This window comes from Balaenoptera musculus, chromosome 3 (assembly GCF_009873245.2).
Source record: "Balaenoptera musculus isolate JJ_BM4_2016_0621 chromosome 3, mBalMus1.pri.v3, whole genome shotgun sequence".
In the NCBI taxonomy this organism is placed as follows: Eukaryota; Metazoa; Chordata; class Mammalia; order Artiodactyla; family Balaenopteridae; genus Balaenoptera; species Balaenoptera musculus.
This window is the reverse complement of record NC_045787.1, coordinates 143074902-143196797: the sequence shown is the minus strand read 5'-3', so window position 1 is coordinate 143196797 and position 121896 is coordinate 143074902. Positions and strand designations below refer to the sequence as shown.

General features: G+C 47.3%; 3 protein-coding genes and 1 non-coding gene across 6 annotated transcripts; 2 read left to right on the top strand and 2 right to left on the bottom strand.

Moving 5' to 3' along the window:
• Positions 1–1294: 1294 nt before the first annotated feature.
• Positions 1295–7403, top strand: FABP6 (fatty acid binding protein 6). The gene is made up of 4 exons (XM_036846726.1): positions 1295–1421; positions 2551–2726; positions 4689–4778; positions 7294–7403. Exons 1-4 carry the CDS (start codon positions 1355–1357, stop codon positions 7345–7347), a joined length of 387 nt encoding a protein of 128 aa, XP_036702621.1. The 5' UTR covers positions 1295–1354; the 3' UTR covers positions 7348–7403.
• A 7628-nt stretch (positions 7404–15031) lies between these two features.
• On the bottom strand, positions 15032–71464 carry CCNJL (cyclin J like). 2 transcript variants are annotated; one of them, XM_036846723.1, is made up of 6 exons: positions 71440–71464; positions 70564–70678; positions 40178–40391; positions 19121–19423; positions 17375–17534; positions 15032–15863 (listed from the first exon to the last, which is right to left on the bottom strand). In XM_036846723.1, the coding sequence occupies exons 2-6, from the start codon at positions 70627–70629 to the stop codon at positions 15440–15442; spliced, it is 1167 nt and encodes a 388-aa protein (XP_036702618.1). In that variant the 5' UTR covers positions 70630–70678; positions 71440–71464; the 3' UTR covers positions 15032–15439. The 2 variants fall into 2 exon arrangements, with proteins under 2 accessions (XP_036702618.1, XP_036702616.1); XM_036846721.1 differs by lacking the exon at positions 71440–71464 and adding an exon at positions 71057–71217.
• A 22335-nt stretch (positions 71465–93799) lies between these two features.
• Positions 93800–93906, top strand: LOC118893757. Its single transcript, XR_005019597.1, has one exon. It is a non-coding gene; the product is annotated as a U6 spliceosomal RNA (small nuclear RNA).
• A 5635-nt stretch (positions 93907–99541) lies between these two features.
• C1QTNF2 (C1q and TNF related 2) lies at positions 99542–120600 on the bottom strand. 2 transcript variants are annotated; one of them, XM_036846724.1, is made up of 4 exons: positions 120553–120589; positions 120130–120227; positions 103913–104165; positions 99542–100315 (listed from the first exon to the last, which is right to left on the bottom strand). In XM_036846724.1, the coding sequence occupies exons 3-4, from the start codon at positions 104154–104156 to the stop codon at positions 99702–99704; spliced, it is 858 nt and encodes a 285-aa protein (XP_036702619.1). In that variant the 5' UTR covers positions 104157–104165; positions 120130–120227; positions 120553–120589; the 3' UTR covers positions 99542–99701. The 2 variants fall into 2 exon arrangements, with proteins under 2 accessions (XP_036702619.1, XP_036702620.1); XM_036846725.1 differs by lacking the exon at positions 120130–120227 and having other exon boundaries at positions 120553–120600.
• Between the last annotated feature and the right edge of the window lie 1296 nt (positions 120601–121896).

The following is a 121896-nucleotide window of genomic DNA, read 5'->3' as shown; positions in this document are numbered from 1 at the left end:
AAGATTGGAGATTGCAGACTGGCAAAACGTGGCAAAGCTGGTTTCATCAGTTCAGAAACCACTCAGTCCCAGGTCTGGGGGGTTAGCAACTGTGGTGAATTCTGCTTTGGATAGCAATGATGGGGATTCTTGGAGAGCCCACTCTGGAAAAGGAGACAGATGCAAAACTTTCCTTAATTAATAATAATAAGAGTGACGGCCTTTGTAAGTGCTTCATACTTGCATGGCCAATCGCTTTGATCCAGAGAGCAGTCCCACAAAACAGGCAGGGCAGGAGTTATCACTGAGGAGATGGGAGTCCTTAATGTGAAGTGGTGCCAGAATCAGAACAGGGACAGGAAGTGGGGGCTGAATTCCTAGCCCTCCCAGTGGTGAAGCTGGAATCGAGTGAAATTCACCACGCTCCCAGCCCACGCCTGGCACATAGCAGGTCTTCAGCGCACCTGGCACTGCCTCCTCTGATCGGCTCCCTGGACCCTCGGGCAGCTGCTTCCCTTTGCTCACACCATCTGCACCCATCTCGTGCCTATTCTCCTTCAAGTGCTCTTTGCTGCAGACAACTCATTGTTTCCTTTCACTGTGGCCCTTCCCACCTTCATCACACTGTTCCCTCAACTTAGAATGTTATCTGCCTACATTCTCAGTCTCTTCCAACCTTACCACTTCTGTAAACATCCAAATTCCTTCAAGACCTGTATTAAATGCCATCTTTTTTTTTTTTTTTTTTTTTTGTGTCTCCCTCCCACCCTCCCTATCCCACCCCTCTAAATGCCATCTCTTATGCAAAGCTACACCAGCCAGCTGGACACCATCGCTCCTTCCCTAGGCCCCAGGCCCCAGATCTGCATGTCTCTCGGGACACATCCCATCCTGCTTGCACAGCGGTTCTCTGCAGGTGTGTTCTGCCCCTGGACCAGACTGGAGGCTCTTTTGGGAAGGGGGTATGTCTCACTGTTTCCTCAGTGCTGGCCCCAAAATGAGGTGCCCCAGGCACTTTGGTCGATGAATGCAGGGGTGACTGAGTAAATGAGGGAAGATGGGAGCATGGATGGAGGGAGGGCTGGGCAGAGGTGGATGACACCTCAAACCCTGTGGCAGAGCTGGCCCTGGCCTTGCCCATGGCAATGGGATTCCAGCCAACGAGTCCCCAGGGTGAATAACCTCAGGTTTCTGCTGCCTGCCTACACCATAAAATTGCAAGTGCTTCCTCTTCAGGGGCGGGAAGGAGAAGTGGGGTGACTTTGGGGCTGAGCCTCAGCATCTGGGAGGGTTTATAAGCTGAGGCACCAGACCCCTCAGCACCGCAGCCCTTCCTCCTCATCCTTCTGTTCCTGAGCCTCCAGCTCGCCGCAGCATGGCCTTCACCGGCAAGTATGAGATCGAGAGTGAGAAGAACTATGACGAGTTCATGAAGCGCCTGGGTGAGTGAGCTCCTGAGAGCACCTTCCTGGGGCTGGGCTGTCACGGCCAGCTCTGCACAGGGAACCCAAAATCTACGAGGCTCAGAGAAGTTGAGGGACTCGTGCAAGGTCACACAGCTAGTAATGGGTGAGGTGGAGAGTTGATGGGCTTATTCATTCAAACCTTTACTGAATGCTTGCTACACGCACGGCCAACCCACTGTTACTGATGGGGCACCTCAGCAAGACTTGCCCAAGGTCACACTGTGCATCAGTGGCAGATGTCATTAGACCCCCTGGGCCCGAGGATGAGATGATGAGTGGTGTCACCACATCCTGCCTGGGGAGAGGTGACCAAGGGGTGGGAGCACAGAGATCAGGTTTGACAAGCCACTCGTTCACTCAGTCACTGAGCAAACAGGGGCCTCTTACAGCGCTAGGCACTGTGGGTGGAGATCAAAGACCCCACTCTTCTGACTGTTCGATTTGCAGCACTGGTTGTAAGGAACCAAAGAGACAGTGGACTTGACAATCCTGCAGAAATCTTGGTGTGCTACCTAAGTGTGAGGCAGTGCAGTTGTCTAGCTTGAGGACAGCCCCAGGGGACCAGGGCCTACTACCTCCTGGTAGGAAACGGGCCCCAAGAGCGGGATCCGTGTGCCCTGGGGCCTTGGGAAGGCAAGAGCCCTTCTGAGTCAGTTACTGGGACTGGCCCTGAAGGAACAGTGACTTGGCTTCACCTACAACAGTCTAGATGTGGGAATCTTTATCTGTAAAACAAGAGCATTTCAAGACAGTCTTGAAGGTCTCATTCATTTTAGAAATTTGTGAGGTTGGCAAATTTCTGTTCTACTACTATCAGAAGAGCAGCTATTATTTATTCTTAACTATATGCCAGGAGTTTTACCAGACACAATCACTGTAATTTAATCCTTGCAACAGCCCTGTGAAATGGGCCTTATTATCCCCATTTTTCAGATGAAAACACTGAGGCTGGGAGAGATAGTGACTTGCCCAAGCCACATGGCTCACGACATGGGGCTTGTGCTCGACTGTCAGGCTAGCCTGCCGTAGGGGAGGCAAGCTCGTGCCCAAAGCCACAAGTCGTAGGCAGCTCTTACATGGCCACTCTGCTTGTCCCCTGGCCCAGGGCTCCCCAGCGACAGGATTGAAAAGGGTCGCAACCTCAAGATCATCTCAGAGGTGCAGCAGGACGGGCAGAACTTCACCTGGTCCCAGAACTACTCTGGGGGCCCCTCCATTACCAACAATTTCACCATCGGCAAAGAGTGCGACATGGAGACCGTGATGGGCAAGAAGTTCAAGGTGAGAGGCAGCTAGCCACCCCTCCCTCCTTCCCCAGGACTCTGGCTGACTTCTTGGTCCCCACCATGTCCCCAGGGGCTGCTCCCCGAGCTGAGGCTTCTTCTCGAGTCTAGCCTCCAGCTTTAAGAGCTTGAGTTACTTGGCAATTTAGCCTCTCCTAGTTTTTAACGCTACCGCCAATAATGGACACTACAATGATAGTAAAAATTGTTAACATTTGCTGAATCCTTCACACATATATCCCAGACACTTGCTGGATCTGTCACACATCTTAATGCAGGTAAGCCCATGAGGCCGCTACAATTACTGCCCCATTTTACAGATGGGGGAGTTGGGCTGAGTCATAGGATTAAATAGCTGCCTGGATTCCACAGCAGGGGCGGGCCTGCATAACCAGGCAGTCTGGTTCCAGAGAGCATAACCACATTTTTTTTTAATTTATTTATTTTATTTATTTATTTTTGGCTGCATTGGGTCTTCATTGCTGCATGCGAGCTCTCTCTAGTTGCGGCAAGCAGGGGCCACTCTTCGTTGCAGTGCACGGGCTTCTCATTGCGGTGGCTTCTCTTGTTGCGGAGCATGGGCTCTAGGCGTGCGGGCTTCGGTAGTTGTGGCCCATGGGCTTCAGCAGTTGTGGCTCACGGGCTCTAGAGCGCAGGCTCAGTAGTTGTTGCACACAGGCTTAGTTGCTCCGTGCCATGTGGGATCTTCCCAAACCAGGGCTCGAACCCGTGTCCCCTGCATTGGCAGGTGGATTCTTAAGCACTGCACCACCAGGGAAGCCTCCATAACCACATTTTTATGCTGCCTCCAGTGTGGCCTAGAGATTAATCGCCCAGGCCCTAGAACCAGACTCATCTGGGTTTGAAACTGCAGTCTTGGGTAGCAAAGAATTGAAAGGTGGTTGTTTGTCCCTTCCTACCCAGACTGGTCCCCCAGGTCTTCCACCCATTCTCCTCTGTAGCCCCCAACCCTGGCCAAGAGAGTACTTTGCTCCTTCAGGCTTCCAGGCTGCCAAGGTGGAGGATACGTAGTCATAATATTCATATTCTGCCACTTGGGTATTTTAAAAATTTAACAACTTCTCACAGATGTCTTTCTGTGTCAGCACATATTGACTTGCCTCTTCTTTTTTAATGGTGGTACAGTATCCTATAGTATGGAAATGCTATCATTTACCACTCCCTCATGAATAGATTTTTAGGTTATTTACCAGTGGATAATGCAGGTTGGATATTTAGGTTGTTCACTATTACAAACAATGCTGCAATCAACACCCTTGGATGACACCAGCATCATTCTAATAATGATCATAACTGACTCCATAGTTAACAAGGGGTGCTCAACACCAAGCCAGGCACTGCTCTAAGCACTTTATATATATCATAGTAAATCATTTAATCCTCGCCATAACTCCAGGAAGTAGGTACAGTTACTACCTCTATTTTAGAGATGAGAAAACCGAGGCACAGGGACTTCCCTGGTGGCACAGTGGTTAAGAATCTGCCTACCAATGCAGGGGCCACGGGTTCGAGCCCTGGTCTGGGATGGTCCCACATGCTGCGGAGCAACTAAGCCCGTGCGCAACAACTACTGAAGCCCACACGCCTAGAGCCCGTGCTCCGCAACAAGAGAAGCCACCGCAATGAGAAGCCCGCGCACCGCAACGAAGAGTAGCCCCTGCTCGCCACAACTAGAGAAAGCCCATGCGCAGCAACGAAGACCCAATGCAGCCAAAAATAAATAGATAAATAAACAAACAAACAAACAAAAACGAGGCACAGAAAGGTTCAGTGACTTGCACAGGTTATCTACATCTTTGGATATATGTAATCAGATGTCTATAGGGCAAATTAATTCCTGAAGGGGGATTGCTGAGGCTGCAAGCAGGCCCTTCATCCCTGAGGGGCGGGCCTGTGTTTGGGGGGTGCTCTGCAACTCTGTGTTTTGCTTCTCTTCCAGGCCACTGTGCAGATGGAGGGTGGGAAGGTGGTGGTGAACTTCCCCCACTACAAGTACACCGCGGAGATCACGGATGGCAAGCTGGTGGAGGTGAGTGTCCCGCTCGTTCCCGGCAAAATTGATGAGAATGCTTTTCTGCCCCCAGCCACGGGCCCCAAGAGGTGGTCCTCTGGGCAGCTGGTTTTATGGGCAACCCCCCCGCCCAACCATGGGCCAGGCTCTGTGCTGAGCACTGGGTGCATGTGACCTCATTTGACCTTCACAATCACCCTGTTAGGTAAGGATTTTTATCCCCATTTTGCAGGTGAGGAAACTGAGACACGGGATGGCTAAGTGATTGGCCGGAGGGCACAGAGCTTTTTTGACAGATCAGGGATTTGGCTCTGGGCAGTCTGACTCCAGTGCCCACACTCGGCCACCTCAGGGACACACGTCCGGACCCTTCCCAGAGTGTGAATGAAGTGGGGAGTCTGGGTGGGCCCTGCAAGGGTAGCCATCACTCCATTCCACTTCCACAAGGGACTTCAGGCCCTTGCTGCTAGATCTTTTGGTGTTTCAAGAGAAGCTGGAAATTGGCACTTCCAAGTGAAATTTCCAGTCTAGCAAACGCTGCCAACTAATTAAACATTTTTTGAAACGCTGACAGGGACAACTCACACACCTGTGGACTGACCCCTCCCACATGCCATTCTCTGTAAACACAGGTTGGAGGTGCTGCCCTAGAAGGCCCGCATCTCACATCCATCTCTTCTCCCTGGGGCTCCAGAGTTTTCCCCAGGTGAAAGAAACGGTGTGAGGTTAAGAGGAAAAGGAAGGCGTTTCTGCATGTCATTCCCCCTTCGTGAGCCTGTGTCCTGGGCTACAGTCCCCTGGGGGAGGTCTGGTCTGTCCTCCCCAAGCCTCTCCAGAAGGGAAGTGATGCGGGAAGCAGGGTTTGCCTCTCCCTGTCCTCTCTCTCTGTCTCTCAATCTCTCCCTTGTTTCCTTGTCTTCCTCATCTCAAGCCCAGTCTAGAGAAAAGGAGCACGTGGCCCAAGAGGCTCAGTGCCCTCCCATTACTCCCATTTTACAGAGAAGCCATAGAGTCTCAGAGACACAAGTAACTTGCCCAAGGCCACACAGCTATTTTGTGGTGGAAGCAGATCGCATTAGCTGACTTCTAAATTCTCTGCCTGCTCTTCCTAGGCCAATAGGTCTTCCTCCCCTTCATTTTAGTTAAAAAAAAAAAAATCTAAAAATAAATAGATGTACAGTGTTTTAAAAATATATCTATGTGTATGTGTGTGTGTATATATATACACACACATATATATACATACATATATATATATATATATATATATATATATATATATATATATATATATGCGTGTGTGTGACATAAGTGACTATACATTTTTTTCTGGATGGAAATCGACCTCTTGGAGAATCTGATGAAAGCTAGAGGCAAAGCTCCCCAGCCTGTGAGGAGTGCAGGGAGAACACAGGGCAGGAGAATGGAGCACATTTGTGCCCAACTGAACTGATCCTCCCAAATGGAACAAACCCGCTTCCTAATTCCTAGAGGCGCCTGACCATGGAGCCTATATGGTGTAAGCAGAGCCCAGAGTTCAGGGCCATTATACACACACACGCACGTGCACGCGCACGCACACACGTAGGCAGGCGCAGGCATGCACACACACAAATGCACACGCACACAGACTAGGCACCAGAGACAAGCCGTCTTGGTTGCAGATCTCCCATCTCCGGAGGCCCAGCATCATTCTGGATACCTCCCTTCTTCTCCACCAACATGGGTGCTTTTTGCAAGCACCCCTCCTCCCGTCTCCACCCACCACCAGCACCCCTCCTCTCATCACCTCTCCTCTAGACCGTGCCCCAGCCTCCTCCCCGGCCTCCCCCTCCACTTCATCTTCCATCCATCCCATATGCAAATCACACATCACTTCACACTGCTGCCCTTTGACAAAACTGCTTCCACCAAACTCCATTTGCCACCCGCCCCTCCTCACAAGAAAGCTGCTTTCCTCTGCTGGGGATCTGGACCAACTGATGCTATGCACACATCCCAACACAGCGTGTCTTGGCCTTGAGCCCAGGGCACCACACACAGTGGGCCTTGGCTGAACAGTATCCTCTTGCAGCCTCTTCCATGAAAGCTTACACTTCCTGAGGACAGGAACTGTACCTTCCCATCACCGAGCACAGGGGCCCCATAAATGCTAAATGGTGCAGAGGGTGAGCATGGCCCCTCAGCCTTAGAGGGGTGACTGATTTCTCTAACCTTCAGTTTTCTCATCTGTACAATGGGGACAAGCACGGTGTTGTGGGGATGTGCCTGGCATGGGTGAACTGAAATGGACAGACGGGTGGAAGGTTATCCCACGAAAAGCCACATTACGCCAACATCTGTTAGCACTTTGGCCACATAGAGTCCACACAATGAGTCCTGTAACAAATTGGGAAACTGAGGCCCAGAGAAGCAGTGCAGCAGGCTCACTCCCACTCAGGGCTGGGACTGGAGGCTGGTCTACCTTCTCTGGGCCCCATGGTCACCTTGGGGCCCCTGCACTGACACCCCCTGTTCCTGCTGCTTCTTCCAGGTCTCCACCGTTGAAGGTGTGTCCTACGAGCGCGTGAGCAAGAGGCTGGCCTGAGCTAGTAGGCAGGGCTCCGCGGGGGCCGCAAAGCCACCGATAAAGCTGATGTAACAACAGATATTCTGCTCGTTCCAGAACCTCTGTCTTTGTTCTCTGGCGTCTTGGGGCAGTTCTGGCTGGTGGGGGTGGGAAAGGCCACACCTTGGCCCTGAGATCTCTGTGGGACCTGTGTCATGGCAGAGGGAGACGGGTATGGACGGAAGACCCCTGGCCCCGGGGAGAGGGCAAAGGCGGTGCTCAGCATGCACGGTGGGCACACTTCTGGGGACCCCTCGCCCCAGCCTGCCACCCACACTCTGCATGGAGACCATCCTTTCAAGAGACAAACATCACCTCGGAGGGGTGGCACACTGACTCTCAGATGGGCCACAGGAAGGTGTATCAGAAGGGGGCGGGCAGGACTGGCATTTCCGGGGAAGGGCCCCCCACTGCTGGGCCCCGAGGCTGCACGGACACTGGGATGCACCCGCCAGGGCTTAGCCAGGGAAGGTATTTCAGCATGGCCGTGGCTCTCTGCCAATCTGCTGTGGAGTCGTTCCTTTGGGTCTCAGTTTACCTGCTGGTACAGGAGGGGGCCAGGAGGACCAATGAGGGACTGAGGAGAAATGGGAGTCTATGAGATGGCAAAGGGCTTATGGGAGTGCCAGGCAGGAAGCGAGCTGTCAGAGTAGGGCTTAGACACGGGGGCCTGGGAGAAACTTGGAGAAGCTGCAGTGGGCTGGGAAAGGTGGTCAGAAGGGTCACTCTGATCCCCTGGTAGGTGCCTGGAGCCCTGCATCAGGAAGGATTCTGAGGCAGCATCTGGACTGAGCAGACATCCCTGCCTGATTATGGCGTCGGTCCAGGGCATGGAAGAGGAGGAGGGAGGTCTGCCTGTCCTGCGGCTAGATAATCTCTAATCCTGATGGGCTTTTTTTCATTCTCCTCTCTCCTTGGGAGTGTTCCCCATCTGGGTACCACTCTAACTTCTATTTTATTACTTTTTTTGGCCGCGCCATGCAGCATGCAGAATCTTTAGTTCCTGACCAGGGATCAAACCTGTGCCCCCTGCAGTGGAAGCATGGAGTCTTAACCACTGGACAGCCAGGGAAGTCCCCACCCTGACTTCTTTTTACCCCATATTTTTCTCTATGGCAACTCACTTATTTTTACTACAATGGAAACTTTATATCACTTCTATACATGGAAAGCCAACATCATTTGCCATAAATAGACTAAGACTATTAAAAAAAGTCAAAGCTGGACAATGTTGACTTCTAGCTGGGTTCTGCTGCCAAAGCCATGACTCTGAGGCCTCCCTTAGTGAAAAGGGTAAGAACCTTACAAGAGCCAGTAGTATCAAATGGGAAACTCTCTCCTTCCCTAATCAAAAATCCTGCAGGACTCCTTGAAAAGAGAAGAATGCACTCACTATAAGAGCTGAATTATCTAAGTGTCCATCAGTGGATGAATGGATAAAGAAGATGTCTCTCTCTCTCTCTCTCTCTCTCTCTCTCTCACACACACACACACACACACACACACACACACACACACACTGGAATACTATTCACCCATAAAAAAAGAATGAAATCCTGCCATTTGTGACAACACAGATGGACCTTGAAAGTATTATGTTACGTGAAGTAAGTCAGATGGAGAAAGACAAATATCGTATGATTTCAAAATAAAACAAAACAAACTCATAGATGCAGAGAACAGATTAGTGATTACCAGAAGGGAAGGAGGTTAGCAGGGGGTGGGTGAAATGGTTAAGGGGGTCAACTGTATGGTGGTCATGGATGGTACCTAAACATGTGGTGCTGATCACTTTTCAGTGTATACAAATATACTGCAAAGTATATACAAATATACTAAGTATACAAATATACTGCAAAGTTGAATTATAATACTGTATACCAGAAATATATACTACAAAGAGAGTTGAATTATCTAAATTATCTTGAATATACAAGTCCCACATATGGGGTATTAGAAATAAGGTTTGCCCGACACCTTGCGAAGGGTCTGGCACACAGCAGGTGCTTAATGAGTGCTACCTGACCTCAGGTCCTTGCAGCCTGTGTAATCTACGGCCTTTCACTCTCAGGGGCCAGCCTCAGCTTGGACAGACAGCACAGCCCAACTCACTGGCAGCTCAGTCCTCGCCTCCCCCCACGTTGTGCCCTGAAACTTGTTGCTTTCCAAAGACAGCACTCAGCCTCCCGCACCCACCCACCAAGCCAGGACCCTGTGAATTCCATCATTTTGCCAAGACTTATTGCTAATTAAGTGAACTAGGTAAGCATTAAATTAAACTAGCAGTGTTGCTGTTTCCCCTCCAGACTGAATAATTACTCATAATGAGCTTAGATAATAAGTCTCTAAATAACAGAGAGGTAACCATAATTAGGCTGAAAATTGAGAGAGAGAGAAGGAAGGGAGAAGAGTAGAAAAGAAAGAAAGAGCTGAGGGGGAAGAGAGATTGTTTATACTTTGGTAACCGATTCAAGGACAAATTCAAACACTGCAGCCAGTGTTACAGAGTCACAGATTCATGGAATAGAAGGACCTCAGAGCTCAACTAGTTTAAACTCTGTATTCCACAGATATAGAAACCAAGGCTCAGAGAGGGGAAGAAATTTGTCTAAGGTCACACAGCAGATTAATGAAGGGCTGGGCATCACTGGCTGATGGAGGCTACAGTTTCTCATTCCAGCTTATGGGGGTAAGTGGAGTAAGGTGAGATGGGGTGAAGTGTCCATGTTGCTGGCATCTTGGAAAAGAGGCTTCCTCAGCCAGTAGAAGGGACAGTGGTTAAGAGCTTCGACTCTGGAGTCACATTGCCAGGGTTCAAATCCCTCTTCTACCACCTAGAAGCTGTGTCACCTTGGGGTAAGTTCATCCATTTCTCTGAGCCTCAGTTTCCTACCTCGTCAGTGGGGAAAACAACTGCACTTACCTAATAGAGTCGTCATGTTACAAATTAAATACTAGCCACTGCGACCGCGACCACCATCATCTCCATTATCAGCACTGTCATTCTCAAGCCAGTGTGATGAAAGCGTTAGGAGTGCCCCCTCCACTCACCTGTAAGGCACATGGGCACGCTGCAGTATTTCTTGGCATCTTGTCTTGTCCATGTGTAAAATAGGCTAATAAGACCTTCCCTTCCCGGGTGACAGAGGAGTTGCAAGGGTAAAAGGTAAAAATCCACGCTAGTGGCCTCCATAAAGTTAGAGGTGCTTCACCATTTTGCTGTGCCGTTCAAGGTGCGGTAGCAACTCCCTGCTCAGTTCAGGTGCCCTTCACCCTGACCCTTGGAAGTCATCTCTAGCAACCATTTCCCTCCTGCCAGGCTCATCTGGTGAAATGGGGGCTTCTCAAAGCATCTTTAAAGACTACCACTAGGTGGCGTTGCACCACACACCTGTGGCCCCCAAGGATACCAAGAGGTGTTTGTATGCTGGGGGTGGGGCAGGGGGTGAGCAGTGAAATCCCAAGTGATTGGGCCATGGTGTGGGTGTGTGTTTCCTCTGGGGGGGCAATGAGGAGGCCACCAGGCTCCTCAGTCCGGCATATCTAAGTGCAAAACTGAGTCCACACTGCTTGCCCATGGTGAGACCTTGGGCCTCTCTGAACCTCAGTATCGTCTTCTGGAAAATGGTGATAATGATGTTGTCATGAGGACAAAAGAAGAGCAGGGGAAATAAGAGACCATGAGGAAAGTGTCAAGTACAGGGCGTGGAACATAGTAAGTGCTCACTAAACAGGGCCCTTCTTGGAGGTTCTACGGGCGTGACTGGGAACACACTAGGTCAGAGCTTCTAGAGCAGAGAGATGTGGCCAAACCTGGCTGTGCATGTGCATCTCCTGGGGGGTCCTATTAAAAGGATAGCCGAGGCCCCACTGCAGACCTGCGGAACAGGACACTTTGGGTACGAAGACCAGGGAGATGTCACTGTTCTGAAGTGCTCCCCAGCCAGCTGTGACCTTGGAGACCATTCCAGTCCCAACCCTTCCATTTTGCAGATGAAAAACTGAGATCTAGAACAGGGGACTGACCGGCCCTCGTCCACACAGCTAGGGAGTAGCAGAAGGTCTGACTCCAGTATATACTGCCTGCTGTGGCTCTGGTAAGGGCAGGGTCTGAAACATTGGTCTGAGCTGGGCCAGCAGATGGCTGACCACTTGAGTTCTTTCTCCTTTAAAGCTAGAGCTGGGATGGGGGGCGGTGAAGCTCTGGGGCTCATCTGGGCCTCTCCTCAAAAGGGAGAGGCCCACTCATCTACAATATTTGTCACAGAACTCACTGCTGAATAATGATGCCCCATATTCCGTGCTTTCTTATCATAAACCTGAAGTGCAGCCCAGGCTGACAGCTTTCTCACCTTACAAATGAGAAGGCAAGTTCAGAGTGGAGAAGAAGCTTTTCTCAAGGTCATCTAGCTAAGAGCAGACAGACTCGCACCTTCCACCTCTCGGACTAACGTTCTTGTCCATATGCTAGAAGCTGCAAGCTTCCAGCCTAAGAACCACCTTAACCTGCAGTGTGTTTTATTGGTTTTCTATTGCATTGCAATTTAAAAAAAAATTTTTTTTAAATCATGAAAAATTAGATTTCCTAGCAAGTGCAGATTTCCAGTTTCTCTGAAAATCTGAAGTTGTGGCAACATAAGGCTTACATCCCTGAAAGGCTGTAATTAGCCAGAGCTGAACAGAAGCCACACCCCCTACAGGGGACACACTGGTTTCATCAGTCCCCATCACCTCACGCTGTCTCAGTCATCCAGCTGATTCACTCACTATGTTACCTGCCTGGTCCTGGTGGGCCTTTGGATTTGAGACGCCTGCCAAACGCTATGGCCTTTCTGCTGAAATTCGTCACAAATGGCTTCCCTGAGGAACAGAGAATGAGGTTAATGAGGTTGGTAAGATTCTTTCCCAGGAACTTGGTGCCAGGGATGACCAGAGGCAGCCCAGAGGTGGGGTCCCTCCCAGGGGATGCTCTGGGGAAGCCCCAAGCCTGGTCCCAGATCTTCACCTTCACAGATGGGGCTGGGGGAACCCCTCCCACATCAGAGCCTGTTGGGGGCAGGCAGACGGAGCCGTAAATCACGTTAGCCTGTGGCAGCTGTGCAAAAGCTATGTTTCTGTACTCTTGTCTGCTGCTGAGCACACTCTGAGAACCCCCTCGACCCCGTCAATCAGCAGCACGAATGCCTGGCCACTCTTTTGCGAACCCATATCCATTATTCTGTCATGTCTTCTTCACCAGGTGAGCAGGATGGCCAGCTGGAGCCTTGCACTTATTCAAAACTCGACTGAGGCATCTCAGGGCAGCGGGGCAGCTCCAGGCTGCCTGGGTTTGAACTGTGCCTCCTTCCTTCACCACACTGTCTTTAGGCAAAGAACTTCTCTGTGGCCCTGTTTTCTGATCTGTAAGGTACAGCTGCCTTGTAGGGTTACTAGGATGATTATAGGAAATAATATGAGCAAATTCCTTAGCAGAGTGCTGTATAAACAGCAAACGCTTAATAAACGTCAGCTGGGTGATTAGTGCCACGATCACCAGGCAGCTATATATTCTATTGGCTGCAGGTGGTTTAGGGCACAGCCTTCAAACCCAGTAAACAAACTAACAAGATCATTCCAGTTGATTTAACAGCTATGATGAAAACAAAAGGGTTAAGGAAAGAGACCTGGGGGATGACAGAGACCTCTTTGGAAGGTGACCTTGTGGGCTGAGGTTTTTCAACCACGGCACGGCGGTCGTTTGGGGCCAGTCCATTCTTTAGTGTGAGGGCTGTCCTGTGCATTGTAGGATGTTGAGCAACATCCCTGGCTTCTACCCACTGAATGCCAACCACGTCCCTCTCCCAATTGTGATGACCAAAAATATGTCCAGACATTGCCAAAAGTCCCCTGGAGGGCACAAATGAGCCCTGCTGAGAATCACTGATATAAGGGATTAAGAGAGAGGAGCATTCAGATGACAGAATGGATGGCTTTGGAGAGATGGACTTTGAACCCAGAGGGTATGAGGAAGTGGAACCCTAACCCTGACCCTAATCCAGGCATTTGTGATGTTTAGCCTATTTCCTTAAACTAAATCACTCTCACTACCTCCATAATGGGTTCTGTTTTTCTGGAGAACCCCACCCGATTCAGAGCTGGGATGTCAAGCCTCACTCACTCCCGCTGCCCAGCCCATGTCCCAGGGAGGCCCAGCTCCAGCTCAGAGGGCAGGAGCCCGTCTTGCTGTCACCAAGCCCACAACCTCTTGGCACCAGTGTGGGTGCCCATCCCCAGAGGCTGACGTGGGAGAGGGAGGAAGGGCTGGCTGAGAGAAGGCCAGGAAGAGAACCCAGAGAGAGGCCACGAGCAGGTGATGTGTTTATTGTGGGACCACTTTTTTTAGGGGCTGGGCTGGCTGTGAGGTTCTACTGGGGGGGTGACGACACGGACGGACGGACCCTCCCAAGCGCCCAGCCCCAGACAAGACAAACACAGTAACTTGGAATCCAAACCAGTTGCACATAAATAGGAGGTTGGCAAAAGAAAAAGAGAAAACAACAAATGAATGTGCACTTTCCTATCTATGCTGGTGTGACAAAGCGGCCCCGCGCCGCCCGCGTCCAGGCGCTTCTTTACTCAGCTTCCATGCTGAGGCTCCCATCTGCTCTGAAAACCGCCTTCAGATTCGACTCCTGGCAGTCCCCCTGCCAGTCTCCTAGACTGGCAACCAAGTCAAGAGAACTAAGATGGGTTCTTCTCAAAAAAAAAACAAACCCAAAACCGCTTTCGTGGTTCTCTGCACCTCCCAGTCCTAGGGGGTGAATAATGTGACCTCTGACCCTAAACCAACCAAAAAATAAAACACGCTGAGCACAAGCCGTGAGTCAGAATAAAAACATATTGCACATGCTTCCAAGAGTCTTCCTGAGAGCCCTCTCACTGCAGAGACCCAAATACTGGCTTTTGATCCATCCTGTCACTGGCTGTCAGTCGTGTAACAGACCCTGCACGCCCCCAAATCCCCAAAGCCAGTTGGCATCAGGCATACATCCCACATTATGAGCCTCTGCTCTGAGCCAAACTTGAGGCTGAGGCTGGGTTTAACCTCAAGCAGGAGATGCATGCGGTGGAAGGAGGTGAGCGGTGCTGGGTTTAAATCTTTGTCTACTTTTCAACAACCTTTCTCCTCTGGGTGGTTATCGAAGTTCTACAGGTGAACAGAGCATCCAAGACGTGGAATCTTCCGGAACCAAGAAGCCTGGAAAGTGGTTCTCCCCAACCATACGCTTTTGCAAAGGAAGCTCTGTGGTTTACCACAGGTCCGACCCAAGCCGGGTTAAAAACCTACAGCCCTCGCGTGGGACAGGCAGTGTGGCGATCACCATCATTTTTCTCCTAAGGACTTTTCAAGTATCACAAAATCCCTGATACAGCATGTAAACAAGACATCTTACTGAACAGAAAGCTAGGTCACTTCGGGAAGCAGCAGCATGTGAAATATCTAGAAGGCTGAAGAGGGTTTTAGGTTCCACAGCAAAGCAACAAGACAGCTGCCCACTGTGCCTCGGAAGGCAGACGCTCGGGCATGAACACACACACAGGCCCCTGTGGATGGAGCCAGGGGAAGAACAGCACCCCAGATAGCATCTACCGGGGGTCTGGAGACACAGCAGGCTGCCCCCTTTTCAGTGGTGTAGCTGCCATCGGCAAAGAAGAAAGGAGTCTTTGATGCTAAAACCTGGACGTGCTCGTGAACTGCTGGTCTGCATCCAGTCCCCAGTCTCCTGGCCTCTTCCCAGGTCCTTCTCGACCTGCTGGGCCCCTCTCCAGGGGGTGGCCACTGAGCCGTCCCCTTGCATCCCAGCCACACGTGGAAGACGTTTTCCAGAGCAATGCTCTTGCGTGAGGTATGTCACTGCCTGTTTTGCCCTGGGTCGGTTTTATTTAAAAAGAGCATGCACCCTCTCCGTTCAAGGGTCCTGAGGCTCTGCGGGGACAGCCTCCCAGGCGCCTCACTGGGCTGAGCTCCCTTCGTCAGCGCCCTCTTCCTCTGCCCAGATCTCCAAGGCCTCCCTGCGTGGCTAAAGGTGCCCTATCTGTCGAAACAGCCCGCAGGGAACGCGTGGCTCCCGCTGAAGTAGCTGCTCCCGTAGGTGGCGGCGAGGCAGTGTCTGGGCTCAGCTGCAATGGCCATGTGCATGCTGAGGGACGCGGGCAGCGGCACGGGACACACGTCCAGGGGCTGGAGGGTGGGGTACAGGGCATGGAGGGATGAGCCGCTGCCCCCTGAGAGCAGGGTCCCCGAGTGGTGGGCCTGCAGCGAGTCCCGATAGGCCACGCACAGGTCCTGCACGGGGGTCTGGAACTGGGCCAGGGCCATCGCTGTCGGCTGGCCGAGGCCGGGGTAGGCGGGTGGCTGGAACAGCACCTGGGTGGGGGCTGGGGGCGTGCCGGGCACCATCGCCAAGGCCTGGCTCTTGACCGCGACGGCATCCTTGAGGATGTTGTCGTAAGCTCTGAAAGGAAAGGACTTGGGTGAGACTTGGGAGGTCAGAGGCTCCAGCACCAGACACCTGCCTTGCTGAGGGGGATGCCAGGAGACCCATGTGCTGTGACTGCTGGGCCTCTCCCAGCCTGGGCTCACTGCCTGAAGCACTGCCTCAGCTGTTCTCTGACTAACCTCAGGCCTCAGATCTCAGCTTGGATCTGCTTCCTACAAAAACCCTCTTCTGACCCCTCAAGACTAGCCTAGCTGTCCCCGCAGCCCCTCTGCACTGCCCCACCTTGGCGGTCAACACCGCAGGTGATAACTTCCGCTCACTACCTGGTCCCTCGTGCAGAGTTCGAGCTTCGAGAGGGAGCACCCATCTGCTTTTGCTCATCCCTGCATCCCCGCGCTGGGCACAGCGCCTGCCCTGAGAGGGCAGAGCTCCCGGAGCTTAGGTGAGCACAACCTCTGCCTTCAAGGCACTTCCAGCCAGCTCCATCCCCGGCTAAGCTAGCAGATTTCAAGCAGGTTGCCCCCAGGGACCTAAGTGTCTCCATCTGAAAAGGGGGATGGAACAGGTTTTTTGCCATCTCAAAAAAAAGCTTCCCGTAGTAAATCTTTTTGGGAAAACAAATCAATTAGAGGCTTCGGTAAGAAAGGAACAGGTGGAGGCTGCAGCAGGTCTGAGCAGGGAGCTACCCCAGAGGGACAGCCTTGGGGGAGAGGCAGGGCTGGTGGCTCAGTACCCAGGGGCGCCCATCCTCACTCAGGCTAGACCGTGTTCTCCGGCTTTGGGCACCTTCTAAAAGGCACGGATTCTAAAACAAGGGTTAGGGAGCAGGACTGATTCCAGAGGAATGGGACAAAGGCAGCTGCACCAGGAGGCTGAGAGGCGGCTCTTCAGGGGCCTGGCCCCGTGGTCAGTGGGGCCAGCATCCAGGAGATGCCACCAGCCGTTGGGTGGAAGAGAGACCAGGTGCAGCCAGGCGAGGGCTTTCTGTCCTCTCTGTCCTCCTCCCTGCAGTCACTACTGAGCTCTTTTGCTTCCGATATCAGTTTCAGGGTGTTGTGCCTATGACGCCTTTAAGCATCCTCTCTGAAACACTGAACACTTCCTCCCCAAGATTCCCAAGGACCCTTGCAAGGAGGCTGTGGCCCCTGACGTGAAGCCACTCTGGGCTTAGCTGGCTAAGAGTCAGCTTTGTGGCCATGTCTGAGGAAAGCAGCTCATAATGAGTGTCTCAATATAATCACCCAGAAGACTGACTGATACACTGGGTCAAAGAGCCCAGACACTCAGAAAGATGTGCACAGAGCCCTTCTTCTGCTGCACTCTTGACCTAAAAATTGCAAACCCAAAGCTACTCAAAATAGGAAGGACCAACTCCCCAAATCCCAATTCTGTCAGGAGTCACCACGGTCCACTTTCCATGAGCCACCAGCCCACCATAAGCCTCCAGGAAATCGCCTGAAGTGGGCCTTATGAGCAAGTGGAACTTCGGTATTTCCGAAACACAAAGGATCAGGAGAGGAACTTACACCAGCAGGATTTCGATGCATGTGCTGAGATGTTCCAGGGAGTAGTTTGAGATCCTCTGCAGGTCTCTGGTCCAGTAGGGAGAAAGCTGAAGGCAAATCCTAGAGGCCCCAACGCAGGCTGCGGCCACCACAGAAGGCTGGAATTTGTAGAAAATATGATCTGAAAGAGAATCACGGAGAAAGAGTCAGCATCAGAAAGGCTGGTCCTGGAGTCCTGCCTTGTGCTCCCCGGGAACTGGTAGACAAATGATTAGGTCCAAGGTTGTTCACTGCTCCCGCAAACACACACACACATGATGAAAAATTAAAACAGCATGAATTTCCATTCTTGAATCTTAAAACACCTTGGCTCTCTCAGTCTGGGATTTCTTATGTCAGCCTAGAGCAGCAGTTTTCAAAATACCATCCCTGGCTTCCAGGGGCTGCAATGGGCTTGCTGATGGGCTACAAGCAGAACTGCCAAACACCTGTTCCTTCCTTTGGCTGTTAGGGGTGACCGACACACTGTTTCAAAGGCTTCTTTTTGAGGTTATGACTGAAGGCTACTTAGTAACAAAGCCTGGACCTCAGTAGGCACTCACTAAGAATCTGTTGAAAGAACTAACGAATGAATGAATGCCTGTAAGTGTTTGATATTCTTAACTAAAATTGGAACTTGACTTATGTTTACTGGGGAATCCTCCCCACCCCCCAGCTTTACTGATGTATAATTGACAAATAAAACCTGTACATATTTACGGTGTACAGCGTGATGTTTTGGTACATGTACACACTGGGAGATGATCTGAGAAATCTTAACGTCCTACTTTGATATCTGGCAACATGGCAAAGCTGGTACTACTTATGTGCAAAAGCAAACTGTTGAAATTCCCACAATTCTCATGAAGAACGGTTGGTTATCAGCGCATTATTATGCTGTCTTAAACTGTTTATGACTTTCAATGATTTCAACATTTGCCTGTTAAAGTATGAATTAGCCAGGGTGGTATGGTTACAGACACAGTCAGAGTCAGACTCCCCAGGTTCAAATTCCAGCAATGGCCTTGGGTAAGTTACTTCACATCTTGAGTATCAACTAAGGAAACTGATTCGTAAAATGAGAATAGCACAAATGATTTTCATGTGAAGTCGCTGTGAGGTTCAAATGAGATAACGCATGCAGAGCACTAAAATAAGGTGCCTGGTATATAGTAAGTGCTCATTTAATGCTTGATATCACAATTGTTGATGTTGTTACTGATATTATTGATATTTGGTTTGCAGTGGGTTATCACGTGGTTGTATCAACGGTATTTCTGACCTAGTGTTGTACTTAATACCTAGATCTTTAGACACTTCAAATAAAAGTCCCCAAACAGGGTAAAAGTTTACTGCTAAAGCAGATGTAAACATAATCCTCTCTCCCACCCTACCTGTATGATGATAGCTCTTCCGGAGTGACCTACTTGTGGATTTGCATTGTGCTCCAGATTAGTGTATGAAAAACTACCAGGTGATGAGTAAATAGACAGGCTACCAGCTGCCTGCATACAAACTGCTGCTTCTCTTCTACACGTTACTGCTAACACACACATGGTCGAATCGTCGCTCCTTCTCTGCTGATCCCTGCCAAGTGGAGTGATCTGGTGATTTGGGTGGATGGGCCCCCATCAGCAAGGACTCCCTGGGGCAGGCCTCTCAGGGCCCCTGACCCCGGCCCCCCTGGGTGGGTGGGGAAGGGCAGACAGGCCCTGACATCAGCCCCACCTTGCAGGGTGACCTCTAGGAAGTAGTGGGCGTACTCCTTGAGGCACTCTTTGGTCTTGCGGGGGCAGGTGGTGGGCCAGCTGTGGCAGTGGTGGTCCTTCTGGCTGACAGAGGCCAGGAGGTAGTAGTCGAGGAAGTGGGCGGGCGTGGGCAGGCAGAGGTTCCAGCTGAAGGCCTCCAGCAGCAGCAGCTCCGTGCTCAACAGCTCCTTCTTGGTAAGGGAGAAGTTCTGGCTGCTCAGGATCCTCGTGCTGTTTATCTGCTCCAGCTTGGGGACGTGGTCTTCCCTATCCTCGAACTTACCTGAGGGAGAAGCAGAGGTTACTGGGACTTTTACAACACTTGCTGTAAAAGCCCACCTTAAAGTACCTGGACGGTGCTGGCAGGGAGGAGAGCAAGCCCAAAGGCACACATTCCAGATCTGTCACACCTGGGCTCGAATCCCCGGGCCATCACTTCCAGCTGTGCTGTGTGGTCATGGAAAGGTGTCTCACCCTCTCTGTGCCTCAGTTCTTTCACATGTAAAATGGAACTTATACATCCTAAAGCTTTTGTTAGATTCAATGGGAAACCTCACACCAAATGTTCAGACCAGCATGAGGATCACAGAAGGTGCTCAACAGCAGTTAGCAACAGCAGCAAGGGCCTGGGGAGTAAGGTGGCCCTCCCATCTGGTCCTCACTAATTCAGCCTCAGGACTGGTCAGGGGGCCATTGTCACGGTGACCTTGCAAATCTGGCCCTGTCCCTCCAGACGTGGACAAGTACTTCAGTGGCTCCCCAGTGTCTTCAATACTGAGTTTAAACTCTGTCAATGGGTTCTTAGTTTGGATTCCCCCAGACACAGTTTGCTTGGGATGTGAGCCTAGGAAAGATCTGTAAGTAGGAGAAGACAGGAAAGGGACAAAAGCCAAAACGGCACTTGACCTTGAAGAGGTTTCTGCACCCCTATGTTCACTGCAGCATTATTCACGACAGCCAAGACAACCTAAGTGTCCCCTTTCAGACGAATGGATAAGAAAATATAGTATTTATATACAATGGGATATTATTCAGCCATAAAAGAAGGAAATCCTGCCATTTGGGACAACATGGATGGACCTTGAGGGCATTATGTTAAGTGAATAATGAGAGAGTCAGAGAAAGACAAATACTGTTATGATATCTCTTACATGTGGAATCTTAAAAAAACAAACTCAGATACAGAGAGCAGATTGGTGGTTGCCAGAGGTGGGGGGTGAGGGATGTGAAGATGGTCAGAAGGGACAAACGTCCAGTTATAAGATAAATTGGTCCTGGGGATGCAACGTCGGGCATACTGACTATACTTAACCATGCTGCATATTTGAAAGTTGCTAAAAGAGTAGATCTTAAAAGTTCTCATTGCAAGAAAAAAAAGTCTAACTATGTGAGATTATGGATGTTAACTTATTGTGGTGATCATTTCACAATATATGCATATATCAAACCACTGTACGCCTTAAACTAATGCAGTCTGCCAACTGTATCTCAATAAAACTGGAAAACAAAAAAAGTGGCGTCATGTGACTTCCAAAGCGAGGCTTTAAGAGGCCTTGCATCTTCTGCCTTTGTCCCGCCTGGAGTGCCATTCCCAGACCTCTGTGCAAGGAAGCAAGTCTAGCCTATTGGAGGTGAAGAGGCCACAAGGAGGAGAACCAAGATGCCCAGGCAACAGCCCAGCCAGCACCTACTCTCACACACGTGAATGAGGCCACCCTGGACCTTCCAGGCCAGCGGATCCTCCAGCAACTGTATGAAGGAGTCCAGGTAATACCAGCACAGGAACCACCAAGCGACCCACATCGTTGTTGTTTTAAATCACTTAGTTTTGGGATGATTTGTTTTGCAGGAACAGACAACTGGAATACATTCATATCAATGCACAGTGGCAAAAAGATGCGAAACCCCGCAGACAGACATGTCACACAGCCTGGGAAGTACTGAAGGAACAATGACCTCATACTGGAAGGTCCTGGAAATAATCTGCAGGAAATAAATCTGCATGAAGCTAGATACAAACACACAGAAATAAAACACAAGCCTGGGGTTATCCCACTCAAGGGTCAAGGGAACCGAGGATTTCCACAGCGATGTCCCCCTGGCAGTCATCAGTTGTGGAGGGCCCTAGTGGCAGCCTCTGCTGTGGAGGGCTCCGCAGGCAGGGGGCGTGCAGCCCCCACACCCTCACTCGGGGGAACCACGCACACCTGGCTGTAGCCTCGGCCATGGAAGTTCTCTGCAGGCACCGTGCCCTCCTTGCCTACGAGCCTTCGTCTGCACAGCCCCTCTGCCCAGAGCACCCTTCCCCATCCCCTCTTCACTCCGCCAAGCTCACCCGGTCCTTCACCTCAAAGCCACTGCCCTCTGGAAACCTTCCCTGACCATGGTCCCCACGTGCTGCCCGATGCCCACATCGGATGGTGGCGGCCTTAGTCTGGTCGCCTTGGCCTCCAAGCCTAACCTCACTGGGTGCAGGACAGCTGCGGGAGCAGGTGTCGGAAGAGGCAGTGGGCGACCAAGCTGAGCTCCGAGCACACATCTGTGCCAATGAAGGGAACAGCCAACAAATCATCCACACACCTGGGCTCAACTGCCAGCACCCCCGACCCAGTTCTCAGCAGACGCTCAGGCTCGCTGAGAGATAAGGGCGTAACCACTTCAGGCCGGCAGCCCTGCAGCAGATACAAGACATTCCTCACTAAGGCCTCAAAAGACATCACAAGAAATGAAACACTGACTCTGGGAGGCCTGCATCCTTCTTCTCGGGGAGCCAGGCAACAGTCCACTGGGTGGGCAGAGGTGGTGACGTGAAGCTCTGGTGCTTGCCACGGGGGAGCAGAGACGATGCTGACCGGTCCCGAAGCGGCTTGCAGCAAAGCAACCCAGCCTCATCTCCTTCCCGAGCCCCATCCACGGCCCCGCCGGCAGAGCACACACCTTACTCCCTTGCCTTGTACCAGGGCAACTCAGGCAGGAAAAGGTGAGGACGGTGCTGCCCCTTCCCCAAGGGGGAGAGGCTCTTGAACGCCGAAGTGCCGGGTAGGGGGGACCCTGCTGCCTTCCGCAGCCTCAGGGCCCCTCGCCCTCCCCAAGCACTGGGTCCAGCCACACTTGGAATCTGGCCCCTCCTCCAGCGGGCGTGCTCATCCCCTCACCCCCTTATCATGTGTCCTCCAGAGCTCAGTTCAGAGGCCGCTCGGTGCCATCAACGCGCTTCTCACACTCAGATTGTTGCATCTCAAATAGGAGTATCAGTGGCGAGCACCTGACCATGAATAGGTCACTAACAAGTGTGAGCCCCAGAAGGATGGGAACCATGTCCCACGTATTCGAAGGTGTGCCCCGAGGTGCCAGCACAGTCCCCGGCACACAGTAGATGCCCAATGCCTATCTGTTGAGAGAATGAATGGTTCTCTCTGGATAGCTGAATTGTAGGCCATCTGAATTGTTCTCTGATGCTCTCTGATTATCTGTATCGGCTATTTTTTTCTCCAACAATTCACTTGTTCTTTATGCAAATTAAAAAGAAAGAAAACAATATTTTTCTTGCAAAATTGTCAAGGTTTCCCTGAACCTTGGGCTGACCTGAGCCAATGCTGTTGGCAGGCACTCAAGAGCTAGAGCTCTTTTCTTCCCAGAGCAGAGGGTGGCATGGTGAAGGTCACAGCTCTGGCAGAAACCTTTGCATCTGGTGCCTTTAAAATGGAGAGATCTGGCGTCAGCACCTTAACCAAGCGATCAAACGTAGCATCGCTATTGCATCGTGCCAGCGGTGGCACCAAGACCCTTCCACGGTCTTGCTGGCAGCCAGCAATCTATTCCGACGGGCACATGTGCTCAATCAGATTAATTTCTCCCTGCCCTCAGTGCTTTTCAAACCTTTCAGAGTTCTGCCTTTTCCCCAGCTACCAGGCCCAGAAAGGATCACCCTCAAATGGAAGGGGCCATGGATTACTGAGGAATCTGATTCACCTGCTCCCTCGGCTCCCCACACTGGGGAGGCTACCTGGGGACCCACCGCACTGCAGAGCAGGGCAGAGCTGGGTCTGAATCCTCGACAAGTTGACCCTGGCCCTAAAAGCACTGAACTCCACAGGCTGTTCATTTCTTCTCTAGGAATCCGCCCCACACGGAGAAAGCATGGCCATGCAGGATGCAGAGTGCTGTAAGAAGTACCCAGCACACAGAAATGGACAGAGCTCCCATGCTGGGCCGGGCACCAGGCTTTGTGCTGGACACACACCAGATCCTCCCAGGCAGGTTCTGTTCGGAGCCCCAGAGGCTCAGAGAAAAACCTCACGCAAGCACTCAGCTCCACACCTAAGAGTGACCTCGCAGCCCCTGCTCTTAGCGAACAACACATTTCACAGCCAGCAAAGATTTTATGAGTTTCCTGGTGTTGCACGTGCCCGGCAGACGTTTCCTCCCCTCCTCCCATGACCGTGAGCCGGGCAGCCCTTTGTCCCCAGCCCGCCACCACCGAGCACCGCCACTCAGCTGCTTGCTCCTTATTGACAAATGGCACAGACAACAGATGCCTGGGAGTCTCTAGGCAGGTCCCCCGGGAGGGGCGGGGGACAGAAGTCCGAGTCTTTCCAAGTCAGACAAGAGCCACAGACTGTCTTCAACTTGTTTGATGTACTTTTTATTTGGAAAAGTTTCAAATCCACAGGAAAGAAGAAAGAACTGAACAATGAACCCAGATGACCCTTCCCCAGATTCACCAACAGCTGACACGGAGCCACACAATTGCCGTGTGTGTGTGCGTGTGTGTGTGTGTTTGTGTGTGTGTGTGTGTGGTATATAAATATTGGTTTTGCTGGACCATTTTTTAATTAAGTTGCAGGCATGACATGCCACCCCTGGATATTTCAGCATCCATCCCTGAGGTCATTTTCCTACCTAATTGCAAGAACACCAGCATTAATGTAGTTAACATTTTCTAACATTCAATCCATATTTGACTTCCCCCAAGGGTCCCAAAAATGCCTTTATAACCTCTGTTTTTTTGATCCAGATCCAAAAGGTTACACATGGTGTCTGTTACATCTCTTTGGTCCCATTCTTTGTTTGTTTTTCATGACATGGACTCTTTGGATGAATCCAGGCCAGCTGTACAATGTCCCGTATTCTGGCTTCCCTGATTGTTTCCTCATGATCAAACGGTTTGAGCAAGAAAACTACAGAGGTGACGTTTTGTCCCTCTTAACAGATCACATCAGGAATTATACAACATCAATTTGTCCCAGCAATAGCGATGGTACATTTGATCGCTTGGTTAAGGTGCTGACGCCAGATCTCTCCATTTTAAAGGTACCATTCTCCTGTGAAACTAATAAGTCATCTGTGAGGTGCCACCTCAAGAATAAGTGAATATCCTGTTTCCCAACAGCCTTTAACTCAGTGGTTTGGCATCCACGGAGGACCCTTTCCTGAATAAATTATTACGTTGGGGTTGAAAAAAAGAATTTTTAACAATTCTGCCGTTTCATCTACATTTTTCTTTTTGGATATTCACACTGTCCCAAATTTGAACAGTGGGAGCACTGTCGACATACTAAGTTTAAAAAAAAAAAAAATCCTAAGCCTATCAAAGCACTCACCCTGAATCTGGGAGGCCAGCCACATGCACGTGAGCCCGTAGTGTTGGTGGTAGTGGTGAAACATACAAACAACGTCTCTGAGGATGCTCTGCACACCAGCTGACTGGTCGCTCCCACACGCCCAGGGGCTGCTGCACAGACAGCCTGAGCCACACTTGGCAGGTCACAGAGTTAGTTAGTGGACTGATGACCGTGAGGCCACCAAGTGACCTAAACTCTTAACCGCAGACTAGGCCACAGTGGCCAGACACTGTAAACCAGCAAGCCTCAGGAGTGACACTCACACACTGGCTTTTTTTTTTTTTTTTCTCTCTCTTTTTTTAAATGGCATTTAAAGAAATTATAGTAAAATGCACATAACAGAAAATGTACCATTTTAACCGTTTTTAACTGTACCGTTCAGGAGCGTTAAGTACATTCACACTATTGTGTAACCAGTCTCCAGAACTCTTTTCATCTTGCAAAACTGAAACTCTATACCCATTAAACAACTCCCTGTTTCCCTCCACCAACCCCTGATAACCACCTTTCTACTTTCTGTCTCTGTGAATTGACTAAAGACTGGCTCTTTCTTCTTCTACCTACTGTCCTGACAATCAAGCCTTAAAACAGACCAAACAGATTCCTGACTTTTCTGAAGTAGGGTCAAGAGAAGCAATATTTTTAGTTGCTTAAAAAACAAAACAAAACAAAACAAAACAAAAACCAAACTCTTTATTTTGGAAAAATTTTTAAATACAAAAAAAATAGAGAAAATGTTATAATGAACCCCCATGAATGCATTATGCAGCTCTAAGGCTCATCCACATTTACACTGCCTTTAGAAAAATTCTTAAACAGAAACATAAACAGCACAGAATGGGAGTCTGTAAAAAGCCAGTGTTGCCCGTTTCTCAAGCCCAGGCCCAGCGCTGCCCACTCTCTACTAGACAGGTCCCAGTTAATCCCCCCAACAGTCCCTCATGCCTGGCAAGATGCCCATTTACAGACTCATTCAGGATTACCTGCTGCCCATTCAGGAGCTAAACCTAGGCTCAGACATGAGGCCAAAGTTCCCAGGCTAAAGAGAACCAGGTTTTAATGCAATAGCTATTAAAACTATTCTTCTTTGCTAAAGAAGTACAATGCCTTTAAAAACAGTCAAAGCTGCTCTTTCTGAAGAAAGGCCTCTCTCCTATTTGAAGTCCTCCCCCCGCCCTTCATCTGAGAACGAGAAACAAAATTTGATGAGGAATTGAGACCCCATGGCTACCCTCCCCCTTCCCGCAGCTCCCTGCCCTACTCTGTACGCTGCTGATGATAAAGGGAAGGGAGGGAGGCAGGTCAGAGGGTAAAGAGCTGCCCCAATGGCTGCCTGGCCCTCCAGGTGGACCTGACATCTTCTGAGCTGACTGTAGAAAAGAGCTGGGAGGTACAGGAGCTGAGGACCCAAGAGGAAAGAGAAAGCCCTGGGGGAAAGGGCTTTTCACCAGTACTTGGGAGAGAAAGCACTGGGCCCTGTAGTCCCCAGGCTGGGCCAGGCTGAGTGGAGACCTTTCTGATACTAATTCTTCCTTCTTCAGATTCTTCCTTCATCGAAGGGGAGAGCAGTGACCATTAGGTGGGGCAGAACCGGCCAGCTTTATTTACAGCTAGTCCTGAGGATATTTAATGAGGGCTGAGCATCCTGTTACCAGGGAGAACCCGGATTCTGGGGGAGGTCCTGACTGGAAACAGGCAAGAATGCTCCCCTTTTCCCTCCAAGGACTTTGAGTTCAGGCTCAGGTGCTAGTTCTCCATCCTTCCTGCTGTTATGACCTGCATGACTTTGGGCAATCACTTGGAAACCCACACCCCAAAGGGTGGTTGGGAGGGCTCAAGGAGATAGTAGGTATGTGACTGGCACAGGACCCAGGGCATAGGAAGCGCTCCATAAATGGTAGCAGATGCTGCTATTATTTACTGAACATTGTTATTTATTCCTTGCATGCCAGCCAGACCTGTGATCTTTCTTCTGAAGCCCTATTAGTTGGGTAGAGATGAACTAGAGTTGGCAGCCGATGCTACAGACATTTTCTTACAGGCTCTGAAAAAGGGGTGGAAATAAGTCCAACCAAAGGCTCCCCCAGCTCCACCAATTCCACTGGCTGGGCTGTGAGGGATCCCCAGAGAGGACGCTAGAGTGGCCCCAGCTTCCTTCCCCTGGATTGTGACCTTGAATTCCACCCTCCTGCTGGTGGTTCCAAGATTCACAGAAAGGGAGGACAAGGGCAGTGTGGGGTCCAAGGCCTTTCCCGGATGGGTCTTCCCCACAGGGGTGGGACTTTCCCAGGTGTCCCAGCTGGTTAGCAAGAAGCAAGGAATCCACACACTAGGATGTGAGCCCCGGAGGGCAGGGAGTTTCACACGTGGGTCCCCTCTGCATCTCAGGCTCCACGCACAGCACAGCAGGCATCAAGCAATGCAGGCAGTCCCGAGGGAGAGGCAGCCTCCATGGACCACGCTTGTTACGCCCTTGACAAGTGAACTCAGTGCATTCTGGGAACAACCCCAGGGGCTGGGAGTGTTTTCCACATGGAATCAGAAGCTCAGAAAGGTTAAGTGAGTTGCCCCAATCACCCAGCTGTGAAGGGCGAGAGCAAAATGAGAAGTCTGGCTGGCTACTTATTCCATGAGGATGGGGACTACATCTGTCTTGCAGAACATTATAGATCCCCTTCACCTAGCACAGCAGCCAGCACAAATTCAATACTTAATAGGTTTTTTTTAAACGAATACATAAATGGCTCCAAAGTCCAGAGCTTTCTATACCACAAGCAGGAAATCTCAGATACAATCACGAAGATCCCTGCAATTCCAGAAAGTCTCCATAGTGAGTTTATCTACCTGGGCGCAGGAATTCCCATGGATGTGAGTGTCAGGTCAGCTGCAGCCTCCCCATCTAACCACCATGTTCTCTACAAATACTCATCTTCATCAATCCTCCTACTTATTCCAGAGCCTTTCCACTAAAGATTTGTATGATCAACAAGACTCAGTTTTTATTTCCAATGGCAGAACTGAAGTTGAAGAGTACATCTCCAACAGGAATACTTTCTGTAATAAAGAACAGCCTCCCCTAGAGAGTGTGGAGAACAGGGAGCCCTCTTACACTGTTGGTGGGAATGTAAGTTGGTGCAGCCACTGTGGAAAACGATATGGAGGTTCCTCAGAAAACTAAAAACAGAGCTACCATATGATCCAGCAATCCCACTCCTGGGCATATATCCGGAGAAAAACATGGTCCAAAAGGATACATGCACCCCAATGTCCAGAGCAGCACTATTTACAATAGCCAGGACATGGAAGCAACAGAATGTCCATTGACAGATGAAAGGATAAAGAAGATATAGTACATATACACAATGGAATATTACTCAGCCATTAAAAAGACTGAAATGCCATTTGCAGCTACATGGACGGACCTAGAGATTACCATACTAAGTGAAGTAAGTCAGAAAGAGAAAGACAAATACCGTATGATATCACTTATATGTGGAATCTAAAATAAGACACAAATGAACTTATCTATGAAACAGAAACAGAATCACTAACATAGAGAACAGATTGGTGATTGCCAAGGGAGACTGGTGGGGGAGGGATGGAGTGGGAAGTGGGGTTAGCAGATATAAGCTTTTATATATAGAATGGATAAACAACAAAGTCCTACAGTATAGCACAGAGAACTATATTCAATATCCTGTGATAAACCATAACGGAAAAGAAAATATTAAAAAAAAGAATGTGTATATATATATATATATATATATATATATATATAACTGATTCATTTCGTTGTAAAGCAGTAATTAACACAACACTGTAAATCAACACTACTTCAATTTTTAAAAATTTAAAAAAAAAAAGCTCTTTGGATTTTTGTAGTTATTGAGGCCAGAAGGTTGCTTCCTACTCGTCCCCAAAGGGGCATGCTCATATGTCCAGCAGACAAGTGTCTTTCCGAGGAACCAGGGGAGACAGATTTTGAGCAATCTGATGGAGAAGCCAGGAAGCTACTCTGGGGACGGCACCCTCCGAAAGGCTGTCTGACTTTGCGATGCAGCACGAAGAGGCAGAGCAAGCACGGTGCCAAGGGTCACCCTGGGTTCTCCAGAGGCTCAGCCACTCACCGGCTGTGTGGTCTGGGGCGAGTCTCAACCTCTGGGGCCGGTGCAATGGGAGGAACAGAAGGAGACAGAATGGTGGTGAGGATGACACAAGGGCTCGGTGTGCTCAGAACAGGGCCCAGCGCTCAACAAACATTGGAACGTGCGCCGCTTTATAAACCTCTGCTCGCTTCAGGACCAAGCGTGCAGTCACAGTCACAGGTGTAATAACAGCTTAATCTGTGAACAGGATTTGAGGTGGGAGAGGGAGAAAGCCAGGGACAGAGCAAGAAAACCCTCCGGCTATAAGACAGTGCTTCGGTGGTGGTTTTCAGGGAAGGGAGGAAGCTGTGAAGACCATAGCGGGTGGGAAGCGGGGAGCATGTGTCTCCCCCACGCTATCCCGCTGCACAAATGCTGCGTCCAAGAGCTCCAGCCCCTCCAGAGACCTGGAGGTTAGGAAACGTCCTGCAAAAACAAGCCTGTAATCTCAGCCAGACCTGGGTATCAGGGAGACCCGGCATGAAGGTGAAGCTCGGCTACCTTCCCTGGTTGAGCTCCCTTCCTTCCTCAGGACACAAAGAAAGGTCCTGAAGGAATGTCTACGGCCCCTGTCACTGAAGATTCCTTCCACACACACGTACCCACTGTGTGCTGAGCCTGGGAGATGGTGGGGCCCAAGACAGATCAAGTCTCCGTCCTCACCCTGCCTTACTGAGTCTCCCTCCTTCCCCTCCTCACAGCAAGGCTGCATCTCCAGTCTCCGGCACAGAGCAGAGCTCGATAAATACTGAACGCACGAATGAATGAAAACACATTTCTGACAGGCTGACTCAGTTCCTGAGTCCAACTCTGGACCAGAGGTGAGGTTGCAGGTGGTTGCTTTCTCCAGGAGGAAACTGTAAAAACGTCTCCGAGGTCAGAGGTGGCATTCGGCCAGCTGGGTCAGACACTGGCTTCCCTTCTGGCTGCGAGGACTTCCCCGTCTCAGGATGGAGCAACTGGTGGGATGACTTCACACGGTGGCCCCAGCAAAGCCCAGGCTCCTTTGTGCTCCTCTTTACAAGGGACCCAAATAATATCATTGACTGTAAAAGCAGGGGCCATGGGATGTGGCCCCTTGTCATGTACACGGCTGGCATCTGGGGCCTGGGTTACATTACAGAGTTCTCCCCTGTAATGAGGGTCACTGCTTTGCAGAATGCCCACTCCCGGCTCACCAGGGGCGGCCCTGGACTGGGCCTGACCAGGCTGCCGGCTGCAGGAAGAGCTGAGAGATCTTCTAGGCTGCGGTGCTGAAGGCATGGATGGAGGGGTCCTGGATCCTTTGTTGTTCCAACCTCTCTGCTTGGAGAAGGGAGGAGAAAGAGGAAGAGGAGAAGGGGGAAGGGGAGGGGGCAAGGGGAGGGGGGAGGGGGAGGGGGAAGGAAGGGGAGAAGGGGGAGGGGAGGGGGGGGGAGTGGAAGGAGGTGGGGAAGGGAGGGGAGGGAAGGGGGAGGGGGAGGGGAGGAGCACAGCAATCTTGGCCCCCTCTCTCAAGGTTAGAAGGGGAGCCACTTCCAGACGTGAAACACTGGTACTTAGGGCCGAAGTTTTCATCCAGGTCAGCTAAAACGCGCTCTGCAGCCTCGGAAAGCAGAGGAGCCAGGCATCTCCCAGAAACCTCTCTGTTTGCTTGTTTGAGTCTTCTTGCTACAGCCAAGGAAGAAAGTGATCTGGGACCTCCCTGGTGGCACAGCGGTTAAGAATCCGCCTGCCAATGCAGGGGACACGGGTTTGAGCCCTGGTCCGGGAAGATCCCACATGCCACGGAGCAGCTAAGCCCGTGCGCCACAGCTACTGAGCCTGCACTCTAGAGCCCACGAGCCACAACTACTGAAGCCTGCACGCCTAGAGCCCGTGCTCCACAACAAGAGAAGCCACTGCAATGAGAAGCCAGCGCACCGCAACAAAGAGTAGCACCCACTCGCTGCAACTAGAGAAAAGCCTGTGCACAGCAACGAAGACCCAATGCAGCCAAAATTAAATTAAAAATTAAATAAATAAATTTATAAAAATAAATAAATAATAATAAATAAATAAAAGAAAGTGATCTGCTGTGGGACAAATGCTGCTGTTGTGTAGCAGCTGAGAGCAAGGACTCGGGGGCAGGGTTGGGGGGCGGTGATGGCCACCTGGGTCCCCATCCTAGCTGTGTGCCAATGGGCAAGTTACCCAAGTACGAGGCCTCAGTTTCATCCTCTGTCAACTGAGGAAAATAACAGTGCCTACTTCACAGGATTGTTCTGAGGATTAAATGAGCAAACCCACACAAAGAATTCAAAACACTGCCTGGCACAGAAACAATAAATATTAACCGTTCCATGATCACTGAGGCCAGGACCTGCCCTCCACCCCCAAATTCTGATTATAGAAAAAAATGCAGTGAGTTTGCAAGTAGTTTTTATTTTATTCTTTATATTTTTTAATATTTTCTAATTTTCCACAAGGAACAAATACCACTCTCCTGCTGAGGAAAAGCAGTTTCAACTTCTCAGAAGACAAGATGCCACTGATGGGCCCCTAGAAGCCAGATCTGGCAAAGTAACTGCCAGAGAAGGTTTCTGAATGTGGATCTGCCCTAGTCCAAGACTAGGACATAGGGAAAGGCAAGGCATGCTCCTTGAAGACCATCTTGAAAATCCACTCCTAACATGAAAATAATCTCATCTCACCACCCAGAGAGGGGACAGGCTGGTGTATTTCCTTTGGGCCTGGAAGGGGCTTTTGTTTTTGTTTTGAGGACAGTGATCTTTATTTATTTTTTTTAATTTTTAAAAAATAAATTTATTTATTTTATTTATTTATTTTACTTATTTATTTTTGGCTGTGTTGGGTCTTCATTGCTGCGCATGGGCTTTCTCTAGCTGCGGCAAGCGGGGGCTACTCTTCGTTGCGGTGCGCGAGTTTCTCATTGCGGTGGCTTCTCTTGTTGTGGAGCACGGGCTCTAGGCACGCGGGCTTCAGTAGTTGTGGCTCGCGGGCTCTAGAGTGCAGGCTCACTAGTTGTGGCTCATGGGCTTAGTTGCTCCACGGCATGTGGGATCTTCCTGGACCAGGGCTCGAACCCGTGTCCCCTACATTAGCAGGCAGACTCTTTACCACTGCGCCACCGTATAGCTGATTTACAATGTTGTGTTAGTTTCAGGTGTACAGCAAAGTGAATCAGTTATACATATACACATATCCACTCTTTTTTTTTTTAGATTCTTTTCCCATATAGGCCATTACAGAGTATTGAGTGGAGTTCCCTGTGCTATACAGCAGGTTCTTATTAGTTATCTATTTGGAAGGGGTTTTAAAACCAACTGAAAGGTGCCTTGCTTTCAGTTGGTTTTATGATCCTTTGGTTTTACGATCTTTTGGTTTTAGGAAAGGTACAATCGAGACCAATGCTGACCAGGCGGTGGGTGTCCCATGGAGGGCCGGCTGCTGTGACCAGGGGAGTGAACGCCCACCACGTGGAGCCCGAGTCTCCTAGGCAAAGCAAGGAGGGCCTCTAATCTGGAAGACAGTCTCTGGGTGTGGGGAACGGGTGCCTAATGAACGACTCTGAGCTCTGCCCTCTCAGACTTCAGCACTAGCAGGAGAATGTGTATAATGCAATTCTGGCCGTAAGAGCGGAGAAGGTACTACAAGACACGAGTATTCACTACAGAGAGGGTTCAAGGCTACTGTAAATAAAAAGAAAATAAAGATGAATGCCTAGCTCCCAGCAGGCCAACTGCAGACAGCGTGAGGAGCAGACAGGGTGCCCAACGTCAATGTCCGGGTCTTTGTGTGAGCCGGGCTGTTCTCCTAACAGTAAGGACACTTGGATTTTCTCAGAAGGGCGACTGGCTTGTTCTTGGCAGGTGCCCAGAGACCTGCTGGTCATGCTTGGCTTGAAGGCTGCTTCTTTAGGACGGGGACTTGATCTGCTTTGTGCCCTACAGTCTCCCAGGCTCAGCGCATAGTAGGTACATGTGTGTGGAATGAACCATCGTCAACGAAAGGGCCTGTAGGCACCCCTACTGTTCACCCCCGTCTCCCCGGGGCTGAACGCAGCATCTGGCATATAGCAGAGGTGGAATAAATGTTTTTTTGACTGGTTTACCCATGCTGGGTCAAGGGCTCCTGAACACTGCATGATTAATGAACCCATGCAGCTCAAGATTCCCCCTCCCCTCAAAAAACTCCAGGCCTTGGCCAAACAGGTCTGGGCACTAGAATTGCTAAGGCAAATGGTGTGATTTCTGAATTTCCAGCCCAGCCAGCTATCCAACCGGCACGTCACACAAAATCCCTCCCCGCCAAATAGTTCTAAGCCTGCCAGTCTGCAGAGATGGGAACAGGAAATGGAAAATCACCGTGTCCTCACTCACTGCGCCGTAACACTGGAGCCCCGAGCCCGGATCTGCTCAGCGTGGCCCTCACGTGACAGACCACTGTTTTCAGTCCGCCCATGCTGCGTGGCCACCGCCGAAATGTCACCGATTAGAAGATGTACCACTGATGCTGTAGCAGCTTTTTTGGAGGAAATAATAAACTATGGTCATATGAAGCGCACACATCAAAGGTAAGACCTATCCTGGTTTCTGAAATGTGAAACCATGGCAGGGAGGAAACTGAGTGCTGGCCACTCTTGCATGAGAGGCAGGGAGTGTTAAATTATTTCCTGCACAGGGGCAGCCATATTTCCTCGCAGATTTGGGTTTAATCCTATACATAAATCTTACGCTTTGTCTGAAGTACACCCCTGAACAAGGCCACCTGGAAAAATTGCTCCCTTTGCATCTGCTGCCTATAATTAGTGCCCCAGAGGGGTCCCAAGCATTCCTAGCTTTGGGGGGAGGTGGGGTGCCTTCCTTCATCCTTGTCCAGAAGGGAAATCCAGGAGGGATTAGGACTGCTTCTCCCCCACTGTGCTGTCAAAGAAGCTGCTTCTCAGTCATCAAAGCAGGGGGAGGGGAGGGATGCAGGGATGAGAGAGGGGGAGTGAGGTACTTTTCTAGGAGAAAGACAGGCCTCTCCTAGAATCTCCCCCGAGACCCAGAGGCAGTGCCTTTTTTGGTACCTGCCCTAAGAGATGAGGCTACTGATTTCTGGCTTAAGGAACCTTAAAAGCAGTTGGTCTGGGAACTCATTTCTCACCTGGACACCCTGGACAGGACAAGGCAGAAAGACAGGATGCAAATGTACTCTCTGCTGGGAGCATAGACAGAAGCTCAAAGTGTACAGTGATGAGGGGCCAGGATGGGGGAGGGACAATGCTCCTCTTCTGATGCTGTGTTGCTCTCGTGGAGAAGCACGTGCTTCCAAAGGCTCCCACACACTAAGTTCAATTTAAGAAAAAAGGGATCTGCTCAGCTGTTGGTCAAAACCTCTGCAAGGCAATTCAGTGCTACCCACCAAAATCTTAAATGCACACACCTCTGACCAAAGCAATCCCACAGACATACCTCAGTGTGCAAATATGCAGAGGAAAGGACAGCTGTTGTCATATTGTTTAAAGCAGTAAAAAGAAAAAAAAAAAAAAAGATGGCAATGTAAATATCCATCGACAGAGGAGTCATTCTATAAATATCAGTGTTTATAATATGGAGAACTCTGCAGTCAGTAAAAAGAGTAAGGTAAATCCATACAGACGGGAAAGATGTTCCCTAATGTACCATGAAGAAAACACCTATGTTATTAATCCACTTGTGCAAATGTAAGGGATTCTGATTATTCACTGTGCACACTGATCTGGTGAATACGGAACCACGCTCCTAGGGGAAGATACAGGGTTAGGTTCCTTTGAGCCTCTGATCACAACTGATCAACACATAACCCTTTTTGTGTATTTCTGTTGACTATATTGTTGATTCATGATTATTGGACTCACAGCCAACAGCACTTACACCTTATACCTGAGCAAAGCTTACCTAACACACACATTTTCTCCTAAGGTACACACATCACAGCCTTCCCAAACGTAGGAACACGACACTGCAATTTAGCATGATGGTTAGGGCCCGTTTTACACAGCAAAAACACCAACAAGCAGAAAAATGAGAAAACATGGCACTAAACAGCAAAAAAAGGACACCTGTTATTAGTATGAGAGCTGAGAAGGCACAGCGCTGCCTTGTTCGACCTCAGCTGGGAACACGCACACCAGACGATTCACATCTTCTGCTGCTCAGCACGTGTCCACACATGACCCGAAAAGTTCCGGGAGTATTGATTTTGGGGTTACAAGTAAATTTTAGTAAGTAGGCAAATTCACAAGTATGGAATCTTGGATTCATGAGGGCTGACTGTATGTTTGTATATGCACAGAACATTTCTAGAAAATACACTCGATCGATTTTGGAAAAAGATGTAAGGAACTGTTCCCAGAAGTTATCTCTGGAGAATGAGATAGGCAACAGATTTTTTATTTTATTCTTTGAATCTCATTTACAAGTAAGCATACCATTTCTAATTTTAAAACTCTACAGGAGGGAGATGGGTCTTTCTACAGGTAAGCACAGCAGAGCATGACAGACTCAACGCCAGGCTACGGGACCCTGCCCTGCAGGAGGACCCGTGTGCAGAGAGGGGTCCTTCCCTTGCAGAGGCCGTGAGAGCACCCTCCTGCTTGATGTTTCCCTCTCCTGGGGAGGAGGATGAGGGCTGAGATGAAGGCCAGCATTGGACTCAGGCTCACCTACAAAAATATGGAAGTCAGAACTTTATTCCAAGAAACAGATGGACTTGTCCCCCTGAGCTTTCATGGCTTTTCACAAGCCAGAAGCCAGGAGCAGGATAGGGCTCACCAGCAACTCAGCACTAAGAAACCTTGCTTTCCCAGGGAGTGGGGTGGGGGTCTGGAAGCCACAGTGAAAGAAAACAGAAGTTTGCAAAGAGAAAGTATGATGGAATTGGGATTAGAAAGGGAAAAAAAGAATCAAAAAAGGAGGAAGGGAGGGAATCTGGCAATTTTGTTTACGGGCAGTTTTTTTTTCTTTTTTGGCTGCACCACGTGGCATGTGGGATCTTAGTTCCCCGACCAGGGATCGAACCCGTGCCCCCTGCATTGGAAGCGAGGAGTCTTAACCACTGGACCACCAGGGAAGTCCCTTTACGGGCAGTTTATACGGCTGTTAATCTATGATTCACTACCTCCTCCCACCCCCAGAAATGAAAATAGGTTTGTTTTCCCAATTATGAAAATACATAAGTACATCTAGATCTGGAAGGATACACCCCAAACTTTGGGAATGGGACTATGGATTTGGGAGGAAACAATTTTTTTTACACTAAGTCCTTCTGTATCTTTTGGATGTTTTTAACAATAAAAATGTATCTCATACTTTTTGTATCATCATCATAAGATCTTACATTTAAGGCCATGCTACTGTAGCAATACCACCGAGCATGCCTCTTATCTTTCTGGTTTTCTTTCCCTCCCTCTCTCCTTCCTCAGGCCGGTCCATGCCCTGAGGCTAAGAACTCAGCAGCCAGTCATCTCTGAGCAGTGACAACCAGGCAAAAGTAAAACTCCAAGTTTCCTTAAAAAGTTCAACATAGAATGACCATATATGACCAGCAATTCCACTCCTGGGTTACTACACAAAAGAATTGAAAATAGATGTTCAAACAAACTGGTTTGTGAATAAATATTCACAGCAGCACTAATCCTAATAGCCAAAAAGTGAAAACAACCCAAATGTCCATCAACAGATGAATGGATAAAAACAAATGTGGTCTATCCATACAACAGAGATTATTTAGCCATAACAAGGAATGAAATACTGATACATGCTACAACATGGATGAACCCTGAAAACAGAAAGTGAAAGAAACCAGACACAAAAGGTCACATGTTGTATGGTTCCTTTTCATATGAAATACCCATAATAGTCAACTCTATACAGACACAGAATAGACCGGTGGTTGCCAGGGGCTAGGGGTGAGAAGGAATGGGGAGTTACTGCCTAATGGGTACATGGGCTCCTTTTGGGGCGATGAACGTGTTCTGGATCTAGAGAGAGGTGATGGCTGCAGAACAGCGTTAATGTACCAAATGCCACGGAACCGTACACTTTACAGTGGTTAAAATGGTAGCGTCTATGTTGTGATATGAATTCTACCTCAATTGAAAAAAATAAAGCAAAATTCCAAACTGTGTGACCTTGGGCCTCTCTGAGCCTACAGTATGGTCAGACGACAGCACGATCACATAGGCTGGTTGTGAGGCTTCCAAGTGATGTGTGTGTAAAGTGCTTGGCACAGGGCTGGGCGTGTAGAAAGGGACCAGTGAGCAACGAAGCTGCCCCCGTCGGGACGACAATTATTATGTGGCACTGTGAAAGCCAGCTCACCTGCAAGTGGTGGGGTTTCTGTGTTGTCAAATTGTCCTTTTAATTAAACAACAACAACCAACAGACAGTTGGGGAGGGGTGCTATGTAAGATGAAAGACTAAAGAAGAGAGTGGCTCTTCTCTATTTATGGTATATTTATATCTAGATTATATTTATAGTAGAATTCTCTCCTGTGTTAAGGAAGGAAATGCAGAAAACTTGGTCATAGAAAGGCAAAGGGTGGCTTTGCCAGTGGTCCCCCATGGAACAACCCACAAGCTCTTGCTTTTCTGCCCCCTTCCACAGGCTTGGAGACATGGGTCCTTGACTGGCTCCTGTTTTATGGGGGCAGAAGGGGCTATGTGGAGGTGAGAGGGCTCCACCTATGCAAAGGCCCTTACCTGGAAGCAGCTTTAAAAACCTAAGAACGGACAGGTGCGGGCAAGAAGGACTGTCCCCCTTCTTATCTGGGAATTAATTATTTGCAACAAAATTAGCAGAACTCAGAACTTTCCTGAGGCAAGGTGAACCCCCTTGTGGCTGACAGGTCGGCCTGGGGAGAGGGGAGGGAGGAATGAATAGGATTTCAGGCTGTCATGGAAACTTTTCTTTCCTGGGGCCTCTGAGCACATGGCAGGTGTCCTGAAAAATCCGTTCCTGCCGCCCAAGGCTGGCTGCTGTCCTCAGACGTGTGGGTGAGGGCCTTTGCCTCCCCCTCTGAAAGGCCCCCTCCCTCTGCCACGGCACAGCGGCACAAAGGGGTCCCCAGCGCACGCCTCTCATCCCAGCTCCCCAGACAGATGCCGGGAGCCTCGGTGAACCCATGGAAATCCGAGTCCCCTGCCCCCCAGGGCCCTCGAGGCAACCCACAGATCGCAGACGGCAGCAGGCCAGAGGCCACGGTGCAGACTCCAGACTCCTCGAGGGCCGAGGGCCGCTGAAACGCGATGCCTGTCCTGCTCTCCGCTGACGGGGACAGTCTCGCAAACCCCCCAGCTCCTCCCAAGACAAAACAGAGCTGCGTGCTGATTTGAGACTTTGAAGCAGTGAGCAGGTCGGACTCCCAGCAAGACAGGCTCCCCTGTATAACACGGGAAATCCAGCTGGCTCAAGGTAGAGAAAATCACAAGTCAGGAGGCTGTAAACCCAGAGCAGCCAAAGGGATTAAGATAACAGCAGGTGGCAGGTGCCAGGGTAGAAAACAAGGCAGAATTCTGAAAACTCTAAAGCCATGTGTCTGGACCTGGGTGATTGTGCTGGAGGGTCTGTAGCAGCCTGCCAGGGACAGACAAAGCCACGGGAGAAAATGCGCATGGTGGTCTCAAAGCGTCAGAGGGAATCAAGCACTGGGGAATGGGGAAGGGACCCATAAAATAAAATAGGACAATAACGTATTGTAGCGGAGGATGTAAGATCTGATTGAATTTTAAGGAGAAAAGACTAGATGTCAAGGAAATGTGACTGCAGCTGGCTACTTTGGGGTGTCCCGCTCGTCTGCATGAAGGGCAACTTGGAGAAACGTGGAAGCCCAGCTCTAAGGGAAACTCTGGCTCCATTCATTTCCTTTAGCCCACAAATATTGTTTTCATTTTATTTTATTTTATTTTTTTTGGCACACCACGCGGCATGTGGGATCCTAGTTCCCCAACCAGGGATAGAACCCCCGCCCCCGGCACTGGAAGCACGAGAGTCCACAAATCTTATTTTTTGAGGCCTTACTATGTGCTCCTTTCCCTCCCTGAAACTCACTGCTTAGTGAGGGAGGTGAGTGTCAACCAAAAGTCCATGAGGCCGTGGGGCTGTACCTCAGGGATGCCTTACGTACACCCCACTCCCAAGGCGGCAGGGGAGGCTTTCTCAGGGATGTGAGTGCAGGGCCCAAGTGCCGTTTAACCAGGACCAGATGGGCAGGGGGAAGGAATGGGAAGTGCTGTGGGCAGAGGGAACAGCATGTGCAAAGATCTGTGACAGGAGGGGCTTGGCTAGAACCCAGGGATGGAAGAGGAGAAAGGCTTGTGGTCAGAGAGGCAGGACCCTGATGGACGGTCCTTCTAAGACTGTTGGTAAACCAGGGGGCAATTTTTAGTTGCAGCGTGGCATGGCAGACTGTGTTTTAAGCAGATGACCAGAGCAGCAGCATATTCATTTCCTACCTAGGCAGACAGATGGTCAAAGCCATGCCGTGTTTTGTTTTGTTTTTTAAGATTTTTTTTTTATGTGGATCATTTTTAAAGTCTTTGTTGAATTTGTTACAATATTGCTTCTGCTTTATGTTTTGGTTTTTTGGCCATGAGGCATGTGGGATCTTAGCTCCCCGACCAGGGATCGAACCCGCACCCCCTGCATTGGAAGGCGAAGTCTTAACCACTGGACTGCCAAGGAAGTCCCCATGCCGTGTTTTTAGTGAGGCCTCACTGGAAGATACAAACTCCAAGAGGCCTGTGCCCAGGCCTGGAGACTACATAATGGGTCCTGCTTGGGGCCCACACAAACAGTCGCATTTCTAAACACCTCTAAGAACAGTGGTTGCTAGGGCTCCCCCACCCCCCCGCCAGCAATTTCAGAAGCCCTATGTCAGAAAGCAGGTGACATGGGGTTAAGACACAGGTTCTGGCACCATGCAGTTCTGGGCTCAAATCCTGTCTGCTATAGATAAGCTGGGTGACCCAAGGCAAGTTTCTTAACCTCTCTGTGCCTCGGTGAAATGGGGGTACTAAAAGTATCTGTCTTCTAGTGTCACTGCGTGGATTCGTTAAGATCAAGCTGCTAAAATCCTCATCCCTTGGCCTGGTACATTATAGATGCTAAAGAAAATGTTGGTTATTATTACTATGGTTCGCATTCAGCTAAGGATGAACACGGAAGACGTGCCAAGACCGTGGAAATATAGAACGATTCGGGAGCACCCGGGCTCACCAAGTGGGAGGAAACGGCACGGGGAAGGAAGTGGGTTCCACGTACTTGCAAGCAGAAGGCAGGAGACTGCCACGGCGTAGAGCTGCTTGGAGGTGGTGATGTTATAGCGATCCAGGAAGTGGTCCAGCAGGTAGACGGCCAGGTGCCGGGCGGCGGGGCAGAGCTGGCAGTGGCTGCTCAGCAGGGTTAAGATGTCGACAAAGAACCGGCGGCTCTTCAGGAGCGGGGAGTGGGCTCGGAAGGTGGGCAGCTTCAGCTCCTGGAACAGGCAGGGCAGAAGGGGGGTCAGGGCTGTCTCCCGAGAGCCTCAGAGGCCCACCTGCTGGCTGGTGAGGAAGCATCGATTCCCTCCACACCCTCTTCGTTTTCCTTCAAGTCCCAGGATGGCAGCCCCTCTATTCTAGAAACTCCTGGACCGTCTCCCACTTGCCCTCACTGAGCATAGGCTCATAAAGCGTCAAGAACATGAAGACAGAGGCAGGTGAAGGAGCGGGTCATTCCCAGCAAAAGCTCGACTATCTGAGATGCACGAGGCCATAAAACATGTAGGAGGCCTTGAGTTGGAGACCCACGTCCAAATTTTGGTTCTTCTACTCAACCAGTTTGACGGACCTTGGTCAGCCTGCCTTCACCTTCATTTCTTCCTCAACAGCTGAGGATTAAATGAAAAATGGATGTGAAGCACCTATTTTGAAAAAATTCACTGTAAAAAAGTTGTTAAAATAACAGTACAAAGAACTCCCAAATAGCCTTCACCCAGATTCATTAGTTGTTGACATTTTACGTTTTCTCTCTCTGCAGACATACACACTTTTTTCTAAAAGTAAGTTCTAGACATCAAATGTCCCACTAGGAGGTGACTTTTCCTTTGTAATTCATACACTGCCGTGTCACCTGAATTTATTTAGTCTAACACAATAAAACCAACAAGAGAAATGTCACCCAACCAAGATTTTTATGACGGAAAAATTTTTCTTGTGTATCTACCATATTTACAATTTAACCAAAGTAGACCAGACACAATTTATTTAGGAAATGTCTTAGCAACATTTTGTCAAATAGGGAAACAAAAGTGAGGAAAAACAGGAAAAGAAAAGCTGGCAGAAAGGGAATTGTAAGAGCTCACTAAGGGCAGGTTCACTGGGGGAGGAGATTAAAACAAATTGGTGTCTGTCTTCCATCTAATGCCCTCTCTTAACCCCGGGGCTTTACTTAAATAGCAACAGCTCTGCGACGAGAAGATATCTGTTCATTCACTCATTCAAGAGATATCAATTCATTCATTTCACTCAGTATCAAGTACCTCCTATACATCAGGCATTATTCTAGGTACAGGAGGTACAATCTGGAATGAGATAGACACAGACCTAAATGTAAGATTAAAACTATAAAACTCTTGGAGAAAACACAGGAGCAAATCTTCATGACTTTAGATTAGGCAATGGCTTCTTTGATCTGACATCCAAGACAGAAGGAACAAAAAAAGAAAAAAAGGCATAAGTTAGACTTCAAAATTTAAAACTTTCAAAAGATACCATCAAGAAAGTGAAAAGACAAACCACGGGATGGGAGAAAATGTTTGGAAATCATATATCAACAAGAGACTCTAATTCAGAATATATAAAGAACTCTTAGAACTCAGCAATAAAAAGACAAACAACCCAATTTAAAAATGGCAAAGGACTGAATAGATATTTCTTCACAGAAGATATAGACATTGCCAATAAGCACATGAAAAGATTCTCACATTACTAATCATTAGGAAAATGCAAATCAAAAGCACAATCAGATACCACCTCATATCCATTAGAATGGCTATTATAAAAACCAAAACCAAAACAGAAAATAAACAAGTGTTAGTGAGAATGTGGACAAAATGGAACAAATTGGAAGCCTCATTACACTGCTGGTGGAAAAGTAAAATAGTGCAGCCACTGTGGAAAACGATCTGGCAGCTGCTCAAAATGTGAAACACAGAGTTACCACATGACCCAGTAATTCCAATCCTTGGTGTATACCCAAGAGATGGAAACACAGGACCACACAAAAACTTGTACTGGAACGTTGATAGCGGCATTATTCATAATAGCCCCCAAATGGAAACAACCCAAATGTCCATCAACTGATGAATGGAAAAATATGGTCTGTCCATCCCATGGAATATTATTAGGCCACAAAAACGAATGAAATACTGATATGTGTTACAACATGGATGAACCTTGAAAACATTATGTTAAGTGAAAAAAATCCAGTCATAAAAGGCCACATATCCTATGATTCCCTTTATATAGAATGTCCAGTATAGGAAAATCTGTTGACCAAAACCGCCTGCCTCAGCCAGGCACAATAATAACCACTTGCACGAGTTGTCTCACAACAGGGGGTCCCGATAAGGCACACTGCCGCTGAAAACTAACCAGGAGAATTCGGGAGGGGCCAAAAGGAGGGAGGAGACGCCGGCCCATAATACGTCCTGCCAACCTCCCAGAAACCCTCACGCTGGAATCCATCTTGGCTGAGAGATGCACACGCCATCAGGAAGGACCCTAGTCAGACCAAACATGGGCACAAGCAAGACGACTGGCCAGAGACAGCCTGGAAAGCTAACCCCATCACCATAAAACCTGAGGATGTGAGCCACGTGGCACAGCAGTTCTCCTGGGCTCCCTTATTCCGCTGTTCTCTGTCCGGGCGCCCCTTCCCAATAAAGTCTTTTGCCCTGTAAGGATACGCGTCTCCTCGGACAATTCATTTCCGAGCGTTAGACAAGAGCCCACTCTCGGGCCCTGGAAGGGCCCCTCCTTTCGGTAACAAATCCATACAAACAGAAAGCAGATTAGCGGCTGCTGGGAGCTGGGGGCTGGGGGCAGTTGGGGAGGTTAGTGGCGGGGGGACCTGCCAATGGATATGGGGTTTCTTTCAGGGACGATGAAAATGTTCTGAAATTAGATAGTGTGGATGGTTGCACAACTCTGTGAATACCTTAAAAGCAACTGAATGTATACTTCAAAAGGGTGAATTTTATGGTGTGACTTATATCTCAATAAAGCTGTTATAAAAAAATAAGATGGGGGGCTTCCCTGGTGGCGCAGTGGTTGAGAGTCTGCCTGCCAACGCAGGGGACACGGGTTCGAGCCCTGGTCTGGGAGGATCCCACGTGCCGCGGAGCGGCTGGGCCAGTGAACCACAATTACTGAGCATGCGCGTCTGGAGCCTGTGCTCCGCAACAAGAGAGGCCGCGAGAGTGAGAGGCCCGCGCACCGCGATGAAGAGTGGCCCCCACTTGCCGCAACTAGAGAAAGCCCTCGCACAGAAACGAACACCCAACACAGCCATAAATAAATAAATAAAATAAAATTAAAAAAAATAAGATGGACACATCATCCACTCTCATGGAGTTTATGGCCCAGTTAGAAAGAGATGGCCATCAAAGAATAAGGCAACTGCAGAATTCCAAACCATGATCAACGCTACCGAGGAAAGCTGTGGACTCTGGGAAAGCTCCTCGTCTTCCCTGAGGGAGGGGAGGTCCGCCCTCTGAAAGCGAAGCCTGGTGGAGATTTCATGCTGGGATGAAATCTGGCTTATTCCCCCAGAGCCTTGAGTCCACAACACAGCTCTCTCAGTGGCCCCAGAGCTGTGCTCAAGGAAGATGCCCAAAGCCTGAATCAATTATTTCCTGTTCCTAACATTACACATGAAGAAACTGAGTTTGACAAAGTCCTACAAACCCCAGGGCTTAACTAACTAGCAATATTAGATCTGAGACTAGAAGAATTTTAATGCATCCTTTTTCTCAACCTTTTATTTTTTTTTAAATCATGGAGAAAATCTTTTTTTTAATAAACGATTTTTTAATTGAAGTATAGTTGATTCACAATATTTGGTTAGTTTCAGGTGTACAGCAAAGTGATTCAGTTAATATATTTTTTTTTTTCAGATTCTTTTCCACTATAGGTTATCACAAGATATTGAATATAGTCTCCTGTACTATACAGTAAACAATCCTTATTGTTTATCTATTTTATATATAGTAGTACGCGTCTATTAATCCCATACTCCTGATTTATCCACCTCCCTCTCTTCCCCTTTGGTAACCATAAGTTTGTTTTCTATGTCGGAGAGTCTGTTTCTGTTTTATAAATAAATTCATTTGCGTTATTTTTTAGATTCCACATATAAGTGATATCACATATTTGTCTTTCTCTACCTGACTCACTTCACTTAATATGATAATCTCTAGGTCAGTCCATCCATGTTGCTGCAAATGGCATTATTTCATACTTGTTTACGGCTGAGTAATATTCCACTGTATATATGTACCACATCTTCTTTATCCATTCATCTGTCAGTGGACACTTGGGTAGCTTCCATGTCTTGGCTATTGTAAATAGTGCTGTTATGAACATTGGGGAGCATATACATTTTCGAGTTAGAGCTTTTGTCTTTTCTGGATATATGCTCAGGAGTGGGATTGCTGGATCATACAGCAATTATATTTTTAGTTTTTTAAGGAACCTCCATACTGTTTTCCATAGTGGCTGCACCAATTTACATACCCACCAAGTGTAGGAGGGTTCCCTTTTCTCCACATCCTCTCCAGCATTTATGATTTGTAGACTTTTTCAATCATGGAGAAAATCTTAACTTCTTTATGGAAAAGATCTGACCTCTCAGTGTATTATTCATCTTCATTGTTTGATGGATTCATGCTGCTCCTTGAAGGCGGGGGTCTGGGTCTGCTCTTGCTCATGTTTGTTTTGCCACCACCCTGGTGTGATGAGAACACGGTCGGCTGCCCGAAACTAAACGGTGAAGGAGTGAAGGAACGGAGGGGAACAGGAAGGGAGGGACTGCAGTGATGAACACCAACCACCCGGGGGCCCAGAGGAAGGTGCGGCTATCTGTGTAGAGTAGCAGGTCCTCCACGGGGACTTCAAGGAGAAGAGACCCGTCTAGCCAAATTCTGGAAGGATGTCTAGGAATTAACCTGTTGAAGAAGCGGGAAGGAAAGGAAGCTCAGCAGGAAAAACAGCACCTGCAAGGCCACACTGGGGTCCCGTCTGGGGAATCTGGAGCCCTTGGAACAGCCGGAGAGGGAGGGTATGCTTGAACAAAGCAGGCTGCGAGGGTGGGCAGGCTCCCAGCCTGTATGTCCTGCTAAGATATCCGGCCTGCCCTGAGGGCAATGGGGAGCCAGCGAAGGGTTTAGAGCAGGGCAGTGACATGGGCGGAGCAGCGATGCAGGAAGATCTCTCAGCCAGGCTCGTCCTGGGCTACAGCCAGACAGCTGGTATCAGCAGCCAATGTGCGGCTGCAGCCCCTCCACGACAGGGCCCTCTCCCCACCCTCCAGCAGCCTCCACAAGCTTGCAGCCTACTTGGGCATTTCCTCTAAGCAGAGGGCTCTACGGCTCTTGACAAGAAGCAAGCAGTCACAGATCCTTGGTGTTCCATAGGCAGCAGCTGCGGGAAATTAGCCAAGCGACCTTTGGCCCAGGCCGAGCTGCTCTCATCAAGGCGGTTCAAAGGCCCCAAACACAATAAGTCAGATATGCAATGTCCTGACTTCCCTCCCGGCTCAGCTCAGCCCAGCCAAGCCTCACTCCCTCCCTCTGGATTTTTCCCTTGTGTCAAGAGAAACTCAAAGCAATATGCTGTAGGTCTTTCCTCTGAACACTCCCCTCGAAAAGGGCCCACTGGCTCGAGCAGATTCTCACAGGAAGACATCGGTGCATAAAAGAAAAAGCTATGGACCTTCGGAACAGGCAACAATAGCTCTGGAAGGAGTTAGCAGGTAGGGCTTCCTGGAAAATGCTGGTCTCAAGGGTGGGCAGGCTTCTGAAAACTAGAACAGATGCCTGCGATGCTTCCCCATTTCTGCTCCTCCCTCAGGCACGGGTTTAAAGGTCACTTCCTAAGAGAGGCTTTCTCTGACCCGTCATCGTTCCAAATCAGGTGTCCCTTGTCTTCTCTCTTAGCACGCTGTTCTTCACGGCCAGGTATTTACTTATTTATGTGTCTTTTCCTGCTAAACACTAGCTTCAGAGAGCAGGCGCCACGTCCATCTTGCCGATACCATCTGCCCAGTGCCCAGAGCCTGGCACAGGGGCAGGTGCTCAAAAAAAATATCTGCATGAGCAAAAAGGAATGAATAGCCGTCAAAAGTCATGGAGGAAACTTACATGCATATTACTAAGTGAAAGAAGCCAATCTGAAAAGGCTGCATACTATGACTCCAACTATATGACATTCTAGAAAAGGAAAAACTACGGAGAGAATGAACAAAGATCAGTGGTAGCCAGGGGTTCGGTGGGGGAAAGATGAATAGGGGAGCACAAAGGATTTTTAGGGCAGTGAAACTACTCTGTATGATACTATAATGATGGATACATGTCCAAACTCACAGAATGTGCAACACCAAGAGTGAACCCCAATGTAAACTGTGGACTTTGGGTGACAATAATGTGTCCATGTAGGTTCATTGACTGTAACCAATGGACCCCTCTAGGGGGGTTGTTGATAGTGAAGGAGGCTGTGCGTGTGTCAGGGGGCTGCAGGGGTACATGGGGAATCTCTGTACCCTCCGTTCAGTACTGCTGTGAACCGAAAACTGCCCTAAAAAACAAAGTCAATTAAAAAAAAAAAAAGAATGAATACAAGGACATCCCTCCCTGTTCCAAATACACCCATCCCTGCCATATATGGGGGAGCTACTTGGCACAGATTGTAAAGTTAGGCAGTTCTGGGATGGAGTCTCACCTCCACTATTTACTAACCTTGGGCATGTGAATTCTGAACCCGTGTCCTCATGCAAAAAACGGGGGTCACAGTGCCATAATGTAAAGCATCTGGCACTTAACAGCACTCAAGCAAGCGTCAGTGGCCTTTCCCTCAAACTGGGCAATCAAATCTCAGGTAAGTTGAGCTTATCTGCCTCTGTCGGGCTCTCAAAGGAAGCTGCTTTGTACGGTGGAACGAGACATTCTACCTGAGGGGTTATAGCTGGGCCTGGGGGTCTGTGCAGAAAAGGAAGCCTGCCCACTCCACGTGCTCTGCAGAGCCCCGGAACCAAAGGGAATTAGGAGCTCTGAGCCTCTGCTTTTCTCCTGCACCTCAGAGCAGGGCGATTCTTTGGCAAATGAACAACAATGTGGGATGCCAGCATGCCTACCCTGTTTAGTTGAGAGTCCAGCCGATTACTCCCCTAACCCAATTAGCGGGGAAAGGCATTCATTACAAGGGCTTTGCTCTAAGGATCGCATTCCTCCCCAAGCACTCTTGACCTAAGTCAGCTCCGGGTGCATGAAGCCAGACCCTCCGCTGAGTGCTGAGCGGCCTGGATTCCAGAAACCAAAGAGCAGCCTGCTGAGAGGCGGCTCAGGAAGCTCTCTGGGATTAGGCAGGCACTTGGCAGGCACGCAGCAGCTGGCGCGGGCGGAAAGGGGGCAGGAACCAGTCAGGCAGGGTGACTTTGCTCGAGCTGGGGCCAGGGGCAGCATCAGTGTGGCCGGCACAAAAGCTGCGGGGAGGGCACTGAGAGGAGGGGCGGAGGGGCGGAGGGGCGGGCAGAAGCTTCCTGAAACTCTCCCTCCCCAGTTCTGGCTCTTTATCACCTGAGCCAGACGGGAGAGCACCTGTGCCTCAGGTACATCTAGAGGCGGGAGCACAGGGACAGATGGCCGTGATAGGGTGAACGCAGGGGGATCCACCTTCAAAAAAACCCTGCTCTTGTTATCTCAGTAGTTTACCGTATTTTTAAAAATAATAACAATGGACTAGGAAAAAAACTATTTAGATGTACACCAAAATGTTACAGTGGTTATCTCAGAGGGCTGGGATCCCGCATGATTTTTACTTTCACGCTTTTCAACACTGCCCAGATTTTTAAAAAACATTCACTGTAAAAAAAAACCCATTCGCTTTATTATTTCAATGACTGTGTTTCCAGTTTGAAAAAAATGGAGAGAGGGACTAGATACCCACTGTATTAAGGCCCAGCTCAAACCTTATCCCCGAGGATTCCCTGGCAACCCTGCATCATCGCTTTGACACAATCAGCTCTTTAATAATAGCATCCCCCCTGCCAGCGCCGGGCTAAACATCCCACTTCATCCTCGCAAGATGCAAAGACCCCACCAAGGCACTACCCAGAAGTAGTGTTTTTCTTTGTTTCTTCTTTTTACTAATTATAAATTATGTGCTCACTGATAAATTTTCTAAAGTAAAAAAGAATAACAAATATCACTGATAATCCCTGGTGCAGCGAGAAGTACTACTGAGTTTCACATGGATTCTTTGGATGTTTCTCTGTGCAAACTTTCACAGAGCAGAGGATCCTCATCTACAAGCACGTCCCTTTCACAGGAATCTGTGGTTTCAATGGCTGCCTGGAGTTTCATTGTGAGGTTGTGCTGTGACTTAAGCAGACCCCGATTCTGGACATTTGGGCTGTATCTCCTATCTTCCTTCGGGTGTCGTCTGAGAGGCCTCTCCTGACCCGCCTCTGCTGCAGCATCCTTACAATCAGCAGTTACTGCTGACTCAAGTGTTCATCTGTCGCCCCCCCTGCCCCTACCACCCACAATGTGATCTCCGGGAGGGAGGGAGCCACCTCTTTCCAGGTCTTGGTTGTACCCCTGGTACCCAGCACACAGTTAGGGTGAATGAATATCTGTTGAGTGAGTGCATGAATGTATGAATGAATGAATGGAGTGTTCTGTGATGAACACAGGTGCGACCCAAGCAAACACCAACTGGGGGATCTTCCCTCCACCTGGGGCCTTCTCTAACCTCCTCCCCCAAGTCTCCCTTACCTGGTCCTGTACCTTTCCCTGGGGTAACCAACGGGGTGGGGGAACGGCCCCCGAGTGGGAAACCCCAGGGATACCAGAGGTGTCATTTTGGGGGAGAGGAAGGCGGTGGGTGTCAAGACAGGCTTGAGTCCTTTGGAAACACTTTCCTTGCTGGCTAAGAGCTCTGCCTGAGGCTGTCAAAGCAGAAAGAGGACTACCTGAGAGGTGCAGCGCTCCAAGAGAGGCCAGGGACAAGTGAATCATGACCCACATGGAGCCCCAAACTGAGCTACACACAGAGGCAGCAGGGCCGCCTGTAGAGGCTTTGGAGGATTCCATGCTTCCCCCTCCCCTCCCCCCAGCACAGAGGCGCTGACCTTGGCAGAGGTTGGCAAACCCTCCGCACCTGTGCTGGGCTCAGATGTGCGTGGGAGCATGGGCAAGGCCAGCCCCAAGTGCACTTCAACAGACCCTGAGCCCATAGTCAGGACCCCAGCCCATCACTGTTGCGGGAGAGACGGGGAAGAAAATTCAGTGTGTGCCCCTCACACACAGCCTCTGCCGGCATTTTAAGGCTAACCTCAGAGGGCTACGAAGGTCTTGTGCACTGTGAAAGTTCAGCCAGTCACCCCTGGTTTCTCATATTAGGGGAGAAAGGGAAGTCTTCATTTGACCCCTCGGTGTCCTGCACTGTGTTACTTTCTAATTGACTATTAACCCACTCTTTCTTCCGATCTCTGCTTAAAAGTCACTTCTGAAAAGTGTTCCCTGGTCATGCCCCTGTCAGTCCCCGAGCATCCAGGACTTTCCATCCATCCATCCATCCATCCATCCCTCCCTCCACCCATCCAAGCACCATCTTCTTCACCCCTGACTGGGCATCACGAGGGCAGGGACTGGGTTCATCTTGTTCGGCTCTGTGACCCCAGCGCCTGACACAAAAGAGATACTCAATACTTACCCAAATCTCCAAATTTGGGGAACCGCAAATACTTGAAATGAAAAGGTAAGAAAAAATGAGTTGCTCCTGATCTTAGGTTGAATAAAACTATTCATCTAGTTGAGCAATTCCAACTACTCACAAAGCACCGGGCAGCCAAGTGCTGGGTGCCCTGCCTTGAGGAGTCCAGGGACCGGGCCCAAGATTAAATCTCCTGCCCCTGTCCCATCTCTTATATATATATATATATGTATATATTTATAACTTTGGCAGCTCCCAGTTCTCCGTAAACCACAGACCTGGTTCCTCCTTGGTTACCCTCTGTTGCTACTGGATAGACTGAGGCACATGTCACCCCAAGGCAAGGACAGAGCTTTCTCTTTCCCCTGGAATTCAGCTCCCTGAGTTTTATACCTCCCCTCTGGTCTTCATGGGTATCTGGACTTGCTCATTATGATGAATGTATCATATTTATAATTTGAAAATATGTATCATATTTATAATTTGAAAGCTTATATGTATGTATATTATACATACCATTTTATATATATGTATCATATTTATAATTTGAAAGCTTATACGTCATTTGCCAGACACTGCATCCCATGCATTTTGTCCTCTCATCCTCCACCAGGCCCACGAGATGGGGACCATCAGCATCCCAGTATTCCAGACAAGGATGGCTCAGAGAGGCTAAGTAACCTGCCGAAGGCCACCTAGTTAATAAAGGACGGATCTGAATCTGGGCTTTCTGACTCCGTGATCTTAACACTATGTTTTGGGGTCCCCATGGGATAGTTCACGTTTGTGTTTTCCTTCCAAAGTAATGCTATAGTTAACTGATTATATCTCATCACTACAGAAATTTTAGAAAATACGATGAATACAAATAAAATTTAAATCACCAGCAATCTCTCCACCAGGAGATAACTGTGAGTATGTATGAGTGTCGATATATGCCCTTCTTACACCGTTTCTCTGCACACAGACACCTCCGGCAATTTAACCCAATTTAGGCTCTCCATCCCAACACCCACCCTCTTGACATGGGCCCGGGCAGAGGTACTGCCACTAACAATAGTACCCAGGAGACTGAGGCACAGAAGTTCAGTGGCCAAGGCCACATTCCGGGTTAGTGGCAAGTCCTGGCTTGGACATCAGAGGAGCTGGCCGGGCCCGGGGTGTGACATTGCTTTGAGTGTGACAACTGCTTCATACGGCCCAAGGTGCAGAGCATGACTGAGCTGCTGCTCTCCCACACCAGCCGCTGAAAGAAAACCACTCTGGGTCTCCTCCCGTGCTTCCCACCGTGCTCATCCTCCCTGCTGCCAACGGCTACCTCCCGAGGGAGGCTGGGCCTCCGGGCTCTGGGCCAGCGGCTTGGGAAACAGCTCCAGGGGTTCAGTCGGCCTGAGAACAAAGAGCCGCAAGACGTGAAGAAACACCACGGGTAACCAAGGTGACCAACAGGAAGTGGAGACTTGCAAAGTGAAAGGGAAAAAGAGAGGGGAGGGGGTGGGTTGGTTCTTCAGAGGCCTCAGGAGGACACACCACAGACCTGGGAGGCCCTGCAAAGCCGGAGGATCACTCACCCTCCCTTCCCCTCTCGCCCGATTGCTCCATAAACCCCGAGGAGACGTTTTCCGTAAAGAATCAACTTCTCTGCGGGAACATTATTTCAACATTCTCGAGAGGGTGGCTTGCAGTACATGAAGCCAACAATGCCGGTGACATCCTCTCCTGCTGGTATCTGGCCTGCAGCTTCCTTCCAGCAGAGAGAAAGGTCACCCCCAGCCACCCCATCTCTCACGGGCCCCCTGAACTCTGCAAATGGCAGGAAGGCCAGCTCCAAACACACCTCCTCATTCCCAGAACCGAAAACACCCACAACCTTTCTATTAAATGCCCCCAGAGTTCTTCCATTCAGCAGCTTCCTGATATGACCACGTCCCACACCTTCTCGACTGGGGGTGCCCCTCATTCTCCCACACCCTCCATCACCTAGGGGTAGGGGTCATGATGTGCCCCCTTCTACGGTGGTTCTCTGCAACAGGTCCAACCCTTGACTCTCTCCTCCTGTGCCTCTGGGTCACCGTTCCTAAGCTGCGGCCTCAAAAGCTCTTCACTCCACACTTCCAGCTCCCCTCCCCAATTTCCAGATTCCTTCTGATGGATTCTCCTGGGCACCCGGACCCTACTGTGCAGCCCAAAACGAGTCAGTTAGGGGAACCACCACCACTAACCCCCAGTCACTCCAGCTGGGACTCCGGTCCCTTGCTGACCTGGGTTTCTGCAACTGTGGTCCGTTGATCACAGGCTCTGGAATCTCCTGGGGATCTACTGAAACATGGAGGCTGCCCCCCGCTACTGAGCTGGATAGCGTTTCACTCAGATTCATGTCCACCCGAAACCTCAGAATGTGACCTTATTTGGAAACAGTCTTTACACATGCAATCAGGTTAAAATGAGGTCATGTTGGATTAGTATAGAGCCTAATCCAGTGACTGGTGTCCTTATACGAAGAGAAAACAGAGATGTACAAACATACAGAGGGAAGACTAGGCAAAGACAGACACACGTAGAGGGCCAGGTGAGGATGGAAGCAGAGAACGGAGGGATGCAGCTACACGCCAAGGAACGCCAAGGATGGCCGGCAACCACCAGATGTTGGAAGAAACAAGGAAGGATCCTCCCTGCGAGCCTTTGGAGGGATCACGGCCCTGCAGACACCTTGATTTCAAACTTCGGGCCTCTAGAACTGTGAGGGAATAAATTTCTGTTGTTTCTGTTCACCCAGTTTGAGGCAGCCCTAGGAATCTATTACACTCCCCATTTCCTGACTTACTGAATCAGACTTCCTGGGATGGAGTTGGGCACCTAAATATGCTTTACAAGCACTTCATGTGAGCCTGGTGCTTGACTATAAGCTCCGTGAAGACAGACAATTTTGTTTTGTTCATCACTTATATCCCCAGTAGCTAGCAGTGTGTGGCATGTGGTCGGCTGCTAAAAAACATGTGTTGAATGCAAGAATGAACCTGCGCCGATGTGCAAGAACTACTAGTGCCTTGCTTGGTCAGGACATTAAGGCAACTTTAATTATCCAATAAGATAATGTGCAACAAACATTCAACAATGTCTGGCACACTGTGCCCAATAAACACCTACTCCCTTAATTTAGAGGGCAGTGGGAGTCTTGAAAGATTACACGGAAACCAGCAATTGCTGGAAGGAGCTTTCTAAGAACACTGTTCACCGTGAAAAAGGCCAATCCCTCAGCAATGGAAAATCTCTTTGTTCCAACAAGGAAGAAACATGAAATCTTTCACTGTTTGTTAACTGGTCCTTTTGACCCTATTTCCTAAAACTCTCAAGTCTCCCCACTTCCTGCCCTGGTTCAGAAGCCATCTCCTTGGATCACTACCAACACCCAGGTCTCCAAGGCCAAGGTCATTTTCCAGTGATTCAGCCCTCGCTCCTCACAGCTCTCCGTGTGTCTCAGGATAAGTGTAAACATCTACGGAGACCTGCATCCCAGAGCCAATGCTCCCGGCCCATCTCCCCCTCCTCCCCTACTCACCAGACCGCCCCTGGCAGGTCACTGATGTGTGACTATCACACGCGGCCCTGAGCCCTGGTAGATGAACTTCCTCCACATCTCACCTTCTCTTGGAAGCTCTTCACACTTCCCTAGGCAATGGGGTGTCACGGCTGGTACAGTGGTTGAGAGTCTGTGCTTTGGAGCCAGGCTGCCTGGGTTCAAATCTTGGCTCTGCCATCTACCTGCTGTATGACCTTGGGTAAGTTATCTCACTCTCTAAACTTTGGCAGGCTCATCTGTAAAGTGGGGATAAAATGAGGATAATTTAGTACTTACCAGAGGGGGTTGCTGGAGGATTTAGATAACAGGAGGGAACATACGTCAAGCACACAACAAGTGCCCATTAACGGGGAATAGCATTGCTACATTTCACTGGCTATTACCACCATTAACAAATAGAATGGCCAGAAGTGGTTTGAGATGCTTATCCTCAGCTGTGCTAGGAACCAGAGTGGGGCTTGGGGCTGTGGTATTTCCTGGTAGAGCCTCTCAGGGTCTGCAGGTCATACACGGGGTTCAGTAAATGACTGCCTAATGGAGAAGCCGTCTGCCAACAAGCCACGGGGATGGTCCAAGGAAATGAGCCAGAACTCTGCCTTCCCAGATTCACGGCCAGGCCACCTGTGGCCACCTGGCTTCCTCCCTCCTGATCCAAATGCTGAATCCCCTTCACCCGAAACAGGCTTCCAGGGAGGATTCCTACCTGGGAAGGTGTCGCTAGTGGTTTGACACAAGTTCCCCCAGAAACCGCTTTATGGCCCATCTTAAAAGTAACCATGCAAAATAAACCCTGAAATATTAAAGGATAATGGAATATTATGTCTGCATCTTGGTCCAAGAGGGGAAAAAAACCGCCTGACAGGAAAAAGGGGATGATAAGGCAAATGTGTTGAAATGTTTACAATTGTGTACTGTGCTGGCAACTCTGCTAAGTTTGATAATACTTCAAAACAGAAAGTTAACACAAAAGAAGAGACCAACAAGAGATTTCCACTCAGAGCCAACAGCTGCGTACCACTCGCCCCAGGGTCGCCCCGCCGCTGAGGGGAAGTCCCTGTGACACATCGCTGCCTTCAAGGCTGCGTGCGACTCCTCTGCTTTTTCAAAGTCAGACTCCGGACAGCAGACCGCGAGGTTTTAAGGTCCCAGCTCCCCCACTTAATGGGGGACACCTTGGCGAAGTGCTGAAGCCCTTGGAGGTTGTTTCTCTCCCAGTAGATGGAGTTACTGGCAGCCGTGCTACTTACCCCACCAGACAGTGAGGTCCAGGAAGGCGACGTGTGTGTGGGCTGTAAGGCACAGACCCCAGACCAGGCATCCGTGTTGAGCACGCACCAAGGGGCTTGCAGCTACTCTGCTCAGAACTGGGGCAACACAGCCCCAGCCTGCTCTCACGCACCTGCCGTCTAGAGAGGGAGCCAGATCCAAATGGAACAGTCCCACTAAGAAGTGTACAATTACAAGTCATGCTGGGTGCTGAAGGAATAATCGAGGGTAGTCTGAGAACGTCACAGGGGTGCAGACTGACCTTGTGTGGGAGTGGGAGAAGGTTCCTCTGAGGAAGTGATGTTTGACAGCCAACGAGAGAACAAGGAGATTGCAACATACTCTAGTCCCACAGAGTAGGGAAGTATCCAAGCCAAACTGTTAACAGTGAACGCGAGTTAAGGATACCATGAGGAAGTAATAGGCCAAATTAAGAACAGGGGGTGTCCCTCAGGACAAATGACCTGGTTTCTCCAAAACCCAATGGCATGAAAAAAACAAATTTAAGGAGCTGGGGGACAGGGAAACCATTACAGAATAAAAGAGTAATTTTTTAAAACCTACTGAATAGAAGATATTTGCAAATGATATATGACTGATAAGGGGTTAATATCCAACATATATAAACAGCTCATACAACTCAACATCAAAAAAACAAAACAATCCGATTAAAAAATGGGCAGAACTGAACAGACATTTTTCCAAAGAGGAAATGAATATGGCCAACAAGCACATGAAAAGACACTCAACATCACTAATCACCAGGGAAATGTAAATGAAAACCACAACGAGATGGATTATCACCTCACACCTGTAGAATGGCCATCATCAAAAGAGCACAAATAACAAATGTTGGCAAGAATGTGGAGAAAAAAGAACCCACCTACATTGTTTGTGGGAATGCAAATTGGTGCAGCCACTGTGGAGAACAGTATGAGATTTCCCAAAAAACTAAAACCAGAACTACCATATGACCCAGCAATTCCACTCCTGGGTATATATCTGGAAAAAAACCCCAAACAAACCAGAAACACTAATTCAGAAAGATTCAGGTACCTCCATGTTCATAGCAGTGTTATTTACAATTGCCAAGGTATGGGAGCAACCCAAGTGTCCTTCAACAGATGAATGGATAAAGAAGATGTGGTACATATATACAACGGAATACTACTCAGCCATAAAAAAGAATGAAATTTTGCCATTTGCAGCAACATGGCTGGACTTGGAGGGCATTACACTAAGTGAAATAAGTCAGACAGAGAAAGACAAATACTGTATGATATCATATGTGGAACCTAAAAAATACAACAAACTAGTTAATATAACAAAAAAGAAGCAGACTTACAGATATAGAGAACAAACTAGTGGTTACCAGTGGGGAGAAGGAAAGGGGGTGGGACAATATAGAAGCAGGGGATTTAAAAAAAGGGTTATTACAGGATTATATGAAATCATGTATGTGAAACTTTTGAAAATTATAAAGCACTACAGAATTTAAAGAAACTTACATTCAATTAAAAAAGTATAATGCATGGATCTTATCTGGATTGCGATTTTGAACAATGCAACTATAAATGCCATTTCTGAGACAGCTGTGAGAACTGAATTATGGACTGAGCAATAGATTATTAATGAATGATGGTGAGTTTTGTAATAATGGCATAGTTGTTATGTCAAAAAAAAAGAGGCTTTTATTGCTTAGTAGATATTTATGGGTGAAATGACATGCTGTCTGGGGAAGATGAAACAGGTACTGAAGCTGGGTAGAGGGTACATGGGGATTCATTCCACTTTTCTTTCTACTTTTGTGTATCTTTTTAAATTTCTATAACAAAAAGGAAAACACAGTGGTTCACTCCAAAGAGTCAGGAGTACTGAGTTACTTGGATTTTTTTTTAACAAGGATCAGGAAATCAATTGTTATTAAGCATAAAGTTATCTACCTCATCATATTTGATAACTCCACCTATTTTAGTGTATGCATGAACCACAGTGAAACCAATTCCCCTCTGATGGGCATTTAGGTTTTCTCCCAAGTTTTCCTTAACAATAACTGAATCCATCCAATTCCTGATGCTTTTCTCTGTTCTTATGATCCTCCTCACTCCTCTTGTCATCCCAACCCACCCACGCAAGTCACTGGATGACCATTTTTGGATTAAGTAAATAGCTGGTGCTACCAGGGGAGATGTCCCTACCACAAAGAAGGCCCAGGTCCTGGTACCATCTGCTCCAGTGACCTGCAAGGGAGCCAGTGCCGCAGGACAATTCAAATTCCGCCTCAAGGTTCAAGTTTCCAAGTAACTGCCACTTGGGGGTAGAGGGAAGCACACACCGCAACAGTGGGGCTCAGAGGGAGCCCGGGGAGTTTTCTGGCCAGGGTCAAAGGTCAGCAGCCCTCACCCAGCCTCACACAGGTCTCAGGCTGGTTCCCTGCTGCATATGGGCCTCCGCAGATCCTGGAAAGTATTCAGAGTTCTGTACCCCTTCCTTTCCATCCGTTAGTGCTTTCCCCATTCTGGGTTCCTGATTCTTTTAAACACAGCCAAGAGACACCATTTTGACCTACTGAAATGGTATGGACTTTTTTTTTTTTTTTAATAAGTTTATTTATTTTATTTATTTATTTTTGGCTGCGTTGGGTCTTCGTTGCTGCGTGTGGGCTTTCTCTAGTTGCGGCGAGCGGGGGCTGCTCTTCGTTGCGGTGCGCGGGCTTCTCACTGCGGCGGCTTCTCTTGTTGCGGAGCGTGGGCTCTAGGCGCACGGGCTTCAGTAGTTGTGGCTCACGGGCTCTAGAGCGCAGGCTCAGTAGTTGTGGCGCACGAGCTTAGTTGCTCCGCGGCATGTGGGATCTTCCCGGACCAGGGCTTGAACCCGTGTCCCCTGCACTGGCAGGCGGATTCTTAACCGCTGAGACACCAGGGAAGCCCGGCATGGACTTTTTTTTTTTTCAAAGGCTAATATCCAGGGTTAGCAAAGTTACTGGGAAGCTGACACCCTCCCACACCATTGGTGCAAGTGCAGGCTGGTGCAACTTTTGATAATTTATTAACTGGTGAAACTCAAAGTTCTTAAAATCACACCCCAAGACCAGCAATTCCATTTTAGGCATTTATTCTCATGAGCACGCTCGCAGACAGAAGAATAGGATCACCACTGCAGTGCTGTGTAAAATCAAATGGTACAGGAGAAATGACCCAAAAGACCATCAAGAGGGGGATGAATGAACAAATTATGTAATATACATACTGTGGAATATTACTCAGCAATAAAAAAGAAATAAACTCCTAATAGATACAACATAGGTGAATCTCAAAAGTGTTCTCAAAAGTGAATCTCAAAAGTGAATCTCTAAGTTAAAAAAGGCAGACAGAAAAGAGCACATACATGTAACACCATTTATATGACACTCTGGAAAACACAAACTAATCCACACAGACAAAAAAGCAGATCAGTGATTGCCTGGGGCTGGGAGCGTGATGGGGTGAGTGACTGAGAAAAGGTACCTGGGAACTTTCTAGGTTGACGGCAATGTTCTGTATCTTGACTATGGTGGTAGTTACATGAGTATATACATTTGTCAAAACTCACTGTATACTCGAAACTGCATACGCACTTAAGATCTGTACATTGTATTGTATATAAATTAACTTCAATTAAAAAAATGAATAAGCAGCTCCATCTAAGTGTCCAACAAAGAAATGAGTTAAATCATGGTATATCCATACAATAAAACATTACGCATGTTACTGCAGAAGAATAGTTAATGACATAGAAAGTTACTTAGTATATGCAGTTAAGAAAAAAATTGTTATGAAACTATAATATACTATGATAACATTTATATAAAATAAAATGTATATATTTGGATAAAAAAATTACCAAAAAGAAATATTTCGTTCATTCATTCAACACAAATATATTGAGTATCTACACTATACCTTTATTGTTACAATGAGCAGAAAAGACCAAAAAAAAATCCCTTCTCGTCATGGAGCTTCTGTTTGGTGGTTTCATAAAAAATATTTAAATTATTAAAATGTAAACATTTAAAAAAATCAAATGGTACAGGGAAGTGTGTAAATGCTACTACCACTTGTGTTAGAACACACACACTTGGTTTGTTCATGCAGAGAACTCTGGAAGGATTCTTGAGAAATTGGGATCAGTGGTACCTTTCAGGGAGGAAAACTAGAGCCTCTTCACCATCCACCCTTTCATATAACCTGGGCTTTTTCCCTTTTTACCATGTTCTTACATTGTCTATTCTAAATAAACACAATCGTTTCTAATTTTTTGCTAAAGTCCAATAATCAGGAATTGGGTGGAGAAGAATGATATGGAAATGTGAGCATGACATACTACAAAATCAACAAAGTGTTTTGAGAAAAGATATTTTCCATTTTTACTAAAAAAAAACTCCAAAATAAAAATGTATTGTGATGACAGGCACACAAAGGAACAGAAGAACCTACACCAAAATGTCAACAAATTACTTCCAAGGGGTGGGATTGTGGGGGGGAATTTTACTTTCTTCTGTGTGCTTGTATTTATTTTTGCAGTTTCCTAAACAAACAAACAAACAAACAAAAACCCCACTCTGTGTGTTTAATAACTTTAAAAAAAAATGAAGGGACTTCCCTGGCAGTCCAGGGGTTATAACAGATTCCATGCTTCCACTGCAGGGGGCATGGGTTCGATCCCTGGTCAGGGAACCAGGATCCTGCAAGTCGGGCGGCATGGCCAAAAAAAAAAAAAAAAAAAAAAAAAAAAGAGAGAGAAAATAACAGACCAAAATTGTCACCTCTTTCTGCCAGGTTCCCTCAGAGAGAACTGTTGGCTACACTCCCTTTACCCAGGGGGCTATGTGGTTTAGGAAGACAAAGAACAAGTCAAGGGCAAGGGCACAGGGCCAACCCAAAGCCTTAACTGTCCTCCCCTCACTTAGGGAGCACAGGCTTTTCCAACCAACCAGGGTGCCCACCAAGACCCTTCCAGAGGCCCTGGAGACTGATGGAGGACACCCATTTTCTCCCAGGATACCTGGGAGGCAGGGGGCAGGGATCACTCTCCTGGTTTATAGATGAAAGGAAGGCTCCAAGATAATCTGCTTCTTCCACAGATCAGGTGCAGAGACCAAGTCTCAGCTGACTGTTGAGGGCACACTGAACACTTCCTTATCCTAAGGCGTGTAGGACTCGAGAGAAAACGCCAAGTTCTGATTCAGTCTTGTCCCCAGCTTCTTACAGAACACAGGTGAGGCAGTGGAGTCAGGGCGTCTCCAAGCTAGATGCCACTTTGAATGACATCTCATTCCACCTACAAACCCCATTTCTCAACCCACCTTCCATCCTCTGTTTGCACACACCTTGGGAGCAGCCCAGATCTTCTCTTCAGGATGCACGCAGGAAACTCCTGCTCACACTAAAAGCCTCACCATTACCTCCAGGAAGGGGCCCTGAGGGCCGGCTGCTTAGGGTCTCACTTGAGGACCATCACCATGTCAGTACCTAAGGGTTTGTCAAAACCAGCATGTGGGTCTGAAAGGCCTGAGTAACACATTCCTGGAAGGAAGCTGGGCAGACACATCCCAGTGTCTGGAACACTTTCTTATGGGTGGATCTGGGTGTGCCTCATGACTTGGGAAGAACTGTTCCCTGGGGGCGTAGAAACCCAGAGGGAGGAGAAGGGAATAGAAAAACCAGTTAGGAGGTGACCTAGCCAAATGGCTGAGCGTGGACCTGGGTCACCACCTTCTATGAGGAGACAGATGTTCAGCCTTGCAGTGGGGAAATTCAAGGAATTTAAGGGGAGGAGTGAGAAGAGAGTACTGACATTGGAAAAGAGAAATAAAAGAATGTGCAAGCTTTAGGGGTCACTAGAAAATGGTGCAGTTTTAACCCAGGTGAAGGACAGAGCAGGGATGAGATTCTACCACATGCAGCTGTCAGAGTCCGGGCAAGAGAGGAAGGCCCCACAGCATCTCTCCCTTTCCCCAGTCAGGGGAAACAGGAACAGCCCACCAAGTACGCCCCAGGGCAGGCAACAGCAGAGGCCAAATCACTTCAAGGTGAGAAGCACCATGCACAGGTGAGGCACCAGGACCCACCAGGACCAAACAAGGGGGGCCCCGGCCGGGCAGTCAGGCTTCTCAGAATGGTTTAGGGAGAACCTAGCTCTTGGAGAGCCATCGTACCACAAACTAAAATACAGAGCCTACAGTATCATGGAGGGCAGAGCCTCAATTGTTCCCTGCCTTGTACTTCCATTCTTTGCTAAAATGGATGTTTTTCTCCCCAAATTTATGTTCAGGCTCTGAGACAATCAGGGATTTGATCTCAAGAGAGTGATTGACACCCTCTGAGTCTTGTAGTTTCCATCTATAACAAGGGGTCAAGCCCAGCACCGGCGCAGATATGAGGAGTGAGATAATACACAGGGGCGTGCTTGGCACACTGCCTGAAATATGGGAAGTGCTCAATAAATAGTAGCCACTAACATCATCATCACTAAGCATCATTTTTGTTGTTGGTGTTTTAGGTCTTTGTATAAATTCAGTCCCAAATCAGTAAAAATGTCCTTTATCCCTCCATTGGTTCAAAAAAACATGGTCTCACACAGCTAAAGACCTTTAAGTGTGCAAGGAGCTGGCTTCAGTAGGGAAAACACATTTGGTGGCTGGTTGCTCTGCAGATCTCAAATCTGGGGCGATGGGGAAGACCCCTAAGGTACCAGGCGACTCCGATCCTGGGAGAAGACGAATGCCCGATGGAGGAGAAGCGAGCCTTGGGTATGCAGGCTCCCCAGAGCCCCAGAAGATAAAGCTACCAGGTCATGCCAAGCAGGGCTTGTCAACGTGTCTTCGGGACGGTGGGGTACTCTTTCCTCAAGTACCCCCCCCAAACCCCTATATTCAGAAAGTCTTTCACATACCCAAGAAGCCTTAAATCACAGTGATTGATGAGGGTCCTTAAACACACTCTTTGCTTCACTAATATAAGCACTTCTCCCTAACTGGAGGGACAATTATGTGAAAAATGGACATAAGTCAAAAGGAGACCAGAGCAAGTTCTATCTATTGTGCTGCTCATTAGAAGATAAAATTCAGGAAGGAAAATGGAACTCCCCGACATAAGTGTGGGAGGAATGATCTAGACTTCTATTATCCGGGCTTAACCTGTAGTTCTTTTCCTAAGATCCTGAGGCTGGACTTCGGTCCAGGTCAGTAGATCTGCCCTTGTGAGAAATTCTTTTTCTAGCCCCTCCCCTATTCCTCTCCTCCCCCCACATTATCCAAGGAGAGAACAAGACTGTCTACTATCTAAGTCTGTAGGAGGCCAGGAGGCAGCCTCCCCCTGGTCCTGTACCTGGCACCGCAGCTGCTCACACAGGCTGCCCCAGCCAGGCCAGGGGCACCTCCTGGGACATGCCCAAGACCCAACGGAGGGTCCCTGGGAAGCATTCCTGCACCACCGTTCAACGTGCCCCCACAAGTCCATCTGAGCCTCGTCCTTCCATTCTGTGCTCCCCCAGTGACTGTGTCTGCAGCAGGTGAGGGGGTGGACACCCCTTGTCCTCCCTCCACACCTCACACTGGTCTGGGAATCCCGAGATATCACACATACCTCATGCCTGCGAGGGGCTCACAATCTAGTGAGTAGGACAAGTTACTACACAGGTGACAAGGACAATGGGAGAAGCATGAGGTTGGGGCCAGGACACATGGGGGAAGGGAGAGAGGCTTGAAGGACCAGGAAGTTGGCCCTCAAGCTGACAGCCATCCCATGACCTAATTTCATCATGTGTACCCAGAACCTGCTAATTTTAAACTTGGGTGGATGCATCTTTTGGCAAAAAAAAAAAAAAAAAAAAAAGTGGCTGTCAGTCTAATCTGAACACTCCTTGCGGCATACAGCTGGTTACTAGAAGAACATCACCAACAGCCTCATTGTCACCACCAGCATGGTGGGGATGATCTGCTCCTCCCCCCACGTTCAGTGAAGAAGTTCAAGGGCACAGGTGTGATGAGGAAGAATCCTGACTCCCCTGTACTGGCTGGCACCCCCAGCCCCAGCAGAAAAGTAGTCAGAGGAGGGGGGCTCGAGCTCTGCTCCAGCAGAAGCAGTAAGGCCAGGTAGGATGATCAAAGGAGTAATTTAATATTTGAAAACGATGTGACCCACAAGGTCTTAATTTCCAAAATATACAAACAGTTCATACAACTCAATAACAAAAAAAACAAACAACCCAATCAAAAATTGGGCAGAAGACCTAAACAGACATTTCTCCAAAGAAGACATACAGATGGCCAACAGGCACATGAAAAGATGCTTAACATCGTTAATGATTAGAGAAACGCAAATCAAAACTACAATGAGGTATTACCTCATACTGGTCAGAACGGCCACCATTAAAAAGTCTACAAATAATAAATACTGGAGAGAGTATGGATAAAAGGGAACCCTCCTACACTGTTGGTGGGAATGTAAGTTGGTGCAGCCACTAAGGAAAACAGTATGCAGTATGGAGGTTCCTTAAAAAAAGAAAAATAGAGTCGCCATATGACCCAGCAATCCCACTCCTGGGCATATATCTGAAGAAAAACATGGTCCGAAAGGGTATATGCACCCCAATGTTCACAGCAGCTCTATTTACAATAGCCAAGACATGGAAGCAACCTAAATGTCCATCAACAGAGGAATGGATAAAGAAGTGGTACATATATACAATGGAATATTACTCAGCCATTAAAAAGAATGAAATAATGCCATTTGCAGCAACATGGATGGACCTAGAGATTATCACACTAAGTAAAGTAAGTCAGAAAGAGAAAGACAAATACCATATATCACTTATATGCGGAATCTAAAATATGATACAAGTTAACTTATTTATGAAACAGAAACAGACTCATAGATGTAGAAAACAAACTTATGGTTACCAAAGGGAAAAGATGGGTGGGAAGGGATAAATTAGGAGTTTGGGATTAACATATACACACTACTACATATAAAATAGATAAACAAGGACCTAGTGTAGAGCACAGGGAATTATATTCAGTATCTTTTTTTTTTTTTTTTGGCTGCACCACGTGGCATGCGGGATGTTAGTTCCCTGACCAGGGATTGAACCCACACCCCCTGCAGTGGAAGTGTGGAGTCTTAACCACTGGACCACCAGGGAAGTCCCTCAATATCTTGTAATAAACCATAGTAGAAAAGAATATGAAAAAGTATATATATATATATATATATATATATATAAAACTGAATCACTTGGTGTACACAGGAAACTAACATAACACTGTAAATCAACTATACTTCAATAAAATAAATAAATAAATAGGAGTGCTTTAAGGTTGAGCACCGGATAAAGGGGGCCTGCACAGAGAGGAAAGGGAGCCATCTCTCCATAGCAACTTGGGCGGGAGGAGGGTTCCACCCTCCCATTCACTAGTCAGAAAGCCTTCCCGGGCGGGGCTGGGTAGAAGATCTTGCTGATGGGGTCTAGTTCCTGTGTCCTACCCCTCAGTAGGCACGTGACTTCTGGCCCACTGCTGCCCTTCCCAGCCTCAGCCCCAACACCATCCAAAGGTCCAGGGCTGCCTTTCTTACGAAGGCCCTGTCACACTTGTGAACCCCTCAGAGTTTGTGGTCACAAACTCCAAGCCTTACCCTAACCACGCATGTCACAAAAGGGGCTGTCGGCCTACCCCCGAGCGGTCGTTAAGTGGAAAAGCATAGAAAAGCACAGCACCTGTCAAGTAGCCGCCACGTGCCTCACACGGCTCTCAGGTTCTCTCACTGAATCCTAACATTCCTAGAAAACATTTCCCCCAGTTTACAGAAGAGGAAATTAAAGAAGATTCACTCGTCTCATCATTCTGCAGGGGTGGCTCTGTTCTGGACACTGCGGCCCCGCACTGAACAAGACAAACACAGGCTTGTTCTTGTGGAGCGTACATTCTCGTGTGGGGGAAAAGATAATAAGCAAACAGAAAATAATCCCAGATACTGGTTAAACGCTATATAGAAAACAAAACAGGATGATTCGATTGAGGGACACAGAGGAACAGTTATAGAGAAAAGGAGACTCCAGATAGAGGGAACAACAGCCTGTGCAAAGGCCCTGAGGCATGAAGGAGCTTGACTTATTCAAGGAAGAGAAAGGAGGTCAGAATGGGATGGGGAAGGAGACAGGCAGGAGAGCAGGCCAGGGCTGGACTGTGTCAGGTAACAGAGGTGGTGATAAGGACTGGAAATTGTAACTGCAATGGGATGACGGTAGAGGTCTTTAATCAGGGAAGTGACACAATCTAAGTTCTGCCTGTTGTGGGAACAATGAACAATGGGGGCCACGTTTAAAGAGGTTTAGAGAGGCTAAATAAGCAGCTCAAGGTTTCACTGCCATTAGTAACTTGCATTCAACACCAAGGTTTGTTTCCCCAGTGTCACATTTTATATACTGTAGTATAACACTATACTGGAATCTCATATCTGACAAAGGGGGAGCTCCCACTATCTCTGTCATCCCAGGCTTGCTTCCTGCACCAGTCAAGTGAGGATAACTGCTCCTGGTTCTATGGTGACAATTCAACAGCATAGATGGAAACACACTTTGTATTCATCTGGCAGCATTCAACAAACAAAGAGTATGACATTATAAGCAAGGAAAGCCAGTATGGAGAAAAGGGAACCCTCCTACACTGTTGGTGGGAATGTAAATTGGTACAGCCACTATGGAAAACAGTATGGAGGTTCCTCAAAAAACTTAAACTAGAGTTGCCACATGGTCGAGCAATCCCACTCCTGGGCATATATCCAGAGAAAATTCTAATTTGAAAAGATACGTGCAGTACTTCCCTGGTGGCTCAGTGGTTAAGAATCTGCCTGCCAATGCAAGGGACACGGGTTTGATCCCTGGTCCGGGAAGATCCCACATGCCACGGAGCAACTAAGCCCATGCGCCACAACTACTGAGCCTGCACCCTAGAGCCCACGAGCCACAACTACTGAAGCCAGCGCACCTAGAGCCCACGCTCCTCAACAAAAGAAGCCACCACAATGAGAAGCCCGCGCACAGCAAAGAAGAGTAGCCCCGCTTGCAGCAACTAGAGAAAGCCCGTGCACAGCCACGAAGACCCAACGCAGCCAAAAATAAAATATTAATTAATTAATTTTAAAAAAAAGAAATGAACAGAAAAGACACATGCACCCCAATGTTCACAGCAGCACTGTTTTTGTATTTGTGTGGAAATATGTATGGAAATATGTTAATATAAATGTTTCAGACATTATATGAAATTTCTAAAAATCTTGTATTTGTATGGAAATATGTATGGAAATATGTTAATATAAATGTTTCAGACATTACATGAAATTTCTAAAAATCTTATATGTTCTGGTATAATGTTATAAGTAATAATCCTAGTTATTACTTTAAAATGTATATCTCAGAAATAACTAATTTTCTTGTCAACTGCATTATTATGAACTTTCATCAAATCTTTAACCGTGGTCATTTTTAAGTCTTTTGTCATTTACAGACAGTTCTGGGTGTACTCTGATGCTTTTGCAAATATGTTCCTATAAAAGGGTTTCATCTTCAAGAAATTCATGGAAAAGACTCTGACAAGTACAGGTTTCTGGTAACTGACTGTACTGCTGAACTGAATGAGTAAGCATTTTCAGAACTCTAATGAAAAACTGATGAACTCATAAAAGTGCTAACAAAAGATCAAGATAAAAAAAAAATCAATTACATGGGACTGGGTGAACTGATGAGGATGAGTATAATTTTTGTGACTTTCTGTCTGAATTAAAAAAAAAAAAATCCCACAAGGACTCAGAGGCAAAGAATATACAAATCAATTTTCACTGCAAAGTAAAGGAGCTGTTACAGTGGAGGATTGCTGGACTGAATGTCAATATTATGACATAGTATGAGTGTGTTTCATGTTTGGTAATTGCAATCATTGTTGCTTTTGTTGTGGTCATCCACGTACAATGCTTGGTGTCAGTCTATTTATCTCTTGTAAAAATAAAATACAGTGCGTGTGTGTGAAAAAATAAAAAAATAAATAAAAAAAAAAAAAAAAAAAAAAAAGAAGCCACCACAATGAGAAGCCCGTGCACAGCAAAGAAGAGTAGCCCCGGGCTTCCCTGGTGGCGCAGTGGTTGAGAGTCTGCCTGCCAATGCAGGGGACGCGGGTTCGCGCCCTGGTCTGGGAGGATCCCACATGCCGCGGAGCGACTGGGCCCGTGAGCCACAACTGCTGAGCCTGCGCGTCTGGAGCCTGTGCCCCGCAACGGGAGAGGCCGTGACGGTGAAAGGCCTGCACACCGCGATGAAGAGTGGCCCCGCTTGCCGCAACTGGAGAAAGCCCTCGCACAGAAACAAAGACCCAACACAGCCAAAAATAAATAAATAAATAAATAAAATGCTGCCTTAACTCCAAAAAAAAAAAAAAAAACTTTAAAAAAAAAATAAAAAAAAGAGTAGCCCCACTTGCAGCAACTAGAGAAAGCCCGTGCACAGCCACGAAGACCCAACGCAGCCAAAAATAAAATATTAATTAATTAATTAATTAAAAAAAAAAGAAATGAACAGAAAAGACACATGCACCCCAATGTTCACAGCAGCACTGTTTACAATAGCCAAGACAAGGAAGCAACCTAAATGTCCATCAGCAGATGAATGGATGAAGAAGATGTGATATATATACAATGGAATACTACTTGGCCATAAAAAGGAATGAAGTAATGTCACTTGCAGCAACATGGATGAACCTAGAGATTATAATACTAAATGAAATAAGTCAGAAAGAGAAAGACAAATACCATATGATATCACTTATAATTGGAATCTAAAATATGATACAAATGAACTTATTTACAAAACAGAAACAGACTCAGAGACACAGAGAACAAACTTATGGTTACCAAAGGGGGAAGAGGGTGGGGAAAGGATAAATTAGGAGTTTGGAATTAGCAGATGCAAACTATTACCTATAGCGTGGATTAACAAGGTCCTACCGTATAGCACAAGGAACTATATTCAATATCTTGTAACAAACCATAACAGAAAAGAATATGAAAAAGAAGATGTATATGTATGTATAACTGAATCACTTTGCTGTACACCAGAAACTAACACAACATTGTAAATCAACTATACCTCAATTAAAAAAAAAAAGAAACCCAGGATTTACCCTACTAAGACCAGCTTCAAGTCACAGGTGACCCCGAGTATCAACCCGAGTGAGTTTTCTATCTCTAACCTGTAAAACCTGGACAAACCCGTCCTCCTTCAAGGTAGGCAGCCCAACAGTGAACTAACACGGAATTATGGCATGGGTGAGGCACAATTAACGGGGAACTGCCTGCCCTGCTCCTTTGAGTGGCTGGAGGAGAAATTAGAACAATCTTGCTTATATACAAAAGGTTGAGGGTCCTCAGGTAGTTGAGCTGGTTGAGTTTATACTGCTCTCAGAAATCCTTCCTGCTAGAAAGGACCAATGAGGTCAAAGCCATTCCTCCTAAGCTATGAGCAGAACTGACAACCACTCGAGCCTACAATGAACAAGGAAGCCCAATTTCCACAGCAGGCCTCACTAATTTATTTAGCCACCACCTCCAAAGGAGGACCAAGACCTTACTGCCTGGTCCACCATCCCACTGCCCCAGCTTTTTAATTGAACCACCAAGACCTGGATTTCTTCTCCAGATGCCTACAATGTGCTTGCACCTTGGGTCATTCTGTTCTGGGAAGAAGACCAAGGGAAGCAGAGGAAAGCCACAGCCCGGACAAGCAATGCAAGACGGAGATAGACTAGGTACAGGAAAAAAGAAAAAATAACTTTACTAGAAGACAGCTACCCCCTAATGAGGAAAAAACCCTGAATACCTGGTGACTTTTTAAGCAGAACTCCATAGACATTGGGTGCAAATGCACTGGATATGAGACCTGTTTGTGCAGGGAGCCAGGTAACCCACTAAGAAGACCTCTCCCTCCCTGTACTGGGTTGAATGGTGTCCCCCCAGAATTCATGTCTACCCAGAACCTAAAAATGTGGTCTTATTTGGAAATAGGGTCTTTTCAGATGTAATCAGTTAAATTAAGATGAGGTCACACTGGATTAAAGTAGCCCCTATTCCAATGACAGGTGTCCTTATAAGGAGAGAAAATAGATACAGATAGAACACCATGTGACAACAGAGACAGAGATGGGAGTGATGCCTCACGAGCCAAGGAAAGCCAAGGAGTAGCAAGGCCTTGCCAACATCTTGATTTTGGACTTCTAGCCTCCAGAACTGTGAGAGAGCATATTTTTATTGCTTAAGTCCCCAGGTTTATGGTACTTTGTCCCAGCAGCCCTAGGAAACCAATACTCACCTTTATTTCACACCTGTTCCTCAAACCACCCTTCCCAGTCTCAGCCCAGGGGCAGGAGACAAGACACACAGGCCACGTCTCTAACCCACCTGGACTCTTCCACCTCCCCGGAGCCCATCAGCACTTCTCCCTTTGAGGTGAGGGGAAAGCAGAGATCACATTTCAGCTGCCTCCACCTTCTGCCACCAGCGGCAAACTGGCAGGGGAGTGTTTGTTGTCTCCCCACATTCTCTTAGTTTTGTAGTCTCTCCTTTATTTATTTATTTAATTATTATTTTTTAACATCTTTATCGGAGTATAATTGCTTTACAATGGTGTGTTAGTTTCTGCTGTATAACAAAGTGAATCAGCTATACATATACATATATCCCCATATCCCCTCCCTCTTGCGTCTCCCTCCCGCCCTCCCTATCCCACCCCTCTAGGTGGTCACAAAGCACCGAGCTGATCTCTCTGTGCTATTTGGCTGCTTCCCACTAGCTAGCTATTTTACATTTGGTAATGTATATATGTCGATGTTACTATCACTTCGCCCCAGCTTCCCCCTCCTCGCCATGTCCTCAAGCCCATTCTCTATGTCTGTGTCTTTATTCCCATCCTGCCCCTAGGTTCATCAGAACCATTTTTTCTTTTTTTTTTTTTAGATTCCATATATACGTGTTAGCATACAGTATTTGTTTTTCTCTTTCTGACTTACTTCACTCTGTATGACAGACTCTAGGTCCATCCACCTCACTACAAATAACTCAATTTCACTTCTTTTTATGGCTGAGTAATATTCCATCGTATATATATGCCACATCTTCTTTGTCCATTCATCTGTCGATTAGGTTGCTTCCAGGTCCTGGCTATTGTAAATAGTGCTGTGTAGCCTCTCCTTTAGTGTTTCTTAAATCTTATTCAGCCCCATCCTAGATATATTTGGGGTGGGGGCATTAACTACGTATGCCTTATACTATCATTTACCTAATTATTCTCTATGTAAAGTCACTACTTCTACTTAAATTTATTTTAAAAGGAACTCTTACATCATTACAATATATGGAAAATCAGCATCATTTAGCCTATGCAGAACTTGCTCGATACATATGTTTTTAAATTGCACATTAAAGTAAATACACGATAATTATTTTTTTTAAGTTCATTCATGTACCCTTTAAAATAATCTCGGGTGACAGTACTATGGGAAATACCACCTTAAGGGGTACAGTTTAGTTGTCTGAGAACTCTGGGCTCCTAAGCAGAAAAACCAATTTAAGCTCTCCAGTCTCGTTTCTCACCTCACGACTGTCCCAGGAGGAGGCTAAGAGCAGGGGGTAAGAAAAGCACCGGGAGTTCCTAGTTCCCACGCAGGGCGACCTGAGGATACGGAGTCGAGAGCGAAAGGGACTTTAAATACCCAGCCCTGCGAGTGACAAGGGCGGGGAGGGACTGACCTTCTCGCGCAGGGTGCAGTGGACGTCCGAGGCGACACGCCCTTCCCACCACGGCTCATCCATCATCGAGTCTACAGCGCCGCGATGCGAGGCTACCGGGCTCTCAGGGCGCACCCTGTGTGGACACGGGCAACTTCAGCGGCCACAGCGCGCCCCCCGGCATCCCATCCTCTCTCGTCCTCGGCCGGGGTCTCCGCCGGGCGCCCCCTCCTGTCCCGCTCAGCGGAGCTGGCGGTCGCCTCCCATCCCGGGAAGGTTGCAGTGCCCCCTCCCCTCTATTCGCGGGACCTGAGGCGACCTGGAGCTGTGCAACAACTTGCAGAATTTTTATCTTCCCTTTCGCAAAAGTTGCAGAGAAAGTTGCCGACTTCGCTAGCTCTCCAGAGGCCAGGGCTCCGGCAGCGGCCACCGGCTCGCCGTCCCCAACTCCTCCCCCGCCGCCCAGCCTTTGTCCTGCTCCCACATCCTGCCCTCCAGCCGGGACAAAACTCACGCATCCCTCTCCGGGCGTGGGGGGCTGCGGGCGCCGGGCCCCCCGGCCCAGGGCCGAGCTGGCTGTGCCCTGGGGTGCCTGCACGCGGATGGGCCCTAGCGCTGGGCGCTCCACGCTCTTGACTGCCGCCTCCGTAGCCCGGCTAGCCCCCGCCACCGCCGCGCCCCTGCGTACGCTCGGGTCCCGCCGCGGCTCGCAGCCTCGGGGCCGCCGGGGGCCTTCCTCCCTCGCCGGGGGAATTGGGGGCCGGGCCTCGCGCATGCGCCGCCGGCCCCCGCACCCCGCGGGGCGGGGGGCTGGGAACTGGAGTCTTTCTTTCGCCGGCGCTGCCTGCGTTTCCTGTCAGCCCTCCTCCCCCGCCTCGGTGGAAAGCTTCCTCTCACCTTCGCGTGGGCGCCGGGTGGCCTCCTGGGCACCCCGCGGACTCACGCGGGCAGCGCTGGGACCGCGGCGCTGAGACCGCGGCGCCACCTGCGCGCGCCACTCGTGAAAGGCGCGGGCAGGATGCCCCCCAGAAAGTTCTCTCTCCCGCGTGCGCTGTTCTAGCCAACCTTTCGTCGGTTCCACCTGGCTTTTTTTTTTTTTTTTTTTTTAACCGGCCCTGCAATGGGGAGGTGGATTTCCCAACGGACAGTTCCCACGAAAGCGCCGGAAAATCCGCTCTTGATTATCCACGAGTCCCTGATTCTAGAGGAGGCTCAGTAAATCAACGGATATTTTTTTGTGCTCCTGCAAAGTATAAATTCTACGCCTTACATTGGGAGAAAACCAGTCTTTTTGGAGGGTCCGCTGGATGGAAGGCATTGTCTTTTTAATTGAGTTGATTGTTTTCGGAAAGGCACGCCCTTTAATCAGCTCCTCTGATGGCACAGAAGATTGATTGGTTTTTGTGATTCTTTTGGACATTCACAGATCTGTTTCAAATCCAGCTAGCAACTGGGTGACTTTTGCCATGTTCCTCAGACTCTATAAGCTTGGAACCCTCATGCGTAAATTGGGAATAAAAATTGCACCAACCTGCTGGAGATATTGTATCATTAAATAAGATACTTCATATAAAGGGATAATCGCCATGCCAAGTATAAAACAAACAACAAATAGCTGCCACTAAAGAGCCTTTGGTTTCTGACTGGTACCCAAGTACCCACCTGGAAAAAAAAATTTTAAACCAGCTTTGATAAGCTTCAATAGGTGCTTAAAGAGAAGTTTTAATATAAAAAATAAAAAATAAATTTAAAAAACTACTGTGAAAGTGAAAAATATCTAAGAATAAACAATAAGTGCAGGCTCTGAATAAAGAAATTTTAAAGGTTAAACATAATAAGAAAGGCTTGAAGAAATAGAAATAGGTGAAAATATCAACTTTACTCAAATTAACTCAATAAAATTCTAACGATTGTGGGTAGATGGGGGTGGGGGAGGGATGACAACACTTTTTCTAACACTCAAATGGAGGAATATCTATGACAAAAGCTAAGATTTTTATAATTTAAAAATGGGGGATAGATCTATATATTGCCAAATCTTGAAACATATTGCAAGGGTATAATTCAAACAGTGGTGTTGACACAAGAATGGATAAGTATCAGTGGAATAATTGAAAGTTTAGAAACATATCCTACATACTTAAAAATTAACTGTGTGATAAATGTGGCATTTCACTTTTGAGGGGAAAAGGATAATTCTTCAATAAATTAATTGGGCAGGGGAAATTAGTTAATTTGGGGGAAAAAAGTAAAACTAGGGATTTATTTAAACCAGCATCAAAATAAATATAAGAACTTGTCAAATGACAAAACTAAAACAATTTAGTAATGAGTTTCATGTTCTTTATTTAAGGGAAAACAATTCATGAATGGGGAGACTGCAGTGACTCACAAGCGGTGGAACATTCTTCCCAAGGGATTTTGGGCAAAAGCGAGTTTTATAGAGCATTAGAAGGGGCAACGAGGAAACAGGGCATGACTGGCTAGGAGGTCCTGTTTTCTAGGGTAAGGTGAACCAGCTTTAGCTGAGTTGGAGGACTGTGATTGGTGTAGTTAGGTTTCCTAGACAGCGAGGTGTTTCCCATAAGTGCAGGCTGATTTAGGTTTAGATTTGTGATGTAGGCCAGGCCACTGGAGCAGCCTCCATTTGGTGGGTCCCAACATACAAATTAACTCTTTCAAACCCAAAGAACTACAAAGAAATATCAATACCCACCCCCTAAAGAAAAAAATCACGAGAACTAAAAGAAAACACAGGTTATTTCAGAGGAGAAGGCCTAGAGCTTAAGGCATAGGAAGAAACAAAAGGCCAGGATGAGTATATATATTTGAATAAATATGCAAGACTTAGACATCAAATATCACCAAAAAGGAAAATGACAAATTGGAGAAAATGTTTTTAACAAATGTGGTAAAGGTTGATCTTACTATATAGACCTCTTGTAAATCAATACATATTATAAAACGCTAATACCTGAAATGCAGAAAAGGATGAACAGGCATGCATGAAACAAGAAATTCAGGGACTTCCCTGGTGGTCCAGTGGTGAAGAATCCACCTTCCAATGCAGGGGACGCAGGTTTGATCCCTGGTCTGGGAACTAAGATCCCACATGGCACGGGGCAACTAAGCCTATGTGCCACAACTACTGAGCCCGAGCACCTCAACTAGAGAGCCAGTGTGTCGCCAACTACAGAGCCCACGCACTCTGGAGCTCCTACACCACAACTAGAGAGAAACCCACATGCCACGACAAAGATCCCACGTGCCTCAACTAAGACCCAACGCAGCCAAAACTAATAAATAAATATTTTTTAAAAAGAAAGAAGAAATTCAAATGGACAGTTATCATTTTTTAAATGCTCATACTAGTAAAGACATTAAACATGTTTTAGAAACAAGGTATATCTTTGTCAAGAATTTTTAAGAACACAATACACAGGATTGACAAATATACAGTGTTGGTGGGAATATAAATTAATACCATCTTCTGAAAGACAACACTACTCAAAAACCTTAAAAATGTATCATTGTATCCAACTATTCCACTTCTGGAAATTTATTCTAAAAAAATAAGCAGATGAGTACAGAGATTTCTTTACAAGGGGTTTCATCAACAAATGCTCTTTTATCATCATGAACTATTAGAACAGGGACTGGTTAAATAATAATTTGGCTCTTACCATTTTTTAAGAGAATGAATAATGACTTGAGAAAATTCACAAGACATTTGTTCACAAGACATTAAGTGAAAAAGGAGATTAAATTATGATCCCAATTGTATATTACATTCACACACACACACACACACACAAAAGAAACAAAAAAAATCTGTAAAAATATTAACTGTGTAATCAGAGTGATAGGATTATGGGTAATTCTAATTAACTTTTTATTCTAGTATATCTGAATTTTCTAAATTTTCTATAAGAAACATGCATTACTTTCACAATCAGGAAAAAAGAGTGAATGTTATTTTTAAGTAATCACACGATATATTTACTAGAGTGGCCTTCCATTGAACAACAATTCACAGTGTTGTTTTGTTTTTGGTTTTGTTTTGTTTTTTTCATAGCAGTATTATTTCTTTCTCAGCCTACACCAAAAGAGTACGGACCTTTATTATTCACTGATTTGGAGTCTTCTTTTCCTAAACTTCAGCTCTCAGGTATCTGGAGTTCTTATAGGTGAGAGGGAGACAGAATCTTGGGGCTTTTCTCCCAGGGTATTTTAAGAAGATACTAAACATCATTCGTATTCTGCAGTCCTTTTTGGATCATTCTCAGGAGTCTCTCGTTTTCCCAGTGTCTCTGAAAGATAAAAACATGTTGCACTGATGGTTTTGGTAGTGAGTCCTCTCCACAGGTAGAAATGATGTTGGTGCCCTTAGCAGAAGAAACTTCCTCTGGTGCACAGCAGGGGAACAACACAACTGGAATTACTTCTCCCACCCACTCCATCCCCAACTAAGCTAAGAAGTATCCATTCATTTATTCATTCATTCACTCAAAAACTAAAACTGTATCAAGTGCTTACTATGAGCCGACTACCACCCTCCCACTTCCAATCTCTTGAAGCTCACAAGTTCGGAACCAAACATTTAGAGCAAGGCCATCCTACCTCAAACTTTACCAGGTGTAAAATGAGAAAATATATTTTTTTTCTCTGACCTTTCCAATCTTCCTCAGAGGACAAATCAATCTAATATTATAAACTGCTCCCTTTAACTTCCCTTTGCCTTTTTTTCCCCCATAGGCTATAAGCTCTCACATTAAAAATATATATTTATGGTGAGATGAACGTGTTCTCATCCTGGTCCTAGGCCTTGTTCTCCTCCCCAAGGATAAGCAGCGCCTTGTGTTTCCTTCCAGAAGTGAGCCACGCACTTACCAACATGAGCACCCATGCCTTTCCCCCCTTTACACAAACGGCAGCATACGGAATGCATCCTTCTGCACCTTCTTTTTCCCTCTCGGTTGTTTCATGGCAGTGCCCGCAGAGCTGCACGGTTATCCCATAGTCCCATAGTATGGATCCATCATGATGTATGGAACCAGTCTTCTTTTGCTGGATACTTAGGTTGTTTCCAGCCTTTTGCTGCCACAACCACACTGCAGTGAATATCCTGGGTGGCAGGATGATCAGTGACATAAATTCTTCGGGCACTCAGCTTTACAGGTCCTAAGCTGAGGCAAAGACTTTGAGTAGTATTTCCTTAGGGTCTTAATGGTTTGCATTGCTCCATTCAGGACCAAAGGCATGAAGCCTGGCTCAGTTTATAGGGACAGAAGGAAGACCTCTGGGCTATAAACTATGAGACATAATCCTTGTTTACCACTTTGGTCTTTAACCAAAAACCAAGCCAACCCCTTTAAACTTTCTAGCTCTGTGCTCTACATAGTCTAAAGGACATTGGCCAAATTCTTTATGATCCTTGATTAGAAATTCTTGAGATATATTTCTACAGATTAGGTCTGAGACCCCAGCAGGAAGAATTTTAAAAAGCAGCATTTTGCAAGCAAAACTCAAAACCTAGGATTATTTATAAAGCTGGTCCATACTACTTTTTTCAATTAAAAAAATAGTATGAGGGGACTTCCCTGGTGGCTCACTGGTTAAGAATCCGTCTGCCAATGCAGGGGACACGGGTTTGAGCCCTGGTCCGGGAAGATCCCTCATGCCTTGCAGCAACTAAGCCCATGCGCCACAACTACTGAGCCTGTGCTCTAGAGCCTGTGAGCCACAACTATACTGAGCCCACGTGCCAAAAATACTGAAGCCTGTGCACCCTAGAGCCCAAGCGCCCCAACAAGAGAAGCCACCGCAATGAAAGCCCGCGCACCACAACAAACAGCAGCCCCCGCTCGCCGCAACTAGAGAAAGTCAGCGCGCAGCAATGAAGACCCAATGCAGCCAAAAATAAAATAAATAAATTTTAAAAAATAGTATGAGATCAAAAAGGCATAAAAGGAATAAGAAAAAAATAAATTTCCTTCTCACTGGGCCAGTTCCTGGGTTGAGTTGTACAGCCTCAAGCTCAGGAGGGCCTTGTGCTTGATTTTAATGTTCTACTGTCACCACCCTGAAATTCTTAAGAGTTTTGTCTTTGAACCCGTGTTCCGTAAACGAAGTGCAGGAGGACAGAGGAGCATGCTGCACATGAGCAGATGACATCCGTGACACAGGTGTCTGCTGTTCCTTGCTGCCCCATGAGCATGGAATTCTAGTGGACCTCCTAGGCCTGGGAGTTCAGTGAAATCCAAAGAAGTAGAAGGTAAGCGTGTTACCTCTATATCTGGGGGGCAGGAGGAACCGACAACCCTGAGAGGCTATACTTTCCACTGCGCTAGACTTGCTTTGAATGCAAAAAGAAGGTGTGACCATTTCCTAAAGGCTGCTGTAAACAAAATACCACAAACTGGGTGGTTTAAAACAACAGAAATTTATTCTCTCACAATTCTGGAGGCTAGAACTCTGAAATCAAGGTGTCAGTGGGGCTATGCTCCCTCTGAGACTCTGGGTAGAACCCTTCCTTGCCTCTTTGAGCTTCTGGTGGTGGCCGTCAGTCCATGGCTTGCGGCTGCATCGCTGCACTCTCTGCCCCTATCTTCACAACATTCTTATGAGGACAGTAGTCAGCCATCTAGGGTTAAGGGCTCACCCCACTCCAGTAGGATCTCATCTTAACTAACTATATCTGGAACGACCCTACGTCCAAATAAAATATTAGGACTTCAACATATCTGGGGGGGAGGACACAGTTCAACCCATAACAGAAGGCAATAACATTCTGAGAAATATGAATGACCCAGGAAGCCTATCATAGCCTTTCTTACTGGTGTTGCGTCCGTGTATTAAGCTACCATGTATCATGACACAGAAGGAAAGGAAAAGGTGGGGCAACCTGTCATTCCTTCTCCTTTCCTCTCTTCCCGGCTCATGAGTGAGCCAGAGGTAGAGAATATTGATAAGATGTGCACATCTCAAGAAGTTCATTGCAACAGTATTCACAATAGCCAAGACATGGCTAAGTGCCCATTGATGGATGAATGAATAAAGAAATTGTAGTATATATACACAATGGAATATTATTCAGCCTTAAAAAAAGAAGGGAATCCTGTCATGTATAACAACATGGATGAACCTGCAAGGCATTAAGCTGAGTGAAATAAGCCAAACACAAAAAGACAAGTACTGCATGGTATCACTTACACGTGGAAGCTAAAAGACTCGAATTCATAGAAGCGGATAGTAGAACAGTGGTTACCAGGGGTGGGGAGCTGGGGAAAACGGGAAGATGTTGGTCAAAGGGTACAAAGTTGCAGGCCTGTAAGATGGATAGGTTCTGGGGATCTAATGCACAGCATAGTGTCTATAGATAGTAAAACTGCATTGTAGGGACTTCCCTGGTGGTCCAGTGGATAAGACTCCATGCTTCCAAGGCAGGGCGCACAGGTTCCATCCCTGGCCAGGGAACTAGGATTCCACAAGTGGGGCGGCCAAAAACAGGTAACTGTGTACGATGATGGGGTGATGGATATGTTAATTAGCTCAACTGTAGTAATCATTTCTCTATGTATATGTATATCAAAACACATGTTGTACACCTTAAATGTATACAATTTTTATTAGAAAACAAAAACCAAAAAAACCCAAAACAAAAGCAAAAAAGGAGTGAAATAAAAAGCTGCATTAGTTGCGTACAGCATTTCCACTGCTATTTTATAAACTAAATGCATATGAACATACAAACTGTGAAATATGAATTGTGTGATTTCAGGGATCCTGCATATGAGTTAAATACTTTTACTTTTGCATTGAAAAGTGGCAATGCACAATATAAAGATGAATGATAAAACTCACAGTAATATTTAAATTTTTCTTTTCTTTTCTTTTTTTTTAAATCTTTGGTCATGCCATGTGGCTTGTAGGATCTTAGTTCCCCAACCAGGAACTGAACCCACGCCTTGGGCTTTGGCAGTGAAAGCACAGAGTCCTAATCTCTGGACTGCCAGGGAATTCCCAATTTTTCTTTACTTAGAACATTAAATAGCAAATAAAACAATGACAAATTGAGAGATGGCAGAAGAAAGGAAAAAAATTTTATATTTTAATAACTTTAACAGCACTTTTCCCTGCTTTTTGAACAAGGAGCTCCATGTTTTCATTGAGCACTGAGCCCTGCAAATGGAGCTAGCCCAGCTCCCACCTCTGGTCCCTCTGAACTCTACCCCAGAGGAAGCCCATTGCTTTGGTCTGAATGTTTGTGTCCCCACCATCTCCCAAGTTCATATGTTGAAATCCTAACACCCCAAGGTGATGCTATTAGGAGGTGGGGGCTTTGGGAGACGATCAGGTCATGAGGGTGGTGCCTTATAAAAGAGACCCTGGAGGGACCCCTGGCCCCTTCCACCATGTTGAGGACACAGCGGGAAGGCGCTGGCTATGAACCAGGAGGAGCGCTTTCACTAGAATGTGACCATGCTGGCACCTTGTTCTTTGTGTTCCCAGCCTCCAGAACTTCTGAGAAATAAATTCCTCTTGTTTATAAGTGACCCAGTCTGTGGTATTTTGTTACAGTAGCCTGAATGGACTAAGACACCCCTTTATGTTTCCTCCCAAAGATATTCTATACCTTATGATTCTTAATCTGAACTCACCCATCCCCCTCCATGGGCAATCCTTGGGGCAAAAATTTCCCCTTCTCCCCACCATTACAATTTACCCTCACACCATTTAGGCTCCTTGAAGACAAGGACAGTGCCTTATGTAAAGGAGGTGGTCAATAGAGTTTTCCTGAATTAATAGATAAATGAGGGACATATGGATAGCAGAGCTAATGGAGTCTGAAGGAATTCGCTGGCTCAGACTTCAGCTTGGTAAGGCATTATCCCCAGTTTTCACATGAGACTCAGAAAGTTGTAAGGACCTGGACACTTATGCTCTCTGGTAGTAAAAAGGAGGAACTATTGTTTCCTTAAAAGACTGTTGTGACTATGAAAAGAAGAAAGGTGCGTGGAAGTACAAGCTGCTCTCTAATATGTGTCACTCATAACAAAACATGCCAGAACATTCCTAGGACATTGCTTTTATTTTTTAATATTTATTTATTTATTTGGCTGTGCCAGGTCTTAGTTGCCATGTGCAGGATCTTCATTGCGGTGCACAGGATCTAGTTCCCCGACCAGGGATCGAACCCGGGCCCCCTGAATATGAAGGGTGGAGTCTTAACCACTGGACCGCCAGGGAAGTCCCAGGACATTGCTCTTTAGAGCCTAAAACAAATGCTGTGTAAACTCACTGTGGGGAGTTGGCAAGCAGCTCTCCTTCCACAGGGCTCAGTTTCTCCTCTGTCAAAGGAGGGGATGGGATTAGATCCCCAGGGTGGGAAACAAACCCAGGGGGACCAAGGGGTCAGGAAGACAACGTGAGAGAATCTTGCTGGGTGGAAGAACGCTCTCACAGCCCTCCTGTGTAACTTCCCTACCCCCACTCCCCACTCTGAAGGAGACACAGGGATAGAGAAGTACTCTTCTCTGTGAGGAAGACAACAGCACAAGTTTGATGTTCAAGGGCCATGCAGCCGAGGCGCCGGGGGACAATAGGGAGTGGTGAAGATTGCGGTGAACCAGACAGCTCATGGCGCATCCCAAGTGAGGCGCCCACTGTTCCGCTCTGATTGTTCCAGCTCCAGAGTTTGGGTCCATTATTCCCAGTTTGTTAGATTTCTCAAAGAAAGAGGAAACCGAGATATCTCTTGATTTTTAAGATACTGGCTTTTTTTTCCCTTTCCTTTTCTTCTTCTTTTTTTTAAAATGCTTATGGCCACCCTCAGCGTCAGACCCGTTTTGTGAACGCTGGACTAGGTGTGTGACAAAGGAGCATTCCAGCCTGACTAGGAGTCCGTGGGGAACAATGGAACAAGAGCCTAAGACTCCCCAGACTCCAGGAGGAAATAAAAGCAGCCATTAACTTAAAAGCCCCTCAGTCTGCCAGACACCCCTCCCCTGACAGACAATGAACAGGAAGGAAACTGAGACTGGACAGTAAAAAGCAACCAGACTAAGCCTGCTGGGGCCTGCCGGTAGGACCCTCAAGCTGAGGAGGTCCTGACCGCCAGCAGCGGCTGCCGATTTCCTCAGGCCACGGGATGCCAAGAGGTCACCTTCTATGAGGGGCTTCCAAAGCTTGCAGGTGCGCAGAGACCCAGGCTCGAAGAGCCAAGAATTAGGGCAGCAGCTGCTCAGCTCGGGGGGCCTGAGGCTGGGGGTTAGGGGAGGGCGCTGGGCCATCTTCTATTTGGCATTTTTGGATTACACAGGTATCACTCTCCTTGTAACACTATTAAAACTTGATTAAAATATGTTGAAGATCCTGAACAACCCCACTCTCCTACCACCATTAGGCAACCATGTGATATCAATGTGATGGTATCTGGGGCTGGGCACGTGGAAGGTGGGGATCAAGAGAGACCAGGTCGGAGGCTCCAGGTGGAAGCGGTGGAGGAGGTGAGAAGGGGCCAGACTCTGAGCATATTTGGAAGTTAGAGCCGACAGGATCTGCTGATGGAACAGATGTGGAGTGTGAAAGAGGGGAATCAAGATGACCCCAAGGTTTTAGGTCTGAGCACCTGAAGGTGGTAGTTCTCATTTCCTGAGACCTTAATCCCATGACCCAGGACATTTTTGATGTCTTGCCTTCCCCCAACCCTGGCCTCTCTACCTCCCGCCAGCTCAGTGGTTAAATCAGGGCTCTGAGAGAGACTGCCCAGACTGCAATCTTGACCTTGCTTCTTTCTAGTTGATGATCTCAGGCAACTTACTTAACCCCAGATCCTTCATTTGTAGAATGGGGATAAGAAGGGGTAGCTCCTTCATAGAGTTATATGAAGATCAAATCATATCATGCCTGGTATGCAGAGGGCACTGAGTGTGAGCCCAAATTACTATATAATCATGGAGTTGTAATCACCTGAATGCAGTTTTGTATCCTGCTGCTTCTAAGCCCCAAATTATCTCATGAGCATTTTTCATGAGATATCTCAAAAATATCTTTCAAAAATATTTTCAGGGAGTTCTCTGGTGGCCTAGTGGTTAGGATTCTGGGCTTTCACTGCAGTGGCCCGGGTTCAATCCCTGGTCAGGGAACTGAGATCCTGCAAGCTGTGCAGTGAGGTAAAAAAAAAAGATAGTAATATTATTTTCAGTGGCTGCATAATATTCTATCATGTTGCTAAATCATTTATTTAACCAGTCTTTTATTGTTGGATATTTTAAAATATGACTGAGAGTTATTGGTAACACATTGTGTTTTTTCTGTGCATTATAAATAAAATCCTAAAAACATACTTTTTAAAAAAAATTTAAAAAAGTTTTATTGGGGTATAATTGATTTACAATGTTGTGTTAGTTTCAGGTGTACAGCAAATTTTAAGTGCTTTACATGTAATAAATCATTTTTTCCTCATAACAATCCTATAAGGTACTACCATCATCATCCCCATTTTCAAGATGAGAGCATGGAGGAACAGCAAGGTCAAGATCACAAAATTAAGTGGAAGAATTAGAACAGAACCCAGTTTGGCAGTTTGGCTCCAGAATCCACATTCAGAACCACTACACCAACCTCTCAGGTCCACTAACTTCCTACGGCTGCTAATACCCAGCCATTATATCATATTGAAGTAGGCTGGATCTTCTCAGATCAGACCAGACAGCAGATGCACCTGGAGGGCTTGTTAAGTGGATGGCTGGCCCCACTCCCTGGGTTTCTGAATCCCTGACAAGAAGGGGTGGGCCGATCATTTGCATTCCCAGCAATGCCCAGGTGATGCTACTGTGCTGGTCTGGGGATCCGACCCGTGAGGACCAGTCCCAAGTCCATTCCCCCCTCTCTTTCATAAGCCGCCACTTCATACCTTTTCTCAGCCTCCAACACTTTGTCCCCATCCTCACTCTTGACTGATGACCTCCCTTCTACCTCACTGAGAAAACAGAAGCTGTCAGAAGGGAACTTCCACAAGCTACCCCAGCATATTTCCTCACCTTCCTGCTGCCCTCCCTCCTGTTATTACAGATGAAATGTCTCTCTACTGGATCATTCCCACCAGTATATAAACATGCTATAACTTCTCCCAGCTTAAAAAAAAAAAACTACTTTAAATCCCACGCTTAGCTACCTCTCTCTGCTTTACAACCGAGCTTCTCAAAACAGTGGTCTCTACTCACTGTCTCCAATTATTCACCTGGTGTCTCTTTTTATTTTCTAAGAAAATTTTGTGATAAAATACATAACGTAAAATGTGCCCTTTCAACCATCCTTTCAACCATTTTAAAGTGTATAATTTAGTGGCATTAATTACTTTCACCCTGTTGTGCAACCATCACCACTGTTTTCAAATTTGTTCCTATATATAGGAAATGCCAAAGAATCCAGAAGAAAGCTACTAGAGTGAATAGCCAAGTTCATCAAGGTTGCAGCTGCCTATTGTCTCTCGAATGATCCCCAACCATGTTTTCTATTTCTCCTCCCAAACTTCTCTTTCCAAAATCTCCTCTGAGCTCCATCTCGCTAAAGCCAATGGTCAACACTCGATCCTAATTTAATTTTTCCTACTGCGTCATCTGATATGATTGATCGTTTCTTCGTTTCTGTAACAGTATCTTCACTTGGTGCTACAGACTGAAGTTGTGTCTCCCACCCCCAAATTCATATGTTGAAACCTGATCCCTGATAGTATGGTATTTGGAGGTGGGGCTCATGAATGGGATTAGTGTCCTTATAGACGAGACCCCAGAGAGCATCGTTGCCCCTCCACCATGTGAGGACACAGCAAGAAGACGGCTATCTATGAACCAGGAAGTGGTCTCTTACCAGACACGAAATCTGCCAGCATCCTGATCCTAGTTTCCCACCTCCAGAACTATGAAGTATACATTTCTGTTGTTTATAAGATACTCGCTCTATGGCACTTTTCTTTTTTTGCCCACGTGACATGCGGGATCTTAGCTCCCAGACCAGGGATGGACTCGTGCCCCCTGCAGTGGAAGAGCAGAGTCCTAACCGCTGGACCGTGTATGGCACTTTGTTATAGCAGCCCAAATGGCCTAAGACACTTGGCTTCCAGCCCCACGGTCCCTTGATTCTCTCCTACCTCTGTAGAAGAGAGGGAATGGGACCAAAGAGGCAGAGGTTGGGGCAATGCAGCCACAGGTCAAGGAACTGCCATCAGCCCCCAGAAGCTAAAAGATGCAAAGAATAGATTCTTCCCTAGAGCCTTCAGAGGAAACATGGCCCTGCCGACACTTAGAGCTCAGACTTCTGGCTTCCAAAACTGTGAGAGAATCAATTTCTGTTGTTTTAAGCCACCAAGTACGTGGTAACCTGTTACAGCAGCCCTAGGAAACTAATAGAGCTGTCTAGTAGACATCTCCAACTCAACATGTCCAAAAACAAACTCTTCTTTTATTCACCTCCCACTGCCACTCATGAACCTGCCCCTCCCACAGTATTTCCCATCTCAGTAAAGGACAATTTCAGCCTTAAAGTCACTCAGGCAAAAACCTTGGTGTCCCTATTGAACCTTCACTTTCTATCACATCCCAATCATTGGCAAACCCTGTTGGCTGTACCTTCAGAAATAGCCAAAGTCAGATCACTTATAACCTCCTTCCTCGCAACCACCTGGGTCCAAGCCACCAGCATCTCTTGCTTGGATTATGACAATCATCTCCTGTCTCCCTGATTTTGTCCTTGCCCTTTAAACTCTTCTCAATATAGTAGCCAGAGTGATGCTGTTAGAATCTAAGTCAGACTTTGTTACTCCTTTGTTCAGAATCTTCCAATGGTTTCCCATCTCAGTCAACACAAAAGCCAAGTCCTTACAATGCCCTACAAAGGCCCTTATGATCTGGGAACCTGCACCTCCCTGACGTCACCTCCTACTACTCTTCCCCTCCATCACTTGGCTCCTTGACCAACCGTGTTGGTTCCCACCCGAGGAACTTTTCATTGAGAATGCTGGGGGTTTGGGAGGAGAGCTGATAGGATGACCAGGCTACATTTTGTGCCATTTGAGATTGTGGACATGAATTTAAAGTGAGATCAATTGACATAGTTGTTTGTTCTCTTTAACATTCAGTTGGGAATGAGTGAATGGAGAAAGAAGAGGGTTGGGTTTGGCCAGATTAAGGTTTTGCTAGGGAAGAATGATGGAGAGAGAAGAGGGAGGACAATATGGCCGTTTGTATGAGGAAGTGATTATAATATTGAACCATGAAATCTAAGCTGGATAAGAAGGAATTAAGTTAGGCAATGCATATAAAGCACTTACTACAGGGCTTGGCACATTGTTAAGGCTTAAGAAGCATGAGCTGCTACTATCACAAGCATTCATCTTAAGTACACTAAAAGAACTCTTAAACCTAAAAGGACCTGGCAAAATTAATAGCAGTACCACACACTATCCCAGCACTTGTGATTAAATCTCAATCCCTATAAACAAGAGATGGCTTTTAAGACAGAGCAATAAAATTCAAGATAAAGATGATACTTAACAAATATGTATGTGTCTTGGGTATAAATAAATAAAAAGTCTATTTTGGACTTCACTACCACCAGAGTGATAAGTCATAATTGCTTTCCAACTCTAAGAATTTATAATGGGCAACATCCAAACATATCCTTCGATTTAAATACATAAAGATTTGCTTACCCCTCCAAAGATTTCAGCCTGATGATATGGTGGTTTTCTCTTAGAGGTATGCTTCATCTTACAAATTGTCACTGACTTGCTTTCAGTGATACATTAATGCTGACACAGAAAGTACCTTTTCATCTGTTACCCATATCTGCCAAGAGGAAAGCTGTGGTTGACGAATTGGAAGCACACAATCAAATGGATCAACTTTATCAATGTGTTCTGGGTACCCAAGGCCAAGGCCCATTTCCCGTCAAACTTAAATATTATTCAAAGATTTGGCTAAGAAAAACATACTATTTCTGTGTTCACACAAATAGAGATGTTAATGAGTAGAATGTCAAAGTCACATATATTTTAAAGATTAAAACATATCAGCAAAATTCAGGAGCTGGGCCATGGAGCAAAAAATCAGCAGATGGGTACTGTGGTAGGAGGCTCCATCTGCCAAGGTCCTGCTAATTTAGGATTAAGATGAACCCTCTGTGTCGGCACTGTGGTAGAGGGAATGTGGTAGAGGACATTTCTGAGCTAAGCACCTAGGTGGATGGGGTTGCCCGCTACTAAATGAGGGAACTGGGGTTGGAACCAAGGGTTGCATGTTCGAGTCTCTGCTTTTACACTTCTAACTGCAGGAGCCTCAATTTCATTATCTGAAATGGATGTGGTAACTCCAAATTGCCTCAATTCTATCATTCACGTTTTGACATTTCTAGTATTGAGAATGTGTCTCAAAATTAACCCATTTGAAGGGGTAGTGTTTGTCTTTAAGTGGATAAAGAATAAAGCGGAAGGCAATTCTTTTTCTGGGTGTTGATTTAAAATGTAACGAAGCAGAGAGGCCCCAGCTCATAAGGCTGTTGTGAGGATTAAGTCGGCGGAAATGAGATGTTGTAGGTAAAGCATTTAGGGGAGCGTCTGGACCTGGGGTGGAGGGGCATGGGGAGGAGGGGCAGCCCTCCGATGTCCCCCTTCCCAGCCCAGAATGCTGCTAAGATTTCCATGTCACCTTATCTGTGCAAAGACCTGGCAGAGCAAGACCGAAAAAGAAGAGGGAAAACATCCCTACCCTGCTCTGCAGGGTTACTTCTTATCTATAATTTGTTCTAACTAGGTTCAAGGACTTGGATTTCTCTGATGCTGTTTCCTGCCCCCCTCCCTTTATTTTGTTAATCACTATGAATCCGATTTCAGAGCACTGTCAGATTTGGCTCACCCGTTCAACACCTCTGCAGGGGGACCTGGAGCCTGCATTTATTTCCTGTTTACATGCACATCATTTATGTAAAACCATTGTTCAAAACACTCCAGGGGCTCTCCATCTGCATGTTAAGCCCATGTCGTCGGGTCAATGGCCCTTAATGCCATCCCTGATCGCCCCGCCATTGTTTCTCTAGCCACGGGGGGCCCCTTGGCTGTACGCACGCACCCTACGAGCTGCTATCTCAGGCCTTTGCATTTATTGTTTCCTCCACCTGAAATGCTCCCCCTCCCCCTCAGCACCCTCAGAGAGTCGCATCTCACTATCTGAGGGTCTTTACTCAAGTGCCACCTTTGCAGTGACACCTTTTTTGAACACCTCGCTGAAGTCGTAACCCACCCCTAACAAACCGCCTGTGCTCTCTCCTACTTTATTTTCTCTCCATAGTAGTTAAGACCATGCAACATACTATTTTACCTTTTTACCTGGTTTATTGCCTCTCTCTATTAGAGCATAAGTTCCATGAAGGCAGGAATCTTTCTCTATTTTGTTTGCTGCTTTATCGCCACTGTCCAGAGCAGAGCTAGCACATACAGGTACTCAGCAAGAACTAGTCTTTATGTATTTAGCGTATTCCTTCTTTAAGTTGGAACTGAAACAAGAGGGAAGGGGGCAGGGCACAACCTCTAAAAGAATGACATAGCCCTTGAGGCTACGATATAACCTGGTTAGAACCAACTAGGATCAAGGTGGCGGAAGATTGGACTTCCAGTAGACCTTGAGCCTCATTATACGCTTCTTGTAATACATTAGCATGCTAAATGACACACTCACAGGCACCATGACAGTTCCAAAGCTAACCAAAAAAGGCCAAAAATTGGGCAGTGGACCAATTTCTGGAAATCTCCGCCCTTTCTCCAAAATAGTTGGAATAATCCTCGCACTCGTCAGCCTGTGAAATTACCCAGCCCATATTTCAGGGGCTTCTCACCTTCTGCGATGGCCCACACTCTGTCTATGGAGTGTGTATCTCTCTAAATAAATCCACTTCTTACCTATCGCTTTGTCTCTCACTGAATTCTTTCTGTGACTAGATGTAAAGAACCTGAGCTTCATTAAGTGCTGAGACCAGGTGTGTGATCTCAATTAAAAGACAGTGGGTTCAAGCCGCAGTCTGGGTTTCAGCTGGGTTCAAGTCCCAATCTGAGTTGTGTGGTTTCAGAACTATTGGGCCAAAGGGATGAATATTTTCTATAGTTCTTCACTTTAGTTTTTACTTGTACCAGTGGTTTGCCCCTTTTAACTGCTGAGTAGTATTTCATAGTGTGGATGTACTGCATTTTGTCTAACCATTTACCCATTGAAGGACATCTTGGCTATTTCCAGTTTGGGGCTACTATGAATAAAACTGTTATAAACCATTGTGTACAGGTTTTCATGAGATCTTAAGTCTTCATTTCTCTGGGATAAATGCCTAGGAGTGCAATTGCTGGGTTGAGTGGTAGTTGTATGTTTTCTTTTTAAAAGAAACTGCCAAACCATTTTCCAGAGATGCTATACCATTTTACATCTCCACCAACAATGTAAGAGTGATCCAGTTTCTCCACATCCTTGCCAGCATTTGGTATTGTCACCCTTTTTTATTTTAGCCATTTTGATATGTGTGCAGTGATGTCATGCATTTAATTTGCATTTCTCTGATAGTTAATGATCTTGAACATCTTTTTTCCCTGCTTATTTGCCATCTGTATGTCTTCTTCAGGAAAATGTCTCTTTATGTCTTTTGCCTATGGTCTGATTGGATTGCTTGCTTTTTTAATATTGAGTTTTAAAAAGTTTTTAAAATATATTCTGGATACTAGTCTTTGTCAGATATGTGGTTTGCAAATATTTTCCCCCACTCTGTAGGTTGTCTTCTCATCCTCCTAACAGACTAAAAGTTTTTAGTTTTGATGAAGTCCAACTTAAACATTTTTCCTTTTAAGGTCATGGTTTGGTGTCAAGTCTAAGAACTCTTTCCCTAGTCAGATCCTAAAGATATTCTTCTATGTTTTTTCTAAAAGTTTTATGGCTTGAGTTTAAATCTATGATCAATTTTGTGTTAGTTTTTGTATAAAGTGTGAGATTAGGGACTTCCCTGGTGGCGCAGTGGTTAAGACTCTGTGCTCCCAGTGCAGGGGGCCTGGGTTCATTCCCTGGGCAGGGAACTAGATCCCACATGCATGCCACAACTAAGGAACCTGCGTGCCTCAACTAAGGAGCCCTCAAGCTGCAGCTAAGGAGCCCATCTGCCAGAACTAAGACCCAGTGCAACCAAATAAGTAAATAAATAAATTAAAATAAATAAATAAATAAATAAAGTGTGAGATTTAGATTGAGGTTTTTTTTTTTAAACCTATGGATGTCCAATTTGGAGCCTGCATTTTAACAAATCTTTAGAAACATCAAGGTCTGAGAACTTCTGGGGAGGGGTTTGTGGGATTTAGTTGGTGATGTGATGGCAAATGTTTCACAACCAGTTCTTGGTGGGGGAGGGATAATTTCCACGGTATAAATACAACCTTTATAGCCGATTGCAAGCAACTGATATGATGTCCCTGAGCACACAGTTGGGAAGAGATCCACAGAAGCACACCATTATGTAATATGCCCACCCTTACAGGAGATGCATATGACCTCAGAAGTATAGATAATAATAAAATGTAGAAGGAAATGATGCGTTTTGAGTATTTATCAACTTTGTTTTAAATATAACTTATTTAATTTTAAATTTATGTCAAGAACTTTGGAGGTTCTAAAAGTTTACCCTACTTGCAAGCTACATTGTCAGTTTCATGGATGCTGGCAGAAGACATGAGAGACTCCTGGGTTAGAGACAAAGGATTTTATTACTACAGCAACTGTAGTAACTATAGAGCGTCAGCATTACCTTGTACTAGTTCCCTGAGCCCCAATTCCCAAAGGGTGATGCAAAATGGCACTTATCCATGCAGTGGGTTGTATATAGGAGAGGAATTCTGAGTTTAGGGATCCGAATCCTAAGTTATCATCTTTTATAATGTTCAAAGGCAGACATTATCTTTATTACTCTGGACAATAAGAAAACTGTCCTTTTTATCTTGAGGGAAACACTATACAAACAAGTTTGAAAAGATAGTCCTGAACAAAGATAGTCAGTGCTTCCACTCACAGGACCAGCTGAAATGAGAGAGACTCATGAAGAATTGACTCCAAACAGCTTATATAATTTATTTTATTATTATTTTTTTTTAATTTATTTTTTAATAATGGCTGTGTTTAACAACCAGCCCACAAAGTTCCTGAAAATGGAACAATAGGCCCTCAGAAGCCAGTACATTGGCTCCAGTACACCAATGTATTTCGAGGAAAAAAAAAAAAGGAAAGACTAAGGGAGAGATTCTCTTTGGATTGATTTCACCAACTGGGAGCCCAGGAAGCCCCATCCATGGAGGAAGCTGTTTTAATGGTTTGTTTTCCAGAATGGTTATTATTATAATGGAAATTCTAATAATGCTTACTAAAGTAAAAATAGCAACTAGTCTTTGTTGCCTGTCAAGTACAGATCATGCATTTGGGGGGCTTTTTATCTCATTTAATCCTCGCAATTACCTATGAAGTAAGGAGACTATTACTATCCTCATTTAATAAATGAGAAAACCAAGACTCCTAGAGGTCAAAGAAAAAAGCTGGGCTGGGATTGAGCTTGTCCAGCAAACTCTAGCTCTGAGGAGTTGAGAACTCACAGTCTTTTTTTTTTTTAATAAATTTATTTATTTTATTATTTTTTTTATTTATTGTTTCTGGCTGCGTTGGGTCTTTGTTGCTGCACACGGTCTTTCTCTAGCTGTGGCGAGCGGGGGTTACTCTTTGCTGCAGTTCACAGGCTTCTCATTGCGGTGGCTTCTCTTGTTGCAGAGCACGGGCTCTAGGCGCATAGGCTTCAGTAGTTGTGGCACGTGGGCTCAGTAGTTGTGGCACATGGGCTCAGTAGTTGTGGCTCATGGGCTCTAGAGCACAGGCTCAGTAGTTGTGGCACATGGGCTTAGCTGCTCCTTGGCATGTGGGATCTTCCCGGACCAGGGATTGAACCCTTGTCCCCTGCACTGGAAGGTGGATTCTCAACCACTGCACTGCCCGGGAAGCCTGAACTCACAGTCTTAAAAGCAACTTTTCCACTCATGTCGACTGGCATTATTGGGACCCCACCTGCCTTCTCTCTGTCCCTCTCAGGAGCAGGGCTTTGTGGTGTCATGCTGGCAAGGGCCAAGGGCATAGATTTCTGGTCTCTGTTTGCCAGTGAGTTCCAGTGTGACCTTGGGCAGATTATCCATCTCTGTACCTCTATTTCCTCATCTGTCCAATGGACTGATGGTACTGTTCTGCCAGTCTTGCAGAGTTATCCGGAAAATCAAAGGTGCATCAAAATGGTCTGGGGTTGTAGTTTAGGTTGCGTGACTTTGTACCAGCTATAAAATCTCCGCAACACGCCCAACACCCCCCCCCCCGCCGCCCTTAAAGTTTCTTATTTGTATTATGGGGGCGGGGCATATGCAGTCACCATGAGGCTGTCAGATTCTGAGTCTATAAGTGAGATAATAGCTCCAGAAGGCTCTGGAAAAGGCAGAAAGCAACCCCCAGACGTGAGGTATTGTTTTTCACTCTCCACTGCCCCATCTCTTTCTAATTTCCTGTGGTTGTGCAGCCACCGGGCTCAGAGAGGGTCAGGTAAGCATCTGTGACCTGAGTCTTTGGACTGTAGGAGTGATGGTGGTTCAGGTGGGGCTGGTCTCCCTGGGGGCAGATAAAGACGCCCCCCACGTGCCAGGCAGGAGGTGTCTGAGAGGAGCAGGAGCCTTGGGTATAGCCTGCCTGTGAGCCTCTCAGCTCAGAGTCTGTTCAGAGCTCCGTCTGCGCCCCACCTGAGTTCCAGGCCTAGCGTTGCCGAGTGACTGGCTGGGGGAAGGCATTCTAAGCCCAGGGACCGCCGCGTACAAAGGCCTAGAAGGGGGAATAAACTTGGCAGGTTTAAGCGGCAACAGACCAGCCTGGCTGGAGAGGGAAAGGGGAGGAGGTCAAACATCCATAACCTGCTCCAAGCAGCCGAACCCACAAGAAGCCAAGGAGCCCCAAGGGGGCAGGTAAGGGATGTTCCCACTACTTGCGAGTGCTCCAGATGCTCTCAGAGGAGTGGATCAGTCCCTGGTAACGGGCCGACAGCCAGCAGCAGCTCTGGCTGTGCCCACCGAGATCAGCTGACCTGTTCTCTTCCTCCTGTCAACTTGTTTGCAGGCTGGGTCTGAGCCAGAGGTGAGGCGGCTGGCAGGGCTCAGAGGTGTAGCCTTGAGGGCTTGCCTCTCCCTGCCCAGCCATTAGAGCCAACGCGACGTTACCAAGGTCCCTCAGCCTCCATCTGCCAGTTCCAGAAACCCAGTCCCCTGGGGGCAGGGGTGTGGCGGGGGGAGGCTTCTGGCAGCAGGACTGGTGAGTCCTAATATCCCAGCCTATCTGAGCGGAACGGGAACTCGTAACAGACTCACCTGTTTACAAAAATTCCCAAAGTCCAGGCTGCACTCTGGGCTACTTACATCAGCATCTCTAAGGGGGGAGGATTTGAATATTTACAGCCCACTCAGGAGATTCCACTGTGCCACCCAGGCTGAGGACCAGGGCTGTGGTTCCTTGCAGCTCTCTGGGGCCTCTGAGTTCAGACAGAATTGGATTTGAACTCCAGCTCTGCAACTTCACCGAGTGACCTCAACCAACATTCTGAGCCTCCCTGAGCCTCTATTCCCTCCTCTGTAAAAAGTGCATCTTAGTAATACACCTACCTTATACGTTGTCCTCAAGGCCAAAGGTATTAATCCATGATAAACACATGGCACAAAGGGTTCATTCCTAGTAAGAGCCCAATAAATGTGTTTATTGTTATTACTTTCCCAAGGTCAAGCATTCCATTAGAAAGCTCCTCTTTAGGTTAAGTTGAAATGTTCTCATGGCTGCAAGAATGATCTTCTTAAAACCCAAATTTGCTTGCATCACCCACTCACTTAAAATCATTCTGTGGTTTTCCTTTATTCTCAGAGTCGACAGAAGTCTTGAATTTGACCTAGCAGCCTTCAAGGTCTGAGCTCTGCCCCCTCACCTTCTTGTTTTGCAGTCTTCGCTCCCTTCACACCATGACCTGGGTGAGGGGACTCCTTTGATTCCCACGGCCCACCCTGCTGGTCCCACCACCGGGCCTTTACATAGGAAGCTCCCATCACTGCTCCCCTGGAATGCCTTCCCCACTCTTCTTCCTGCTAACTTACCCTGTAGATCTCAGCTTGGTCATATTACTGTACCAATAAAGTTCTCTACACTCTTACCAGGACAAATCCTCACCTTGTCATTCTCATGGCACCATCTCACAGCTGACATTTTACATTTATTTCTCTGGTCATGTGTCCAATGCTTGTCACCTGTGCGAGACTCTAAGCTCCAAGAAGACAGAGACCAATATCTGCATTTTGCTCACCCCAGCATCCCCAATGCCTAACTCACTGGGTTGAGGTTTGATAAATATCTATGGACTAAATGGCCAGAATCGGCCCCTTGATAAAGTCCACCAGTTCAAACTTGGCTCCTCACAGCTGCCGGTGCCCTGGACTAGAGGACTGCCCTGCAGGGGTGGGCAGGCACCTGCAGGACCCCCACTCTCCTCTCCTCTCCCTCCTTATAGAAGGTGGCTCTTCCAGACTTCCATGTCCCCCTTGGACAGGTTCTGGTTGTACCACGCTTGGAGTGGGATTCAAAGTAGCCGATGGGGTGCTTTTCAAGAGCGATTTGCCCATATAGTTCTGCCAAGTGGTGGGGCAGCTGAGAAGTGTTTCAGGATATATTTAATGCCCTCCTCAGCCTTTCACCTCTGAGGCCCTTGATCTCCATGTAATGAAGCTCATACATTAAATGTGCTTTATGGGATGAGAAAGCCCCACGTGGAACATGGACTTTTCACACCAGGAGGCCATTTTCAGTTATTGTCAGCCTCAGCTTGAAACATCATTTGGGGTGGGGATGAATTGGTGTTGTGAGTTTACAAGGGCATCAGTGAAAATAAATACCAGAGATGAAGCTAAACTTTTCCTTCTTGGTTTTTTTTTTTCCTCGGCCGCGCCATGAGGCTTGCAGGATCTTAGTTCCTCGACCAGGGAATGAATCCAGGCCCACGGCAGTGAAAGCACTGAGTCTTAACCACTGGACCGCCAAGGGAAGTCCCTTTCCTTCTTGATTTTAATCAGGGTCAATCTGAGGCAAAATGATAAAGTAGATGAAGAATATCTTTTTTAAAAAAGCGACTTGTGCTCACTTCGGCAGCACATATACTAAAATTGGAACGATACAGAGAAGATTAGCATGGCCCCTGCGCAAGGATGACACGCAAATTCGTGAAGCGTTGCATATTTTCAGGCTGAGCTCCAAAGCCATCGTCAGGTTTCTAACTGTGATGATGAAGCATGGTTACGTTGGTGAATTTGAAATCATCGGTGATCACAGGGCTGGGAAAATTGTTGTGACCCTCACAGGCAGGCTAAATAAGTGTGGAGTGATCAGCCCCAGGTTTGATGTGCAACTCAAAGATCTAGAAAAATGGCAGAATAACCTGCTCCCATCTCATCTGTTTGGTTTCATTGTACTGACAACCTCAGCTGGCATCATGGACCATGAAGAAGCAAGATGAAAACACACAGGAGGGAGAATCCTTGGATTCTTTTTCTAGGGATGTAATACATACGTGCAGATAAAATGCCTCAGAGGAAAAAAAAATTTAAAAAAATAAAAATTAAAAAGCGACTTGCCCAGAGCCATCTTTGGGCCCTTTCTGAGAAATTCTGTTTAGGCTTTTGTCTCCAGAGCAGGGAGAGGCCTGGAATTTTGCAGAGGTTATTCGGAACCAATAAGTAAGCACCTACCCTCCTCCTGCCCTCAGCCGCTGCATGAGGAGCTAGGCCTGTGAGGGTAACTTCCATCTCACCCTCAGAGCTCCACAGCCAGCGCCCACCTAGGCCTGAGGACAGCTGTGGAAGGGACACCAGGAAAGGGGAAAATGAAGAAAAAGAAACACACATAGGCTCCAGCCCCATCAAAGAGTAGAAGCTGAGTCTTTTCTATTCTAGTTTTCCCCTCAGCCTGGCCCAGGGATTGGCAAAGCTGGCTGTACTTCAGAGTTGGCTGAGGAGCTTGTAAAGGACCAGACTCCCAGGCCCCATCAAGGAAACTAAAGGGCTGGAGGAGGGGCAGCTCTGTCCACACTCTTCTCTACCCTGCGAGCTTCTGACTCCCCACCTGTCCTGGGGACCACAGGTGCCTTCCCCGACCACAGTGAGGCCTTCAGAGATGTCTGCTGCGTTGAGATGAAATCTGTAATTGACTAGACAGGATCCTGCTTCGCGGGAGGGAAATACTTGGGACCCAAACCCCACTACATAGGAGTGCTTCCAAGTCAGGGCACTTGCCCTCATTTCTCTGGCTCCCCTCCACAGGGGGCACACAGGGTGGTGGGGAGGGCCTATTGCCCACAGAGGGGCCCGCTCATGGCCCATGCAGCTGAAAGTGCAGCCTCTAGATGCGCCCGCTTGGTTCCAGTCCTACTGCATTGATCTTTGGCATTGACCCAAGCTCTCTAGGACTCAACTATCCCCATCTGTAAAGTGGGGATGTTGATCGTAGTAGCTGCTCACAGGGGTGTGGAGAAGCTGAGAAGCGACAATACACATAACACCCAGCATGTGGCTTATGTTCAGTTAGATAATAATGTTATTATCTTCCAGCTCAGGAAACCTAATAATAGCAACCACTGATCGTCTTCAGTGGAAGCAGAGGGCCAGATGTGAACGTTCAATGCGTCAGAACATGATGGCCTGATTCATCCAGCTGTTTTAATTTACGTTTCAGGAATTTCAGCCTCTTTTCTTAGCTCTGCTTTGGAGACAGAAGCATAAATGTTTAGTGCCAAAATGGATTCTGAGACCATCTGATTCAATCCTTCGTTTCACAGATAGGGAAACTGAGGCCACCTGACGTGAAATGGCTTGGCCAAAGCCACACAAGGAATCAGAAGAAGACAGAGCTGGGACTGGAACCCAGATTTCTTGTTTCCCGGACAACTGCGGTATTCCTGCACTCTACCAGCTGCCTCTGTAATTTAGAGTGTATGTGAAATCCCTTTAACTGAAAATGCTAGAAAGATGTGTGGTTCTTGTGTTCTTATTCTTTTTCTTTTCTCCAGCTGAGGGTCATGGTCGAATAATATCACGGATCAGAATCTCTCTCTCTTTCTCCCTCTCTCTTTTTTCCTTTGGCTCAGAATCTAGAAAACAGCCTGGAGAAGAAACCAGGGTAGATCGTCCAGCCTCTAAGCCTCAGGACTGGAGGTTTGTGTGGTAGACGTTCGCCCCCTAGTGGAAGGAGTGATATGACAGGCAGGGAGCGAAGAAGTTTCCGCCTCCAGGACCTGGCTGCCCAAGGGTCTGATGCAGCTTGCACAGCCAGGCCTCCCTTACCTCACCCTAATGCCAGCACTGTCAGATCCCATCTTTACTTAAAATTGTGATATTCTGTTCATCAAAACACTTTTTGGTGTTAATTTTGATTTATTAAGACATTGAATTAAAATATTATTTATATTGATTATTTTGGGGGCACCTCCTTTAAATTTTGCACCTGAGGTGAGTGCCTCATTTGCCTCCCCCGATCGTAGTCTTTTTAAAATTTTTATGTATGTATTTATTTATTTATTTGTTTATTTATTTTCCGACCATAATCTTAATCCAGAAGGCGGCCCTGGAAGAACCCGCAGATACCTGATGTGCTGACCCCCTCACTTGTCGGAGGTGCCCTGAGGCCCGGCGAGGGCTGGGCTGGGCCGGCCTGTTAGGGCAGTGTGGGTCTGCTGCTTTTGCACTGAGATAATCAGAGCTGCAGATTTCCCAGGCTTTCTCCAGAAGCGAACGGTGACAAAGAACCTCTCCTTGCCCAAACTCTAGCCAGGCTCCTCTGAGCCCTCTTCTTCACTAGGCCTGTCAACCTGGGCCTATAAAGACAAGCACTAACATCGTTTCCAACAGCTCAAGACCCCGTGACCCATGCCCCCCTTAAAGTGGCTGCCTGAAAACACTCAAGGCAGCCAAAATAATGTACTGTTTGTTCCAGCCAACATCTGAAGATAGTGCCCCTGTTTCCCAGTCTCTGTGGGAGCGTAGGAGCCCCATTCTGATAGAGGCCAGTTAGCAAGTCCATAAGGGCTTCACCTGGACCAGTCCCCTCCCTCTTTTCCCTGAGTCTACAGAGCCCCCAGTCAGCCCCATCCCCACTCCCTCATCCTCCCTTTAAAGCACCCAGTCACCACTGAATAAAGCAAAGTCACCCCAATTCACGTTGGACTCTTCCAATGCAGTAATATACTACAATAGTATATTACTGATTAAAATCAGTCCTTACCACTTTAACTAGTGTCCAGCTTTTTTTTTTGAAATTTATTTTATTTATTTTTGGCTGCGTTGGGTCTTCCTTGCTGTGCATGGGCTTTCTCTAGTTGCTGCGAGTGGGGGCTACTCTTCGTTGCGGTGCGCGGGCTTCTCATTGCAGTGGCTTCTCTTGTTGCGGAGCACAGGCTCTAGGCGCACAGGCTTCAGTAGTTGTGGCTCGTGGGCTCTAGAGCGCAGGCTCGGTAGCTGTGGCGCACGGGCTAGGTTGATCCGCGGCATGTGGGATCTTCCCGGACTAGGGCTCGAACCCGTGTGCCCTGCATTGGTAGGTGGATTCTTAACCACTGCACCACCAGGGAAGCCCCCTAGTGTTCATCTTTGTTTCTCTTTGATAACGGCTGCCTTTTGAAGTGTGTCCCTTATGAGAAAAGACCCTGGGGCCAAGGGCAATTTTATTGCACAAAGATGCACTGAATTCTGGGTCTTCCTCAATGCCTAAAGCAGGGAGGCCTAGGGAATTCCCTGGCCGTCCAGTGGTTAGGACTCGGTGCTTTCACTGCCAGGGCCCAGGTTCAATCCCTGGTCGGGGAACTAAGATCCTGCAAGCCACGTGGTGCAGCCAAAAATAAACAAATAAAAACAAACAAACAAATAAATAAAACTTAACAAAAGAAAAAAAAAGCATGAAGGCTTAAAGATAGACCCTCTTTGCAGGGGCCCACAGTAAGCAGCTAGACTAGGAGGGGGGCTGGTGCCCCAGCATGTCGGGAAGGCCACCTCGTTGGAACACCTTCCTCAACTGGACCTATATCCTGCGTCACCTGCTGGAGGATTCCAAGTACTCAAGGCACCAAGGAGTCAGCCACCCTCAGAAGTGTTAGGGGACACACCAGCCCTCCTCCTTGCCATCCACTGGCTACCAGAGACCCCCCTCAACTGTGTCACCTACTTCTGCCCACCTGCCACCGACCCAGCGCTCCCACCTCACCACTTCCGGCAGCCCTGGGCCACATCCAAGGAAGACGAGACCCAGAACTTGGTCCTGCAAGGCCTCTGCCTCCACCTGCCCGACCCCCTACAAAGAGTGCTAAGGGTCCCCTCACCCCATCGTCTCCACCACCTTCCCTGGGGATCCCCTGGCAGGCTGCCAAGGGGACATGGGTTTAGGTCAGGCCCAGAAGTGGCAACCACAGAGCTTCGGGGTCCTGCCCATCTTGCTCAGGCTGGATTTATTACCCAGGCTTCACGGAGTTGAGTCAACTGCCTCCAAATGCTTGAATCCCTGGGGGTGGGAAGAGGAAGTGGCTAAAGGTGCTCTTTTTAAAAATGTAAAATAAAGAAGAAGAAAGGAAAAGACAAAAGAATTGTTCATAGACAAAAATGCCTCGAGCTCAGAAGCTGGCCCTTTCCTACAGGGGTGCTGGGCAGGACCCCAACCACACACTAATCTGCTTGGGCCCCAAACTCCTTCCTGGGTTTCTCAGACCCATCCCAAACCCATATGTTTTGTGGCCTAAAGAGAATGGAATTATTTTAAGTAAACTCCATTTCATTTACGGAGGGGTCCACCCCTTCCAGGGCCACCTCAGGCAGCGTTTCCTTTCCTTTCCTTTGCCCCCCAGCCCCACTTTTCCAGCCAGAAGACGGTCAGCCCAATCTGCCAGGGACCTGGGGCTCCATCAGAAAGTTCTCTCCGGCAATCAACCTGGGAGGCTTCCCAGCACCAGCCACTCAGATCCCTGCACGCTGGAAACCCCTGGGGGGGGGGGGAAGAGATTCATCTGTATGCTACTGACATCCGCCCCATGGTTCTCAGGCACGCTGGGGTAACCCAAGTACCTCACCGATTGAGAAGCGGGCCTGCAGGTGATTTGTAACTAATAATGAAGGGCTTAAGTGTGACACTGACTTGGCTCACGCGTGGAGCAGATTCAAGGTTATCCGTATATGACGCTCACTCTTGCTTTCTTGAGCTGAATGAACTCTTTGCCACAACCTGTGAGGTTCCGTGTAACCTTCCAGCCTCGCACCTCACGTCCCTATCTCCTTTCTCACTCACCCATCCCTCTGGCCTTCAGCCAGTTGCGCAGGTGTGCCAAGCTCTTTCCTCTGCCAGGACACCCCTCCCCGCTGTTGCCTTGCTACATCTCCTGTTTTAGGGCCCAGCTTAAAAATTAACTTCTTCTTGGTACTGACTTGGAGGGGACTTCAGAGGGCCTTGAGGAGTTGGGGGGCTGGAGATATTCTGTTCTTGATCTACATGGAGGTGACAAGGTGTGTACCTGTGTGAAAATTCATTGAGCTGTCCATTTAAGATTTGTAGACTTTATGTAAGTAAACCCAAAAAGATGATATCTAAAAAAACAATTTCACCCTTTTCCCTGTCTCCAGTTCTTCCTATTACTCTCAACCATGGCATGTTCATTTCCATCTTGGCACAATAATTATACTATTTGTTGGTTTGTTTGTAAATTGTTTATCCCATTAGAATGTGAGGCCCACGAGGAGAGAACCACTGTCTGTCTTGTTCACTGAGGTACCTTCTGGAATGTAGCACAGTGCCCGCCACATAGCACATATTAAGAAAATTAGCAAATGGATAGATGGAAGGATGAATAAAAAAGCTTGGATTTAATGGTGGAGGAACAGAGGGGCAGAGGAGGTCGGCCAGAAGTTAGAAGCTCCCGACATCCAGTCTCCAACAGTTTAGGGGTCTTGCTCTGGAAGCCCAAGTTCAGGAGCTGGTGCCCTCCTCGGTGACCCAGCACTGGCCTGTCTACACCTCATTGGGGTTTTCCTGGTCGGCGTAGATGAGGAAGCCCGTGAAGAGGCTGTCGGTCCAGTATGGGTCATAGAAGAGCCCATTCTGCTCTGAGTAGAAGATCTGCAGCCAGACCTCGTCACCCTGCTTGAGAGCCAGGATGGTGGAGCCCGAGGCCACATCGTGGTTGCCCGTGTTGGCGTCGAAGGTCCGGATGCGGTACTGGCCGTTGTGCACCAGGCCGATGGCCAGGTGCTTGTTGGCCAGCGTGATATCGTAGGTGAAGTAGTAGATCCCTGGCACGCCGCAGACGAACTTGCCGCTGGACGTGTTGTAGTGGCCGCCCTCGTTCATCAGGATCTTGTCGAACTTGATGGGCAGCCGCTCCCTTGGGTAGCTCTTGGTCACTGCCACGGAGAAGGCCGACTTGGCGTGGCCACTGCCGCAGCTGCAGGGGCCCGGGAGGCCGGGCTCCCCCTTCTTGCCCTTGGGCCCCTTCTTGCCCGGTGTGCCATGCTTTCCTGGGGCACCACTGACCCCCTTGGGGCCGCGAGGGCCGGCCCGCCCAATGGCCCCTGCTTTGCCCTTTGGTCCTGGCTTTCCCCGGTTACCTGTCCGGCCGGGTGAACCTGGAAGACAGAGCAGCTGGTGTTACGGAGGGGACCTCAGAGAACTAGGCAGAGGCCGTTGGCCTGGGCTTTCCATCCTTAGAGCACAAGCCTTTGGATAAGGGAAAGAACATGAAGGCTGTGGAGTCGCATAGGAATGGGTGCAAATCCTGATGGTATAACCAGGGGCACTTCTCCCTTCTTATCTGGAAAATGCGAATGTGATGCATACCTTCCAGAATCATGTGGATCAGGGCAAAACTAACGCGTAACAATTCACGCCCTTCCCTTGTCCTGCCTTCTGAGGAAGAGTCTGATTTGTCTGCCAGATCAATCCTTCCCCCGGCTGTGCTGGTAATGGGTTGAGACAAGAATTGCAAGAAGCCTCTCGACTTCAAACCATTGACCTTAGTGAACGCCCTGCCCAGTGCCCAAGATCCCTGCCCACGTGGGCAAGGGTTTTTACAGCAGCATTGCTTACAATAGCAAAAAACTAGGAACAACTAAATGCCCAACCAAAGGGAGATAATGAGAAAAGTTATGGTCCATCCATTATGTGCAATTCTCCGCAGGAGTTTAAAAAATGAGGCAGGTTTACGTGCACTGTTTGAAAACTTCTCTAAACTACACTGTTAAGAGGAACAAGCAGGTGGCAGAAACTTCTTTTTGTTCAGAGGAAACCACAACGGTATTTCTACACCCATTTAAGTGCCTGGCACATAGTAAACACTAGCTAAATACACTTGGTATAGCCTGCAGAACATTTTCACAGTATTACATTTTCACAGTAATATGTGCCTGTAGAACACCTCTGGGTTTTTAATACCCATACTCTAATAATGTGCGTTTCTCTCAATACAACATTTTTGGCTGATGATTACGTGGGAAACATTTATATTTATGTCCCCCAAACTCAATACAACATTTTAAACAAACTGTATCTGGGTAACAACTGGAGTCACATCCAAACACAGTGGTGGTACTGTTGATACGATTGGCAGACTGGCAGAGCTGTGGGTAGATGTTTTGGAAAGCATGCCAGATGCCAATCAGGGAGCCTGCTGCTGGAGGGGTTGCCAGGCGCTAAGCAGTGTCTTAGCATCACAGCACACAAAGCAAGTGTTCACTAACCACCCTGCAAACTGGGTGATCAGCAGGTAATGTTGCAGATATTTTACATCCTAACAAGGTACTTGGCTCCTTATATGTACACATACAGGCATTTTTCTGTGTTTTAGAGTTTTGGGTTAACGTGTAATGCGTTTAAGTTTTTCCTATTTTAAGTAACCGGGAAATAGATTTCCAAATAGCATTTTCTCACTGAACATCTAGTTTCCAGGAACGGATTGCTTATGCTGAGTGCCTGGAAGTGTTTGGTATTATTATACATACATGTAAATATATGAAAGAGGGCAGGGAGGATATACATTTAACCAATTAATAGTGGTTACCTTTGGAGGATGAAAGGAGGATGATGAGGGTTAAGAATTAAGAAGTAATCTTCCTTTATTTATACTGTTTGAATATATTACAATGAAAATGTATTTGTGTATTATACGTGTAATTAAAAATAAGTAAAAGGAATGGGGAAAAAATAAAACTAAGAAAGGTCAAAAAGCTGTTCTTTGAAAAAATGAAAATAAATAAAAAGTGGGAGAAAGGACCGTGAGAAGAGGAGGAATAAAGACAGGGTCATTTTGGATTGGAGTTTTTTGGGAAGACAAATAGATAAGGAAGCTTATTGGGAAGTTTTATGACGTGTTATGGTGTGTGCTTCCTTCTTGATTTCCTTTTTTGAGAAACTTCTGGAAAAGCTGACTTTTACTTGTCAAGACCTTTCTGGAGGTGGGTTTGTTTGTGTATGTCAGGGGGAGGGTGGTTGGAGATTATCCTGTCCTATGACTGGTCCCAGGATGACCCAGCTTTATCTGGGTTATGTGTGTCAGGACTCTGCATCTCTCAACACTGCCTTCCTTGGTGTGTTGGCTTAATTCTCAGCAGAGACTCAATACATGGCAGAAGAGACAGCCAAAACAGCCCCAAACCTACATCCTCAGAGTTCTTAATCAAGGTGGAGAAAGTCAAGAGCAGAGATATCCTGTTTCTCTTAGGGTTCATAAGGATGATGGATCATGTCATAAAATGTCATGCAAACTCTGGCTGGCTCTTCTTGGAGCACACGCTCAGACCCGAATTGACCACTGTGGTCAGAAAATGGGAACTATGTTTTCCAGTGCCTGACATACTCTGACCCCCCTTAAGTCAAAGCCATTATCATTATTTTTATAGTTATTCTTCTGGAAAGGAGGTGCTTTTGGAGGAATTAAGTTGATCTGGTAGGAAAGGGCCTGGATTTGGAGTCTGCTACCAGCCTGTGGTGTGAGCTCAGCAAGTCTATTAAGGGGCAACTACCATTTATTGTATGTCTACTCTGAGACAGGTGCTTCACATGTTATTTTGTTTCATCTTCACTGCACCCATGTGAGGTAAGTCCTGTGATAATCCCAATTTTAGAGAAGAGGAAACTGAGGTTTGGAGAAAGGAGAGGTAATTTGTCAAAATTGGCATCCAGGTTTGTTTCCAAAGTTCAAGTTCTTGCAGCTACGACCTGCTGTTCTCAACTTAATCATTCTGACTTTGTGTCCTCATCTGTAACATGGGGATAATAAGAATACCTCATCCATAGGATGTTATTGCTGTACCAGCAAATGAGCAGCATACTCAAAAGTGCTTTGTCAATGTTAAAATGCCATACAAATAAAAATTATGATTTCACTAATGCTTAAAATGTACACTTTGGGATGCTGCTGACACTGAAAAGTGCTTGGTTACTGGGGTAAGCGCTCAGAGATATAAGGAATGTCAAGGATGAGAAGGCCTGTAGACAGTATCCAACTTGTTTGCTGCCTGCCTGGCATCCCTTCCTTCGGGAAACTGTCCTTCACTACTTCATGTGGTCCTAGTGAGGCTGTAAGTCACAGTGGCCAACTGCCCCCACCACACACTCACACACGCCAAGGGGTGGGCACTTGACCCAGTCCTAGCAAATGGTGGTACCTCACCTCCATAGTCAAAGGGATTGGTCCAGGATGCACATGTGATCAAGGAGACTCAGTCATCCTGAGAATTGCTCTATGGATCAAGCCATGAGGAGGTAGGCTTGAGCCCACCAGTGGGCATTTCATAACTTCCAACCTTTGTGAGAACAAAACCAACACACAGAGAGAAGCAAAGCCTTGACAACAGTATTTGAGCTCCTAGACCCAGCTATTCCTGAAGCTCAACTCTTGGACTTTCTAGCTGTATGAGCCAATAAATTCCATTTGGGGCTATAAATCAGGTTTCTGTCGCTTGCGACCGGAAGAGTTCTGAATAATATTTCAGGAGACTTGCTTAAAGTCACTCAGCAAATCAACGGTGCACCTGGGGCAGGAACAGAAGATCTGATGCTCACTGTTCCTTTCCAGAGAATATACTGCTCTGTTTTTTAAAGACACATTAATTTGGTTTATAATGAAATGGGATTCACATTAGTTTTCATAACTTTGCAAACCCCTTTCGTGTCAGATGTTGTCAACCCCAGGTGGGAACAGGAGAGACAGGCACTGGGCTTCTTACCTTCCTCTCCGCTGTCCCCCTGGTCCCCGTCCTGGCCATCCTGGCCATCTTTGCCTGGAAAGCCCATTCTTCCCACCATTCCTGAGGTCCCTGGGGATCCTGGGGGGCCAGGTGGGCCCTGGGGGCCAGGCAGGCTGCAGATGAGTTGAGGGGAGCCCTTCTGGAAGTCCCTGCGGGCGAAGGCACCAAGCAGCGGGTCGGCCGCACAAGGAAGGGCACAGGCCAAGAGCACCCAGGGGATCATGGTGGTCACCTATGGGAGGCAAGAGAGCTGTGAGCTAACTGGGGGTCAATCAGAAAGGCATCAAGAGGAGGAAGAGGAGGAGAGGGCATCTGGGAGAGACACAGTTACATTTCTGATCCTTCCTCTCTCCCACATCACATACAAGTAGCTGGACAGTGTCATCACATCTTGAGGACATATTTGGATGAGCTGAGTCATGGACTCAGAATACACTTGGGAGGGCTCCTGCGGGGGGGGCACACATCCTCACACTGTTGCGCTCCAGAGTGGCAGGACTGACAGCCCAGTGACAGCTGATGGGGTGGAGCTGTGGATGGAGAGAAACGATCCATGGTTTCATTCAAATATTGGCATGAATGGAAAGTTACAAGGGGAGAAATATCAATACTTCCAACTGCAGGTGGTGATTTGCAACTAGGCTGCCTCTCCCAGAGGATTTGGGGCAGCACACTGGTGGGTGAGAAGTGAGGTGTCAGCTCTGAGTGAAGGTGCCCCAAGCCTGAGCAGCACTGGTGGGCCGTGGGCACAGCTCCTCTGCCATGGGCTCCCTGTGCACCAGGCCTGGGCTAAGAGCTTTCCACGCATTACTTAATCTCACAGCATCCTCACCGAATAGATACGGAGAGGAAATGGGGGCTCAGAGAAGTTCACAACGTGAGTAAGTCAGGCAATTAGCAGTTGGCAGGGCTGGGATTTGAACGAGGCTGTGCAAATCCAGAGCTTGTGTGCTTTGCTTCAGGCTACACTGCTTTTTTTCTTTTTTCCAGTTAAAAAATAATAAAAATGATACACTCACATTGTTATAAAGTCAAATAATACCATAAAGCTTATAATGAAAAATTGTGTGTGATCTTCATACCCACCCCTCAACCCTCCCCCCACTCCAAACTCTTTTGGGTATTTCTTCTGGCATTTATTGACATTAAAAGATAATATGGGGCTTCCCTGGGGGCGCAGTGGTTGAGAATCTGCCTGCCAATGCAGGGCACACGGGTTCGAGCCCTGGTCTGGGAGGATCCCACATGCCGCGGAGCAACTAGGTCCGTGAGCCACAATTACTGAGCCTGCGCGTCTGGAGCCTGTGCTCCGCAACAAGAGAAGCCGCGATAGTGAGAGGCCCACACACCGCGATGAAGAGTGGCCCCCGCTTGCCACAACTGGAGAAAGCCCTCGCACAGAAACGAAGACCCAACACAGCCATAAATAAATAAATAAATAAATAAAAATGAAAAAAAAAAGATAATATGTCTACATGGTTTCTTTTTATCAATTTTGGACATTTCCTTTTGAATTTCTATTATGACAGATGAGGATTCAGCCCTCTTCCATCACTCTAGGACCCTGTTTTCTCTCCCTCATGCAGTTCAGATATAATTTTTGACTAAATCAAAATTCACTCTGAATTATTATGTCTTGTTTACTGCTAAGCTAAGCACTGTACTATAATTATACTTCCTTTCTTATACACACTTTTCTTACTGGAGATATTAATAATTTTATTTGCTTAGTTCTCTACGCCATTATTTTCTACATTATCAAATGTATCAGATAATTTACCTCTTCTATTTATTTTCCTAAAGACATAAGTCCTGGAGCCCTCCATTCTCCTATTCCAACCTTTGTACACGCTAAGCTGTCATCCCAGGATTTTCCTTTATAACCATCATGGCGATCCTCTTTGCCTCTCTCCTGCGTTATATCTCCTGCTTTACGAATCCCATGTCTTTCTCTTATTTTATTTTATTTTTTCACTCTCTCATTTTGGCGGCACATTTGGTGTAATAGCTTCCTGGAAAAGTCGTGTGGGATGTAATTTTTTGGGACAATTTGCAAGCCTCAATATGTCTTAATTTCACACCATGTCCTTAAGGCTGGGGCATGATCACACCAGAGACCAGAGTGTTATGTGCCCAGAGATTATCTACCCCCAGCCCCTCACCAGGAAGATGCAGAAGCCAAGGTCCAGAGCAGAAATAAGCCACTTGTTCAAGATCTCTCAAAAAACTGGCTCAGTCACTTTGTGACCAACAGCCTCTCTCCCTGGAATGAAACCAGGAGAGAGAACATTCCAGACACGACTTCTTGCCTCTAGGATGAGCTCTGAAGTGGTAACTGGCTTTGTGACTTTAGGCAAGCCCCTTTCCCTCTCTGGGCCTCAGTTTCCCCCCTTGAAAAATAAGGGGTTGGTTTCCACACTCGAGCATGCATCAGATCCACCTGGAGGGCTTGTCCAAACCCAGACTGCTGGGTCCCACCCCCAGAGTTTGTGATTCGGTAGGTCTGCGTTGCGGCTGGAAGATTTGCATTATTATGTGGTATCTGAGGGACATTGATGCTGTCGGTTCACGGACCCATTTTGAGGACCGCTGGACTAGATGACTTCTAAGCCCCTTCACCTCTGATGCTGACTGAGACTTTCAGACTCCACTTGGCCCTCTCTTACTAGATATGAAGTCTTGCTGGCTTCTCTGTTCCTGCACAGCCTTCAGCTGCCTCATCACAGCCTTCAAGCATGAGGGGGTTCCCCGCAGCCGTGGTGCGGGCAGTAGGGGAGGACCACTGCTCGGGTCTCACCCTTGGAGCTCACAGTTCCCTCCTGGGCCCTCAGCCTCCCTTCCCTTCACTTGCTGCATTGCCTGAGGCCTGGGAGCCTGTCCAGACCACTGGGCCACCTCTGGAAACAGGCCGATTCTACCTTTCCTCCTGACCCCTCCAAATCTTTAACCCTGGGAACAGATGAAGGGGAGAGAAGACCAGGCCTCCCCGGCCAGGGAGAGGAGGGGAGACTGCAGCACTGCACTGTGCTGCCACTAGGGGGCCTGGTCTAGTTCCGGCTCCAAGGCTCACCAACCTGGTGACTTTGGACAAGTTACTTTCCTTCTCTGGACCTCAGAGAATAAATGTCACAGAGGCGTTCCTGGATAGGTAGAGATGATTTAGTACCAGATACTGCCTTAAATAACATGACATCATATAGTAACAAAGTTATTGTCTTTTCAATTTCTGTAATCCTGGTGAATTGAAGAAAAAACAGTTTCAGTTTGGTGACAGTACACTTTTCATGCCTCTATACCCCTTTCTAATATCCCTTTTCCACAAAGAGCACTGTCATCTGTGGCAGTGCACATCCATTCTTAAAGAATCTTGAGCAAGCCTCCACAAATAAGCATGGAAACCTTGGAAACCCCCAGACAGGACCACAGCGCCAGGGACCCTGGGACAGAGCATCTCCTAGGATGCAAGGAAGGCCTGTGGCACAATGTAAAGAAAGGGACTTGACAGGGGCACAGGTGAGCTCTGGGTATCTAGCCCTTGGGAGAGGATGCAAAGAAAGACTTAGTGGCTCAGGGAAAGAGGGTGTTTTAAAATCGAAATTCTCACCTGAGCACCAGGACACACGAGAGGCTGCATGCTCAATCGAGAGGTCAGGCCAAAGTGAAGAAATGACAAAGGAATAGTCTGAGAGCTCATTCCATGACTCTGGGCACTCTTGGATTTTACTGAATAAAATGCAACCCGTGTGGTGGGGAAGGGGAGGGGGCGTGGAAATGAATCTGAGGCCTGCCTCTGGAAGCTGGTGGGTGGGAAAGTGGCAGGTTGCTGCATGGAAGGGGGAAGAGAGAGCTCCCTGCTGCACAGAAAGGGGGCTGACTGCCTCCTCCCCTTCTCTGGTAGACGGAAGGTGCCAGACATTCCGCAGCCCCAGCCGGCCTGAGCTGGAGGCGCCAGGACAGAAAGTGAGGGGCCCAGCAGTGATAAGCATGCAGGGTGGATGCCCGAAAACCAGAAGCCGAGGGTGAGGCCTGGACTTGCCTGCAAAAGAAAGTGTGGAGGCCCGCTTCACGGCTGTTACAGTCAGAGGGCTCAACCTGGGGACCGCCAAGGAGCCCACAGAAGGTCCCCAACAAGAGACATCATCCGTGTCTGCCAGGCCCAGACGGGCCGAGGAGCTTAGCCCTGTTCCTGCCAAGAAACAAGAATCCCCCTGCTGTCTGTCCCTTTACTTCTCCTTCCCCTCGTTCCTTCAGCCTGGGAAGAGGTGAGCTGAGAAGGGGGGCAGGTGGTCCAGCCAGCCTTACACCCGCGCTGGGGAACAGGAAGAAGTCTCACCTTTGAACAAAGATTGAAGAGCAGATAACCTGGGAGTGGATTACCTAGTGGAGGGGGGAGCGCCCTCATTGGCTAGATTATAAAGAGGCAGAGGGAGGCAAAAATAAAGTTGCAGTTTGCTGTCTCTCTGGTGCCACCCGGGCTCCACATGGGCTGCATAAACGATAGTGGGAGGTGGGAGGCAAACTCGGTGGAAGTTACATGCATGACGGACTTTGGAAAACTGTCCCCAGGCCCCAGGAATCTCCATCTCCTTCCCTTGTCTACTTGATGAGAATCTTACAAAACTGGTCTTAGTGTTACTTGTGAGCTGGGACACATCTGGGGCCCCAGAAGAGAAACCGACTTCTCAAAGCAGGTTTGAAATAGTTTGGAAAGTTGCAACCTGCGAATATTTGGGACAAGGGAGAGGGAGGAAGGAGGAAGTGAGCTGAGAGGGGGGCTCACTGAGTGATCCTGCTCAGTGATGCTGGCCCAGGGTGGGCCCCAGTGGCTGGGCGGAGGCTCTGGAACGCGCAGGGAGGAAGGTATTTCTCAGAGCTGGAGCCTGGAGGTTCCTGAACCAGCTCAAGCCAGGAACTGTTTTGGAAATAAAGGCGGGGAGACTAGGTTCTGGTTCCAAACCTAGAGGGAGGGAGCAGAGAGTTTCCTTGCCTCCAGGGCACCTCCGAAGAAAACAGCTCCAAATAGCCCTGCTCCCAGCCTACTCTCCACACCACAGTGGTGAAAAAACCTGGGGATGAGGGCTTGGAGGGGGGCCAAGGCCCCAAGGCACCCAGATAGGTGAACTCTTGCTGGGGCTTAAAAATAAATTTAGAATGACAAACTTGAAGAGAGCCCCAATGGGCCATTTAAGCCAACCTCATTGGTTACAGACAGGGAAACTGAGGCAGAAGCAAACTGACTTAACTGGACACCTACAAAGTTCCAGGCACTGCGCAAAGCTCTTTACTGGAATTATTTTATTTGAAGTTTACAATAAACCCTATGAAGGCAGTAAACTTATTGTCCCGTTTTTCAGAGGAAGAAACAGAGGCTCGGGGACTTCCCTGGTGGTCAAGTGGTAAAGAATCCGCCTTCCAATCCAGGGGACACGGGTTCGATCCCTGGTCGGGGAACTAGGTTCCCACATGCCGCGGGGCAGCTAAGCTTGTGCGCCACAACTACTGAGCCCGCGAGCCTCAACCGCGAGCCCACACACCTTGGAGCCCGCGCTCCACCACTAGAGACATAAAACCCGCACGCCACAGCTAGAGAGAAGCCTGCATGCTGCAACGAAAGATCTCGTATGCCTCACTGAAGATCCCATGTGCCACAACTAAGACCCAATGCAGCCAAAATAAATAAATAAATAAATAAATAAATAAAATATTAAAAAAAAACAAAAAACAGAAGCTCTGAGAAATGAAATGATTTTACTCCAAATCACACAATTCGAATACTGCAGAGAACATTCGAACCTGTGTCTGAGGGGCTCTGAAGACTATATGTAATGTACTACGCCTTGTTCCCTTCCCTGCTATTTTTTTCTTTTCCTGTTTTATAGAAGAGTAAACTGAAGCTCGGAGAGGTTAATTTGCTCATGTTATACAACTAGTTCATGGCAGAAGTTATATCTGAACTTGGGTTTGGCAGATCTTAACGCCCAAATGTTTTCCATTATGTCAGTGTTTTTTGGATTTTTCTTCCTAAATATCCCAAATTACAGAAAAGACCTTGAAGCATAGGCCAAAGCCACACACAGCAACAGAGAAATTTCTTTGATGTCTCATCTTTTATTATATCATATAAAATACATGATTAAGAAAATGTAAAAGTGATGCTTTTTCTCCTTCAGGGTACTTGAGATTTATGCTTGAGGAAACCTCCTGTCCTTTGAGAGGCCCACACGTGGTTTAGCCAAGGTGATGGGGGGCAGCCTCTGAGCCCTGACATCCCACCATTGGGATGCCCCTTTGCAGTATTAACGGGGTGTCCCCAGGGGCTGAACCAAAAGACCAGGGTGCACAAAGCACCTCCCCTTCAGCACCATCACCTCATGCCTTGCTTAGAGCTGGTAAGAGCCTCCAGCCTTGTCTCTTGCTCCCTGCACTGGCACTCTCCAAGCCCAAGCCAGAGGGATCCTTTATAAACATAACTCAGCCACATCACTTCCTGGACGGTCTTACTCCAGTGGCTGCTGGCTGCAAATAGCAAACCCTCGATGTGGCCTTAAAGGCAAGGGCCCCCTGCCTCCATCCTAATCCTGGTTCTTCCCCTCTCTTCCTGCACTCCCCCCTCTTCAGGTCAAGCTCCATTTCACCCTTTTGCCTGCAGCCCAGGGGCGCACCCTCTTGGCATGCTGGCTCTTTATCCATTGTGTTTCAGCTTAAATGTCACTTCCTCCAAGGCCTTCATCTCAGACAGCTCTCCCTTTGGAGCCCAGCTCCTTGTCCTGTCTTTCCAGCCCTTACATCTCACCCGTATTCACTGCATTTGTCTGCTTGCCCACTTACTGGGCCTCTCCCATTAAAATGGAAGCCCCACGGGAGCAGGGACACTAGCTATATCCCCAGGGCTTCCAACTTCTTTGCTCATAGTGGGTAGTCAAGAAATATTTGCTTGGTTAATGCGTGTTTGAGACCCAGACTCCGCCCTGAAGAAAATTCACGGTGAAGAGAAAACAAGGTGGTGGTCTAAATCCAAAAGGGCCCTGATACCGCTGGATTCAAAGAAGTTTTCTCCTTTCCCCAGTTTTTCTAACCCAAACCTGATCCAATTCTAACCCCTCCTCCTTTTGACCTCCTAGAGCACAGGGCCCCTACCCCCATTCCAGGGAGGGGCTTGCAGAATATTTTACATACAGCAGGTACTCCATAAATGCCTGTTCAATTGATAAGAAAAAATAAGCATTAGTCCTTCTTCACCTTTAAAAAAAACTATCTTAGTTCCTAAATTGTCCTTACTGGTGTGAGTTGAACAGGGAAGGCTGCATGGGATAGTCTTCCTGCTGAAGGGAAAAAAATGTTAGTTGGTTCAACCCCCAAAATGGAATCATGAGGTGCTGAGCTTGGATGAAGTTCTTCAGTCTGGTTTTAATTTACCCAGTCCCTGGGCTCCTCATCTCTGAGTTAAGTAGCTAATGATTCTTAACGACAAGTGTTCTAGGAAAACACTAGGAGCGTAAAGGTCCCCAGCCTGAGGTCCCCTGTCAGGGGCGGAGCCTTCCTCCTCCTTGCTCTTGCCCTTAGCTCTCAGGACATGAACCCCTGGTTCCCTCCCAAGGGCCCTCTATTCAGACTGTGATGTGAGAAGGGCCAGCAGTGGGGATATGGGTCTCTCAATGCCTCTACCTGAATGTGGAAACTCCAGGGACACTTGCCTGGGCCTTGAGCAACGCTGCTGAGCCTGAGTTCTGCACAATCTCCCTTGGAGACCGGAAGACATAAACTGTGCTCAAATAAATTTGCCATGTTGGTTATGAGGTTGTGACACACTGACAGGTAGGGATGGTGTTTCACTCAGTGACTAAGAGCCGTGGGAAACACAGCCACTTAGTTTCCTCAACTATCCAATGGGAATAATAGTACACCCACCTCACGGAGTTCATCCAGGAATAATGAGATAATGTATTCAAAGCTTCTAGCCCCGCGTGTGACACAGGAACCCTCTCCCTCAGAAGCCTTCAGATAGCTGCCTGCCCCATGTTTCAAGTCTCAGGGCTAATACCTCCTCAGAGAGGCCCACCCCTGCTTGTTTGCTCAGACCACCCTGGTCCTCCTTCCAGAGACTTGGCCCGAGTTGTGATTATATATTTTTTGTTCCTTGGCTCATTAACTTTCTGTTGTCTGTCTTCCCCCTGGAGTGGAAGGTCCAGGAATGCAGAGGCCCTGCCTGTCTTGCTCTCTGTTATGACCACAGCTTAGCACGGGGTCTGCCCTGCCCGTAATAAGAGCTCAACTCACAGCTGTTCAACGGCCTCGAATGAAATGGTCACTCGTGTAACAAAAGAGCAACGGGAGCAAAAGGATGACAAAACCACACTTGGCTACTGAGGGAAACCCAAGGAGAACACTGGTCTTGGATTCAGAACACGTGGGTCCCAGGCCTGGTTTTATAACTCACTGGCCACGTAGAAAAAGTCATTTCCTCCTAGCCAGGCCTCATTTTCTCACCCGTAAGATGGAGATCATAACCCTCACCCCATCTGCCTTACAGAGTTCTCCTGAGAATCAAACTAGATAACCAATGTTGAAAGCAGAACATGATACAAAAGTTAGAGCCTTGTTTAAAATCGTAACTGCCACCAACTGCAGCGGAACTAACAGCGTGCAGTCCTGACCTCCCACTAGGAGCCCCTGGAGTGTTTCAGGTGGAGGACACCTGAGCCTGACGCAGCCGGGCAATTCTCCCTGTGTTTGCAGTTAAAAGGAAAGGGCTGGTGATGGGATTGGGGTGACCCTTGCTCGCAGATGAAGTTCGCTGAAAATTCGCTTTGATGGGAGTGAAATTTCCATGATGAAAAACACCCCATGCCCTCCCTGAATTCCAGGAAGCAAATTGGAAACAGCTTCTCTGAGAAGCTGACAGAGGCCGATGGGAGGAGAAAGGGTCTGGCCGCCGCTCCTCCCGCAGTGCTCACGGAACCAGCTCCCTTTCCTGGGATCTGGAGACCGATGCCCATTTGGAAACACTCCAGCACTAAGTCTAAATACAGAGGATTAAAAGTCATGGGGCCCACTTGCCAAGAGGCCTCAGAAAATATTTGATCTGCTGTTTTCTCCTTCCCCCACCCCCGTGCCCCTGTTTTTGGCTCAGTCTAGAGAAAGAGGTCCAATGCCAAAGCAAGACCTAATGACGGAGCAGGAGCCAGGATCTCGCGAGGTTTGTCTCAGCGGGAACTCGGACGGCACCCCGGAAGTCATCGTGGCGGGCCCTGCGTTACCGCCACCAAGCTCTAGCTTCTGACAGATATGCCCAAACTCTTACACACCAACACGCGTGGCATGTGATGTGGTGGGCGTGGAGCCCACCCTCTGGGTCCCTGGCTGCTTCACGTGGGACTTCAGCTGTCCTCGAAGTGAGGGCCAGAGTCAGGCTCCCGGGCGGCTGAAGCCAAAGCCGTCAAGCTTTGAACCTGCCCACAGCTGTTTTCCGCCCTGGAGACCAAGGACCGCAGTGAGAGCAGCAGGCAGCTGACGTGTGGGGTGTGAAGACGGGGGAGGAGGCCCGCGGGTGTTCAGAGCCATGTATCCAGCTTCTCCTGAGGGCCGGCCTCCAAGTGGCCGACCAGAGCGCTGCCCAATGGGAGGAGGATGTGAGACGCATGTGTCATTTTAAGCGGTCTCACTGCCACGTGAAAGAGGTAAAAAGAAGCAGGTGAAATTAATTTTCATATGTTATTTCGCCCAGTATATCTCAGATATCATCAATTCAACATGTAATCAATGTAAAAATTGTTGAGGCATTTTACATGCTTTAAGTACCACTAAGTCTTCGAAGCCCAGGGTGTATTTCACACTTGCAGCACTGGCCAGGTTTCTAGTGCTTGCCAGCCACACGGTGGCTACTGTATTAGATGGAAGCAGAGTTGCTGGAGTTGAAATCCCACCAGCTAGCTGTGGGACCTTCTACAAGTTACTTATCCTCTCTCCCTCATCCTCATCCTCTCCAAAATGGGGACGATAATAATAGTACCTACCTTAGAAGGTTTTTATGAGGATTTAATTTTCCTAGAGTAAGGCCTGCCATATGGAAGAAGTATAAAAGCATTAGCTATTATTTGTCCTTCTGAAAAGCAAACAAGATGATTGATGTTGAAAGCAAAACATGATACAAAACTTCAGACCTTGTTTAAAATTGTCACCAACAGCAGTTCAACCAACGGAAAATCACCCTGACCTCCTCCATGAGTCCTGTGGCATTTCAGGTGGAGGCCCCTGAAGGCTCCTAATAAATTCTCCATTTTCAGGTAAGATAGTTTGAGTTGTATTTCTGTCTGTTGCTACCAAAGGAGATTCCTAGGGAGGCTTGGCCTTCACTCCTGCTGTTCCGTCCTGAGGGAAGGATGAGGGTGTCTGGCTTGGCCCTATACTCCTGATCCACCTGGCATGTTCAGGCTCCACAGTACAGAGATAGGTGAATCAATGGGAGAGTGTTTATCTCATCAAGTGACAGGAGGTCAAGTGGGCCATCACGTATGCAGGTACTTGGTACCATGGCTTGGAAAGGCTGCCTAATAAATGGTGTGGCTTATTCTTATTGCCTTGGAGGCCAGATACTGGGGATCTGAAGATGAAAAGATGTGGTTGCTGCTTTTATAGGGCACACCATCTGGTTATACTGAGGGTCCCACCTGGCCTACCTATACCAGGAGAGAAAGCAAGCCTTGCTCCTCCTTTCTCTTTCATACAGGCTCCCTTGAGGAGCATCCAGGACCATACAGAAGGCAGGGGAAGGAAATTTGGGGGCTACATGATTCCTTGGAATGGTGTAGAAAGGACTGTGCTTGCAGATCCAGGAACTGAGGGAGAGGAACAAAGTCTGAACTCTGAAGGGCTGGGGAGAAAAAGCTAAGTTTTCCTTGACTTCCCTGGGCTTGCTGGTTTCCATGGAGTCACTTCCAGTCAGGCTGTGATGGGCATTCAGTGTAACTCTAAAGATCTGACACAACGCTAGCCTTTGAGAGCACAGAGCTGAGCTGGTGGTTAAGTAATGGTTAAGAGTCATTTTCTAGCTGTTTGACCTCTGTTAAGTTATTTAATCTCTCAGTTTTCTTGTCTGTGAAATGGGAAAAGCAATGTGTATCATCTTATTTGAATCATTTGAATTTGAAATAGCATGGTATAAAAATATTTATTGTTTCACTTTATGTGTGAAAGTTTGTCAAGAACCTTGCAAGGCTATTCTAATAGGTAAACAGAAATTCTAATGGGTAAACAGAAATACCTGCCATCCTTCAGCTGGCGAGTATTGAATTACACCAATTTGAATTATTTGAGGTCTTTAGGAATGTCTCCATGAGTAATTTGATGGCTCATACTTCCATTATAGAGTAACTGTTAATAGTAAATAGGATCATTCAGTAAACAGCCCACAGTAAGCACTCAGTAGTAGTACTGTTATTCTGATATAATTACACTATATGAAAACAATATAATGAGAGAGATATAATGGGAGAAGGATAAATGAGCAGACCTGGGTCTGCTGTTTCCTCATCTGTAAAATGGTGAGAACAGTGAGCTTGTGAGGAGTTGAACAGTTGTGAACTTTGGGATAAATGGCCCTGAAGGCAGTTATAACAGCTGAGCTGATTTTACAGCGTGGCATGAATGCAAAGGTGCAGGATTTCTATGGGTGTGCCCTACTTTAAACAAGCATGTAAAATTGGAATTTTGTCATTCAGTGATCAGATTTTTGTTAAGATTGCAATGTGCAAGGACCTCTGGCTGAGAGCTATGGAAGATGGTCCTGCCACCGAGGAAGTTATAATCTAGACAAGGGGTGACCAGCTGGCTTATCAATGGCCTTATGCAAACCACAGACTGCACCGTGCTTTTGGTTTTTTTTGTTGTTGTTGTCTTTTTTTTTTTTTAACGTTTGAAATTGTTGCCAATGTAAAATTTGGGAGATTTTTATGTTAAAATCAAGATTTCAAAATAAAATACCTAGAATAAATCTAACCAAGGAGGTAAAAGGCTTGTACTTGGAAAACTGTAAGGCACTGATGAAAGAAAACAGATGGAAAGATATACCATGCTCATGGATGAAAGAATTAATATTGTTAAAATGACCATACTACCCAAGGCAATCTACAGAGTCAGTGCAATCTCTATCAAAATACCAATGGCATTTTTCACAGAACTAGAACAAATAATTCTAAAATTTGTGTGGAAACACAAAAGACCCCAAAACAATAGCCAAAACAATCTTGAAAAAGGGGGACAAAGCTGAAGGTATCACGCTCCCTGATTTCAAACAATACTACAAAGCTGCAGTAATCAAAACAGTATGGTTCTGGCACAAAAAGAGACACTTAGATCAATGGAACAGAATAGAGAGCCCAGAAATAAACCCACAGTTGTATGGTCAATTAATCTATGACAAAGGAGGCAAGGATATACAATGGGGCAAAGACAGCCTCTTCAATAGATGATGTTGGGAAACTGGACCACTTTCTCATACCATGTACAAAAATAAACTCAAAATGGATTAAAGACTTGGAATCATAAAACTCCTAGAAGAAAAGATAGGCAGTACGCTCTTTGATATTGGTCTTAGCAATATTTTCTTGTAATATGCCTCCTCAGCCAAGGGCAACAAAAGTAAAAATAAACAAATGGGACTACATCAAACTAAAAAGTTTCTGCACAGCAAAGGAAACTATCAACAAAATGAAAAGACAACCTACTGAATGGGAGAAGATATTTTCAAACAATATATCTGATAAACAGTTAACGTGCACAATATACAAAGAACTCATACAACTCAACAGCAAAAAGACAACCTGATAAAAATTGGATAGAAGACCTGAATAGACATTTTTCTAAAGATGGCCAACAGACATGTGAAAAGATGCTCAACATCACTAATCATCAAAGAAATGCAAATCAAAACCACAATATCATCTCACACTTGTCAGAATGGTAGTTATCAAAAAGACAACAAATAAGTGTTGGCCAAAATGTGGAGAAAAGGGAACCCTTGTGCACTGTTGGCGGGAATGTAAATTGGTGCAGCCACTATGGAAAACAGTAAGGAAGTTCCTAAAAAAATTAAAAATAGAAATTCCATATGGTCCAGAAATTGCACTTCTGGGAAAATGCACATCTGAAGAAAACAAAAACACTAATTTGAAAAGGTACATGCACCCTTATGTTCATTGCAGCACTATTTACAATATCCAAGATATGGAAGCAACCTAAGTGTCCATTTATAGATGAATGGATAAAGAAGATATATATAATGGAATATTACTCAGCCATAAAAAAGAATGAAATCTTGACGTTTGTGACAACACGGATGGACCTAGAATGGACCTAGAGAGTATTATGCCAAGTGAAATAAGTCAGACAGAGAAAGACAAACACCATATGATTTCACTTATAAGTGGAATCTAAAAAACAAAACAAATGAACAAACATAAAACAGAAACAGACTCATAGATACGGAGGACAAACAGATGGTTGCCAGAGGGGAGGTAGGGGAGAAGATGGGTGAAACAGATGGAGAGTGAGAGGTACAAACTTCTAGTTATACAATAAATAAGTCACAGGAATGTAATGTACAGCATAGGGAATATAGTCAATAATATTGTAATAACTTAATATGGTGACAGATGGTAACTAGACTTATTGTGGTGATTATTTTGAAGTGTGTAAAAATATTGAATCTCTATGTTGTACATTTGAAACTAATATAATATTATAACTCAATTATACTTCAAATAAAAAAAAGATCTCCAGCTTTTCTTGAGAATCTGGAGGATCTGGCAGCATTCTGGCAGGGCACTAATTGGCTACCTCTTGGACAAGTTGTTATGGGCTGAATTGTGTTTCCCCAGAATTCATATGTTGAAGTCCTAACCCCCAGAACCCCAGAGTGGGACTGCATTTAGATATGGGATCTTTAAAGAGGTAAATTAAGGTCAGACAAAGTCATATGGATGGGCCCTAATCCAATATGACTAGTATCTTTATAAGAAGAGGAGATTAGGACATGACACCCAGACCAAGGGGTGACCATGTGAGGTCACAGTCAGAAGGTGGCCATCTGAAAGCCAAGGAGAGAGGCCTCAGAAGAAACCAAATCTGCCATCACCTTAATCATGGACTTCTAGCTTCCAGAACTGTGAGAAAATACATTTTTGTTGTTGAAGCCACCCAGTCTGTGTTACTTTGTTATGGCAGCCCTAGCAAACTAATACACAGGACCTATATTCTTCCGTGTCCAGTCCTCACCACTCCTAAATGTCATGCATCCTGTTCACTTATGTATCATGCACGGCCTTTGTTGGCGTATGATCTAGAGGAAGAGGGTATTCTCCATGTGTTTGTTCTGCATGTATGTTGTGTGTTCTTATTTCAAAGCTCTGATGTTCGTTTTCTCCTTTAATTCTCCCCACAGTCCTAAGAGGCTGATGCTATCATCCCCATTTGGCAGGAGAGAATACAGAACTCAGAAAAGTGAAGTCATTTTTCCCAGGTCAAAGCTGGGATGGAACCCAAGCCTGTTGATTCAGGACCCAGGGCTCGTGTCCCTCTATCACGGCCCTTCTGCTTGGGCACAGGACCCATGTACATAAAGCCTTAACTAACAGGGCAGCTGCGTGTGTGTGTTATAGAAGTAAGCCAGTTACAGCAATGCACAAATCCAAAGGAAGATTATTTCCTTGAAAAAAGATTTGGCATAGAATTCCCTTCAAAAGTAAACCTAGATTAGAACTTGATTAACAGAAATCTGACTTATGCAGGAGTTCACCTCATGGAGGTAAAGCCAGCTCGGCAGGCCTCTGACCTGGAGGAAGGAGTGGTGGAAGCTGTGAGTATATACAGGGTCTGTGTTGCCCCATGATGAACATTCAGGAGTAGAAAGCACCAGACACTGGGACTGTAGGAAAGAAGGTCCAGTCATCTGTGTCCAATCTGCAGGTGAAGATGAGAGGAGGAACAGCAAGACGGGGAAGAATGGAGGGATTTGCAGAGAAAGAAGTAACTTCTTGGGGGAATCTGCTGAATATTTGGTGGAGGCTGAGTAGGTTTGAAGATGCCCCAGACTTGTGAAAGAAATCTCAATTCATTTGTGTAATGACACACTATACACGGGAACAGAGTATACACAGATATGGAAAGATGGCCAGTGTACACGGTTAAGTGAAAAAGCAAGTTGTAGCAGGGAATGTCAAGTATGATTTTTCCTTGAGTTTAAACAAGATAGACACAGATAAATAGAGATGTGTGTGGGGGAAATTCCTGAAAGGACACGCATCTTGTTAAAGGGGTTACCTCCCAGAATTGGGAAGGAGTGTGTGACCTTTTACTTTTCACTTTCCACCTTTTTGTACTGTCTGAATTTTTTAAGATAAGCATTGTCAGTTTTGTATCATTTAAAACAAAAGGTAACCCGAAGGCTTAAGGATTGGAAGACAGTCAAGGCTGTGTCCCTGCTAGGGGATGGGGAGAAGTCAGACATCTGGGAAGAAAGGAAGCCTGTGCTGCACTGGATGTGTTAGAATGAAGGGCAGTAGTGAGGTTCTTAAAAGTGTGGAAGGTTTGCCGAGAGTCAGTTGAAAGTGAGCATACTGGATATGATTACCAGATAACGGAATGAATCAGAGGAGAGCTGTGCAGATGGGAGGGCGGAAATGGAGGAGCAGAGAGGACTTGGAACAACACTAACTGAGCCTCAGCCTTGGATTGGCACATATAGGACACTGTCGTTGCTATTGCTGCTGGTTCAGTGGGGTCTCTGGGAGATGGCCAGTCTAAGGAGGTGACCCTTGAAGGGTTCCACGCAGGAGAGTTTTGCAGTCAAAGGGTAGAGGACGATTGCACTGAGGTTGTGCAAAGGATTCAGGCTTTAGGGGAGAGACCTGGGCTGGGAGGCTGCAGGGAGCCAATGCAACCATTTAGTTGAAAGGAACAGTCCTGGAATGGGGCAGTGGCAGTGGGGATGGAGAAATAAGAACGAAGTAAATAAGACAAGGCTTGGAGACAAGTAGTGGGGAGGGGAGGGAGAGTGAAGAGAGTTGTGAAGAATTGGGTGCAAATCTCAGCTTGCCTGTCTGTATGATATATTTGATTAAGAAATGTTGTCAAGAGTCAATTAGATAATGCACTTGATAAGTAACTATGATTGTTAGCTCGGGTATTGGGCTCAGACTTACCAGGCTTCAAATTCCTTTACCACCAACTACTAGGTGTGCAACCTGAGCAAGTCATTAAAGTCTCTGAGCCCGGTGCCCCTTCTGCAGGTGGTGATAACCTGTTGTCATGGAAATGAAAGAGCTTAAGTGGAGGGCTGGCAGGGCCTGGCACAAAATAGGTGCACAACAAATGGTCGAGCTATTACTATCAACGAGAAAACCTCTGAGCACAGAGCCTGGCACACAGTAAGCACTCGATAAATGTCAATTCATGTTGTAATTCATAAGGCTGCCTGGCCTGCAAAGAGGGGGTGTTGGCAGTACCCTCCCTCCCACCTCCTCCTACCCGCGCCGGCACCGCGTATCCCCCCTCCCCGACCGCACTTTCCGTCCCTGCCGGAGGGTGGCGCAGGTGCGGACTGGGCGGACTGCGTAGACACTTACCCTCGCCGCTGCCGGCCACGTCCAGACGGCTCTGCAGCCACGAAGCTCTGGGCCGTCCCGCCTTCCGTAGCTGCAGCCCAGCCGGCGCCCGCCCCGGGCATACTTTTCCCATCCCGTCATGGGCGGGAGAGCTCTCCGCCCGCCCGGTCACGTGGGCCGGCCCGCAGCGCGGCGCGCTCTTGGGCATCGGTTGGGAAAAACCTTTCAGCTCCGGTGACAACTTGAGTGTGTCGATGCATCGCTCTGTGCGTAGAACTTGTCAGGGCATTTGAAATTTTCTGTGCACGAGAGTGATTGTTATCCAGGCGTTTGCAAGTGCGTGGGTATGTGTGCATGTCTGAAGAGGCACGTGTGTTGCTTGTACGTGAGCATTCATCTCGCTGTGGATCTAGGGGTTGTGCTGTGGGCATGACAGCTTATAACAGAGTACCTCTTCCTGTGTACTGAATGTGCGTGTACTCGAGAGTGATTAGGAATCGTGTGTACCTGTTTAGTTTTATGTGTGTGTGTGCATGCATAAGTGCATGTGTCCAAACATACATCAGGGCTGTGTCTGCACATATATACGCACATATCCAAGCTTGCAGCTTGGTGTGCAACAGAAGTGTACTTCAGTTTCAGTGTGTACACAGTAGTGGCTGGATATATGTGTTGGGTGCACGTTTAAATGTGTGTATGAGTCGGCAGTAACTGCATATCAGTGTGTATGTGCATAATGCTGTGTGGCACCTGTTTGTGTGGTGGCTCATTCTGTATGTGTTTATATGTATACGTGCCTTGGTGTGGATTTGGTCCATAATGTGAGTGTGCAATACATAATAATGGACAGGCGCCCCTGTGTCCCAGCCCTCATCTCCCTCCTCCCCAGAAGATGAGGCTTCGCTGGCCTCACAAACTGTCTGCCCAGCCTCAGGTCATTTAGAGACATGCCCCTGCTCGAGGACCCCAGCTCCCAGATGGGCAGAGTGACCATGTTTAGGTAGCAAGCAGACACTAGAGGAAAGAAAAGTCATCAGAGGCCTGGGTTTTGCTTCTCCCTGTTCCTTCCACTGCTCTCTTCCACTAGCTACCAGTATTTCACTTGGCTGCCAGAGCATCAGGTGAACAGATGGTGTATGACCCAAGGTTTATAGTCAGAATTTTAATGCAGATATGCATTAGAATTCTCAAGCTGGTTCCACCACCTTAGGCAAGTTAGTTATCTCATAGGTGGTATTTCATTTCTGAAAAGGAAGAAGAATAATAATTATATTACCTGCACTGTCTTTCCCCCTAGAGTTGGGACACTCACTCATAGAGATGTTTGGTAAGCAATCAAACTATGTAGAGAATTATTATTAATAT

Coding starts and splice junctions, on each gene's coding strand:
- FABP6 (XM_036846726.1), top strand. CDS start 1,355: ATGGCCTTCACCGGCAAGTATGAGATCGAGAGTGAGAAGAACTATGAC. Junction 2,727..4,688: donor TGATGGGCAAGAAGTTCAAG/GTGAGAGGCAGC, acceptor CTTCTCTTCCAG/GCCACTGTGCAGATGGAGGG. Junction 4,779..7,293: donor CGGATGGCAAGCTGGTGGAG/GTGAGTGTCCCG, acceptor TGCTTCTTCCAG/GTCTCCACCGTTGAAGGTGT.
- CCNJL (XM_036846723.1), bottom strand. CDS start 70,629: ATGATGGATGAGCCGTGGTGGGAAGGGCGTGTCGCCTCGGACGTCCAC. Junction 19,424..40,177: donor CTCCTGCCTTCTGCTTGCAA/GTACGTGGAACC, acceptor CTTCTCCCTCAG/GTAAGTTCGAGGATAGGGAA. Junction 15,864..17,374: donor TGCATCGAAATCCTGCTGGT/GTAAGTTCCTCT, acceptor CTTTCCTTTCAG/AGCTTACGACAACATCCTCA.
- C1QTNF2 (XM_036846725.1), bottom strand. CDS start 104,156: ATGATCCCCTGGGTGCTCTTGGCCTGTGCCCTTCCTTGTGCGGCCGAC. Junction 100,316..103,912: donor GGGGGACAGCGGAGAGGAAG/GTAAGAAGCCCA, acceptor TCTGTCTTCCAG/GTTCACCCGGCCGGACAGGT.